Source organism: Chroicocephalus ridibundus, chromosome 11 (assembly GCF_963924245.1).
Source record: "Chroicocephalus ridibundus chromosome 11, bChrRid1.1, whole genome shotgun sequence".
NCBI classification, from domain to species: domain Eukaryota; kingdom Metazoa; phylum Chordata; class Aves; order Charadriiformes; family Laridae; genus Chroicocephalus; species Chroicocephalus ridibundus.
The window spans coordinates 14,972,855-15,079,554 of NC_086294.1; the positions used below are offsets into that span (position 1 = coordinate 14,972,855).

Sequence of the window (106,700 nt, forward strand, 5' to 3'; positions counted from 1 at the left end):
TCCTGCACCTGGGTCAGGGCAACCCCAAGCTCAAACCCAGGCTGGGCAGAGAATGGCTGGAGAGCAGCCCTGAGGAGAAGGACTTGGGGGTGTTGGAGGATGAGAAGCTCAACATGAGCCAGCAACATGCGCTGGCAGCCCAGAAACCCCCCGCAGCCTGGGCTGCATCCCCAGCAGCGTGGGCAGCAGGGCGAGGGGGGGATTCTGCCCCTCTGCTCCGCTCTGGGGAGACCCCCCTGCAGGGCTGCCTCCAGCTCTGGGGCACCAACAGCAGAAGGACACGGAGCTGTTGGAGCGGGGCCAGAGGAGGCCCCGGAGATGCTGGGAGGGCTGGAGCCCCTCTGCTGTGAGGACAGGCTGAGAGAGCTGGGGGGGTTCAGCCTGGAGAAGAGAAGGCTCTGGGGAGACCTTGGAGCCCCTTCCAGTCCCTCAAGGGGCTCCAGGAAAGCTGGGGAGGGACTCTGGATCAGGGAGGGGAGCCATAGGACAAGGGGGAATGGTTTTAACCTGAAAGAGGGGAGATTTAGATGAGATATGAGGAAGGAATTCTTTGCTGTGAGGGTGGTGAGCCCCTGGCCCAGGTTGCCCAGAGAAGCTGTAGCTGCCCCATCCCTGGAGGGGTTCAAGGCCAGGTTGGACGGGGCTTGGAGCAACCTGTTCTGGTGGGAGGTGTCCCTGCTCATGGCAGGAGGCTTGGACTAAGTGGCCTTTAAAGGTCCCTTCCAACCCAAACCATTCTATGATTCCTCCAAAATAAGTCACTTTTTGATCCTCTTCAGATTGGAATCCATCTGACCCTATTTTAACTCTCAACCACACCAGCAACTATTGCATTTCCATCTGTGGACAATCCTTCATCACAACTTTGGCTCTGAGTTCTCTTGTGTTTCCTTGAGGAGTTCCCAAACGGCGGATGGGGCGGGATAGGGAGGTGCAATGCTGCTAGCGTCACTCTGCTGGGGAGGATCTCCGGGAGGTGACGCTCTGGATCATGTCTGGGCTCATGTGGCCCAGCCGGTGCCTGCTGGGGTGGGAGCGGGTCTGTGTACTCCAGGCGTCTCCTCCTGACAGCTCTCTCCAAGGCAGCTGTACAGCCAGGAGCTTTGTGAAAGTCTCTGTGTACATACACCGATGTGCTGTGACGGCGTTATTGCCACTCAACAGATGGCTGGAGGTGGAGTGATGATGGTGAAGGTGAAGTGATGCAGCCTCAGGCGCTGGTACCCACCAACTCCTGATGCTATAAGTCAACCCTCAGATCTGCAGGAAGACTCTGCTGAGAAATACGGCCCCAAATAATGTGGCTGGTCTTTAGTTTGGACTTGGAGATGACACTCATGGATGGGGGGCATCTCCAGCAGCCCTTGATTCCCGGACTCCTCACCCGGCTCTCCCAGTGATGGTAACGCATTTGCATAAGAAGCAACTGGGTGAGTAATACCAGCCTCTGCAGACATCAAATGCAGCAAGTATTTTGCGGTAAACCTGTTGCTGCTCTGGGCAGGGAGGATGCACTTTACTCCGAAAGCGCGGGATGAAAGCCTTTGTGGCAAGGGCTGTGCTTTGAAAGCGACTGAGCCCAATCGTCTGCTCAAGCAACTGTTTTATTATCAGAATAACTGATCTCCCAAAGCACTTAACACCGCTGCCTGCACCAAACGGAGCCCGCGCGCGCTGCAGCCTCGCAGCCTTTTGCTAGTGCTGCCCAGTAGCTGAATCTCACTCCATCAATATATCGTGGTTAATTGCAATAAAATAGGGGATTTAAGGGATTCACCTGTTTAGGTTGCTTGTTCAAGTGGGCTCAGGGTGGTACACAGTGAAAATAACCACCATCAGATGCCTAGCCTGTATCTACATGACCCGAAATGGCTGTATTTGCCCAATTCCTAAGCTGCAGTGACACAGCCCCGTGGTTGTCATCGCAGAACCGAGTCTAAGAATAAACTAGATTTGCACCTTTGTAGATAAGATCATTACTTCAGAGCCAGGCGGCGGCTGTAGCTGATGGACGGGCTGCGATCCTGGGCGCTGGGTTATTCCTGACTTTGGCCTTGGCCACGTGTATCACTGCAGCAAAATTTGGTGTGCTCCTGCTTTCTTACCTGGAGATAAGGATACCGGTCCCCGGATTAAAAGTGTTATTAAGGAGCCACATTATGACTGCAGTTATTATTTTACAGGCTGAGCAGTGTGCAGGAGCTGGCGGTGCTGCTGCTGAGCTTCCTTGAGGAGTGTGTGCATTTGCAAAAGGGAGGAAGAAAACCGTACAGGAGGATTTTCTCATATATAAGCTGAGGAAACAGATAATCTCTGAAACAGCCAACAGTTTTTATTTACTGCGAAAATTTGAATCTTGCTCTCAATTTCCCATCAAGATAAAACGCAGGCATTTGGTTAAAATGGTAACTTAATGCTCCAGAGGTTTAATTACCACCACTTTATAATCAGAATCAACACGGAGTGCAGTCTCCAGCTCCCAACTTCAACAAGACATGCAGACCCCCACAGAGCAGTCAATAAAAGGCAGATACATCGCGTGCACTCAGATTTTTGTGGTCCTTCCCATAGCTGAACTTGCAAATCTGCTATTGCTGATAGTTTGCTTTCAAACCTCAGGTTCTTCCTTAGCTATTATCAAACTATTATCAAAGCTCCTTATTACTATAAGTTGCTCTGTGTATAATTTTTTTATAGGTGTGCATGGTACTGAATTAAGGGAGTTTACAGTGCCGGAAACTAAACTTCCAAATATTTTTATGTATCAACAGAAAGCACTGGTCTGAACTAGTCTCGATAGTGGTGATTATTGAAACTTTAAGGGCCTTGGTTGGAAAAAACGTCAAGGCGGCAGGTATGTTTTCTGGACTGTGGCTGATGTGATCTCTGGCATGAGCCTCCGCTCCGTAGGATGAATGATCGATGCTCCTCTGTTGCAGTTCCTGCTGCTTTTCTCTAAAGATTTCAGGACTTACAGATCAGGCGTAGGGCCAGCCTGGGTCTCACTTGGTACGGTTTTCCCTCTGCAAATTAAGATTTCTCTTCTCTGGTCTGTTCTTCCTGTGCGTTTTCTGAACGAGGTCGTCTGGCTGTGCCAGCTGTTGTCGATGCCTATGAAAATCACACATGCTCTATATTTTCACTCATTATTTTCCAAGTTGGTGTTTTAGTGAGCAAAACCTTTATCTGTATTACGGCCAGGGTCCTGCCTGACACTGAAGTAGCTATATCCAAGCAAATCTGGCCAGCACAGGTATTTCTAGCCATGGAATCTGCAATCCTCTGCCTTCTGCCGGGGGTCGAGCACCACGGGATGCTCCTGTGCTGTTTCTTTGCTACAGTTTCTGCTCTAAGTGAGGTTTAATTTTTTCTCACCATCGCCAGCCCCCTCTAAAAAGCAGCACGTTCTGTATCCTGCCCCGACTGACTCGTGGAAATAAGAGATACCCTATTAACAACCTTTGTGCAAACAAAGCCTTGGTCTGGTTAGTGCCAGCACTTTCCATCCAGCATGAGTATTTGTTTTTCCATGCTCTTAATCTTATAAATTGAATCGAGTCTGATAAAAGCGACTTCCTGAATATTGCATAACGGTTTGTGTCTGTCAGGATGGAAGACAAACAAACCTGACCTTGAACTCGGAAAGTCTCCTCCCAGCAGGTAGGAGCTTCCAAAAGCCTGTGCTGATCTGGGAAATGCCAGAGGGGGCTCCTGGTCTCCTCGCTGCCCTGGGACAGCAGCGAGCCTTCCCTGGCAGCTACCCTTTCCCCCCCTCAAAAAAAGCCCAAAAGCTTTGGATCCTCCTCTGGGGACTACAGAATCCTCAGAAAGAGCTGCAGCAGGAAGACAACAGCATGTTCTTGCTCCAAAAAGGAGGCAGAGGAGAAATCCTGTCCATATCTGGCATAGTTTAGCCTCCAGGGATTAATTAAAGGCTTTTTCAGTTTTTCTTTCAAACCTCACAACATTCGTCTCTGCCTCACTGAATAGGGAAAAGGGAGAGGCATTTTCTCTGGTCAATCACCAGCCTGTTTCAATTTTCAGTTTTACATTGCAGTAATATTTTTTTCCTAAGGGAATACCACAGGAAGGGCAAACTTTGGCTTCTCCCCGTTGGAGCATTACGTCATTAATAGAGCTGGAAATCTGAGTGGCGGGCGAAATGAATATTCCCTAAACTCAGCAATCCCCCCCCCCCACCTCTGCTTGGTGCTCCTGTCCCCTCTCCCCTCCCATGGCTAAGGCAGGTGAAGGTGTCGGCGGAGCCAGCGTGGGGTGGGGGACGGGGGGACCAGGAGCCTGTGCACGGTGATGCTGCCGGAGCAGGAGGGTGTTCTGCATTAGGTTGCCCTGAAAACTTGTGGCTGCCCCATCCCTGGAGGTGTTCAAGGCCAGGTTGGACGGGGCTTGGAGCAACCTGGTGTGGTGGGAGGTGTCCCAGCCCAAGGCAGGGGGTGGCACTGGATGGCCTTTAAGGTCCCTTCCAACCCAAACCATTCTAGGATCCCCTGCGCTGCTGGCAGCGCTGGGACTGGGGCCCTGGAGGCTAATGGAGCTCTGGGGCAGAAAAATCATTTCTTCTACAACTCAGGCTTGTGGTGATGGATGCAGTGGGGGGAAGGAGCCACCCAGCTCTCTGGGGGGGGGTCTCTGGCTGTGGTATGCGATGTTTTCCCCCACTGCCCTTTATGAGAGAAAACCCCTATGACACGTGGGAATTTTCACGTGGGTTTCCCAGTGACAGAAAAGCAGGTGACTTTGGAGACTCCGGTTTTTGGGGAGCATCCCAAAGAAGCACCACAGCTCCTGGCTGAGCCTGCCCCGAGTGCATGCGTGGTACCCTGTCCCTCGGGCTCCACAGACCCTCTGGCCGCAGCCCTTGTTTTCTGACCCCATTACCTATTCCAGTTTGGATTTCAGCTGCTCAGACTTGATTATTTTAAACCCCCCTCTATCTGATTATCAGCAGCCCAGCCAGGCCGCATCTGAAGCTTCCTGGGGGGACCCCCATCAGCATCGTAGAAGGATAATTCATCTCTTATTTAAGCTCTTGGAAGGGGCTGGTCTGGGGGGGGGGGGGTGTGTGGGTGTGTTACGGGGACAGTGGGAGTCTGGAGGAAGGTGTCCCCCTCTGCACCCCCTGGGCTGCAGCCTCATGAAATGGAGAGTCTTTTCCACCTTGCTGTGTGAACACCTTTGCTGCTTTGAATGTGCAGGGAGATGCAGGTGCCCCCTGCTCCCAGGAGGTATCAGTGACGGGTACCACGGCACACGCTAACCCGCGTTGGGGTGGGAGGATGCTCCTGGAAGCAGAGCAGCCCGGTGATGGCTGAGAGTGACACACCAGCGTGGCAGGGTGCAGCAGATCGGTACCAAAGCCCGGCAGCCCTCCGCAACCTTCCCAGAGCTGCCTTGCTCTTGCTTTTAGGTTTTTTCTATTGTTATCCTAAAGCTGTCCTCCTCCTCCTCCTCCCCCCAGCAGGATGAAGAAGCCTCCAGCTGGCCTAGGAGGCTTATCAGCTCTGTCTGGCTGGGTGTTAACAGTCTATTTGCATAAGTACCTGTCCCCTCATATGCCGTTTATTTTTCCTCCCGCAGCCAGGCTTGCTGCATGCAGCTCCCCGAGGTATGCCAGGGCAGATGCCACCACCCCCGGGCACCTCCAGCCAGGGCGCACACCCTCCCTGGCTCACCTGCTCCTTCTGCCCTGCAGAGGTTGGAAATTAAACGTGTAACTCGCTGGGTCCTGTTTTCTCCTGGCTGTCAAGATAAAATTAAACCGAACCCCCCCTCTTTTTCACACCTCGGCAGCTGTCCCTGGCTGGGGGACAGCAAGGACTACAGTCCCAGCTTGTGTGGCAGGGAAGGGTGATGCGTCTGGGTCGAGGATGGCTGCCTGATGGGTAACACGCTGCCTCCTCCCTGCTGTTGGCTGGGCATGAGTGGAGGTCCTTGAAGCTCTCTCTGAGCTCAGGTCTCAGCCCCAAAGGCGCAGGCAGCGTAGCCTGCCAGACCTGCTACAGCTCTGCTCCAAGGGCTGGTCGTGACCGTGGAGTCACCTCCTCAGGTAGGAGCGAAGCGGTCTTGTTTCTGCTCGTTAGCTCTGAAAGGTTTTTCCATCCATAATAAGAAAGTCATTAATGTTAAACTTCCGCTGCCAGGTACGATTGATTTGAAGATTATAACCACTATAAAGGGGGGGTACGCGTTGCACATACAGCGTGTCCAAGTCCTGGCATGCAGGAATTGTTGCTTCCGTGGCTGTCTGTCATCCATGGAGCTCACCAGAAAAGGGCTCAGATGGATGTGGGGCTGCTCAGTACTAGTTGAGAGTGGCCCATTTTCAAAGGGCAAAGGTAAATTCGAATAAATAGCTGGTACGTCCCCTGCCGAGGGGCTGTAATCCTGTCCTAGGAGATGATGGACTTAATGATTTAACAACTCTTCATGCTCTCGTTACTGTGATATTTTATGAATATGGTGCACAATCTCGAGGTCCTGCGTGCTTGCCGGAGGGCAATGCTCAGTGTGGGACCCGCTCTGCAAGGAGCTAGCAGTACTGAAGTATTTTCTTCTGAATGTGGCCCAGAAACTTGTCCTGCTGATGTGTTATTTCCCCTCCATGGCTGATGAGCCAGTGAATCAGCTGTCCAGCCAGCCAGCCACTTCTTGTATGTAAGACTTATTTGAGATTAGTAAAAGTTATTTGCGAACGCAGATTCAGTGGCTGCTCTCGGAGGCATTTGATGGTGACAAACCCACTCAGGCTTCCACAGTTAACCAGAAGTGTGTCTGATTTGTGACTAAAATTCAGATGCCCTCATTTTCCCACCCCGGCACTGATGGCTGCATGCCCATGGACTGCAGGGTGGCCATTCCGACTTTATAGACAAGATGAAATAAACGTTATGGCTGCAGCTTTCTTGAATTCACAGGCAGACTTTGCTCCTGACTATGCAGCTTAAAAATGATTTGAAAATTACAAATCCAATAAAATGTGGGTTATCTGCCTGTGTCAAACCCAGAATAACTGGAATTAAATTAGCAGGATTACTCCAGAGGTGTTTAGTGCTCCTCGTCTGCTCCTCCCGTGTCGCGAGGAGCATCGCACCTCCAGCGATGGTGCTTCAGCAGCAAGAGAGCGGTGGATCAGGTGGCAGGTCCTGGTCATATCGGAGCAGCATTTTCCAGCCTTGGCAATGCCAGCAAATTGACCAAAATGTGCAAAAAGCACATGGGATGGGTGCCACGACACCTACATGGCATGCAGCTTGCTCAGCAAGGAGACGAAAAGATTAGACTTCAAATTTCAGAGGAGCAGAAGCTGGAGATCCTGGATCCCAAATCTTATTTACCATCCCTTCCTCATAGCCCTTTGGACCTTATGCTAATAAATAGTGCTGCACATGCACAACTTGATCCAGACCCTGAAGAAATCGATAGGAACTGCCAGGTGCTCCACCCGCTGAAAATCAGATCATGCGTTTATGTGACTTACCGTGGCTTTCGGAGCCAGCTTTCAGGCACCCTTTGCAAGAGCTGGTATTTGAGCGTGTTGTATCGGCTCCTGGCTATAATCGGACCCGATGAATTACCTTGAAATAAATATTGTGTGAAGTATCTCAAGAAATCTTTCACTTTCCATCTTTATCTCTTTTCCTCAAATGCTTTAGCAGCTGATTTGTCCTTCTGGCTACTCTTAGGTCCTTCTGAACCGCCGTCGCCAGTCCCAGGTCCCACGTGCCTCCTTCTCTGCTGGCTGCGTCCAGGTGAAGTTTGCTGCTTGGGAATATCGCTCAGGCCACGGAGCGTGCGTGTCAGTCCCCCCTACGGTTAAAACCAACCCCGTAAGCAAGCCCTCATCACTTTATTTATGACCTTTGGATGAGATAATGGTTTTCCACTTTGAAAAGAAAGCTCTCTACTTCAACATTTATTTTCTATAAATGCCTTGGCATTTATATTGCAACAGGAGACTATTCAGTGACATTATCTGATAAATATCATGTTATACAGCTGCAATTTACAATGCATATATTTTTAACAGTGCTTCTAAGCTAAATTAAACGCTTCTAAACTATGGTACTTATGGAAAACAAATGTCTGTTCTAGCAATTTTGTTTTTCAGGGTACACCATTTTTTTTAAAACCAGATACCATCTTTATCCTGTCAGGCAGTAAATTATGCACTTGCACTTTCATAAACTCTCCCCTTGGGAACTTAGTCGATGAAATGGAAATGTCTTTTTCACACCCTTCAACTCCAGAGAAATACAGGGAAATAGCCAACTCGGTTATAAACTGAATGTCTAGGGGGAATCCGTATAAAGTGTGGATTAATGCAGTCTCGATGCATGTATTGTTTAGCATATGTACCGTTCACTCAAATGGCGCATTGAATTGTGACTCGGATCTTTACTGTCTTTTTTTTGTTGTTTTTAATTGGGAGAGTAAGTGCATGTTCTATGATGTGGTGGGATCCGCAGGTCAGAAGACTCTCACTGGCACCTGGCTGACAACGTCCTGCCACGGTGGGGCAGCTGCAGGAGGAGGAAAACTCTGTTGGCCTCCTCAGGGGCGTAAAACACAACTGCTTTTACACCGAGGTGGATCCTTCCCCAGGTTGCGGGGTGGGAATGGGCAGGACGAGGGTTTGCCGTGGCATGTCCTGCCGTTGGGCTAGTCCTTCATGAGGGAGAGAAGAGGTACTTGGGCAGTGGGACCAGATGATCCTTGCAGGTCCCTTCCAACTGAACTATTCTAAATCTTCTAAATCTACAAGAGGTACTTGGGCAGTGGGACCAGATGGTCCTTGCAGGTCCCTTCCAACTGAACTATTCTAAATGTACTTCTATTTTCTATCGCCCATCATTCAGACCTATGAGGTTTGCCCACAGCGGTGAAACGTCTTCACGCTGAAACTCCAAGCGGCCCAAGGAGCCGCATTATCCCATCACCGCTGGGTGAATGGGATTTTTGTTGGTATTTGTTGAAATACCAACAAAAAGGGAGCAAAGGAATGAAAGTGGGGCAGGGGAGTCTGCTGGGATGCTCAAGGATCAGTCCAAAGCAGGAGGAGCTTCAGCAGGTCATGTGCTGTAGGAGCTGATGTTGATGGTCCTTGTTTCCCCAAATCTACCCTCAAGGGCCCTTTGGAACCTCCAGTTCTTCCAGTCTGAGGACTGGATGGGAGGTGTGCTGGATTAGATGGGCTTTGTGATGGAAGCGAGCTTACAGAAAACAGAGAAACCAACAACAAAAAAAGGACTTTTGAAATTTGGCAGAAAAAAAATCAGTGCACAAAGCCCCCAAGAATGTGAGCGTTTTTTCACAAAACCACTTACGGATGCATTCCGTAAAGGTAATCCCTTCAGACAGAGAGACGCTGCCATTTCTTTGAAAAACATTAAAGCAGCTGTTGCTAGAACATGGAGAATTTTTGCGCTATCCATCAAGGGATGGACACTTGTAATGCTATGTCTACTTTTTCTGTTTGTTTGTTTACAGTTTATTTTGATACCAAATTTCTAGCTACTGAAGGTAATTGAGACTGCAAACAAAATCTCGCTATCCGCTGATCTGCCAAATCAAATTTTCTTCTCTTGTAAGTATAGTATTTTTCCTTAGCTTCAGAGAGGAAAGGAATTACGCGGAATGAATGAGAAAGAAAAGGGATTAGTTTATATAATGACCATAACAGCCATCTCTCCCTTGATCTTTCTGTAGTAGTTCATTCTCGAAGATGGGAACGATTATTATTGTAATTTAGAACAGAGCTTGTTCTTTTTCCTTCTACTGCAACTGCTTACTACTTTTCAAATTAACACATATTTTAATAAAAAGTAAATATCCTGATTATAGCTGGGATATTGGATGGCCCTACCGGGGATACGGATGCAGCAAGATTCTCATCATCTCTGAGTTCCCCTCCTGGAATGGCTGTGTACTGCTCTGGTCCTTGATATAAATTAAAGGTTATTTTGGTGACTTCTGGCTACTGGAGGCCTTAGAAGAGGGTATCTAAGGTGGTAAATTAGCAGTCGTGCATCTCCTGCATTGTTTTTGAGTTGCATGGTGCTTTCTGAGGATCTCCATGAGGTCTCTGTCATCAGAGCATCTCCCTGCCCTGTGGTGGTCCTCCAGCGCCCAGCTTTGGGCCAGGTGGGCATCACTGGAGGAACAGGCACGCTGCGGTCTGGGAGCGGAGCCTTCCTCCCAGTTTCTCACTAGCTAACATTACAAAATAGATTGTTTCTAAGGGTCTTCAAAGTGACATGGGATAGGAGAACAGGAAATAGCCTTAAGTTGCGCCAGGGGAGGTTTAGGATGGACATTAGGAAAGATTTCTTCACTAAAAGGGTTGTAAAACATTGGAACAGGCTGCCCAGGGCAGCGGTGGAATCGCCATCCCTGGAGGTATTTAAAGGACAGGTAAACGTGGTGCTGAGGGACATGGTTTGTTGGTGGTTTTGGCAGTGTTAGGTTGATGGTTGGACTCAATGATCTTAAAGGCCCCTTCCAACCCAGACAATTCTATGACATTGACTTCTTCTTGTATTTGGGGACCACTCGCACTCCCTTGGACATGTTCTGGCCATGTGTCTGGTGCAAACGTTCCTCAGCAATTGCATTTAATGCCAACACGGCCACTGGGTTTTCCTCTCCCATGAGATCTGTCTGCACGGAGATCTTCACTGGTCTCAAGTTGTGTTGAGAAGTTTTATTAAACCGAAGTGTTGGGAGATGGAACTATTTTGTGTGCTTGTTCTCCTGAAGTTGCTTTAACACTTTGGTAATCATAGCTCTAGGGTGAGCCAATTCACCCCTAAAACCAATGTATTCACCCATAAAATCAACCTGTTCACACCTAGGGGTGCCAGCACCGTGTTCCCCCAAAGCCCTGAGGCACAGGCAGTAGCAGCAGGAGTCCCCCAAGTGGTACTTTGGGGGACTCGTGGTCAATGATGGGGTTTAACTCTGCAGAAGCTCGTAAAGACTCTGTCCTTCACTTAAAGCCATCTATTAATTCTACCTACCTGCTCATCATCGAAAGGTTGCCCGTGTTTTTCTTGTAGGCATGCAAAAATAAGCACCGGTGAATGAAGATGAAAGGCAAACGTTGCTGGTTTCTTCCCTGGAGATTATATTTCTTACTTGTTGCATAACTGCTTATTTTAGCATCAATCAGCTGAGCCTTTGTTGTGTAGACAATTCCGTCCTTTTAGAGGATTTGTGCAGTATTATTTCTTCCAAAATGCTTCTTTTTTTTGTTTTTATTATTAGATTTATTTCTTCTCTTAGCAAATGCCAGCTGGCAACACCCTGTCACAGCTCTTCATAAATGTTACATAAATGTCATACTATGTAAACCGAGTACCGTATATATCATATACATGACCCTTCTCTAGATCCATCCATCAAGCCTTAGCTCTGTATATTTTATATGTGTGTGTTACATATATTTGTATGCAAGTTTTGTATAAGGGCGCATATATGGTAGCCAAAAATCTGTTAAGCGTGTGGTCGCTACTGCCCGGGAAAGCAGTCAAAATGCAGAAATGTCCGACTTCTTGTTGCCAGTGCAACTTTTGTGGAAGCAGACCAAGTTTTCAATTGCGTGATCGGATGGTATTTTTCTTCTGTGTCTCTAGTGCGTGAGATGGTCAGCGAGGGGCTCAGCAAGGCTGGCGTGTTCCTATTGTCCCGCACGCAATCCTCGGCCTTGGCTCAGCACATTATTCACGCGTCTGACCCCTTTCGGACCTCATAGCAGTAGAAAATGCGGCTCCATATATTCCCGTGCCCGGTTTTCAAAGCGGAACGAGGCGCTCCTCTTCTGGATAGCAAAAAAAAAAAATTAAAAAAATGCCTTGAGGTTGTGCTTAGGGATGCTGCAGACCTGATGTGCACCGAGGAACTGATGTGCGTACCTGGATTTGGACACGTTGTGACCTCCTTTAAGGTTATGGTCCAGAAATGCCGGAGAAATGGCCAGAAAGGCTGTAGTGCTGTACAGGACCAACATGGGGACGTTGGCAGGTTCCTCCGAAGACAGAATTATTAATTTCCTTGTGGCTTCTTCTACGGTACTTTCCACTACGCTGCATCAGTGCTTCAGCACCTTCATTAATCCTCCCCAAACACCCGTTATGAAGATGGGTCAGGGTGACACATGGATGGATTAAGGTCAGTTTTGACTAATTCCGGGTACTCCATCTGAGAAGCGTAATGCCTGCTTTTTCAGAGCATTTAACATGATGCAGCACTTCGTACATGCAAGCGCAGCACCCACGGCTTCCAGCTGTACGAAGATGGATGTCAGCAATTCGGGCTAAAGGTATCAAGATACACACACGCGCAGCGTGGGCAATTCGGCCGTCAGCACCCAAAAGTTTGGTTTAATGACTTTGTTAGCAATGGGAAGAAAGCCTGGGGTAAGAGCAAGGAGAGAATCCTCTTCTTTGGGAGAGTTTTATCCTCTGCCGCTGTCGGACTGTGCCTGCAGCCCTTGCATTGCTCCGTGGGCAGCTTTCAATTCTGCAGATCAGATGAGGACCTGGTCAAAATTTGTTTGTTTTCTGACTTACGGAGCAGGTCCGTGGCATGTAGGTGTCATATAGAAAACAGATTGTGGCAATGTAATGAAGAACTGCATTAAAACGTGCGTGAAGGAGAAAGTCTTCATAAATTGGTATGGAATGCCTCACTTCGGGCGTTTCTGATGCTCTGCCCAGGTAACGCAGTGATCTTCAAAACATGCCCTAGTGCAGCCTGACCACATGGATGGGGTGGGATCCATAGGGGAAGTCCTGGCAGCGAATGCCACTGGGTGCTGGAGCAATGGGGCAAGCACCCACCGAGGTACCCTGGGGCTGGCGGCGGCCGTGCTCATGCGTCCCACTGCTCACATACGACCAGGAAAGGCTTTTTTAACTGGGGGGTGAAGTTTCCCATTCTCTAGGGGTGCTGCTGGGCAGGCTTGGAGCAACTGGGGCAGCTGCTGCCCCAAGAGCAGCATCTTGAGGGATGTCAGCAGGCAGATTTGGGCAGGGTTTTGCTGTGTGTTGTGAGCTGCTCTTGCTCAAAGCCCAAAAACATGACTAATTTGGGTGGCTTTATCTAAAAGGCTGCCTCATGCCAAATTTCAGGACCCTATTTCCAGTTACAGTCCTCAAAAAAGTTACCAAGCCCAAGAATGACCACAGCAATGCTCCTCTCCTCCTCTGCTTTCATCCTTGGAGGAGCCTTTGGAGCATTTGGAAAACGTCCAAGGCAGAAAGTTGCAGCCTAATTCATTCAAGTTTGGCGAATTATAAGGAGCCAGAAGGGGGATGTACAGTGGGGAGCATCTGCCTTAGTTGTGGTGATTCCAGCTGCGGTCCCAATGGTGTTTAACGACCAGTCACTCAGTTTTAGAGCTGACCAGCTTAACGAATTTAAGGGAGGATGGCAGATTGTGATTGAAAGACCATCTTTAACCTGAATTTTAATTTTCTGCAGCGATGGTTTAAAACAGTGGAAGGCAACTTCTGCAATTTCTTTTACTGTAGGGCCTCTGAGAGTTTGGAAAGATGTGCAGCGGATAGACTGTTCATCCAAATATTATTATTTTAAGAAAGTGGGTTTGTTTTTTTTTTTATCTCCATAGCCGCTCTGTTGCTGGTTTTAACCCTGGGCCAACAGCTCGCTATAGGCAGCCCCGGGCCACAGGGACCCTACAGCTCCCATTGGGGGAGCGCCCGGCGGGGTCACCCCGGGGGGGGGCCGCCGCTCCGCGGGAACTCCAAATTCTGCCAAGTTTGGGTTGTTGGTTGTTTTTTTTTGGGGGGTGGGGGGCGGGGGGCGGACACACGACACCCCCCTTGTGTGTGGGGGGGGGTGTTTGCTGCTGCAGCCGCATCTGCTGGCGGCGGCCGCGTGTGCCGGCGGGGCCCGCGGAGCCTCCGCGCCAATTCCCACGCCGCCGGCCCGCCCCGCGGCCGCGGAAGTTCGCTACGCGGAGGGGGGTGTGTGTGTGTGTGTGTATGTGTGTGTGTGTGTATGGGGGGGGGGGGGACGGACACACACGACACGACTCCGCACCTCACCCCCCCCACCCGCCCCGCGATGGGCAAGAACCGTCTTTTTGACGCAGGAGAAATGGCAAATTTTAAGTACGTCATTAATATGGCGCCAAAAGGCTTTTTTTTTTTTTTAAGTATAAGCTTTTTTTTTTTTTTTTTTTTTTTTTTAAGGTTGCAGCAGCCTGTACGCCTGTGCGCAGCGCGGAGGGAAGGAAAGGGGGGGGGGGGAAGAGGAGGGAAAGAGTGTGTGTGGTGGTGGGGGGGGGTGTGCGTTGGGGAGGGGGTGGGGGGAGAAGGACCGGCGGGACGCCGGCGGGGCGAGCGGCCGGGGCGAGCGGCGCTGGGGCTCCGGGCAGCGCCATGGGGCCCCGGCGACCGGCGGGGGGGTGAGGAGCGGCGGCGGGATGGGAGCGGGGCCGGCGGCACCTGGCCCCGCCGCTGCGCCCGGGGAAGGGAGAAAGCGCCGGAGGGGGAAAAATTGAAGATATTTTTTGGGGGGGGGGGGTTGGTTTTTTTTTGGGAGGGGGGTGTGGGGGGGGGGTGGGGTGGGTGGGTTTTTTTGGGGGGGGGGGGGTGGGAAACGCCGCCACCATTATCCGTCCCCGCTCCGAAAGTCGGTTCCCCGCCTCCCTGCCGGAGCCGGGGCGGGCGGCGGGGCGAGGGGAGGCTGAGGAAGTGCGGGGTGGTGAAAAAGAAAGAGAAAACAGGCGGGCACAGGGCTCGCCCGGCCGCCGCCGAGCGGCCATCGCGGCTGGGAAGCGGGGCGGGCGGGGGGGGGGGGGAACGGAGACACACACACACACACACACACACACCCCGCATCCATGGAGTTACCGGGCGGGAGCTCCTAAGGAGGGCCCGGCAATGACACCGGATTGAGGGGGGCTCTCCCCGGCCCCGGGGAGGGGGGGGGGATTGCGGGAGCATCCCCCCGCCCTCCTCCCCGCCCGTCACCCCAGAGACAGCCTCAACTCTTGGAGGACACTCCGCTGGCAAAGGTAAAGGCTGGCGGGCGGGAATGGGCTTATTTCGGCAGCGGATGGTTATTTTGCAGCTCCCCCTGCTTTGCTTATATTTATTTAATTTTTTTTTTTTAATCTCCCCCCTCCGCCCCCCCCCCCCCCCCCCCCCCCCCGCCGGCAGCGAGGCGGGGGATGTGCAGCATTTCCAGGGGGTGGATTGCGCATGTTGGTCACTCTTGTTTTAAAGTCTCCGAGGGAGGCGAGCGGGGATGTAAACAAGAACTTTTAAAAGGGTTTGGCTCCGCACCTCCTTCCCCCCCCCCTCCTTTATTTTTAATTTTAAATTTTTTAAAAATATATAATTTTTTTTTTTTTTTTAATTTCCCAAATTAATGACTGCGGCAGTGCCCCGCGCCCTGCCCACCGCGGCTCCTCCTCGGGGGGCGATGTGTGTGCGGTTACCGAGGATGGGGGGGGGTGTGTGTGTGTGTGCGCAAAGGAGGGGGGGAGTGCGGAACGATTCCGCGGGCGCGGAGCCGGGATGGCGGTACCCGGGGGCGTGGTGGTTGCCGGTTCGGTTCCCGCTTGCCCCATCCCTGCTGGTCCCCGGGCTACCGGGCCCGGGCGATGCCGGGGGGAGGGGGGGGCGGCGGCCTCCCCCCCCACCCCGCATCGCCCGGGCCCAAAAACATTCCCCCCCCGCACCCACTCCTGCCCTTTTCCCACCTACAGCTGCGTTGGTTTTAGGATGCGGGGCTGGGAACCCCTTACCTGCCGCCCCCCACCCTCCCCCCCACCCCGTGCTTGCCCTCTCCGCTCCTGGGGATGGAGGAGGCAGCGAGCTGGAAGTTGGGAAGCGGTGCGAAGGCAGAAGGAAGGGGGGGGGATGCTGGATTGTCAAGCTGGGATGCAGTTAGAGGAGGGAAAAAAAAAAATATCTCTCTCTCTCCATACCTGTACATCCTGAGCGGTTTTTGAGTGGGAAGGATGGCGTTCAGAGGGAAAATTCCCAGCTCCTTCTGTCGGCACCCACAGTGAAAATTGTTGGCTTACAGGTTTCCTACCGCTGGGACATTTCTAAGAGGGGCTTTTGCTTGGGGAAAAAAAAATATTAAAAAAAAAATAATAATTCAGTGATCTCAGGCTTTCTCCCAGGGGTGAGGAGCCCGGCTCTTAGGAATGGTGTTTGACCTTTAAGCATTTATTGGCTACTGAGGTTAAAATAAGCTTGAGATAGACGTAAAAATAGCTTGCAGAAAGGTTAAATCAAAGGTTAAATTTGTTTTTCCTAGGAAAATTGAGGCTGATGTCCAGAAATGAAGGCTTGGAGCAAAGGGTGGGAGGGTACACGTGAGGTCTGTGGGCAGGGAGATGCAGTTCATTTAAAGTAGTGGTGGCTGCTGAGAGCGTTTGACACCAAGTTCTGAAAGTTGGTGGATGGGTGGTCCTCAAACCAAGGTATTTTAAATGAGGTCTGGTCTTTGCCTTTCTCTGGGTGTTTGGTACAAAGTTTGGAGCGCCCAGAGCTCCTGTCGATTTTCCTCTTGAGTTGGGGATGCTCAGGGACCTGCAGGATGGGGCAGCCGGCTGCGGGCGAGGAGCCTGTGTCCCTGTTGTCCCTGTGTCCCTGCCTGCTCCCTCCTGCCCAAAGGCTGGGGTGGCCCCGAGTGCCCGCAGTAACCTTTCTGGTTACCTGTGCTTTGTCTGGGCTTGCTGAATAAGGAAAAAAAAAAAAAAGGATAATTAGAGGGTAACAAGTCAGAAGAGGCAAGCAAAGTTATATATGTGAGTAGCAAAGAGAAAAAATCCCCTTGTAGATGTGGAAAAAGGCAAAGCACAGGAAGTAAACGAGGGCTTGTTTTGTTTTAAATTCAAATGAGATTAAATTTTGCCCCAGGGAGCCAAGACAGCGAGCGGAGTTGCTGTGGAAGAGAGGAGGAATGGCTCTGCCTTCACCTGGGCAGTTGGGTTGTTGCTGGAGAGGTGGGAGCTGACGGCAGCCCGTGGAGGAGGCGGAGGGACAGGCGAGCCCCGGCTGGCGGGGACAGGCTCCCGCTGCCCAGAGAATGGGGTTTTCCTGGGGACCAGGATTATGCCTTCCTGGATCTACACCTCGCAGGGTCACCAGGGAGGTTAAGGGAAGAGCAGGGCGGCTTCCCCTGGGATGTTAAGGGCTGTGCACCAGGATTTGCTGGCGGTCTGGTGGCACAGCCGATGCGCATCCTTCGGTCAAAAAGTTTGTTCTTCTCCTATTGTGAAATTGGGGCTGTGCCTGCGTCGGGGGATGCTGCCGCTCTCTAGGAGCCTCCTAGAGCAGCGCTTGGTTCCAAAATTGTCAATGAGAAAAGCCAACCCGACGAGGACAACCCTCCTACAGTGTAAAGGCTGGGACCTTCAAGCCCTCCACCCTCCTTGTTACACTTTCTAACAACCTGCTGGTAATTCCTAGACAGAGCGAAGAAATAGTTAAACGCAGAGGGGAAGGTTGGATGAGCTGCCCCTGGACTCCGCATCACCCACCCGGGCGATGGGACGGGATCCCTGGGAGCCATGGGGTCCCTGGGAGCCATGGGGTCGCTGGGAGCCATGGGATGGGGTCCCTGGGAGCGATGGGCTGGGGTCGCTGGGAGCGGGGGGTCCCTGGGAGCGGGGGTCCGGGCTGGCCGGAGCGGTGTGCGTGCCGCTGGGGGCACTATGTTCTGTTTGTGTTCCTATTTCTGCGCTGGAAGAACAAACAGGGAAGTGGTTTTCTGCAGTCTCATTGCAGCTCGCAAACAGAGCACATAATTCAGCCGGTGTTGCTCAACTGTCACCGCGTCAGAGGTGACGGCGCAGGGGGACCGAGCGCGCCGCATCCCTTACCGTGCGGATGAGCGCTGGGAAGAGGTGATGAGGAAAGACTTTTTTTTTTTTTTTTTCCTCTTTTTACTGCAACTTCTGCAGGTTTCTGTGCCTGTCCCCTGTGTGCGCAGGCATGTATGGGTTTAGTTTGCTTGCCGCAACCCAGAATGGTTCGTTCTTGCAGACGCGGTGCTGGGATGCCACCAGGAGCTCCGAATCCCACGTGGACTTGATGGAGCTGGGAAACGTCAGCGGATTCCCCAGCCAGCGCGGAAGGATGCTGGAGGGGTTCGCGGAGGGCGAGGAGTCGGGCAGAAGCAGTTGGTTGTTGGTGGAAAGGCTGGATGAGGCATTTCGGTTTAGCATCCAGGGAGGGGTCCCCAGGAGGGACAGGAGCTCAGGACCTGGGCACAGGCAGCTTTTTGGGTGCTGAAGGGTGCTGCTGCCTTCCCTTCGCCCAGGTTACGTGGGCTGGGCAAAATCGCATCTCCAAAAGCTCTTCTTCAGCCCTCCCCTGCTGCGAGGCAGGAGCAGGCAGCCTCAGGCCATCACCTCAATTTTACTGCCAATCCTGTGGCTAATTTGTCCAAGGCTCTAGTGATTTACATTTGTTTAGGCTGATGGAGGGCCATCATCTTCCTTGGTTTAGCATTTATCTGCCTTTCTCAGCTCGAACAAAGGCAGTGCTGAACATGTGGTAGTTTGCGAGCAATTCCGTTTTTTCGGGTTTCCAGGCATTAGCGCAGGGCTGCGCCTGTGGATTTGAGTTGCAGACACTTCAGGGGGATGTTCATTTGTTTATAAAAGAAACCCACATCTGTTTCTGTTTGAATTTTTTAAGCAAGCATACATAGAAACCTTTCTCTTGGTTGCTGGCTCCATAAAAGTTAGATTTTGGGCCAAGTTTGACCTAACGGTGACCTTTTTCAAAGTATTACAAATTTTTTTGGTATTTGTTTATGACTGTAATAATGATGCCATGCGTGGAATGGGTCAGTTAAAGGTGAAATTAGCCTCTAATGTAAACAAAGGATTAATTTTGGAGCGGAGACTCCGTATTTTGTGGAGACTTGGAATTGCTCAGTAGTACCGCAGCTGAATGGCTCCTGAGCGCTTGCTCTGTGGGAGGGATGTGGGTCCCCCTGCGCTGGGTGCCGGAGGGGTGTCAGGAGCCCATGGGTCTCCCAGCCACCATCAGACTTTATAACCCAGCTGGGGAAATGGCCCAATTACCCTTCTTCTACAGTAAATTCCTCCGTTAAATGCCGTGGTTTACTACTGTTTGGCTGCTCCAGAAGATGAGTCCCTCCGAAACCAGCATCTTCTTAGCACCGCCTGGACGTTAACCCTTTTATGAAAAGATCTGGTTGAAGTCTGTGGTTTTGGCCCCAAATTTTGCTCCCTTCAGCACCGTGTGGGCTGTTGTGTGCCGTCCCCTACCTGGGTGGTGGCTCTGTGCTCAGAGATATCCATACTTTGGTCAAGCAGGAATTTAATTCAGAGCAATTTAATGCCGTTTGGGTGAGAGGATGCTGTCTCGGAGCCTGCTGAACAGTGGCAAAATGCTTTACTGAAGGACTGTTTTACCTGCAATGTGAACCACTTCTGTGTGTGAATATAAGTCCGTACTCTTACATAGTGAGCGCGTATAGGTGCGTTGTGTGGGGAGGTGTAGGACAGGAGCAGGATGCAGGGACCGAGTTCCATTAAAGGGATGATCAGTGCATCTTCTCCATATGTATCCGAGCCAAAACCAGTCCCAGCATCCTGACATCTGTGCTCTGCATTAATGATATACATTTTCCCCTCTCTCAGAGGGAGGGGGATGTCAGCGACTGTCTTGCTTTAAAGGCAAAGATGGGAAACGCTGGAAATCCCACTGGGTACCAGTAGCATTCCTTTGCTTCAGCTCAGGTGTTTCTGTTCCCCGTTGGCTTTGGCTTATTTAATCGCTGTGACTAGAGACTCCGGAATCAATAAAAGCAAAGCTCCAGCTTTGTGCTCCAAAAGCCCCTTTGCCACTTCAAACCAGTAGGAACCAGTTCTAAATGTCCAGGTAGAATTTCCACTAAAAGTAAGTAAACTGCCGTTAGAGCTGCCTTCAGTCTCATTTTCCCCAAGCAAAATCTAATGGCTATCGGGAACAAGGCTGGTTTAATAACATCTGTTTCCCCTTGAACCACTGAGGGAAAGTATTGATATTGCCATATTCTCAAGGAACGTTTTATATCATGTTTTGAGAGGGCAGTGCCTTACCTGATACACTGATAGTTAAATGTTTACAATGCTTTTTAGTATTATCTCTTATAATGGTGGGATAAAACATAGCACGTATATTGTAAAATACAGGCATTGCAAGGGTTTTATGTGCTTCTGCGGAACTTTTCCTGTTGTTTGGGGGCAAATCGGCATGCTCGAGCCTGCTCTCCAGTCTGTGTGCTGCTAGTACCTGCTGCCACCCAACCACACAAATCCAGGGGTTTATTATCATTCCCGCTTATCATTTGCAGAAGCGTTAGTGTCTGTGCCACGTTAACACCTTCAGATTCTTACAAAATATCTCAGAAAGTACTAGGAAGATTTCCACGAGGTTAACGTTGTTTCTTGTGGGCCTGTTTTAGCTCACAGCCTGTCGGGTGGTTGTCCGCTCCATGGGTAGCGCTTTCCATCCAGAGCTCCCAAAGCCCTGTATTGGGGACCACTTTGATCACCCACCAGCCTAAACTGGGCTCTACAGATGTTAAAAAAAACTTTTTTCCTTTCCTTTTTTTTTCCTTTCCTTTTTTTTTCCCTTTCCTTTTTTTTCCCTTTCCTTTTTTTTCCCTTTCCTTTTTTTTCCCTTTCCTTTTTTTTCTTTCCTTTTTTTCCTTTCCTTTTTTTTCCTTTCCTTTTTTTTTCCTTTCCTTTTTTTCCTTTCCTTTTTTTCCTTTCCTTTTTTTTCCTTTCCTTTTTTTCCTTTCCTTTTTTCCCTTTCCTTTTTTTTCCTTTCCTTTTTTTTCTTTCCTTTTTTTCCTTTCCTTTTTTTCCTTTCCTTTTTTTCCTTTCCTTTTTTTCCTTTCCTTTTTTTCCCTTTCCTTTTTTTTCCTTTCCTTTTTTTTCCTTTCCTTTTTTTCCTTTCCTTTTTTTTTCTTTCCTTTTTTTCTTTCCTTTTTTTCTTTCCTTTTTTCTTTCCTTTTTTTCCTTTCCTTTTTTTCCTTTCCTTTTTTTCCTTTCCTTTTTTCCTTTCCTTTTTTCCTTTCCTTTTTTCCTTTCCTTTTTTTCCTTTCCTTTTTTTCCTTTCCTTTTTTCCTTTCCTTTTTTTTCCTTTCCTTTTTTTCCTTTCCTTTTTTTTCCTTTCCTTTTTTTTCCTTTCCTTTTTTTTCCTTTCCTTTTTTTCCTTTCCTTTTTTTCCTTTCCTTTTTTTTCCTTTCCTTTTTTTCCTTTCCTTTTTTTCCTTTCCTTTTTTTCCTTTCCTTTTTTCCTTTCCTTTTTTTCCTTTCCTTTTTTTCCTTTCCTTTTCCTCCTTTCCTTTTCCTCCTTTCCTTTTCCTCCTTTCCTTTTCCTCCTTTCCTTTTCCTCCTTTCCTTTTCCTCCTTTCCTTTTCCTCCTTTCCTTTTCCTCCTTTCCTTTTCCTCCTTTCCTTTCCTTTTTTCTTGCCTTTTTAAAGCATCTACTGTGACAGGTACTTGACTCTGAGCTCCCAAGTGCTCGGTTCCTGAGGGGCGAGTTCAGAAGAACCTGCTGATTTCAAGCCTTTCTGTGCCTTGTTCAAAGTCACAAAGGGAATCAGCAGCCGAGCTTGAAACAGGCTCTCCTGTCCTCCTAATCGCTGTGGTGGTACCTGCTGCCGTGGGTTTGGCTCCGAGAGGATGGAGAAGTCCGCGCAGCCGTGTGGAAGCCGCTTGCTCCCCCCTGGGATCTGTGGTGCCGGGGGAGCTGCGCGGCTGTGCCGGAGCAGGCAGAGCAGCTCGGGGTGATGGGAAGCACGCTGCAGGCTTGGCTAGCACGCTGGCTGTGTGACGGATACACCAGAACTCTTAAAAGAAGTAGATACCGCCTGAGTGGGAAGATGAGTCAGAGGGTAAAACCCTGGTCTCATCGTGTGCAGGGGTCCTCTTCGGTGCCGGGATGCTCGGACTTCCCCCTGCAGACATACCGAGAGGGCACATAGTTTCCATTCTTCTAGCTCTGCATTTCTCAGATTTGCAGCCCAGACGGGTTCTTGTCTTTTGTCCCATCCAACAGCCCCATGGTCCGTGGTGGGGCATCCTCTGATCCGTGGTGGGGCATCCTGCGGTGGGGATGCTCTCGCAGAGGGCGGGAGGGCCGTTTGGTTGTGAATCCTGCGTAGGCAAATTGCCATGCAAAGCTGAGCGATCAAAGCGTACTCGTTCCGCCTCCTGGGAGCGGGGAGAGCTGGTAGAGAAACACTGACACCCTCAAAACTTTACAAAAAGCCCTATGAGGGCTGTTCTCTTCCTTTTCTTTAAGCCCTTGGGTGGCTGTCTGTCGTGAGGGTAAGTACTGGCTGGTGCAGGGATAAGGCGATGCGCAGATACGCAGAGATAACAGCGATTTGGTGCTGAGAGGAGTTTCCTGGGCACTAAGTGTAATGTTCAATTTCTTTTGTTACAGATGGAAGAAAAACGACGCAAGTACTCGATCAGCAGTGATAACTCAGACACCACTGACAGTAAGACCTTTAATTCAAGGCTTTGAACGAGATAACTAAGCGATTCACCTCCAGCAGGGAAAACGCTTGAATAATTACTTTGCAAAGAGCGGAGGAAGCTGCATTTACTGGGAAGTCTCCGCGCAATGAATTGGGCGCCGGGCTGGGTTTGTCAGAAATGCAGCAACAAGCTGATATCAATTTAAACGCCCGGCTGTGGCGGCTCTTAACTGATGAGAGTCTCTCCCTCGTGTGAGGAGTCTGGGCCAGGGAGAGCCGCTGATTGCAAATCTGCTAACGAAGCAAACACCCTTTGTAGACGGGTTGTCGTTCCCTGTGAGCTGCAGCCCCAGACCAGTTCGCTCTTGACTGAGTCGTACTGGGGGAAAGGGAAGTTTTTCCTGGAGTCGGGGTAGAACCGGAGCCGCCTTGTTCCCTTCTCGCGAGCTGAAGAGTGATGTGGGAAAAGGGATGAGGCTCAAGCCAGCAAAGCCTGCAAGCCCACGCTTGCTTTTCAACATCTACCTCGCATCATCCTCATTCAGGGAAGCACAGAAGCATGTGCTCAACAATAAACATGTGCAAATGTGCTGAATTTTGGCTATAAATAGAGCGCTCTCCCACTTCTTCCAGGGTTTCACCCACTGCAGACATACCGCAGTGCCTCAGTGCTCGCTCCCCTCCAGGCACTAGTCTAATCCCTTGTCTGGGCTCCGAAGTTTCCTACGAATTTCAGTAATTTAGCTCTTGGTTCCTTACGGATGTCCCGGTAATTTCATCCAGGCCGTGCTGGGAATTTGCTCTCCACACTTTATGGGATCTGGCTGCTGGATATCTGAGAACGAAAGGGACTTTGTTAGAGACACTTAAAACTTCTGGGCTTTTTTTTTTTTTTCCTAACAGGATGATGGGGAGATTACAGGGGGTTATGGAAAGGCTGATCTTGCTGGGTTTGGCTGCCGTTCCCACAGCTTTAGCCAAAAAAATTGTCAGCGTGAGCGGGGTTTGCGCTGCTACTGCCGACGGGAACCTGCTGTTCGGCTGCCGGAGGGGACCCCCGTCCTGCCGGAGCCCCAGGGGGGGTCTGGGGGTCTGAGCCCAGCGTGCGGAAAGCCTTTCAAGCTCTGTCAACACCGCTGGCTTCTCGTAAATTAAAACATCTCTATCTCAGAAAGGGGTTTGTTTTGGAAGCCCATGCTCCAAACTTCCCATCTCCTAATCCCCAGATGCTCAAGGGTTTACGGAGCCCAGCCACGCTCGCCGGCTCCTCTGCCTTTTGGCGGGGGGAGTGGGGGGAAGGCATCTTTAACCACGGCATTAAACAAGGTGGCCTTATCTCTGTTGGGCTTGGATATTTATGCTGCAGGTGATATCTAAGCTGTTGACAAATGCTCTCCTGCAGGATAATTGTAAACAGAGCGATGACCTTCTTTTTGGTGCCTCCGCCGGGAAGGGGTGGTAGTGGCGCGTTATCTAAGTCTGCGGAGTTGTAGCGGCAGGTTGGAGGTGGAGAAGAGGGGACGAGGTGGAAATTAGTGACTCGATCTCGCGGTGCGAGCCGTGGAGCTGCTGCTGCGGTGATTGGAGCAAGGCGGCGAGGGAAGCGGGGTGTCCCGGCAGCTGCAGCACAGCGACTGCTGAGGGCTTTGTGTACTGGAATGATTAAAAAAAAAAAAAAAGGCATTTAATGACATCAAGCCCGACACCACAGTCAGAAAAACAGTTGTCCTTCAGGAACTGATGCCATCTAATCAAGTCTTCGTTTTATGAAATACAAGAAAGTGGTTTTATCAAGTAAACAGGGCGAGGTGAAGCAGTGCCCCTTCCCCTGCGAGCAAGAATTGGCATGTGAGGTTGGTTTGTCTGGGCTCCTGGGGCACTCGGCTGCCCAGGGACATTTCCCACTGCGCTGGGGACAGCCCTGGTCCCTCACGCCCGGCCCGGAGCCCTTCTGAGGTCCTGGCATGCACCGGTCTGTTGTGCTTGGCACGGGCTTATGTTGTTTTTTCCTATTCGGCCATCCAAGGATAAAATCAGTGTTAAATAGGCCTTTTGATAATTAATTTGTTGCACCCCCAGCAAAACATTTGCGTATAGTGGAACGTGAAGTGATCCTGCTGTACAGAAGACCCAACCATTATCATTATTATAAAAAGATTCTGGTAATTAATTATTATTACCAAATACATTCAGCTTTTATTTTCTTCTTCTTTTTTTTTTTTTTTTTTTTAAACTGGTGGTAGCAGTAGTGATAATAGCACCTATGGGTTGGAAATAAAGGTGACGAGCAATAACGATCCCAGCACATTTCAGGCTTGGACTGCCCTTGCCTTGTGGAGGTGGCAGCGGTGGTGATGGTAATGCTGCAGTCAGGACGATGAGAGTCCATTCATAACGCTCCCAGAGTAAAGTAATCCCAAATCCCAAAACAAATACTCTTTTACTACTGAAAACTATAAAGTGCTTTCGCTTGGTATGTCCTGTTGGGTGGTTCCCACTGGATGCTGAACCACACACAGGCATGGAAGTTATTCGTCCTGGCACGGGCAGATAAGTTTTGCCCAATTTGGTCAATATTTTTGACCATGGAGTCTGAGGCCCTCGAGCAATTCAGATGCTTGTCTTTAAGCATTCTTGTTAGAAAATTTTCAGTTGTATCTCCTTAATTCATGATTGCAATAAATTCCTGATTCCAGGAGTGCTAGCCCTGGGTCCTTCCCTCTCAGAAGCCGTTCTTACTCATGACTTTGGGTTTGCAACTCTGATGTCTGCATTTGACAACAGTTTTTTTAGATTTCGGAGGACTCTGTTTCATCATCCTTATCAGCAGGAAAGTGATCTTAATCTAGTTTGGTGAAGTACCCTGAGATGTGCGTAAAAGTAACGCCATCTCAAGGTATTGTCACCTCTTGGTGTTGACCCAAAGTGTTGGTTGAGGCTGTAGTAGCGGCAGTGGGGCTGGTGACAAAGGTGTTGACAAAACTTTGTCTCTTTGCTTGGTAATCTCTCTCTGTTGCCTCGTTGCAGGTCATACCACGTCCGCCTCCAGATGCTCCAAAATTCCAAATACCAAATCCACCTGGTCACGGCAGAAGGAGAAGAAGCCCTCTGAGGTACGTGAGCTTTTAGGCTTTTGCCAAAGGAAGAGTTTTCCTTTGGGGACATACTTGCCCAGATGTGGTGGCAATCAGCTTGCCCCCATTTGCCTGTGGGTGCCGGGATAGGGCATCCTCCAAGATGCCAGAGCCCACGTTGCAGAGCCACAGCTCCTGGGGTGCCAGCCTTGGCCTCCTGCTGAGCCCTGCTGGGAGGGAGCTGGTGGAGGTACCTGGTGGGGATGTCCTTGTGCCCATTCCATTGGGGTCCTTGTGCCCACTCCATCACTGTTGATGCAAAGGGGAAGAGGTTGTTTGGTGGGACTGGGAGGTCCTACAGTATTGAGATAGATAGCTACGTGCTGAGGTTCCTCAATTTGGGTGCCCACCCAGTTGCCCCTTGAGTAATGGCACTGATGCCAGGGGAGGGTGGCTCCGTGGCACGGAGGCTCCTCCTGGTGAACAAGTGGGAGGTGCAGAGAGCTGTGAAACGAGAGACAGCACAGCTGAGTTGGAGATTACGTTGTGTTGGTTTCCTCCTGTCATGGGGCTCAAGGGCATTAAGGCGAGGCCGTTGGTGTCCGACCCTGTTGAGGGTTTTCCCTCACTCATTGCTGGCGCGGGCAGCACTGCCCACCCGGGGGCAATGCCCGGCTGGTCCCTGCCCGCTCTGCGATGGGCCGGGGGCGGGAGGAGTGGCGTTTGCCCAGGACTGCGCTGGAAGGGACGATGCCGTGCCCTGTTTTCCCTTGTGTGCCTCGGATACATTTCCACTGGACGTGGAAACTATACGAGGCATGAGCTGCTGTTGTAGCAACTGCAGTGTTTAGCCGTGGTCATCTTCGTTTCAAGAGCAGCGTGAGCAAAGCCAGAGGGACGTTGTTCCCGCATTCCCTTTCCTCTGGACCAGGGTCCGGAGTCAAACAGAGCTAAGTTTAGAAGCAGGTGAAGCTGGCGTGGTTGATGCTCTCTCACAGGCTGTAAACTCCTTCCCGAGCCCTCACCTTTACGCTTCTGTGAGGCTGTGGCCTGGTAAGCACAAACCTCTCTAACATCCTCCCTTTGCATCAAGCTGAGAAGAGATTTTGAGGTTTTCCTGTGGTCACTGCTTGAATTACAGCTGCACTGGGTTCTTATGGCTGTGACAGATTTACAGTGCTACATCTACTGTGCTGGCAGTGGACAGAGGCTTACAGAGTCCGAGTTGCTTGTGCCTCGGGTAAAGAGAGGGGCTGAAAAGCTGTTTTTTACCAGCTGAGGTGATTGGAAACACTCCAGAGAGCAAAGAACCAGAGGTACAGATGTCACTGGCTGCTGACAAGGCTGTCGGGAAGTTGTGCGTTAGGGCTGGTAATGTCATTTTTTGGTTATAGCTTTCTCTCTCGGTATGGGTGAGGGGGTGTATTTTATGAGCTGAATCCCCCATTGAGAAAGTGAAGCATTTAGGGCATCTCCTCCTCCTGGGACACCATTCCCCCATCTCCGACGTACCTTCCCGTCCCTGTGCCCGATGTGTCTGCAAAGCCGTCAGACTGGCCATGTAGGAGCCTTCAGGAGTCCTGCGGAGATGCCTGGCGTCACACCTGGTTAGATGTGCCAGGATGTGACTCATGGGTCACGGGCGGTGCCCCATGTGCCACCCTGCTGCCACCCCGTAAGACCCCCCTCCAAAAGAGCCTGCGTCAGGAGATCTCTTTCTGCATCACTGGTACAGACACTCTCTTAACATAAATTAGCTTTATCAGCCAGCTAGGAGTTTACCTGGCTGCTAATGAAGTTTCTGGATATAAGTCCGATCCAAGACTCCAAGTGAAAATGCTTCTGCGCTTCATGTGAAGGACGTGCAGACCCAGATGCCAGTGTTGCTGCTCGACAACAGCTGGAGTGAAAGCTGGATCTTAGTCCGTGGCACCCGGGGAGACGTCAGATGTGGGACCGCGGAGGCCAGGCTTGTCCCTCTGCTTCATGCTCTGTTAGGCCCAGAGGATGGTTCTCAGGGAAATGTAGCTCTGGAACAAATAAAGTGGAGCAAAAGCTTAACAGTGCCCAGCTTAGCAACAGTTGGGACAGAAAGTGAACCCCGGTGGCATATCTGAACTGAAACTCCAGGGGAATTCGGGGAGGCTGTGTGTAATTACTCAAGCTGGAATTCAGCCAGGATGCTCAAGCTGACAAACTATCTTTTACAAAAGCCTGGTGGGAACTGGAGCAGATGGGACCGGTCCAGATCTCAGCTTTGCTCCCCTTGCCGTGCATCTCCCCTGCGGCTGCTGGCATCCGGGTCTGCTTGAATCCAGCTCCAGGTGAAACCCAGGGGTCAGGAGAGTGTGGATTGTCCCTGGGGTTGGACACAGGATTGTCCCGCACAGCAGGTCCGAGACCCGTAGCGGTGCACGGTGATGGTTTGGAGCTCGCTCTGGTGAGCACTGGTTTATGGATTTCTTCTACAACAGCATCTTGCATTCCTTTTCACGAGTGACCCAGCTTCTGTTTTTACTGCGAGCACCCGTGAACCCGTCTGGTCCATGCCCTGGATCCACTGCCCATCGTCTGTGAAATGCTGCAGGGCTTGGCATGTCCCGGAGGATTTCTTGCAGGAGCCTGGAAGATTTCAGGCATGGACTGGGATGGACATCGTGTTCTGCTGGAGCGAGTACTGAGAAGTGTAAAACATAAACCACACCACTGTCAAACCTATGTCACATGAAATACTGAAGTACTTTCCTCTTTGCAGTCCCTTTCCATCTCATTGAGGATGGAAGCCACGGGAGGATGACATGGAGAATGCGATGAATCCCATCCCTGGAGGGGTTCACGGCCAGGTTGGATGGGGCTTGGAGCAACCTGGTCTAGTGGGAGGTGTCCCTGCCCAGGGCAGGGGGTGGCACTGGATAGTCTTTAACGTCCCTTCCAACCTGAACCATTCTAGGATTCTGTGAATGTATTATCAGATGTTGAACTCCATAAATAGACACTTTGGGGCTGGGCAAGCCTTTTCAAACAGTAACGCAAACTCCAGGTTGACATGTGGCTCGTAGGTTTGTCGAGAGCTGAGCCTCCGTCGGTGTGGAGAGGGTCCGGGCAGGTCCCAAGGGGCGGCGATGCCGGAGGACAGGCCGGGGGGAGCGGGGGGTTTGCGTGGGGGGAACCGCCGCGCTCTGCGCTCTCCTGCCCCTCTCGGAGCCGTGTCCACGTTTCTGTGCGAGCTGCTGTCTGCATTCCCCCTGCCAACCCGAGCAGGGGATAAAAAAATCAAAAGCATTAGTGTTACGTACTTGTTAGCCGGGTCAGGGGGTGATGTTTATTATGAAAGACTCTGTGAGAAGGGATTAACCATACACATTAAAAACCACCCGATACAAGGCATCTGGAAAAACAAGCTTCTTAACATGGAAAAGTACTGAGCTGTTTGTAAACATCCGCGAAGGGGGCCATTGCCAGGGAGGGCGATTATATTTATCTGTGCCTGTCACGGGGCTCTGCCCGGGCTCTCTCCTGATGTGTCCCAGGCGCCAGGCCTCCCTCTCTGCTGCCTCCCTTGCCGAGGTGACAGTCGTCCCCCCCTGCCCCACGCCTGGGCAGCGGAGACCTCAGGGCAGAGCCCTGCTGCGATGCCGGCAGTGCCCCGGGCACAGGCATGGCTCTGCTGCCCTGCCTTTGCCCGCAGGCGGGGGACGGATGCGGGCAGCTGCCAGCAGCTTCTTGCATCTGCAGTGATAGCAGTCTACCGATCTGGTCATTTGAATTAATCTCATTAGAGCTCGTTTGCCTCTGAACCCGGCCTCAAACAGAGGGTGGTGGCTGGTACCCATCCCTGGGTGCTGCCGGCCAAGGAGATGCTGGTCATGGTCACAGCCCCGGGAGCTGGAGGGGAGGGGGATGCTCGCCTGGGTCCGCCCTGTTTTGGATGCTGAATGCGCAGCGGGGAAGGAGGATGTGCCCGAAGTGTGGATTTCTGCTTCTTTTAGTGGTGCGTTAGTGCAGTCCTGCCCCCGGCTATCGGGCGGCTGGGGCTGTGAGCGCCAGCCTCGCCGGTTAGACTGCAGTCATCAAGCCCTCTCTCCTGTTCCTGACAGGGAGCAGTTGCCAGTGTCTGAGGAGAGAATCTAAGAACAAGGCAAGTGTGTAATGATAGTCGCCGGTTCTATCTGCCAGCTCCCAGCCGTCAGCGGCCTGGGGACTCCCTTGGCTGCTCCCTCTGAGTCACTGCCTTCCCCGCTCCCTTAGTCATTAGCTCCCGAACTGCTTGGGATCCAAAGCGTTTCCCTGCCATGAGTTGCGCCGCTAGGATATATTGTGTGGGGGAGAAAAAAACCCATTTTTTTTGGTGCAAACTACCTGCCTGACAGCCCCAAACCCATCCCTTTCCTAAGCTGAAGAGCCCTGCGCGGTCTCGGCTCTCCTCGGAGGATGCTCCTCATCTCCCCATCCATCCCCATCGCCCTCCTCCTTCGGCCCGGACCCTCTGGGGACGAGGGGACCGCAGCTGCAGGCAGGGCTCAAGATGAAGGGGAAACCACAAATTTATACAATTTACATTATTTTCTGCTTGCCTTGTTTAGATATCACTTCCGTGCTTTGAAAGATGTCTTTTTATATCTCTCTACAAGGATTTAACCCTATTAACAGACATCCTCGTTGTTGCCCTTCTAAAAAGTAATTCTTCGCGCGTTAGATCATGAGTTTTTTTCCCTGCGATAGGTATATAAAGGCCCAGTGCAATGTGAATTTAGTCCCTGGGCTCTCCATGCTTGAAGAAGGGCTTTTATGAGTATGGCCAAGCAGGACTGGACACGCTTTTACTGGGCTGGATGAGGAGAAAAATCCATCTCTGTTGAAAGGTTTGACTGCAGTGGCTTTGTCACTTTTCCCAAGCCGGCGTGGGGAAAACGGATTAATACCATTGTCTTCTGAATGCTGCGAAGGGCCAGACAAAAATGCTTCTTGTTCCTATTTTAAATTCTGTTGTTCATTGAATCTTTAACATTCAGCATTTCGAGAGGAAGCAAGACTAGATGAAGAGATAGCAGGCTGGCTCCCAAATGAACATCAGAGTAAGTATTTTTTTTTCCCCCACAGGCAGATAATATCGCGGCTCACAAACACACACCAGGCATTGCCACGTTTCGGAGCCTCGCTACCGAATATCGCCGCTTCTCTCCTTATGGAAAAGGCTGGAAAAACGTGATCTATAACGGCAGGGAAATAGGGCTGGGGGGCAGGAGGGGCAGCCAAGGGCTGCACCTGCCGAGGTGCCGGCTCAAGCCGACGCGAAGACAGTTTGTACAACCAAAAACTATTCCCAGGGCTTCCATTGTTCCCGTTGTTTTCTCTTTCTCTAAAAATCCTTGTGACTCATGAGCTACAACAAACAATTTTATGCTTGAGAGAGCGAAGGGCTAATAGCACTGGCTGGAAACGAGCAGGGAGCCCGGCAAAGGAGGGAGCCGGAGACACCCCTGGTCCCGGTGTAGGTGGAGGAAGGGGGTTATGGCCGAGGGGGCGTATGCAGGACACGGCTGCCAGGACTGTAAAAAAAAAAAAAAAAAAAAAAAAGAGTGTTGAGCCAAAAACTAAAGAAAACCTTTTGTCTCGGTGTGAAAAAACACTGGAGACGTCCTCCCTGCCAGATCCCACGTGGCTGCGGTGGGTGCGAGGGCGTCGGGGGAGGATTGGAGATTTCATAGAATGGTAGAGCGGTTTGGGTTAGAAGGGACCTTAAAGATCATCTAGTTCTAACTCCCTGCCCTGGGCAGGGACACCGCCCGCTAAAAAGTTTTGCTGGGTTATAGGAGGGAGCAGATTCCCATGGGAGATTCTGGAGGCAGGCTGTGGCCAGGCCCTTCCCACCTCTCCCGCCTGCCCTCCCTGTGGAGAACGTTGCGCTTTCCCGCATGCACCTGATTTTGAACAATGGGCTTCATTTTTCTGACATTTCGTACCAGTGCTTTGCCGCGTGGAGTGCTTTGGGAAGATTTATTTTTGCTAAAACGTTGAAGATACAAACGGGGATTTGTGTGTATAGACAAAATCTGCATCCCATCCCAGTGCTGGGAGCAGGGATGGACCTTGTCCCTCTGCCCCAAGGTCTAAAAGCCCCAAGGTGAGCTGGATGCGGATGCAGTGGAAAATGGGTAAGACAATTCCTGCTGGCTCGGGAAGCCTCGTGTGCGGGGAGGGCTGGTTGCATTGGCTGAGCCTCCTGGTCCCTTCGGAGCTGGTTTTCACCCGGGCTGGTTTTTAGCCGGCACCTGAAGCCAGCAGCCCCAGCTGGGTACCTGTGTCGGGAGATGCTGGGGCTGTGCCACCTCACTGGGTACCACCATCCGCGCCGGCTCCTGCACGGCGCTCCCTGGACTGGCTGCAGTTTTAAAAGCTAATTAAACCCAGTGCTAGACGAGTTTTCTTTTCGTTTCGATTTAAAGCCCAAAACATATACAGCTTTTTGGCTCTCGACCAGGAGCTGGTTTCATATGAGCGGAAAGTCGTTACTGGGAGATCTAAATTCGATGTTTTTCAGGTCGGTATTTGGGGCTGAGGGGATAATTGGCAGGCTCAGACCTGCTGTGCGGGCACTGGAAGAGCTGAGTCCTTGACAGAGCCTGGAAAGTGGGAGCTGGATGGCAGTGAGATTGCCGGGCCACTTTATTAGAGGGGTTTGTAAGTGAGTCAAAGAACCTGGAAATGGATAGCGAGGATTGCACAGAAAGGCGGTGGAGAGGCTTGGAGAGGGGCTGATCAGCCACGGAGGGAGGAGGAGGAGGAAGAGGAATGCTGCTGCAAAGCGGGGCAGCCTGAGAGTCCTTTACTGAGACTTCCCGATCCATCACAGCGTGCCCATCGCAGCGAAGCACTGTGTGCCACGGCATCTTCTTCCATGGGGAGCCATTTCTATCCAATAAATTGATGCTGTTCCATGCAAGGGCTCCTGGAGGTGCCCAGCAGCTGTCTCGGGGTGTGTGGAAAGGCTGCATGGCAGCAGATCCCCCGTCCCCTGTGAGATGGAGTCCCCTGTGAGATGGAGCGGCTGGTGTAGGAGGTGTTTGCAGCTCATGGAGGAGCTGAATCCACCCCCTGCCTTGCCATGGTCCCTGCCATAACCCCAGGAGCATCCTTCCCATCCCGGGCTGGAGTAGTGGGGTGAAGCGTTAGGATGTGAAAATGTGAAGATATGTTCTATTTAATTAACTTGGAGGATTTTAAAATATGGTTTTAGAGAGGAAAAGCCCATACAGCTTTTGCTTCACAATTGCAATAACAAAAAATGTTGGTGTATCATTGGGGAATGTGACGGATTTGGTGTCCCAGTGACTTCTCATGTTCCTGGACCACTGAGACTGGCCGTTCTGGGGAGGCAGTCAGTCCAACACCACAAACCAGTGGGCTGAAAGGGTGGAGGCTGGTGATGCAGGCTTGTCCTGCCTGGGAGAAGTGAGTGCCAAGGGTAACTTAGAGGCTTGTAGACCTTGGAAACGGAGCAGGCCCACAGTGGCTGGATCTCCAGGACCAGGCTGTGGCTGGCAGTGGTGGTGCTGGGACAGGAGGGGTGAGCTTGAGTCTGAGACTGCCCAGTAGTTCTTTGGTCCAGGAAGGAAAAATTAGCTAGAAGCTGTTGTCTACCCAAAAAGATTTGAACGGGACTGCGTGTGCCGTCAGACAGTTTCTCCACACGGCTGGTGGGACACCTGGAGCAGCAGGACCTCCCTGCTGGTGGCCTGAGCTGCTGTGGGGAGGTTGGTGTCTTCCATGGGCTGCGCTGGTAGGGCCTGGTCCATGCTGTGAGGTTAGTGTGATCGCACGGGGAGTTAACCTGCCACTTCTTGTGCGAGCAACATGGATGTGAGCAGGGAGAGCCATCTGGGAAGCCAAGGTGGGAGACCGATGGGGTGCTTGGGGCATGGCAGTGGCCGAGGAGGTGGTGGAGCTGCTGCATTCATTGCTTGATGGTTTGCCTCTACTGTCTCATTGGGTGTTGTCGTGTCGAGGAATGATATTTTCAGGAGTATATTTATCAATTCTTACTCTTCATTCATCACCATAATATCCACAGACATCTGCATTTTGCATGCCATAATCCGTTGCTCTGTAGACAGCGTGGGAAGGTGGTGGTGGGTGCAGCAGGACCTGTGATGGGTGCAGGGATGGTCCTGCCACAGGTGCCTGGGTGATGGTGGGTGCAGCAGGACCTGTGGTGGATGCAGGGATGGTCCTGCCGTGGGTGCCTGGGGCTGACAATGGGGAATGAAAGGTGCAGCCACTGTCAGGAGCTGCCGGATTCGCCTCCCTGCTGCAGCTCCCATGGGAATGTTGGGCATCTCACTTCTTTTTGCCTTTTCCTCGCCGTGCCCTGCCGTGAAACACTCTTCTTTGCTCACTCGTGTGGCTGTGGGACCGGCAGGGATCGATTGGGAGGTTTTCTGTCTCTTGCCTGGGCTCTGAGGCTGCACGAGCATGCCGACCCCGACTCCTGGTCCCTCTCGCTTGGACAACAAAGGCCAAAAATATCTCGGGATATTGCAATTTCATGTTCTTTTTCCCCATCTTCAAAGCTGGCACTAAGCAAAGGGCGAGGCTGGCCCCTGGGCATCAGTGCGATGCGTCTCTGAGCATCGCTGAAACCTGCCTGAGGCTCCCGAGCATGCAGAGGTAATAAAGCGAACATCTCGGTTTGGCTTTCCCCGTCGCCGGTGGATCGATAGGCAATAAACTGGATCCCGGTGCCGGGCTGGAAGGGGAGGTCGGAGCCTGTCCAGGGCTGAGGGGGGAGCAGGGACCGGAGCAGCCTGGCCTTGGAGACAATTTGTCAGCTCCTGCGGCCGGGGAGAAACAGTAAACACTCCTATTGAGGGAAAATTGCTTGTTTTCTGGTACCCAACTTTCTCCTCGCCGCCAGGTCCTCAGTTCATCAGTGCCCAATTTATCCTTTATTTGGTTTTCATAAATAATTCAGAAGAGTTTGAGTAGAATAATTGAGTCTTTTCCCAACCCTAATCCCAGACAATTCAAAACAAAAAGACATTTAGATTACAATTTGAGCGTATTAGCTGTTGGGAGATTTCCAGACAACTGATCTGCTTTCCTTTACAATTTCTGTGCCGTTCTATCATTTCTAAAGTGTTCTGCTTTGATAGTTAATAATTTGAGCATTTCCAGTTCTTCATGAAAAGACAGAGGCATCGCTGTGATAAAGTGCGGGCGTGTGTGCTGCCTTTGGATGGGCGAGCTTATCTGTTTTCCAAGAAGGACTAAATAAATGAAGTAGTGAGATTGCAAATCCAGCCTGCGATGCGCCTTATCATCTTCAGGGAAATAGATACAATCGTGCTTATTTGGCTTAAAATTAAAACTAAGCTGCTATGCTGATGTGAGCTGAAAAGCCAGAAGGGATGAATTTGGGGAAGACTTAATGCAGGAAAACACGAGCCTGGGGTCCACACCATGCAGAGGGGAGAAATTATACCAAGGGCTGATCCCATTGCTGGGTTTTCCAACGCTGTGAGGTATGCGCGGCGGTTTGCCAGAGGGTTTTGCATCTGCTGACGATGTTGTGGAGCATCGGTGAGGCTGGTCTTGCTGGTCAGAGCAGCGGTGAGCGGCGTGGGATGCATGGCCAGCTGCCCGGGGGGTGCTGCTGGGACACCTGCACCGCTGAAGCCACAGCTCCAGCAAGCAGCCTGGTGCTGCCTTTGTGCAAGGAGATGCTGGGAGGGCTGGAGCCCCTCTGCTGTGAGGACAGGCTGAGAGAGCTGGGGGGGTTCAGCCTGGAGAAGAGAAGGCTCCGGGGAGACCTTGGAGCCCCTTCCAGTCCCTCAAGGGGCTCCAGGAAAGCTGGGGAGGGACTCTGGATCAGGGAGGGGAGCCATAGGATGAGGGGGAACGATTTTACACTGAAAGAGGGAGGTTTAGGCTAGAAATGAGGAAGAAACTCTTTGCTGTGAGGGTGGTGAGCCCCTGGCCCAGGTTGCCCAGAGAAGCTGTGGCTGCCCCATCCCTGGAGGGGTTCAAGGCCAAGTTGGACGGGGCTTGGAGCAACCTGGTGTGGTGGGAGGTGTCCCTGCCCAGGGCAGGGGGTGGCACTGGATGATCTTTAAGGTCCCTTCCAACCTAAATTATTCAATGATTCTAAAGTGGGATCTTTGTTTAGGGTAAGGCTCTGTAAAGGGTGCTGCTGCAGTGGGTGCTGGCACCCTGGGGTGGAGGCAGAGCGCTCAGGGCAGGTTAACAAACACAGCTGCCGAAACTAACACCGATTTCATGGCGTGTTTAGATTTGCATGCCATGAAACGGTGATGCCGTGCTCCTGATCACATGTCCAGCCACGGTGTTCAAGTTGGTGTCCTTTGGAGGCAACTTGAGTTGGTGGAGAGGGAGGTGGAGGGCACTTAGATTTCAGTGGTGTCCAGTTGGGGGAATTTTGAAACCCTGTTGGGTGCCCACCACCTTTGGAAACCATTTCTACCTGGCTTTGCCCACAAATCCACGGGATGAGTGTCTCCAAAACAGCGTTTTCTGTAACAATTTTGCAAATGGAGCCATGTGGAAGTGCTGTGACACTCCTGCCCCGGTGCTGGTGGCCAGAGCGGGGAGGTGGCACTGGCCCCGGATCCTGCCCTCGACCACGCGTGGTCCAGGAGCATCTCGTCCACCAAAGCAGAGCAGTCCAAGGCAGGGAGGCTGGCTCGGGATTATGTTGTCCTTGTTGCAGGTGGGCACCAAAACTGGGTAATGGAGATGCCATTTGCCCAAGTTACGACCGTGGCAATGCAGGGGTGTCAAGAACGGGATATATTCCTACACTGTATTTTAGAAATCAAGCTACAGCGAGGTTACTTTGCTTCTGCTGATATGCAGACACGTGGTATGGTAAGGACTATGACATCTTGTATGCCTTCTTGTGTTTGATTACCATTTATCTTAATTTTTTCTTTTTTTTTTTTTAATTTCTTGCCCTGGCAGCACAGTAAAAGTTTACTGCGACATCCATAACTGTGCATTTGTAGCACATGGAGACGTAAAGGAACCTGATCTTTCTCAAACTGAGCCTAATTCTGACTTTAATATGTAGGCTGTTAATTATGTTTATTGAAGGATGCGCTGAGACTGTGTCTGGCCGACTCAAATCAGGTTTATATAGAGGGAGTCAAAAATGTCTCCAAGCAGATGCGTCGGGAGGAAGGTACCAGTGCAATTCAGAGAGGTCCCAACATAGAAAAGGTTGTTTATGTATTGTATTTAACTCTAATTGGGTTAGCAGCTGAGACTCTGAGGATTAAACAAACTGACCTAAATACTGGTCTCAGTGGTCTTAGTTAATGTCTAGTTTCCTGCCTCTCAGCCCATTTGGTTTCCCAAATAACTCTCCAAAGTGCGTTATCTTTGTATCGAAAGTGCAAAACCATATTGTGTCATTTCTGGTGGTTCTGACAAAGCAGTACTCATTTGGAGAATAGACTCTGCCACCAGATGAAACGGCGTCTGAAGAGAACACCTGATCCATCCCGGCCCCGCAGAAGGCGACGCAGAAGTGGCAGGGATGGAGTGGATGGAGGGAGCCGGTGTCCGGGCATGATTGCTGGCACCGCTGGTTATTGTCGCAGCTAAAATAGCAGATGGTAGAGAGGAGAAATCATCCATTTTCATTTACAATTTATTTTTATGCTGCAAGAGGCAGGATTGCTCGAGTCATTGCTGTCAGGCAACCCTCTGGAAGGAAAACCTTATTTACTGTGAGGGATTTTTTTTTTTTTTTTTTGGAATGTGTTTCTTTCATCGTAGTATATTGGGGGAAGGCTCTGCAGGGCCAGAGCGAGCCCATTCACTGTCCGAGGGGCTGGGGGATTTTCACCGGAGAGGCGTCCGGTGTCAGTCTCACAGCGGGTCTGTTGGGTCAGGAAAAATCCCGTGTGTTTGGCTGTGGATGTGTAAGCAGGCACCGACATCAACATTTAGTCAGATATTTTCCGGCTCTAGCATAACCCAGCTTGGCTTTATTTTGCCTTGTGCTTCTTGGTGTGCAATTGCCGCTGGAGCAACCGAGCCCCGATGGGGGACCTTCAGCTTTTGGCTGGCCCCGCTCCGGGCAGTGGGGTGGCACGATGAAGGGGACACATGAAGGTGCTTGGGGTGATGAAGCGATGTGATGGTGGGGACGTGAAGGTGCTCTGAGCAATGAGGGATGTGGTGATGGGGATGTGAAGGTGCTCGGGGCGATGAGGTGACATGATGGGGACGTGAAGGTGCTTGGGGCGATGAGGTGGCTCTGTGTTCCCCAGAGCTTCATTCATGCCAAGAACATCATTTCACCCCAGTAAGGCTGAACGTGCAGAAGCCCAGTTGCCGTACATCCCTTGGCGCCAGGAGTAGGTACTTGTGTGGCTATGTAGAAAACATTGATCCCCTGAGAGAAACCAGCCTGTTGTTTCTTTAGCTTAATAGGAATTTTCGGTCCGTGCCTGGGCCGAGCTTGCAGCCTGCGGTTGGATTTCATGTCTGCCAGGGGTAGGGCAGCTCAGAGGGGTTGCAGCTGTGGGGACTTGGGCATTTGGTGCTGCTTGGCCAAGCAGGGGATTCCCTGCCCGTGCACCATGTTGTCCTGCCTGAACCTCACCCTGGAGGTGACAGAAAGTGACACCCTGAAGCCATACTGTTGGGGACGCAGACACCTGCTGCGCAGTCCCTTGGGGACTGACTCCCCACGGCACCTTCGCACCCAGCCTCTGCCAGACCCTGCATGTTGGATGGTTGTTTTTTTTTCTCCGATGCAGGTTTTCCGTACGGATCTGATAACGGCCATGAAGATCCCCGACTCGTTCCAGCTGAGCCCCGATGAGTACTACGTCCTGGCCGATCCCTGGAGGCAGGAGTGGGAGAAGGGCGTCCAGGTGCCGGCGAGTGCTGAGGCCATCCCCGAGCCCGTGGTCAGGTAAGCGAGTGGGGTCCCCTCTGTGGGTCACCTGTGCCTGGTCCCCTCCGTGGGGTCCCCTCTGCCTTGGTGGGGTGCACACCGTCTCGGAGAGCATGTAAAGGGGATGCACGGGGACCTCCTGCGGCGGGACAGTTGTGTTCTGAGAGTCCCTCTCGTGTGTTCCCGGCTTTTCTTGGGCAGCAGCGAGGAGCCGTGCCGGGCAGGCCAGCCCTGGGTGGGGGAATTTTGAAAAAGAGCTGATAAAATCAAAGGGGAGGATAAAAAAAATACCATCAGAAAACCACGTCAGCCTCTGCCTGGCTGGTTGATGCGTCTCCGTCTAGAAACACGTGGCTGTGCCGCTGGTATTTCACGGCAGGGGTGCAGGAGTTGGCCCTTAAATTAAAAATTTCCCTCTTCACCATGTAAACTGTTTGTGCGTATTGGGAACGTGATGGGCATGCGGAGATTCGGGGCTTGGGAAAAGGAGCCCAGCGAACAGACGAGCGTCTCCTGGACCTCATAGAGACGAAGTCTCTCGGCCTAGATCGGTGTCTCATCAGCTATTTTAAAATAGGGAACTGAGTTTTAAAATAGACACTTCAACAGCTGCTGGGGCAGAAAAGAAACGTGGGGGAGCTGCTCCTCCTTCGCTGGATTGTCCCGGCACGGTGGATGAAACCGGGGGTGGGGGGGGAAAGGCTGGCGCTGCTGGTGGGGGGAACTGGGCAGGTTGGGGAGAGACCCGAAACTTGCAGGGTCGGACCCCAAAACTTACAGGCGGCGGCGGGAGGCCGCGTTTTGCCGGGGGATTTGGGCAAGGAGCGGAGGCTCCTCTTGTCCCACAGCACGAGCAGCTGGTGCTGCAGCTGCCGGCCCCGCTTCTGAAGTAAACTTTTGTGTACGCTCCCCTTCCTCCCCCGGGGAAAACAGAGAAAGAAATGAAACTTTAATGAGTCTGAACACATCAAAAGGGAAGTTGTAAAGGGGGCTGTTGAGTTGATTTAATCCTTGGGAAAAAAAAAAAAAGAAGAAAACAAAACCAAAAAAAAAAAAAAAAAAGAAAGGGGAAAAAAAAAAAAGACCCCTGTGTGTGGAATATCTTTTTTTAGTTGTCTTTGATAGCTAACCACAGTCTGGACTCGCAAGCGCTCTGCTGCCCAGCTGAGGGCTTGCGCCGGTGCTATTTCCAGCCCAGAAGCGATAGCTCAGCGCTGGCTGGGCCGGCGGAGCCCGTGTAAAGACATAAAGTCAGACCAAAGAGTGGGCTGACGCGGGCGCTGCTTCCCGGTGTTCCGTCGGCTGGGGTTTTGCATCCCAGAGCTCTGAGCCGGGAGCTGCCAGGGCCCTGCCCCCCCTTTTCTCCAGGCCCTTGTTTTTGGCGGTCCTGGGGCAGCTCTGCTGGTGCTGCCTCTTCCCGCACAGGGATGCTCCTAAAGCAGAGCATCCCTCCCAGGTCCCCATCCCGCTCTGTCCCGCTCTGGCACCAGCCCTTTCCCAGTATCTTTCACATTTTTGGGGGCCGCTGTCGTGTCTCCTCTCGGTCCTCTCTCATCTAGACTAAGCAGATCCATTTATTTTAAGCTTGCATCAAAAGTTGTGTTTTCTGGAGTTGTGAACATTTTTGCCGCCGTCTTCCAGGCTTCCGCTGCATTCACCCGTGTCACCGTGGGGACGTGCCCGTGGGCTTCAGAGGGGACATCAAACACTCCACCACAGCCTGGTGCTGCCCACTCACCTTCAGCTTGGGTTTCACTCCAACCACCACATCCTCTCTGAAGAATTTCCTAATTCTTGGGGGTTCTTTTTTGCTCATTTGATTATTCTCAAGCTCAGCGCTGTGCCATAATCCTTGATGAATTGCCTCTTGCAATATTTCCAGCTCTTTCTTCAGTTCCTCAATGCCGTTTTGTTCCCGAGCCTTGCTCTCCAAAGAGTTTGTGGCTTCCCCTTCATCGGGGTTAAACTCGGCAGATTGAATGAGCCCCGTGTCCGCGTGAGGAAGCCTGGCTTCGCAGAGGTCTCGGCACGGCCCACGGACACCAGTGAGCATCTCCTGATAGGTAGCATTGAAGCCTTGCTCTAAGTCAAGATAGGTCCCATCTGGTCCTCTCCTCTCCACCCACCGCAGAGGTCCCAGCCCATGCTGGATGGTTCTTATCCTGTGTTATTTTCTGCTTGTGTTCACACAGGCTGCTTTTTTATGCGTTTCAGTGGTTTCCCATGAGTTCTCTTTTTAAAGGCAGATACTGTATGTCTTCTTCTGAAATCTGACCCGTACTCTGTGACCTCTCAAAGATACTCGTTAGTGGCTCCATCACTCTCACCTAATCCCAGGTGGATTTCTGCAGCCTGCCCGGGTTACCACATGCCCTGCTCATCCCAGGCTGCTCCTCCTGGGCTGGGATCGTGCTGCTCACCCACAGCCTTAGCTTCCTTGGAGGTCTGTCTGTCCACCCTGCATCACGTCTCATCTGCCCGAACCATCTCTCTTTGCTGGCAAGACAGCGAGCACGGCTTGAAGGGCTTTGTCCTCGGACTGAAGCCTGTTCAGGATATTTCGCCTTCGCTAGTGCGATGTGAGTGGAATGAAGAGCTCATTTTACAGCAGCGTTAATGGTTGCACCTGGTTTGTGGCCATGATGCGCGTCCCAGGGGGACAAGTGGTGACACTGCCAGATTTTTTTTAATCAGGACGGCATCTCTTGGCATGCACACCAGAAGGCACGACGGAGACGGGCGTGCTCCTCCCGAGCAGTTCTCCCTCCGATAGCATCCCTGCCCTCAATGTTTTCCCACTTGGGTCACTGATGTGAGTCAGGGATGGAGAGAGCAGCCAAGGACAGATGAAGACTGCCGTCCCTTTCGCATCTCCAGTGTCAGACAACTCCCTCTTGCAGCTTGCCCTCCTTTGGAGAAATGTCAAGTATTTTTTCACAAGAGATGACTATATTCCATCTGCCTAAAGAGAGCAGCCTTAAAAGGCCTTACAACTCCATTTACCTCCCTAGTTTAATGGCTTTAATTTGCCCCTGTCTCCATCCTGGGTACCTCGCTGGTCCCACCAGAGCTGCTGCTTTTGCTGCCGCCCTGCAGCTGCCGCGCCGTGGGCTCTGCACCCCTTTTCCCCTTTCTTCCCAAACTTTCCTTTTTCCCCTATTCAAACAAAAAAATTCAGCGGATCCAGCGGATCCTCCTTGTGGGGCAATCCAAATTCTTTTCTGTGCTGAAAAAAAAAATCCTAGCACTGATTTTTGTCCCTAGACTGGGAAATCTGGAGCCCAGCAGCTGCTGCTCTTCCTTGCTGTCGGGGTCGCATTTTGCTTTTCCCCCGTCTCGAAGGTGTGACAGAGCATCCTGCCCTGGGGTTTGCAGCAGCAGGGGATGGATGCCCATGGTAATCCAGTCCTGTTGTCACTCCTGACAGCCGTTTCCATGTGAAATTCCTAGAGGGAGGCAGGGAGAAGCCACTGGAGCGCCGGGAGCTGGAGAACAGGCAAGTGCTGCCGGCAAAATAATACTCAGCCCATCATCCCGTGACCCCTCCCAGGGTCCAGTTCCCGGGCTGAGCAAGCAGCAGCCAGCAGATTTTTGCCGCGGAGAGTGCGAGAGTCTCTTCCCTCTCCAGAGACGGATCTCGCCCTCCGAAAGGTGCCTTGTACGCAGCTGCCGCTGCTCTTCTCATCTCCCGCCTGGGCGCTTGGAAACCAGCTCTCCCTACCCTAGGTTTTGTGCCTCCAAAGCTGAAAATTAGAGATTTTTTTTTTTTTTTTTGGAAACATTTTATTTTTCTGGAGCTCTAAAATGTCAAAAGCTGGGGGTGAGGCAGAAGGAAAGAGCTGTGTTTTAAGGAATGCTTTCCCCAGAAAGCCGCCGTCTCGAAATGCCTCCGCTAAGAGCCACCTTAAAGCCGAGGGTCTTTTCTAGGTTAGCACAAATCGCAGTGTGGTTGGGAGGAAAGTGGTGGGGGATGAGGTGCAGCATCCCTTGGCTCGGTATCCCGGGAGGCGCGGATGCTGCCGATGGCCACCCGCACGCCCGGGTTATCAGGCAGTGCGGGAGATCAGCTGTTTGCTCTCCGCAGTCGTTTCTGGCTCCTCGCTGCTGAAAAGGGTTTTATTTTGAATGGTGACACGCCTGAGAATTGCCCAAAGCATGAAGAGCTCCAGTGCAGTGAGAAAAGCCACTTGTGGCAGGATGCAAGTGTGGGAATTTGGCATCTTCTGCCCACGTGTCTCCAGGTCACCCGCCCTGGGATGTGGGTGGTGGTGACACCGCATCCCAGGGGTGACAGTACGTCCTGCCCCTGCTAGAGCCCGTAGCCACTGGACCACCACTGGCTCTCCAGAACCAGAGACGAGCCTTACAGCCCCCCCGTGTGAGCTCCGCGGTTATTTTACAATTGGGTAAACTGAGGCACGGAGGTTTCCACCATGAGTCGGTGGTACAAGGTCCCAGTCTGGTGTGGGGGGCAGAGTTGGGTGCTGGATGCGATGCTGGACCGTCTCAGCACGGCTTGAGTTTAAGGATTATGCAAAATAAAGTAGCAGGAAGAGTTATTGCAACAGGAGCGTCAGGGCTGAGGGTACTGCTCCTCTGGGAAAGGGAAAGTGAAGCTTTAGATGAGCTTTGTCTTCACACCGTGATGCACCCAAGAGGAAGGTGGGCCCTGCTGGGTTGCCATGGGTGCTCGCGGGAGGCTGTGAAGCCCCTGTTGACGAGCGGGTGTGCAGGGACCTGACCCAGGCTCATCCCTACCCGCTGGTGGCAATGCCAGTGTCGAGCACGGCGGGCAGGTTGAGCTCGCTCGGCAGAGAGCATCACTCCGTAAACCAGTGGCAGCACCTACGTGGGATTTTATGCACCTGTACGGGCTTTAATTCCTCCTTTATTTCATGATTGAAGGTTTTTGGCATGCGGCTCCTTCCCCAGGCTGGCGGGGCTGCGGGCAGGATCTAGAGGTGGCTCTTGGATCTCGCATTAAGCCACATTAGTATGTGCTGTAGATTCTGTTTCCTGTGAATGTGCACGCCGCGGGAGGACGAGCAGGAAGGCTGCTCCTCGCTGGCAGCCTTCCCAGATATTCTTGGCGCTGCAGATCTATACTTGCATCGTCGGCTGTGGCCCTGTTTTAACAGAAAACAGAAAGTGCTGTGGCAACAGGAAGGCACAACCTCTGCGAGGACCGGCTCGGCCATGGCGGCGGCACGGGCGCAAAACGCCGTCTGCCACGTAAGCACGGTGTTGGTGTCCCCGTTCCTGTCCTCCTCCACCAGGTCCCCTCTGGTCCCTGTCCTCTTGACAGCCACACAGGCAGTAAAGCAGCTCCTTGCTGGGCATCCATGGAGGGGCTGGCTGTGCCCCGATGGCGGTGTGGAAGTGCCCGGCGTGGGTCGCCTTCCAGCGCTGTTGCTCTTTAGTGGACGCCAGTCCCATGAGGGGTTGCCCCAACATCTCCGGGAGGTGCAGTGGTTCTTTGAGAGGGTGCAGGGGCGTTCGTGTCGTGGTTTTGCATCATGGCGAAAGGGAGCAAGAGGAGGGATGCGGAGCGGGTCTGCTCACGGGGAGCGGTGTCGGGTATGAAGGTACTGGGGCAGGGACAAGAATTACTGGTGCACCAGTAATGGGTGTAGGATTAGGGCATGTCCCTGCCCTTCTTCGCTCTGCTCCCAGTGAGTGGACACCCATCAGCAGAGCTGGATGCCGCATCCACGACACCCAGCGCAGGGAGGGAGCAATGCCAGGGAAGGGAGAAAACAACGCTGGGAGCCATCTCTACAGCGTGCTGGTGCTGAGGAGCTGCGGCCAGCCTGGCCCGGCAGCGTGCGGGTATCCCAGGGGTGCCGGGACCTCACCTCTCCCCCTTCCCTGTGGGCAGCGGGAGCCCTGGGTGACGGCCAGGCTGCGTCCGTGCGGCTGCCGGCGCGGGGAGGGCTTCCCGAGGCCTCCTGGTTCTCAGCGTGTACTCTACGAACCAGCACACTTTGTTCTCCAGTGCTGAGATTGGACTTCCTTTCCTCGGTCGGCGACGCAGGCTGGCTGTTGACTCATCAGCAGCTTCCCTTGGGCTTTGCTGCAGAAGGGGCAGGCAGGATTCTGCAGCACTTTGTGTATCTTTTGGAGCAGAGCTTTTTTTTTTTTTTTTAACACGATCCTTTTTTTTTTCTGTCCTTTTCTTTTCCCCTTTTTCCCTTTTTTTCCCCCTTTTTTCCTTTTTTTTTCCTTTTCCTTTTTTCCCTTTTCTTTCCTTCTTTTTTTCCTTCTTTATTTCCTTTTTTTTTCTTTCTCCCCTCCAGCTCATCACGAAAACCCTGTGAGTTTGGGACTTGCAGATGGCACGCTGGCCATTTCACAAAGGGCTATTCCTTGGGTCGGTTACCCCCATTCTGTGGCTGCCTGTCCTTAAATATGCCTGGGTTCTGCTGTGCTGCGGAAATACATGTAGGCTTCCCTTTCAAGATCTGAGACTCTGCTCTGATCAAAAGAAATAAAAATCCCAGCCGCCCCAGGCCGAAATGTTTAGATGGCTGGGACACGGGAGCGCGGGGAGACGAGAGCTGGCTGCCTGCGCGCTCCCGGGGACCCCCAGGGTGACGCCTGGCCACGGCGAGGACGGGCTGGCCGGTGGCACCCATCAAGGGCAGCAAAAACACCCTGGCGATGGAAGATGAGTGAGTTCCCTCTGCAGCCCTGCCGCTGCGAAAAGGAGGTTTCCCAGTCGGATCTGCTCCAGCATCCCTTGTCCCTGCCAGCGGCGGGGGGGGGAAACGTTGTTTGCAGGGCGGTCTGTCCTACCAGCGTTTAAATACCTGATTGAGGGTGGGGTGAGTCCCGACAGCAGCGGGTCGGTGGTTCAGGGGGTCTGGGCTGCGCAGATGGTGGTATCGGCGCTGGAGAGGGTGGGTAGTTCGTGCCCCGTGCCTGGGAGTGCTTTGCAAAGGAATAAGCCTGATTTACTCTGTCCGTTACTTGCAGTCATTTCTGTTTTACAATCTGCTTGACAAGTTCTCGTGTGGGCTTTCAGCAGGTCCTCACCTTTATTAGTTTGCTACGGGAAACGTGTTAATCCAGCCTGTTCTTACCTAGTTCCCAGCCACTCGGACTTTTATTTTAAATGTTTGCTAATCCTCCCAGTGGATGCCTGTGGTTTATACTGGATCAGGCGCACAGAAGGTCAAGTGTATTTCAGCAGTAAATGTATAGAACGAGCAGGCTGGTTTCCCGCTGCTCCGTACCGAGGTTTACAGCTCCCGGGACGGACTCCGGTTTGGTACAGCCTGGGGAGCCCCCGCATCCCGCTCCATCACCTCCGCTCTCCATCCAGAACCGGGAATTTAGCGCAGGGCCGGGCAAACCCTAGCAGATGGGATTGCTGCTGCCTGCAACCGCAGCGGTAATTAAATCCCCTCTCAGTGATTTAGTGCACCTCGTGTCCCCATTGAACAATACAAGAAACTATTACTCTTAAGTGCTCTTCAGAGCGATGGGAGGAGCAGGACAGCCCGGCCGCCGGAATAGCTGCTCGGTTCTTGCCGCTGCGGATAATCCTGTTGAACTGCGGCGAAGGCTGCATTGCTGGAAAGCGAGTGGAGTCTGTAGAGGCTCTGTGTTCCTGGTGCGGTGGTGAGCTGGGTTTTTTCGGTGCATTTGGGGAAGATTTGGCAGCGTAGCTCTCTCGCAGCCCGCGGCCGGGCGCAGACGGATCCCTCCCGGCTCTGTGGGATGGGCCGTGTGCTGCTTCAACTGACTCAGCCTCAAAGCTGTTCCCATGCCTTTCAGGGTTCAGCGATAGTGCAGTGACTCAAAACCCATTAAAAAAAAAAAAAGAAGGCTGGATGCTGCCTTTCCAAATGCCTCAAAGCTTGGCTTTCCTTGGGTTGGTTTTGTGTAAGGAGACCCGTTGCGATGGCTGATCGCGGGAATAGCCATCTTTGTGCCCTGGTCTGTGTTTGGAGCTCTGGGATGCTCAGCTCGGCCAGCAGCGGGGTCGGGGGGATTTGGCCGGTTCCCGAGCTGCTGTGGCTCATCCTCACGGCCCCTGCTCAGACCACGGCAGGTGCCGTCGCTCGCAGCCTCTGCCTCTGCTCCCCGGTAGTAGGTGGATGCAAGTATGAGTGGAGCTGTTAGTGTTACTGAAATAATTGTGGAAACATTATCTGGCTGAGATAATTAATTCCAGATGCTTTAACGTTAGTAGCTTGGCTTAAGTTACATGGAGAAGCAACATTTTTCGTCTTTTTATATCCAGAAAACATACGCTCAAGTGTCCCTGGCTTCCTGAGTAGCAATTCTGAGATATGTATTGCTTAAATGGAAATGAACGGAACGGTGGCAGCCTTCTGTCTGGGTTTGGAGGAGGTTGGCACACAGCAGAGGTCCCTGAGGGGCCACCAGGTAGGTGAGTGGTGCTCTGGGAGAAGGAGGAGAGCAGCACCCATGGGTGCTGGAGCTGGTCCTGGCTCTGCCCTGCGTACCTGTGGGGAGAGATGCTGCCTGAGCATCCTCTGCAGCTGCCCCGGGGTCAGGGACCACCGTGTTTTGCTGGGTTTCGGAGGCAGAAGGGCAGCGCAGGTTGTGCCCCCTCCCTCTGCCTTCGGTGCCGCTGTTAAGGCTGAATGGCACAGAGAGAAACGGGGGAAAGGAAGACAGAGAAGTTCCTTGCACGGCATCAAAAATAATGTATTTTGCTGTCGGCCCAGACGCTGTGTTTGTCTAGTCAACCAGAAAAACATCTGCGTTTTGTTGTTCCAGCCAGCCCACCAGCAAACGGCTGCCCGGCCGTCGGTTTTCCTCTGCACAGAAGTTGCGCAGATGGACCCCGCTGGGAGACGGTGCCCGTCCTCTCCTCCACCGGCGCTTCCCAGCCCCGCACCTGGGCGCTTGTTTACCAGGTCCCTCCTCCGGTTTACAGCGAAATAATTTTCTGGACACTGAGTCGGAGTTGAGACTTAAATAATTAATTTGTGGAGCTTAAATCTCGGTGAGATTTAGGCTGGAATATAAACGTGAGAAAGACGGGGACGTCAGCGCTCCGGTCTTCGTCTAGTCTGCAGAGTATCAGGCTTTTTATATGGTGATAAACAGCTCAGAAACGAAATTGGAAAAGCTGTCTGGGTTTAACAAGATGGCTGTTTAGTGCCTCCTGTTCACTTGTTTTCCTCTTTTTATCACATCAAAGAAGAGTGAATCACTTTCTCCTTAGAGGATTACATTATTCCAGAGGCCTGGAAGGACCCACTCTGGTTACAGGCTGTTACTGGAGGAAATTTTAGATGGAGAGGGGGAAAATGGAGCTTTTTTTCTTATTGCACCTGTTATTTGCAATTTGGAGCTTCAGCTGCATTTCTGTAAAACTTCCAGAACCTGCCTGTATAAATCCAACCGCCAGCAGCAAGTGAGGGGTCCCCCGACCCCATCCTTGACATTTTGCACAGAAATAGGTTCTCAGAGGGGGATTTCCAAACCCAGACAGCAAGACCCTGGATGGTCCCGGGACCAGAAGGGGTTTCCCAGCTGAGATCTGGGCACGGTGTCAGTGTCGGTGTTGGCAGCCGCGGCCGGTGAGGCTGTGCCGGGGCTGTGCCCTGCAGACCGGCGGGATGCTAGTGGCTCTGCTCTCCAGATTGAAAAGCCGATAGTGATAATTTTCTAATATTCAGTGCTTGGGAAGTGCTGAGCATCTGGGGTTCAGCTGGAAAAACAACAGCTAAAGGGATGGTGGGTGTAGCTGAGCCGCGCTGCTCTGGGCTGGTCCCTGCCTGGCATGGGATGCCAGAGTCCCTGACGTATCCCAGGGTCCCTGATGCATCTCAGGGTCCCTGACGTATCCTGGAGTCCCTGATGCATCTTGGGGTCCCTGATGCATGCCGGCGTCCCTGACGTATCCCGAGGTCCCTGACACATCTCCTGCGCCGGAGGGATGGGGTGTGCAGCCTGGGATGGGGTGTGCAGCCTGCGCAGCCACCCAGGAGGGATGGGGTGTGCAGCCTGCGCAGCCACCCAGCATTACGTCACCCGGAGCCACACTCACTGGCTGCTGGTACCCGGAGGGCAGGACACTGCTGCAAGCAGCATTAACCCCTTCCTGAGCATCCCGAGTGCCACTTGGGTAGACAAAGGGACCTTCACGGGGCTGAGCATTGGCCACCGCTGTTTGGGCATTCGAGGGGGTGCTTTCTGGGGATGGATGCTGCTGTTACAGGAGCTTGGTGGATCCTCCTGGGGCCAAATCCAGCTGCTTTGTGCTCCCAAAACAGCAGCAAGAAGCCGAACGAGAGCTTCAGAGCTGAACCAAGTGTTTACCACCTGCGTAGGCTTTGGGGACAAGTGGTTTACGGAAGGTTTCGGTTATGCCAGGGGATAGCGCCAGCCCAGCCATCCATCACACCAGTTAGCAGCGGTGGTGGTGAACCCCGCGGTTACACCGGGCTGCTTGCTCGAGCACGGCTGTCCAAGGGAAGGGTTGATATTATGTTACCTCCATCAACTATTTTTGCTAGAAACGTGCTTGTTACAGCCCCTGACATGAGGATAGTCTACAAATGGCACAAAACAGGGTGGCAGACCAGGCCACCGGCCCGGACAGCCCCTGCAGGTTCCCCCTCCCGGACCCAGCTCTGATCCTTGGGCTGAGCCCTGCGCCCGCAGCCACGCTGTTACGGACATAGGAATTCTTGTGGATTTGCAAAGGCTGTTGCCAGATCTCGAGGGGTTTTGGCTCCAACAGCCAATAAGGAAATACTGCAAATTCTTACTTTTCTGCACGAAGTGGTCCCAGCAGTGCCAGCTGAAAAACAGGCCTTTAATTCCGTTGAGGTTCTTGTTTGTTTTCGAGTAAAAGGATTTGGTGCCAGGGGCCTGCCCAGACACACGGTGTCACTGCTCTCCTCCCCGGGACCTCCAGCCCTTTCTGTGCTCCATCACGCAGGAGGACGCCGTGATGCTGGGTACCAATGGTCGGTCCCTCCCGCGGCGTCCCGGCTCTCTGGTTTTGGGTCTCCTGCCAGTGGCTTGTGCCAGGGGTGACAGCAGGGTGCCCACAGGGCTGTGAGCCCTTGAGCTGGGAACCGGGACGTCCCCGATGTCACCTGGAGCATCTTCAGTCCAGGAGGGGAGTGGTCAAACACACAGGCACCCGTTAGCACCAAGACCTGCATCCTAAAGAGGCTTTTAGGCTTGTCCAGCCAGCTTACGTGCTGGTCTAAACATCAGGCCAGTTAATTTAAAACCTAACCCATTTAAGATCTTCTTGGTGTTCCCTTTCTTCTTTGAAGCCAGCTTTGGGAGTATAGTTTTTGGCTCATGGGTTTACAGATAATCTAGAAGCCATAGAAGTGGAATGAGTAGGCATAACACGGTCAGTAAATCTCGGCCTGGGTACGCTGACGGTCACAAAATCTTATTTGTGGGTTGCAGCTCATGACCGTGACCATCCGCCACCGTCTGCAACCCCCTCCTTCGCCTTGATGCCACGAGGCTCTTTTTCTAACCTCTTATATTCCTCTCCGCTATTGAGAAGCAATAGCGCCTATAAAATCTATTAGCTTAAGTTCATAAGAAGATTGGGCATCTGGTCCGAATGGCTTGCTAGATACTATTTTAATAAACAGAAAATGAAAATCATCCCTTTAAATTGCCTTTTTAAAGTCGTCGTGTGCCACAGGAGAATTCCCCTGCGAGCGGAGCTGGCGGTAAGAACAGTATCAGCATCCGTGGAGGGTTGCTGGCAGAGTTATCTTTCCACTGACTTTCCTAAGCTGATTTATTTATGGACACTGGACAAGGCTAATTTAGACTAGAACGTAGGTAAAGAAAAGACGACTGACTGAAGCCTTCCTTGTAATAAAATTAAGTATTTTCAGAAGAGAAACACTGTGCGGGATTAATTATTTCTATCTAGTATGTGGAAAGGGAGCATATAGAAAAAAACCGCCTTTTCCCTTCAGCCAAGTGAAGCGTTCAGTTTACAGAGATGAGATTAACCATGGGAATTTGCTGAGTATATTTTATTGCCGCATAATCTTCTCCAGGGATAGATGTGATCCTCAAGAGTGTTGGGGTCCACTTACTCTTTTTCCTCAAGTGCCCTTGAGACCCACTTCCAGACTAATGGCCTCAGGTTTGTTGTGCTTTTCAGCCTGATCCCCGTTTTCAGCCCTTCTCTTAAATAAGCCCTTGATTGATACAGGTTTGGGTTTTTTTTCTTCTAAATGCTGTGTCTCTGGCTGGCTGGATAAAGTAAAGGAGTAAATGCTCCTCCAGAGTAATCGAGCTCCTGCAAATGGTTCGGCACTCGGCGGAGGCTTTGCCATGGTGGTGCTGGGACAGCCGCGGCATCTGGGTGGTGGAGCATCCCCAGCAAACACCAGTACCAGCAGCTGCGATGGGAACGCCTGTGGTCCCAGCGTGGGAGCCCTGTTTGAAAAATGAATCATCTCGGCAGTGAGAGCGTGCATTGCCCAGGTCCCGGGTCGTTGGAGTGGGGGAAGCTGCTTTGCCGGAGTGCTCTGGCTATAAGGAGGGCAACCAAACTCTCTCTGGATCAGCGAGAAGTGACTTATCTCATGGCTGTGAGTCTGCTGCGTTTGGGTGCTCCGTGACGGTGCTGAGATGCAGGTAAAGCCCGTGTGGCACCGTGGAGCTGGGCAGCTGCATCCCTTCCCAGCACAGCATCCTCCGCCGCAGGGGCTGGGGGGACGGGCAGGGCTTTGGGGGTCACGCTGGCAGGGTGGTGGGGATGGTGTTGAAGAGCTCTCGCAGGGCGGAGGGCCAGGCAAACAGCTCCCTGAGCTGCTTGGTGGCACCCCAAGAAGCTGTTGCCCAAGACCACAGTTTTTTCCCCAAGAACAGCATGGTTTGGGGAGCGTGATGCTTGCTGTGCTCTTCAGCAGCACAGCGTTTCTTTTTTACTTTTGGTAAAAGCAGGTTTTTTACCGGAGTAAAACTTCAGGGTCCGGCGAAGAGGTTTCTGCTTGATTATTTTTTAAGGTGTTCTTGAGATGAAGAATCCTTGTGTAGGGTAATGCTTCCCTGTAATGCACCGACGTTGTACTAATGAACTTTCAGGCCGTGCCGTTTGCTTCTGTAATTCTTTCATTTCCCGCTTTGGCATTACTTACCCTCTGCCACCTGCCCATTCTGGTGCATTTGAGACATTCCCTGTTGGAATATGAGCCACCCCAGCCTCGCGACCATTTCCGTCCCCAGACGAGGGTCACGTGCGGTGCTTCCCCTTCTCTCGACACCCCCTGCACATCACAGAGCCGCAGAAGCTTGGGATCTTGCCTCATCCATGTGCTTCATAGCACGCTGCTTGCTACCCAAGACTCTTTTGCTCTAGTTTAGGTTGAGAGATGTGGTTTGGGGCTTTTTGGAGCGTATTCTTGCCTTTCACGCAGACCCAGTCCGGGTGGATTGGTTGGACATGCCCTGGAACGATCCCTGGCTGCAGGCATGCTCGTGTGTCACCGTCACCATTTACTTGGAACATGCCAGGGCTGGTACAGCCTGGGGCTGAACAAGTCTTGCCTTTTTGAACAAAGGCTAGGGATGAATGACTAAAGCATCAAAACTCTGGGGGAAGGGGGAAAAACCCTCGGAAGATGCATGAAATTCCTCCTGTGCTGTGGAGATGTGCTCGTGCAGGAGGTGGCCCTGATGGAGACAGCAGGTCAGCGCAGACCAGCTGGACCATGAGCTCTCGGCCTCACAAACACGCCGGCAGTGAATTTCTGCTTTTTAAAAAGGAGAAAAATTTCTAAACAAGCCAACAGAAGCCCTTCAATACGGATAAAGCAGAACGTGAAAGCTGGTAATTGAGGTAATTAAGAGTTTGACTCTTGCTTTCTCTCCGAGAAAAGAAAAATCAATGGAGCGCCTGGGCGGCCGCCTCCATGCCTGTCGCAGGAGGGGGCGCGGGCGCTCTCAGAGCCGAGGCAGATGCCAGGGCACAGCACGGCGGCACTGGTGGCTCTCACCAAGGGTGAGGAATGGGTATTTTTACCAATATTTAGAAAAACATCTCCTCGAGCACGTACCTGTGTATTGCCAGAGTCCTCCAGGCACCTAACGCCCGCCACTGCCCCGGTGACGGCCGTGGACATCCCTCATCTCCTGCGTCCCACACCACGGGCAGTGCCTTGCCATCCTGAAGCAGGTAAGAAGTTCCTGCCTCTTCCCCACCGCGCCTGAGCCTGGAATAGGAGAGGAAACTTAGAAAGCAAGATGAGAAGTAAGAAGGAAGGGTTGGTTCCTATGGGATCGCTGATGCCTGAACTCGGGACGGGAAGAATTATTAGCGCATCATGCAAAATTCACCACAAAAATTGAATCGGTGGCCCACGTGCAGACATCCTCATCGCCCAGCCTCGTTTTTTTGTTTTTTTTCTTTTTCCACTGAGGAGCTGTTGGGAAACATGGCTGTTTCCGAAGGGATTGAGCCCCGTTCCTGCAGGAAAGCGAAGCCCTGATGTCGTCCCTGCGGCCCCAGCCCTCGGAGCCTGGCGGGACGTGGGCAGGAGATGCTGGCGAGGGCGGCCTCGGTGCTTTCTTCCCTTTTTCTGCACTGCAGTGTGCCTGAGCAGCACAAAGCTTACAGCATTCCGGGCCCCAATTTTGTTGATGTTACAGTACCTGAGGAGCGGTGCACAGCATGGGCTGTTTTCTGTATTGCTGTAAATCAGGGCCTGGGTTTTTCCAAAGGATTGCTCTCTTGTATTCAATTGTACGATCTCTTCCTTCCACCGTTTCTTCTAGCCCAAGGCAACTGTCTCTGCAGTCCTTGATCTTCATATCTGAACACCGAGAAGCTCTTTGCAGTTGTGTTAGCATGTGTCAGGGAGGTGTGAGTCGCTTTTTAGCAACATGATTTTCCCCACTGAAGCAAATCCAGGAACCGATGGGAGGCTGTGCACCTCTGGGCATCGCGTCCCGCGTGGGCTTCCCAGAAGCTTTGGGGTGTCCTGTGCGAGCGCCCGGCATCCGGCAGCCTCCTGGCACCCCTCGGGGCAGGAGGGACACTCACAGGAGCAGGATGGTTTGCTGGATCATTTGCGAGCCATAAAGACCTCACGTTTGACCAAGTGCTGTGGACGAGTCAGGGGTTTGACCTGGACCAGGCTTCCTGCAGGTCTTTTTAAGGTTATACAAGCTGCTCGCTCTAAAAAAAATAGTTTTGCAGTTATTTCATAGGATCATAGAATGGTTTGGGTTGGAAGGGGCCTTAAAGCCCATCCAGTGCCACCCCCTGCCCTGGGCTGGGACATCTCCCACTAGACCACGTTGCTCCAAGCCCCGTCCAGCCTGGTCTTTCTGAGGTGCCATCAGGCAGGAGGTATTGGCACCGCTCGAGTCGCAGCTCAGAGCCTCCCGACAGGGCAGAGTGTCCCTTGAGAGGTACAGACCTGGCTCGGGAGCCCCGTCTCCCACCGGTGCAAACCAGCTGTTGCTACGCTAAACTCATAACATTCATGTGAGTAGCAAATTGGTGTAAGAGGAGCCAGATCCAAACCTGTGGTTTCTGCTTTCCGATTAGGTGCCCTCTGTCAGGTTTCGGCCTCGCTGAGCCTGGCCATTGCTGGGGCCATGTAAGCTTTCGAGGGCAGTGAAGGTTTTGATGGGACTGTGGGACACGGCATCCCCCCAGTGTGGGCATCCCCTGGGGAGGCTGCATCTGATGCGCTTTCCTCCCCCGTGGCTGCATCACCCTCAGAGCTTTCATGCCAAGGGGCTGGGTGGGCTGCAGACCATTTGGGATGTCTTTCTTTTTTCACCTCTTCCCTTGGTTACAGACAACAGGTTTTGGGGTTAGAAGTTCTCCTCCAGGTGCCTTCTTTGTGCAGTTTCTGACCTCCTCCGTTTACTGGTGTTTGAAATGGCGAGAATACGGCATGAATGTGTCCCAGAAACCCTGAGTCCCAGTTAACTCCGGGGGATGCCAGCCCATGGTGGGCACAGGGTCCTGCCCACAAAGAGGAAACTCCGAAAGTAAAGTTTAACAGTTCTCTTAAGAAGATACTTTCATATTCATGCTTATTCCTTGCAGACTAACAATAATTAGTAACAGAAGCAAACATCGGTGAGACAGGAGCCCTGCAGGCAGCATGGAGCTGCGGTAGCCGAGTGCTGCAGCATTTGATCAGCCCTCCCCGAAACGCGTGTTTCCAGGCGGGGGGAGGCACCTGCCGTCGCCACCTTGGCACGTTTCAAACCTTTTAACTGAGCGCCAGCGAGCATGTGGAGCTCCCAGTTAGATCTTTGTATCTTAATTAACCTGGTTGTCACCATCAGTGATGTGGTGAGAAGCGGAGAGTCGCTCCCTAAATTCCCGTTCCCGTGAAAACTCCGTTTTAATGGTGCAGCGTTAGGAAAAGCTGAACGTGGAGCTTTCGTGCCGGCGCTGCTGTCACCCTCCGTGTTCCCGGGATGCTCCCTGTGGTCTCTGCATCACTGGGTCTGGGAGTTTAAACACGAATCCAGGTTTTGGGGAGTTTGGTAGCGTTTGTCAGGCAGCTGCGTGAGCGGGGAGAGTCGCTTGCCTCCCATCTCTGAGCATCAGGTTCATCAAAAGTCCTTTCCCAGGAGATCCCTGGGCTGAGAAGGCAGAGCTGGCAGACACGCATCGGGGCTGACTTGCCCGGGCACCGGGAGCGCGGTGGCTGGGCTCTCCCAGGCGGCATCGCATGTTCCGCATTACAAATAACCCAGCGAGATTTCTCCAGTCAGCATCCTTATCAGACTGAGTGCGTTTCAGTAGCTGTCAATACAGTAAATGACCTGTTCGGGCCGCCCCTTTGATATGTACACAGAGCATTAATCTTTCCACTTTTCTGCCAGGCTAAAAATAGCGGCTGCTTTCTCCCGAGCATCCCCGGCTGGCCCGGCGTCGGGCTGTCACCTGCTGCAGCCGGCTGTGGGGCGAGCAGCTTGTGTAACTCGGCTTAACAAAGGCTTACGGCGCCGTCCCCTGCCTGCTCAAGCGGCTCTTTCCAACGGGAACATTCATCCCAGTTGGAGGAGGTGGTTTTTTTCTCGACAGCTCTGAGCTTTCTCCTGTAAGACCACTGTGCCCAGCCTGCTGCTGAGCCACCGAGGGACCCGGGCTCATGGGAATCATAGAATCCTAGAATGGTTTGGGTTGGAAGGGACCCTAAAGATCACCCAGTGCCACCCCCTGCCCTGGGCAGGGACACCTCCCACCAGAACAGGTTGCTCCAAGCCCCGTCCAACCTGGCCTTGAACCCCTCCAGGGATGGGGCAGCCACAGCTTCTCTGGGCAACCTGGGCCAGGGGCTCACCACCCTCACAGCAAAGAGTTTCTTCCTGAGATCTCATCGAAATCTCCCCTCTTCCAGTGTAAAACCATTCCCCCTCGTCCCGTGGCTCCCCTCCCTAATCCAGAGTCCCTCCCCATCTCTCCTGTAGACCTCCAGGGAAGGAGATGTTCGGTCCTTCTTGGACCAACGCACGTTGCACCAGTGACTCCTGGGTATTTTAGAGGGTTGAGAGCTCCTTAGATGAGAGTCCTGAAGCCTGATTGGAGCAGGCCTAGTTTCAGAGTTATTACCACTGTCTGCATTAAATACAGACGTTACTGAATCCCCAGGCCCTGGTCTAGATTACAGTGAGCTCATTTTAAAATCTGGGGACAGAGAGCTGTCTTTTCCTGCAGTTATTTTCAGATCCTGAACTGAAATTTGGAAATGTCCTCAGAGCATTGGGGCACATCTTTATTTTCAGTTTACTGCTGGGGAAAGTGAGGCAAAAGAGGGGAAAAAACCCCTTTCTTGATGTTTCCCTCTCTGAGCAGTCAAATTATTGCTTCTCCCACTGATGGCTCTGGAAGTGCCTCCAATGGTCGTGATGGCAGAGGACAGCAGTTAAACTATGTTTCTGGGTCCGGAGAAACTTCAGGTTTGTTGTCCTGCCCTGGGACAGATTTCCTTCCCGGCCTTGGGCAGGGCAGGTAGGGTCCCATTCCCGAGGGCAGCTGTGCATTAATTTCTTCCAGTACCTTGGAGCGTCTGGTACCACGGTTTGGCTGGTTACATGATGGACACGATGGCTTTGCCCCAGACCCGTCAGAGAGCGCTCGATGCTCTGACATTGACTCACATCTCGGCACAGAAGGCAGATAAAGGTCTCGCAGGGGCTTCCCAGCTGGTGCTGGTGCAAGAGGAGGGCTGGATCCTCAGGCCTTGCACGGCGGAGAAGCTGCTTGGACGGGGATAACGGGTTGCTGTTTGCTTGTTTGTTGCTTTGCAGCGTCTTTCTGTGTTGACACTTGTGCCGGGAGGTGGTATTTGGGGGAGGAAACGTGAGCTGTGCAAATACCGCAGCGAGCTCCAGCTCCCGACTTCGCGGAGCTCTGTCAGCCGGCACCGCGGGCTGCTTTTCATTTCCAGCTCGTCCCCTGCTTGCATGTCGTTAGGCGCGACACTGTTGACGTGTGCATGGCGAGTGTCATGCATGTTGCTGCAGAGTTGCCAAGAAAAGGCAGAAAGAGCTGACAGCCAGCGCCTGTTCGCTTTCTGTGCGGGGAGTTTGCAGCAGATGAGCCGGCTCCTCTCCCCGTTCCACTGGTTGCGATTAGAGAGGGCTCAGAGCGAATCTCGCAGACCACCGTGGGGTGTTCTCCATTGCTGAGCCTGCTGAAGTGGTGTCCGGCACGCTGGAGGTGTCCCATGGTGGTGGGCAGCCTGCCTGCAACGTGGGGCTCGGCTGGAGGGGGTTTTAAATCAGGGGTCGCTTTGCCTGCAAAGGGTGCTCCGGGGAGCGGGTACCTGCACAGGGTGGCTTGGGCACCTCATCCCAGGAGCCCAGGACCAGGGTCTGGTCTCTGTTGTGCCCCGGGAAATTAGCAGTGATGGCTTGTGAGGAGTTAATGGCTGGAGGAGTCACTGTTGCTATCAGTATTTGGACCGTTGTATCCATTGGACCTCATTTTTCTCATGTGAAGAGTTAATTTCCGTAGATGAATGGGAAAACTATTGCTGTAGGTAAAGGAGAGTTGCTGTGCTGGGACCGGCTGTCAGTATGAGCCCATCGGTCAGCTTTGGTGCGGCGGGGCTGGAAGCGGAGAGCCCGGCCGGGACTGCGGGCATCGTCAGGGAGAGGGCAGCAAGAAAAGCTGGGTGACTTCTGGTGGCCAACCTGTAACTCATTTTTCCTGCAGTCAGGTCCCAGGCCAGGCGAGAGGGGAAGCACTGGCAGAGCTGGGGCTTCCTCCAGCCCTCGGAGGCCTCTGGAGAGACTGGACGGACGCCTCTGCTCCCGCTGGGCACTCGGGGCAGGGCACAGCAGGGAGAAGGCGTTTGGCTGCCGCTGGCTGAGCTCATGTTTCCCACTGTAACTAGGACAGAGCACTGCGCTTAAATTTATCTGCTGGGCAAAGAGTGTCCTATTCACAGGGCACAGAGCACGTGGCGGTGCCAAGGCCAGTGCCTGGGTGCCACCGTCCTGCCCGCAGCGGGGAAGGAGCTGGGTCAGCAGTGTGGCTGAGACAACCGTGGTGAGCAGAAGCCCTTGCCGTAGTCGCGTCTCCGTGTTTATCCCATGGCTTGGGGACATCCTGCCTTTCGGGGTGTGTGGGATGCCCTTTCCCGGCCACAGAGCAGGGATGGGTTGGTGTCACGGTCCCCCCTCGCTGGCAGGACCACTGGCTCCGGGCAGGAGCATCACTATTCATACCAGCCCTGATCCTGTGCTTGCGTGTTCTTTCCACATCAGTTTTCCTGGTTTCACAGGACAGGTTATTTCTCCCAAATGGGCTATTTCTGCCCTGACTGGCTATTCCTGCATGACCCCCCGATGGGGAAAAACAACCTTCTAACGTCAAGGGGAGCAACGTGAGGTTGATGCCGGCAGCTGTAGCCGTAGGTTGAGTTATTTGACTCGGGAATCTAAACACATAGGAGGCTGCTGCCACCAGGCTGGTGGTAATGCAAGGCGGGGAGGAAGAAAGGAGCCACGCAAAGTGGAAAAATGGCTTAGTTCCTCATGGCGTGAGGGGGAATTACAGAGCTGTTGAAGAGCAGGCGTGTTCCTGCGGAGAGCCTGGCGGCTGCTCTGCAGCGTGGAGCCCTGCAGGGCACGGGGCTGGTTCGTACCGAAAAGCATCGGTGGGGGTTTTAGGAAGAATAAGATGCGGTGGTGAAGCCTGCGTGCAGCACTCGCTGGTACCAGTTCTATTTCTGAAGGGTTTGGTGTCATGCTGCCAATCCGCAGGGAAGAACACACCGAGGCAGATGGAGACACAGGCCAAAAACCAAACTCCTGATTCCCGGACCGCTCCTGATCGCAGCGTGAGGTTGGTGGCCATGGCCGGTCCAGTGGTAGCTGGAGCCGCACCATGGCGGGATGCGGGCTGGCCCTTGGCAATGGGTGCGATGCCAGAGCCATGCCGCCGTGCTGCCGCTTTTCTGTGGAACACTGGGAAAAGCACGAACTCTGGGTTTGAGGTCCCGGGAGGGGGAGTTGGCAGCTCAGCATTTTCTAAAAATCAGCTCGTTTTGATGCATCCCAACTCAAACTGTCATATAAGGTGCACGGACCAGCAGTCTCTGGGAAAGTGCTTGTGTCCAAGTTGTGGTCCCCAGAGCATCTGAGGCACAGGAGACGTCATTGAGCGCACAAAACCCCTTTGATTTTGCTGGGCTTGCTTTCCTTCTTCAAGTCAGGTTTGTAGATGGCTTGGTTGCACCCTCCTTGGCAAGAAAGGGGACATTTTTGCAAGTCGTAGCTCTTTCTCAGCCTCTCCTTCTTTTCTTCCAGGATCATACCCCAACTGGAGAACTCGCCGTCCCAGGTTTCACCGAGTAGCCTGCCTGGCTCCGAGATTTCGGAAGCTACAAGGACTTACTTGCAAGGAGTGAGCCGCTATGACCTGGATGAGCTCGATGCTTGCTGGTTGGAACTCGTTAATATGGAGCTCAAGGAGATGGGTGAGTATTGCTGTTGGTTTTCTCCTTGCCTGGGCATCCCAGAGTTGGGCAATCAAGTCTTTTTAAGTAATCGTATGGAACACAAGGCCTCGAAGAAGAAAATTTTTCTTCAGGCTCTCCAAAAGAGGTGATGCGAATTGCTGCAGCGCAGGCTCTTGAGTGCATTTCAGTGCCTCTCACTTCACGTAGGGGTTTTGGCACGTGGTGCAAGAACGGGGCAAACCAGATGATGGCGGGAACAGTGCTGCGTGCTCTGGGGAGCAGGGCTCTGGTTGGCAAAAGAACCGATAGATCCAGATCGCTCAGGACTGTGCTCTGGTTGTATGACCATCGTCACCTCCCGTACTCATCCCTGCGGCATCCGAACTGCAGGAGGAGGTGTGGGTCAGGATGGGTGTGCTGACCCCGACTCCTCCTCCTTTGACTGGCCATGTCTGAAAGCTTTTCTCCAACATTTCTCCATCCGTAGCCAACTGGGCAGATGGAGTCAGAGGAAAGAAAATTTCCTAGTCAAAATGTGCTGTTCTCAGAAGTGCTGGTCCTGGGTTGTCTCTCCTTTCCCAGCTGTCTCTAAATACCACAGCACGATGTTGCCCACATCACTGCTGTTATATCACTGCACATTCTTAAAATCCATTAGTGCATTTCGGTTGAGTGCAAGTACCTGGACTTGGAATTTGACCGCTGGCACTGGTGTTTAGCATGGTCTGCTGGGCAGATTTGTTGGCACAGACCCGTGGGTGTGTAGTCCTGCCCTACTACAGGGGGATTTTCCAGTCCTTGTTAGATAAGGGTTGCTGTGGTGCGGCTGCTGCTGCGCAGGTAAGAATAACAACACGATAAACCATTCACCTTGCGAGGTCAGTGAAAGCTGAAGCGTGCCTACAGGAAGCATTACTCCCCATGGCAAAGGTCTTTCAAGGGTGAGACAAAGCATGTGAGCAAGTGCTTGAGCAGACGGGATCGTGCGCTGCTGGACAGGAAGGTCATGCTGAGTCTCACAGCCTGCTGGCGAAGCCCTGCGGCGAGACGCAGTAAGGTTGCAGTAAGATTTGGTTCTGTAGGCTTGTGTGGAGCATGAACGGGCTCAGAACTTGTCCACCACGTTGCCTGATCGTGGTTGCAGAAGATATCCATTCTTGGTTGCAGAACACATCCGTTCTTCAGCTGGACTAATGATTTACAAGCAAATTTTGTTAACCATCATCTCCGGGACCTTGAGAAAGTTGTAGAGACTGTTTTTAGAATTTGGCCAATTATCTGTTACACGTGTCTTGTATATTGGCTTTCCCATAATCTTGGTGTTATGGAGCCCGTAGTATCGCTAGCAAATCACAGTCAGTTTTGCCCTCATTAACTGGTTCTGTATCAGCAGCTCTGTCATTAGCACAGCCAGGTTTTGAGACACTGTCAGCTACAGCTAAGTCCTTGGGCAGAGCAGAGGGTGCTCCTGGGCAAAGCCAAGTGGCTTGGTCCCACTTGGGTGCCTTGCAGAGGACCTGCACTTCCTAATGCTACACAGCTGCCATTCTGCATCGAGAAACCAGCTTGTACCACCCTGGACGTCCTTCTGACTCCACTGTGCTTTCACCCTGTCTCCTGCGGCATTTCCCTCGCCGTCTCCACAGCTGGGTGGCCATCAGAGGTGTCTCTGGGCTCCGGAGAAGGCTTGTCTGTATTTCCACTTTCCTGTAGTACGTATTTCCTCAGTCTCTAGAAAGGCAGCGGGCAGAGATTTGGCTTCTCCAGCTCAGTTGGGTTAAATTTGGCTCACTTTATTGTTTCGTCAGAGTATTAGGTTACAAATGCAATGTCCTAAATGGCTTTCAGATGTGGAGCTCCCACGCTGATGGATAACTGGAAGGGGTGAGATGAGACGGGTGCCGTCAGGGCGCGGGTTTGGGAGGGGAGGTTGAGCATCGTCGCAGCCGTGTGCCCCTGGTAGCCGCGCTCCTCGCGGGCGCGTTGGCTGGGCTGGCATTGCGGCATCCCGGTGTCGGGACACAGGCGGTGCTTCGCCGCTGACGCTCTGTGCGATTTTGAGCAAGCTGCATTTTCCTTCCTCCAGCTCCTTGTCATGTAGCAGCTTTTCAAAGGATGGCCCTTAGGAGGTGTTTGCACAGCGCCGGGCTGGATGGGACCACGGTCTCTGACGAAGCCCCTGAGCCTTCCTGCAATAACCAGCTATCGATGGTAATAACGAACCCAGGGGATTTCAGCAGAGCGCCTCACTGCCCATCAGCTGATTCTCCAGCCCATTTCTGTTGCTGAAAAAGCGCTGTACTTACTGGCTGAGCCTTAAATATGCTGGGGAGAGAGGAGCTTTGAAAACCGGCGTTTGGCGTGTGAAATCCGCTGCGGATATGGCTTCAGCCCGAAGGATTCTGGTATCTCGCCCCATCCCCCAGCCCTCCCGACTTCTCTAGCAGAGCGAGGGCTAGTGCGTTTTTTCCAGTGACTTGAAAGGGAAAGCATGTGGCATTGATTAATAACCCATCCCCGGCGCCGCGGGGAGCCGGGGCTCTGGCAGGTAGGGAGCGGGACGGGTGATGGTGCTCTGGGGCCATGGTCGCATCACCCCATGATGGCCATCGTGGGGCTGGACCACGGAGGATGCAGGGCTGGACCACGGATGCTGCAGGGCTGGACCACGGATGCTGCGGGGCTGGACCACGGATTCTGCAGGGCATCAGGGCTGCGTGGGCAGCCAGCTTCTTTGGGAATGCGTTTTCCTGCCTGTGGAAGTGATGGGGTTTGGGTGCACATAGACAAAAGCTGTTACTATCACCGCTCACCTCCTGGGCTATGCCGGAGCGGAGGCTCGGCTCCCTCTGCTTCCCGGGTGGGAGAAGCCATGCAGCGGGGGTGGGAGTTGGGTGCCCTTCAGCACCCAACGCAGAAGATTGCCGCCTGCCCAGGTCGCTCTGAAGGCAGTCCATAAATAGCGCTTTCTCCCGGAAGCCCTCGACATTAATGACATACTGAGATTTCCAGACCAGCTCCGCTAATCTCTGAGATCGTTAACATGACTTAACTGGAGAATTGCAGCCTCTCCTCCTATTCAGAGAAGTCGGGAGTTATCTCCCAGCGTCAAGAGATATGCAGAAGTTTAAATTCCTCCTGGGTGTTTAGCTGAGCTGTTGCCACTGGGCAGTCCAGGGGCACAATGTGTCATTGCCAAAATATTTAACGACAAAGAAGGAGCCTGATCTCTGAGTGGCTCCGGAGGAGCGGCGGGGAGGAGAGCTGGAAAACACCTATGAGATCATCCATCTCGCTTTGCCGTTAGCGCGGTGCTGATCCACGTAGCGCATAGCACATGCCTTTTCCAGTCCTTTTTAGGTCACCCCAAGGGATGGAATTTTATCACCGAGATCAGATAAACCTCCAGATAGCTCCAGCTCTCTGCACTCTGCTGGCTCCTCTCCCAATTAGGTGGAATTGCTCCGAAAAGCAAAAGTTTTACACATAAAAGAGCTTTAAATAGTTTTAAACCCCCCAGTAAGATGCCTCAGTAGCTGTTACTGTACTTGGTAGAAAGGAACTTCTGTGCGCTAGAGATGAAATCAATATTTAAGCATGCCTAAATGTTTTATTTGTTGCTGCTGCAATATGAGATAGTAAAAAAAAAGTGGGTCTGAAGGAGTCTGAATGAAACCCTGAACCAGATTTATGCGGACGCCACTCCAGGCAGCACAGGCCTTTCCTTTTAGAGGAGAGTCTTCGTTTTAATATTAACATTTTATGCTGCATTTTGTGATCTCCACTAAATCCAGAGCTATTGTAAGAGCGGGGCTAGAGAGACTTCAAAGACCCGGGCTGAAAGATGCCTTTGCGGTGATCGGCACTTCATAAACACACGGAAAATCCACAAGAAATTGCTAAAAAACATTGCCGGAATCAATTTTGCTGAAGGCAGAGTCGAAGTTTCTAAGTATTCCCTTGACTTAATCCATATGGTGTATGCTGCTCACATATGCCCACCACAACTTCTATCTTGGGAGCTGGAGGTGTTCCTGGTATTTTATGGCAGGAACATGCAAAGGTCACATGTATTGCTTTTGAAGCTGCGGGGGTAATTCATCACCGCGTGCCTGAGATACGGCTGTGCGCTAATGAGCCGATGCCTCCCTCGGCGGAGGGGAGGTTGGTCAAGTAGACGTGGAATCAGCCGAGGTCGGTGGAGTAACCCTCAGGGAAGATGCGCTCAACGGAGCAGGGGCTGCCCTGAAGTGTGTACGCCTCAGGGAGCAGCTGCTTGCCACCCAGCAGTGCCAGGAGCCCTTGCCCGAGGCTACCAGCACCCCACTGCCTCCTTTGGGGATTTGGGGAACCCCTTTCTTCCCCCAGGGCAACACGTTGGCACTCATCGGGCAGAGCCAGTCCCCACGCAACTCCCACCCACCCACGGGTGCCTATCACCATGGCCAGGCTCCATCCGCTGCACAGAGCCACTCCCAATATCTGCCATTTGAAGCTTTTCCGTTATTTTAATGGCTTTGGGCACAATTCCCCACCGTGCTGTGATGGCAGAGGCCACCCCATTCCCCGGACCGCTGCCCCCCAATGCGGGTGATCCTGGGGGTGCCGTCCCCCCCACAGGGATGCTCCCCAGCCCCGGGATGTGCAGAGGTCTGTCCTTCTTGTACTGGGATCCATTCCCTTCAACCACCAGCCCGGCTTCCCCCCTTCAAGTGTCTTCCCCCCAGCTCACAGCCATAAGGGGCCGCTCGGGCGATGCAGCCCCATCATCGCTTGAGAGAACTTAGTCCATTAATAATTCAAGGTTTGTTTGTTTGGATTTTTTCTTGTTTGGTTTGGTTTGGTTTGGTTTTGTTTTGAAGAAATCCTGCCAGTTTGGAGCTGTTTTCTAACATGTCTGTGCTGCAGCCCACAACAAACAGCCGCGCGGAGCTTGAAATCATCGTTCTCCGCCGAGATCGTAAACTCGTCGCACAAGGCATCGTTTCGGTGGCGGCAGGGCAGTCGGGCACCCGGGTAGATGAACCAGCAAATACTCCACGACTTGGTGGGATATTACAGGCAAGAGATGTGTTTAATTGAGGTGCCGACGTGCAGCGTAGAAGTACCCTGGGAACAGATTTAGGGCTGGAAGCTGTTCTCAACGACAGCGACGTTGATCTGGATGAACGCCGTGGGTACCGACGGGAGGAGAAGCTGCCCAGAGGCAGGTGCCATGCTCGCTGCCGAGCTGTTGCTCCTAATGTAGGTGTCAATACCCCGATTTAATAAGCTGAGCGTATTTAACTCCTTATATAAACAGATATTGCAGGGAGGATGTGTTAATGCGTGGATTAGCAGGGTTGGAAATCAGCGGGAGAAGCTTTAGACGTTTTGCCTCCACGTTTTTCAGCACGATCAGGTTTTATGTCAAAGTCGTTGTTTTGCTATTTCCATAAATTCCTCGCGGTGATTGCGGTAGTTTCCAGCAATATTGGGAGTTTTGCTGCTGGATGGAGTGAGGAGGCTTTCATCAGAAGTGCTCCGGGACAGCTCTGTCAGTGCCGAGCCGCGCTGGAGAGAGACGGCAGCTTATAAAGTGGCTTCTAAACCATTTTGTCATCATCTTAAATTTGAGCAATAATTGATGTCGGTGGGTGGCAGAAGGGGTGATAATTGGTTCCTGTAAATCTTTTTAAGTGCATTAAGCAGGCTGTGTTCGTAACAAAATATCCAGAAGTTTCACTGCGGATGCTCAGCTCGCGTGTCGCTGTTTGTTTTCTTGGTCACGCTTTACGTTCAGGGCGTCTTTATAAATACCGTTGATAAAAGATGATGGTACGATTGTACGTCTCCCAGGCAGCGCGTGCCTGCAGGTGATGGGGTGGAGGTGGCTGGGGGAGCCCCAGGTGGTCTGGGCTGGTGGCCGGGTGGTTGTCCATCATCCCCTGACCTTTGCCAAGGGGGTTTGGGACAGGACTCAGGATGCCCAGGGGAGCACCCGGCCCGGGACAGGGGTGGCTGGTGTCCCCATGGGTGTCTTGAGTGTGTGGGTGCTCAGCTCCCGGCTTTACGCAGAGGCAAATTGTGCTTCTCCCAAAGTGTCCTGCACGGCGGTGCCTAAACTCACTTTTAGCATCTCGCTGGTGCTTTTTATCTTCGCCTGCTTTTATTCTCCCAGGCTCTGAGGCAGGAAGGATCCTTAGCACAGCTTTGTTGAGGCAGGAGCCGAAGCAGGTGGGTTTGGAGCGACTGGCCCAGGGCGAGCTGGAGGGACGGGGAGCTGGAAGGAGGTCCCAGGAGCCCGTGGTCCCTGTGCCGTGTGTGGACAGCCCTGTCCCATCAGGGAGCTGGTGTCCTATCACTCTCAGTTTTTCAAAGACACTAAGAGACAAGCCTACATCATCTCACTTTCCTTTTTTTTTTTATAAGAAAAACAGTAATTTTGCTTGTTTATATATATTTTTACTGAAAAATAGACTCCGAGATTTGTAGCTTGTGAATCAGCTAATGGCCCAGCCTGCAGTTCCTGATGGCTGTTTGTTCGTGAGCTGGTTTATCTCCAGGTATCCTCCGCAGGGTAAAAGGATTTATTGTTTCAGTAAATTGATTTTAGTGGAGCGCAGTTTAGTCAGAAATTGGTCTCCGTTTTGTGAAAGGTGCCTCTCCACCTCTTTTTTTTCTCCCCGCGCAGCGAGTCGGCTCACACCACGGCAAGGAATAGCTGAGAATTCATTTAGCAGAAGAATATTGCTCCTTCATGCCACATAAATTACGATATTACAGAAACAATTATAACGGAGAGCGGCATTGTGCAAAGGAATGTGCCTGGTGGTTTTCCCAGACCCAGTGCTGTGGCTTCCGAGGCAGCCCAGCTGCTTTGGGTTAAAATATTTAAATCCTGTGTTTCAGCCGTGGTATGGGTAGTTGCTCCAAAGTTTGGGGGAGCTGAGGTGCGTGGGGTTGTGGCAGGCACCTCGGGAGCGCCCCCAGGGGTAACAGGGATGTGGGGTGGCTGTGGAGCTGCGGGGATCATGGCAGACCCTGACGGCAGAGGTACAGGGAAGAGTTTTCTGCTGGGAGCAAAGTTCAAAAGAAAGGCCGGGTTCCTACACGTTCTCCCTTCCTGAATCAGATCTGGAGACCTCCTGTAGCGCGTCATCGTCTGGCACCTCTTCTCCTCCTCCATTTCCAAAGCAGAGTGCCCCTTCTCCTCCAGGGGATGCTTCCTTTGGCTGGTTACCTGCTGCCCACCAGCACCCTGCTCTGGGATGGGAGAGGATAGTACTTCTCCAGCTGGGATGGGGTGGGAGGCAGTGCTCCATGGGGTTTGAGTTGCACGTTATGGGAATGATTATAGCAGGAGCCCCTTTTTGCTAGCCAGGATAGGAGCAAGGGGAGTTCACTGCAGTGTGAAACCCTATAACCTGGCCCAAAGGGACCAGGGCTGGAGATTGTAATGGATATACCTTTAAATTATTGTAACCCATGAGTTGGGTTGCGTGTTAAAGGAATTACTGTAGCAGGAACCAATGGAGGACAAACCTTACAAGAAGCAGCGCAAATGCAGCAGTGACCTGACCTGAGCTGGGGTTGGTGCCCAGTAACTCCACACAACGCACCACCTCTCCTGTCCCGAGCGACCACCATAACAGATGGAGCCCAAAGTCATGGACTAAATTAACTCAGTGGACGTTTGTGGACATTTACGACCACTTTACAGACATTCCACAGGGGTGGTCCATAGCCTAAGGGAATGAGACCTGTGTATTATATCAAAGGATGGGAAGGGGGGGGGGGGGGTTAATGGATAGTGTGGGACCTAAGCATGGTGGAAGTGGTATGGTTACGGGGTGGAGAATTGTCACGGTTTCAGCTGGGATAGAGTTGACTTTCTTGCTAGCAGCTGGTGTGGGGCTGTGTTTTGGATTTGGGATGAGAATGGCGTTGATGGCACACTGATGGTTTTGGTTGTTGCTGAGCAGTCAAGGCCTTTTCTGCTCCTCACACCACCCCACCAGCGAGCAGGCTGGGGGGCACACAAGAAGTTGGGAGGTGACACAGTGGCGACAGCTGACCCCAACTGACCAAGGGGATGGATAGAGTCTACAGTCCCAGTGATGGTCTCAAGTGTGAATTACTCACTGGGTGTCACTGGATTTCTTCATTGTAGCCAAGATCAGTATCTGGGCCTTTGCTCTTCGTTCCCTGGGGACAATAATGGTGTCACTTGTGCATGTACACCAGGAGTGTTTTGGTGGCATATTTTTGGTTTTGCTATTGAGCTGGCCATGATCAATACAGATAGCTTTTTCGCAGCCAAAAAGATGGCAATTTTATGAATGGAGTTTAATAGCACAAACTTTCTATGATGCAGAAGGAGATAAATGGAGCACAAACGGAAAAAGCACTTCACCCCCAGGCCCCATTGTTTAGCGTTTCATAAGCGATTAATCGCTTCATCCCCATCAAGTGCAATTGTCAATTCAATAAGCTCCGAGGTATTCTGAATGGCGCTTGGCAAACAAATTCCTAATGTAATTACATCTAAATGGAGTGTGAGAGCGCGCGTGTGTGTGTGTGCGCGGGAGGGAGGGAGAGATCTATATTTTTCGATGTAGCGGTGTAACAAGCACGTGGCACGTAGGATGATAAGGAAACCCCATGAAAGGGCTGCTCTTGCTCCGGCGTGAGAATTTGGGGATCGGAGGGGACTTTCTCCCCGGGGTTCAGCTGGTGATGTCGGGGCATCGCTGCAGGTGGGAAGTGCAGGAGGTGGGATGGGAGCCGGTTCTTTCCACTCAAGGTGAAAGGGGAACGGTGGCGATGCCAGCGCGATCCCGACACTGCGGGCAGGTCAGGGTCATGATTCCTGTGGAAACCTCCCTCCCTTTCCTTCCTGGTGCTGCCTGCAGCTGCCGGCTCTGCCTGCACGCTCCCCTCCGCATGGGGCGGCTCTAGAAAGTGCGTGGGAAAAGCACTGGGAACACTTAAATGATCATTTTCATAAAATCATAGAATCCTAGAATGGATTGGGTTGGAAGGGACCTTAAAGGCCATCCAGTGCCACCCCCTGCCCTGGGCAGGGACACCTCCCACCAGAACAGGTTGCTCCAAGCCCCGTCCAACCTGGCCTTGAACCCCTCCAGGGATGGGGCAGCCACAGCTTCTCTGGGCAACCTGGGCCAGGGGCTCACCACCCTCACAGCAGAGAATTTCTTCCTGAGATCTCATCGAAATCTCCCCTCTTTCAGTTTAAAACCGTTCCCCCTCGTCCCATGGCTCCCCTCCCTGATCCAGAGTCCCTCCCCAGCTTTCCTGAAGCCCCTTGAGGGACTGGAAGGGGCTCCAAGGTCTCCCTGGAGCCTTCTCTTCTTCAGGCTGAACCCCCCCAGCTCTCTCAGCCTGTCCTCACAGCAGAGGGGCTCCAGCCCTCCCAGCATCTCCGTGGCTTCTTGGCTTTTGCTTTCCAGAAGAGTAGAGAGAGCAGAGCCTGAAAGTGTTGGGAGACAGGGAGTAACTCCAGGCTGACACTCGGGTGCCCAGGATCACGGTCACGGATGCAGACTTGAAACACTGACCAAGAGCAGAATATTCTTGTGGGCTTGTTTGATGCTCGCATGAAGTCATGGCTTGCGGCTCTCCGTGGAGCAAGCGCAACTTGGGTGGTGTGTTTGTAAAGGGACACCATTAAGGCAAAAATATGGCTCTGACTTTGCCTGTAACCCATTCCCTGCCATGTTGCATCCGACCGGCACGATGCCAAGAGCAAGCCGTGGGCTCCGTCCCGGCTCCGGGGCTCGCTGTGCCAGCGTGGGATGCTTCACATCGCTCAGCCCCGGGCAGCCTGTGCCAGCCTGGGGCTCTGCAGGGATCCTGCGCCCGTTGCTGGGGCTGCTCCACGATAAAAACAGGTATTGTCAGGTTCCTCGGCATGTTGCGGCACAGCAGCCCGAGCGCTTGAAAGGGCTGCGATAGGGAACAGTGTTGTCTGTCTTAGATGGTATCTCAGACTCGACACAGACATGTAAAATGCCAGGCTGGATGTTTGCAGAGACTTGTCAAGCCAAGGGAAACCATGCCAATGCGAAACATCGGGGAAGAGCTTAAAAAGGCAGACAATGGTATGTTTGCTTGCCGAGCTCGCCTACGGGTTGCTTTCCCCCTTGACAGAGTTTTTCAGCCGGTCCGTGGCGGTCAGGGGGAAGGTGCAGCCTCTGCTGCCATCATCCAGCTGTAGGGGCTGGGAATGCTGCCCGGGACCCCCATGTCCCGTCCCTCCCCAGTTCCGGGGGCCTGGGACAGGGATGTCACACTGTGGCTTGAGAGATGCCCAGGGTGGCAAATTTAGCACTGAATATTTGAAGAATAACTGCTTCGTATTAGTACTTCTTCAAGCCTTTTTTTCCCCTTCTCTGCTCATAAATGAGATATTTTTTTTCTCTCGTTGCCTTGCAACAAGGAAGGTGGACAGCAGCACGGGGCAGGCTCCTCTGCTCTCTGGTGCTTTCAGGAGCATCCTGGCCATCATCACGGATAATACACACAAGTGAAATGCAAAGGTTAAGTGTTTCATATTGCGTCCTGCTGGTATCTCCGTCCCCATCTCTGTGCCTTCCCCAGTGATGAAATAGAGCCCATGGGGAGACGGGGTGCGGTGGGGGCTTAACGCTGCCTCTCACCCCTCACGGACAGCTTCAGTCCGGCTGCTGACAGATCGTTTTCCTTCTTTTTTTCCTTACCTGGGGTGACCTCACGTTGCGTTTGTGACACCGGGATCTTCGTGTGTGGTTAAGAGGCAGCTTTGGCGGCAGCATCCCCCTTGTTGCGGTAGCTGAGTATCCCGCTGCTGGGGGTTGCTGCTCTGAAAAAGCCTTTTTCTGGTTATTGGACTCATATTCCTGGTTGTCAATCTGGAGAAACCTCTGTTAAATCACGTCTGCCACTTCTTTCCACTAAAGATCCTGGTACGGGAGGGAATAAAGCACGACACAGCAGTGTCTGACCTTCTGATTCCACTAAACCCAACCGGGGGAAAAAAAAAAAACTTTATTTGTCCTCAGTTTCAGCATTTGGCTTCACTTTTACAGTTCCGTTTAATTGCCTTTAAAAGGGTCAATTTTCAGTCTTAACAATTAAAGCATTGACTTTGTGTTGCCAAAGCTTGTCTGAGCCCTCGCTGCAGAAAGCGTCTTTGCAAAACTTGTCTCCTTGAACATTTAAACTGTCAGACCTAATTATCCGCATTGCTTCAGCTGAATGGGTTGCTTTCCTCTCAGCCAGCAGCAATATTTTGTTACTGTCTATGAAACATAAACTGCATCCCGAGTTGGAAGCAGCCGTTTTCTCAATCGCCGCTCGTACCGTCACCGTCGATTTGCCTCTCGAGTTGCCATGTAAAATGCTCAGCCCTTTGCAAAACTTTGCCTGAAGGTGGATGGGCTCCCACGCCAGAGCCTCATCAGTGTCATCTTCTGCCTTGCAGAAAAGCCCGAGCTGGATGAGATCACCCTGGAGCGAGTGCTGGAGGAGCTGGAGACCATGTGCTACGAGAACATGAACATCGCCATCGAAACGGAGGAGGGCTTGGGCATCGAGTACGATGAGGACGTGGTGTGCGATGTCTGCCGCTCGCCGGAGGGGGAGGACGGCAACGAGATGGTCTTCTGTGACAAGTGCAACGTCTGCGTGCACCAGGTGAGCCCTGGGGGAGAGCGGCAGGTTTGGGCTGGCTGCGTGTCACGCTGCGGTACCCTCCTCTGGGTTCCTTCCATCCCCACCGCCCCCATCCCCTGAGCTGCTGTAGACCCCCGGTAAGCTTTCCTGGTGGATTCCCAGCGCATCTCCAGCGGAGCGAGGATAGCAAATGGGGTCTTGGATAGCTGGAGACAGCAAAGTTCCTTTTCTTACTTTCTTAGCCCCAGCCCTTCATCAGTGCCCACAGAAATACACAGCCAGAGGTTGAAAACTGCTTCCCGTGAGCTTGCTTTGCCCCCTCCTCCTTATTCTCTGGTCTTGCTGATATTTTATTTTATGCCTCCTCTTCCATTAATGTGCATATTCTTCTTTCTTTACCCCATTTTTCTTTATTAAACTGCAACCATGGGACCTTTAGCACCCAGGGGTGACCAGCTGGTGTGTGGCGCTGGCTGATGGGCTGGGAGGGACGCGGGTCTGTGGCCCTGCACTTGCCGGAGGGGTGGGCAAGGACCTCCAGTGTCCTCCACAGCCTTATACTGGAGGCAGCAGGACCTTCCAGCTCCACTGGCCCTGCCTCACATCGCAGGGTGTCTGTCCCAGCTTCCCTGCTGTACGCCTGTAGGATTTCATTTTATTTTACTGCCTGGAGGAAAATAATTTATTTTTAGAAGTGAATGCAAATGCTTCAAGCCCTTGCTGGGGGGTGGGGGGTGCCTGTGGGCTCCTGCGCTTGGGAAAACCTTGACAAGGAGAAGGCAGGGGTGTGAGGGTCTCCCCAGGTCCCGTGGGGATCCGGAGAGTTTTGCTCATCGTGTTTCGAGGGGAAGCGCCGTGTGGTGCTGGGACGGTGGCAGCGGCTCCTGGGCTTCACCCCCTGTGTGAAGAGTTTGGGTTTTTGTTTGGTGGTTTTTGTTTTTTTTTTTCCTCCGAAGAGAGCCATTTGCTCATCTTTTGGGCAGCTTTTCCATCAGCGCTTCCTGGAGGTGGGAGAGCATTGGCGATATCTATAGTTGCGGGAGGTGGGTGTTTTGAATGGTTTCCATCAGTGAATCAGATTCAGGGTTGGGGTTGGGGTTTTTTTCGCGTGTGCTGGGTTTTGTTTGTTGTTTTTTTTTCCCAACAAGCCCAAGTGGTGCTGTCAGGCCGTGAGCTGACACGTGCCGGTGGGCAGGGGCTCGGGGGGAGGCAGGCAGCGTTGGGGGCTGCTGTGGGGACGTACGGACCCCGTCCATGGACCATGGCGTCCCATGGGCTCCGCTTTCAGCAGCGTCCCCGGTGCTGGCAGCAGAGCGGTGCTGCAGAAGGGTATGTGGCAGGCTGGATTTCAAGGCTTTTGAAAGAAAAAGCAGATTTTTCCGTTGTTCTCAGGGGGCAGAGTCCAGCCCTAAGCCCAATGCCAGCCCGTAAGCTGCCTGTGATTTAATCTCTGCCCTGATTTACACCCTAAGCCACAAAGTCTAGAGCCACAGCACAGGGTGTTACGTGGCATCATGTTTCTTATCTACCCTGCCCCATGCCTTTACCAGCCCCACATCCGAAACTTGTTGGGGATGATGCTTTCCTGCGGGCATCTGGGTGCCGATGCCACGGACTTCGTGTGGAAAGGAGCTGGGGTGCCGCGGGACACGGCCGGAGCGATGCCTCATCCTCCTGCATCCCAGGGTTGTGCTGAGACACATGTTGGTGGCTGATGGTGCTGGAAGGGTTCATTGTAATCATCTCTTCTGCGTAACACCAAGCTATGAGGCTTGCTATTAATTAATTCCGATGAAGCGTAGCTTTTGGAAAACACATGCAATCTTCGTTTTAAAATTTTCAGCGAGGAGGAATCTTCTTGTGGTATTAACGTTGCACTTCTCTTTAGCACGGGGATGATCCGTCTCCAGCTTCCAGCCACTGCCCCGTGGTCCTGTCATTACCGCATCCCTGGCGTGGGGACACGGCCGAGCCCTCCCACTGTTCCATGGACCACACCAGGCTTTTCTGTGGCTCAGCATCCTCCCCGCATTTTTTTTGGCAGCCCCTTCTCGGTGATGTTGCACCCGTGACAGGCGCAGCGATAAAAATAGCTGCTCTGCTCCTACTCAGCATTGCTTTGGCTCCGTGTTCCTGGAGCACCTTCTGGCTGGTGCTGGACTGGGAAAGCGTGTGTAGCTGATAACCCCCCTCGTTTCCAGAGCTGCCCCTTGTCTGGGACAGAAGCCCTATAGTATTTGCTCCTCGGAGCAGAATTGCACCTTCAGCTGCTCTAAAACCTCTAGGAATAAATAACTCGGAGCCAAGACTCTGCTAGAGATGCACACCTGGTCATAATTCCTGTTCTCCCCTGGATTTTGAGATCAGTCTGCCAGTGTATTCTCCTGGTAGTACGTACCAGGCTGGTTTTTGTCTGGTACTAAATCAGATGTTTTATAAAACTCTGTTACAGAAATGATTTATCTGTCAGATTTGGAGGCGCGTGAAACACACAGTTAAGCCTCTCTGAACCGTGTAGACTCGCAGCAATGATATTACCTCCCTTAGTTCCTTATTATCCCAATAATCTGTTCATGAAGTGCCTTTTTCCCCTTGGAAATCACTATCGGAGTCAATTTGTGCTTTGGGGCAACCTAAAGCCGTGTTATCGAGTCTGTTCTTGGCCAGGAAAGACTGAGGAAATGCTTTTCCCACGCTGGCGCATCTCCTCCTGCCCCCTCTGCCCCATCCCCACCTGCAGCACTGTCACTCGCCGTGATGGTGACCTGCAGCAGCAGGGTGAAAAGCTCCACTTTTTGGGGGGTAAACTTCAAAAAGTGGAGTTAACAAATGCCTGGGCTCACTTTACAGCCCTGGGGGTCCTTATCAGCACTGCCCGCCCGCCTTCTGGAGGGACGTCGGAGCAGCCAGATCTAGAATTAATTACATCGCCTCGCTTAAAATAGTGACACAGCCTCGCGTCAGTGCCCAAGGCGGTTGTCTGCCACTCTCTGAAAAGCCTTTAAGTGTGAGTTATCGGGACCTGACGATTAAAAACTGTCTAGTTTTAGTAGGAGCTGTTTAATACAGTCATAAGTTACAGCCAAAGTGGAAAGTATTTTATCATCATCATTATGTGATACGGCTTCTCATTTGGCTCTTCCCCAAGTACAGAAGAGAAATATTTATGAAACACTTTGGCTTCTCTGCATCCTGTGCAGTCGCAGCAGGTTGGGGAGCTCCGTGGGTGACCCGAGTCCTTTATTTCTCACTCACTTGGCTCTAGACTTGTCCTTAGGATCACAGAATCATAGGGATCATAGAATCATAGTTTGGGTTGGAAGGGACCTTTAAAGGACATCTAGTCCAACCTCCCTGCAATGACCAGGGACATCTTCAACTCGATCGGGTTGCTAAAAGCCCCATCCAACCTGACCTTGAATGTTTCCAGGGCTGGGGCGTGTGCGACCTCTCTGGGCAACCGGGGCCGGGGGCTCACCACCCTCACAGCAAACAATTTCTTCCCAATATCCAATCTAAATCTCCCTCTTTCAGTGTAAAACCGTTCCCCCTCATCCCATGGCTCCCCTCCCTGCTCCAGAGTCCCTCTCCAGCTTTCCTGGAGCCCCTTGAGGGACTGGAAGGGGCTCCAAGGTCTCCCCGGAGCCTTCTCTTCTCCAGGCTGAACCCCCCCAGCTCTCTCAGCCTGTCCTCACAGCAGAGGGGCTCCAGCCCTCCCAGCATCTCCGGGGCCTCCTCTGGCCCCGCTCCAACAGCTCCGTGTCCTTCTGCTGTTGGTGCCCCAGAGCTGGAGGCAGCACTGCAGGGGGGTCTCCCCAGAGCAGAGCAGAGGGGCAGAATCCCCCCCTCGCCCTGCTGCCCACTCTGCTGGGGATGCAGCCCAGGCTGTGGGGGGTTTCTGAGCTGCCAGCGCATGTTGCCGGCTTGTGTTGAGCTTCTCATCCTCCAACACCCCCAAGTCCTTTTCTTCAGGGCTGCTCTCCATCCCTTCATCCCCAGCCTGGATTGTTACTGGGGTTGCCCCAGCTCACGTGCAGGACGCTGCACTTGGCCACGTTGAACTTCATGAAGTTCACGTGGGCCCACTTCTCCAGCCTGTCCAGGTCCCTCTGGATGGCATCCCATCCCTCAGGTGTGTCAGACACACCACACAGCCTGGTGTCGTCCACAAACTTGCTGAGGGTGCAGTCAATCCCATTGTATGTCACTGATGAAGATACTGAACAGTAATGGTCCCAGTATGGACCCCTGAGGAACAGCACTTGTCACCAGTCTCCATCTGGACATTGAGCTGCTGACCACTTCCCTCTGGATGTGACAATCCAACCAATTCCTCATCCACCAAGCAGTCCACCCATCAAAGTCCTTCCTCCTTTAGATTTATTGTCCTTTAGACTTACTGTCCTTTATGGTTCCTCCCTTCTCATTTATATTCATGACTGTTGGTTTCCCTTTTTTACCTTTCGGTAGTTATTTTCGCTTCCCCTTTAGGCTGCGTTGGGTGTGTAACCAGTGTGGCCATCTTTCTCAATTGTGGGGTTGTGGCTTTTCAGCCCTCAGCTACCTCAGAGGTTTTCTCCCCACGGCATCTCTTATTTCTCCGAGCTGTCATGGCTCTGGTAGCTGTTGAGGAACGGGCAGGAGATGAGTGGGCAGATGCCTACACCGCAGAGCTGCTGGTGGTGGGGGCTCTGATGGAGCAGCCTGGTTGCCCCCGCTGCCCAACCTGGAGCCAGGCGGGTGCTTGGCATGATACTCAGCACATTTGTAGACTTAGCCTTTAATTAAAAGCCAGGACATACTGACGTATGAGTATCCATGTGAAAATAGTGATGGTAGGAAGGAAGGAAGAACTTAACCTCGCTGTCTGTGATTGTGGAGCTGCTTTACATCTGTTTATTATCAGGATGCCCAGATGTGGTGGCCATAAGCCAACAGTAGTGTAAAAGGTGTGAGCGAAGGAGGAGGCCCTGGGGGATGCTCTGGGACTAACCCTCCTCCCTGGTCTCTGTGCAGGCGTGCTACGGCATCCTGAAGGTCCCCATTGGGAGCTGGCTGTGCCGGACCTGCGCCCTCGGGGTCCAGCCCAAGTGTCTACTGTGCCCGAAGAGAGGGGGAGCGCTGAAGCCCACCCGGAGCGGGACGAAATGGGTCCACGTTAGCTGTGCCTTATGGATACCTGAAGTAAGATGTTTTCCAACCTCCTCTTGACAGTGCGGGTGGGCACGGGCCTGGTTTCAAGTCTCAAGTTTGAACATCTTGTTCATTAATGGTCTAAATGGCAAGTCCAGTTTGCCTCGTCAAGCCGTGCCGAAGTCAGAGCTGCGATGCCGGTTGGTCATCGGGCTGTGTATTTAATTAGCAGCCAAGGGGCACCCTGTTAAGGGAGGACAAAGAGGTGGGGTGCAAAGGCACAGAGGTGGGGGGCATTCCCAGGACCTGCCTGGCCAGGGTAAAGCTTATTTCACGTGCCCATCTGAGATACACAGCAATGTCCAAATGAAGAATTAGTTCAGAGAAAACACATGATTTTTTTCCTTCCGTTTCATCCAGATCTGTTTCCAGGTTTGGGGGTTTGGTTGTTTTTTCTCCATATTACGAGCGACCCTGAAAAACAACAAATAAATCCATCGCTCATTCAGACTGCCACAGACATCCCCCTGTAGGAGATTTGGGATGGTAACTGGTATTTACAGCTTGTCTTCTGTTTCGTGACCAGGTTAGCATTGGATGTCCTGAAAAAATGGAACCCATTACGAAGATCTCACATATCCCAGCAAGCAGATGGGCTTTGTCCTGCAGCCTTTGCAAGGAGTGCACTGGGACATGTATTCAGGTACGTGATGCGGTCCCAGAGAAACTCAGAGCCCCGGGGTTATGTCTATAATAGCCATTGGAGATTCTCAAGATGTTGGTGGACACGATCCAGCCAAGGCTTATTCCTGCTCTCAGTAAACATAACGACAGGGAGCACGAGAGCCCGTGAGACATCATCAGGTGTTGCTTGCAATCATTTAATGTATTGAGTGCTAGGAATCTAGATGAACTTTCTTTGCATAACGCAGTGATGTTGCTGTAGTGACACTAATTACCGGGACTGCAAATGACCTTGGTTTGAAATCAGGAGGCTCCAGCAGAAGGGCTTGGCATAGGAGCCAGGAAGGTGAGATCCTCATGAGATACGTAGCCCAAGTACGTCCCAAACCAGTGGGGGTTGGCTGGGAAGCCGTTCAGTTGGGGGAATATCGGGAAACCCCGGGATTAAGTGGTCCTCACTAGCCTGCTGGCTTGGAAAATAGAGTATTTACCGCGTATTGCATTCCCACATTTTCTCCACACCTAAGCAGACTGCTGCAGCCATCTGCCTGCCTGCTCTCCCCGCAGCAGCAGCGTGCTGACGAGGGGATGAGACGTTCTCATTTCAGACCAAAAGCAGGACGCTCTGGGCTTTCCTATTCCAAAAGCGGGACAGAGTTCCCTGGGCCGTGGTGTCTTTTCCCAGAGAGCAAAGAGCAGAAGCTCCCATCCGAAGCACAGCGTGCTCAGCGTGAGAGCAGCTGGGGAGCTTTGCTGCTCGTCTGCATCCGATGATTCCCCCTGATTCCCACTGCTCTGCCAGTGTGATGTCCCTGGGGACAGGCTGGGGGATCTGCTGCTCCACAGTGCCGGTGCCTCTTGCTTTCGTTGGCACACCAGGCATCGGAGCAGCCTCGGCACGCAGGGGGGGTTGGAATAGCCATTAAGCTTTGAAAAACTGGGAGAAAGTTTTGGGTGTGTATCAATCCTGACTGATCAGCTCCTGTACAGCGATGGGAGCTGCACCTCGGAGGTCGGCGTAGGCAGCAGAGACTGCTGGGGACCAGAAATAGCTGGCTGGTTGCAGAAGGGAGATAGGAATAGGAGGTCTGCAGGTTCTGCTGCGTTTGTGCAACTGCCTTGGGTTTAATGCTTTAAAAGGGAGCTATTTAAAAGCAATCCCCTTAGCTTGAAATGAAATCTCACAATACTTCTTTAAATCTCTAGCGTTGACTCACTTCTTTTTTGATGGCTCTGGGTGGATCTGCTTATTCACCCTGCCAGATGGAGATACTGTGTCATAACGGCAACCGCTTTCAAAGAACGGAAGGGCAGGGAAGGAGGCAAACAGGCTTGGCAGCATCAAAAAGAATTCAGCTTCTCACAGGCTTCATCCTCTTAGCGCCGGCATGGCACGGGAGCTGTGAGATCCCTGGGACTGGATGGATTTGCATTAAAGGTCACCTGAGATGGAACAGGAGTTTTATTGTCTCCTGTGCCGGCAGCTCACGGTTTATAAGTCTCCACAAGATTGTCACCAGAGCGTTTGCCGAGGCCACCCTAAGCACGCTCAGGATGGTTTGGCTTCAAGGAAAAGGGGGAGAAGGGGAAAAAAAAGCAGGCAGTGCCTTGTTTTAAGGATTTATGGGGTAAATCAGCGAGTTCACCCATAGATAAACAAACACGCTCGGTACTCATCAGCGGTACAGAGCTCTGTTTTGAAAGCTTATGTTTATGGAGCATATTTTTGATTACTGCCTGTTTATACAGGTGTAATCTAACTACTTTTGTCAGCGTTTCGGGTTTGTGACCCAGCTCTGAAAGGAGGAGGTTGTTTTCTGTTAAAGCGCTGAGCTTTTCTCCTTGGCAGGGGGAATCGGGTGCTCCAGGCGGGGCAGGCCTGGGGAAGGAGGGATATTGCTTCCAGGAGGGTTTTTTTCCAAGAGACTGGTTCGAACTAGGCTTTGCCGAAATGGGAGGTGAATTCTGGAAGGCAAGTTGGAGGAGCAGAGGACCGTTATCCCAGAGGGATGCGGGGATGCTCGGAAGCAGCACCGCCGCTTAAGAAAACACCCACCTCGACCGCATTTGCAGAGACCAGGGTGAGGTGATTTTGCATAAGAACCTTTCCACATCGGAGTATTTTTCCCCGTCCAAATTTGACCCTCAAAAGGGAAAAAACCCCAGGGAAGCCTGAGGAAGGGCTCCCCACTGCTCTCCATGCCTCTGCCCTTGCTTTTCCAGTACAGAGCTGTGAACCCAGCGTAAGTCGGCGTGGCCGTAGTTGAGCTGGAGCTCCCGGAGGCTGGGCAGGGATGCAGCCCTGGAGGCAGCTTTCCCCGGCTCCCCTTAAGGGGAAATCATGACTTCATGGCGGTTCTTGTGGTCAGACATCAGGGGATGCCAAAGAGAGCTCAGCATCCAGCAGGAATTTCTCGTTTGCATTGCTGAGATGGAAAAGAGAGTGCCAGGAGCCGGGCTCCGGCATCGCCCGAGTCCTGGCCACAGTTGCTTGGGACCCGGCTCCCTCCTCCCCAACTCCCTCCTCGCTTGTCAGAGCAACTGGAGGAGTTCACCAAGGCCTTTCAACGCAGCGCTAAATGCCAGCTCTCTGTTAGCTGCTGGCAGGCTTCTCCAAAGGGCATGATCTTCTGCTGTCATCATCTCCCAGCTTTCTTTTTGTTGTTGTTTTTTGGAGACAAAGCCCTGGGAAGTTGTCCTCCACCACTCACTCGTTCATTATCCCTCCTCTGCCCTCTGCTGCCAGCTCCCCTTGGGCTGCTCGTGCCACCGGTCCCCATCCACTGGGATAACTGGTGTGGTGGTTCCCGGACCTGTCATCCGATTGTGCCTGGAGCCCTGAAAACTTACAGCTTGACATGGGGGGAAGAGCAGCGTGCGTGCACCGCGCAGCGCCCCCACCGTCCTCAGCCCCGCGTCCTCCAAGGGTGCCTGCGATGCTGAAATCGCCTATTTCGGCTGAGAAGCGTTACCAGGATCCAGACCATCTGCGGTCACTAGAAAACACGTGGTGGTTTTTGTGAGGGCGCAGAAGTGTTGTGGCTGATGGCTTGGCCGGAGTTCAGCACCGGTAATTAATTTTTCCTTCCTGAGTTCCCCTCGCAGTTCTGTTGGAGGAGCCGCTTCCTTCCCCTCCGGCCCCAAACGGCAGCGGAGCAGCTCTGTAAAGCTGGTAAACTCCTTGGCAAATAAATTCATCCCTTTACTTCTTCCCAATAAGAGTGGTTTGAGGACTAATTAACAGCCCACGTTAATCTCTGATGCGGTTTGCACCCTCTCTCTCGAAATTCTGTTTGGGGATGGATTTGCCTGGATAAGCAAAGTATGCTGAAATCCTTGAATGAAAGGTGCTGTCAGATAACGAAGCACGGTCGATAATGAAGCAGACTCGGGGACCACACCAGTCTTTTGAGCCTGGTTTATTCTGCGTGGCAGATCCCTCCCTCCCTCCCAGAACAGCTTCGTTCCAGCGCCGTTCTGGGGTGGATCAATATGTTTTTATTGTCAGTTTATGCAAGGTCCTTGGGTAACTGCGGCCAACCAGGTACCTTTCTTCATTGCCCTGTCAGCTGAGCTGCCTAATTATTTTCTGTTCGCATTTTGGGCACGGTTTCTGACAAGTACCGCTTGCCATCTGTCGGAGGAGAGATCCAGGATGGGTGTCATTCCATTTGCTTTATTCCTAAAGTGGAGCAATGGTCGTTCCTGTTGGCGGGACGTTGTCCTGGCAGAAGCCACAGCCGTTTTGCTGATGCCGTTATTAGCACTGGTGACAGAAACAGGAGGAAGGGGACATCGCTGCGTGGCTTTCCTTAGCTCGCATAGTTCATCGATGGCGATGAGTCCTCCGTGTCCGCTTTCTCTGCCATAGATCTTTGTGTCCGTAACAGTGCAAAAGGATGCTGTAGGTTGAAACACCCCAAGCTGTTACAACAGAACAGCCAGGATGGAGCACATCAGGAGTACATCGAGAGTATATCAGGAGTACATCAAGAGTATATCAGGAGTACATCAGGAGCTCCATAGCTCCGTACAGTGCCATTACCATCTTGGCCACCAAAGAAAAAAGCTCAATCACAGACACCTCCAGCTGGCAAAGGCCTCCAGCCTGGAAGCTCGTCCCACCTCCTTGCATTAATGCTTGCCCCATGGCTGCGGGAGCGAGCGCCTGCGCTGTAAAAGCCAGTGCCTGGTGATACTGCAAGTCAGGCTGGGCTCCCTCCGTCCCTCCTTCTTTACGAGAAATAAATACTTGAGAACGGACCCGGTGTTTGTGCCACGTGGGTGGCTGGGACAGGCCTTGTCCCCTGGGATGGCCATGGCAGGAACCCGCTGCCCACCCCGGATTTTGCACGCTAGCAGCTATTTTCACGAGCGATTTCAGGCTGGCATTAGGACACATTTAAAGAGGGTAAGTGGGGGGGTAGGAATTAATAATCTTCTTGCGTTTGGTGCCTGCAGGAGTTAGTGCCCAGCATGGCTGGCCGGAGCCGTGGCAGGGGCTGCATCCAGCTCTTCCCGCTGGTTTCAGAGGCTTTGGAGCAGGGCCTGGAGAGCCCTGGAAGTAGAGGACTTGGACACTGCTTGCCTATGCTTTTCTTGGCCCTGGCAAGAAAGCAAGTCTCTCGCTTTCATAAGCAGCAGCGGGTTCATAAACAAAGTCAAGGGAAAATAGCTAAAAGCAGCAATGTCAAAAGTTCACACGCTGGGTGACTGAGCAAGAATTCAGGGCTGAGGGGACGAAGATAAAAAGCCATAAAACTTCTGTTCCTCAACTACTACCAGAATATTTTTATATTTTTTTCTCTTTTTGAGAATTAAAGTGCAGCAAAGCCCCAGTAAAACTCTGCAGCATCCCAAATACTTTGTCATCAACATCCAGGAAATTTCCCGTGCCTCTGCCTGGTCCTTCAGGCCACGACTGCATCTTCATCCCCTACAAGAACAAGTCTTCTATAAGTGCTGAAATACGGTGCCTACAGTAATAGGCCACTTAAAGTGTCTCATTATTGCAGTTTAACTGGTCATTAGCAGCTGGAATAGACTGATTTCTTATGGGTTATGGTTGAAATAATTACCTGGCACTCTGAGCCATTAAAAACCAGTTAATGAGTAGAGGGGGAGAAGGTACTGTCGTGGACACGGGCACAGCACTGGCTGGTGGGGGGTGGTGCTCTGTAGGAAACCAGGCTGAGATTTGTTGCCTGTGGGATCCAAAGTCGTTTAAGCATGAGATGAGGGAAATCGTTAAAAAATTAATCTGATACAAATCTGACAACAGTCTGGCCACTGTACTAGTTCTAAAAAGTCCGTTTTGTGAAGTTTTCCTCTGTATATGTTGAGTTGCCTTTTTTTTTTTTTCTTATTTTTTAATGGAGCTATTAGAGGCCGTATGATTTCCAGAGGAGAAAGGCATCGTGCTCCAGGAGCGTTGGCTGCTTCTGAGATACCACGTTCACTCATAAACCTTGACGTGTTCTGTATGCTTTCACTAAAAATGGCAGATTAGCTTTAGATGCAGTAACAGAGTGGAGGAGTTTAAGGGTGAAATACAGGTGAAAACTTCTCCATCAGGAGAAATCCATTGCCAGTCTTTGAGCATCCCATCGGCCCGTGCTGGTGTCTATGGCTGTTGACATGTCTTTTTGGAAGAACCACTGAAAGCTCCTGTTGATGGTAGGTGAAAGATGAGCAGGGCCTGTCACAGAGGAGGGTTAAAGCAGGTAAGATGGGAAGGTGCTCGCTGATATTTGGTCAACCTTGGGTTTCTTCTGCTTGGGTTTATGGTGTCTGGCTCATGGCTGTGTAAGACTTGGGCAATACAGGTGTTCCTCCATAAGGAGTGCCTGTAGTTCAGCATCCATCTCTTCGTGGTAGGTGTTGTCTCTCAGATGGGTGTCACAGCTTTTGTAGTAAGCCTTGTGGTCCAGTTGCTAAGCAGCTCCCCCACCGATGATGCTTTGGCCTGGCCGTTAAGCCCTGTCCTTCTACCCGCAGTGCTCCATGCCCGCCTGCGTCACCGCGTTCCACGTCACCTGCGCCTTCGACCACAACCTCGACATGCGGACTATTCTAGCAGACAACGATGAAGTGAAGTTCAAGTCCTTCTGCCTTGAGCACAGCACCGGTGCCACCAAGCTGCCCGAGGAGGCACGGACAGAGCCCGACCAAGCCCAGCTGGACTTGGAGAAGGTCACACTGCGGAAGCAGAAGCTCCAGCAGCTGGAGGAGGACTTCTATGAACTTGTGAAGCCTTCGGAGGTGGCGGAGAACCTTGACTTAAGCGAATCGCTGGTGGATTTTGTCTACCAGTACTGGAAGCTGAAGAGGAAAGCAAATTCCAACAAACCGCTGCTGACACCAAAAACAGATGAGGTGGACAACTTGGCCCAGCAAGAACAGGATGTTCTCTACCGACGCTTAAAGCTCTTCATGCACCTCAGGCAAGACCTGGAGAGGGTGAGTACAGCTTTTCCTTCAATGGTGTACCCAGATGCTCCATCAGGGCTGCTTTAATGTGTGCTGGCGCCTGCAGACAGAACGAGCCCTGTTCCCTCTTGACTCAGTTCAACTCCCCTAACAGTTGCATCCCTTCAGCTAGAGCGTTATTCAGGAGATGAGGAGCACATACTCATCTCCCCACTTCCCCTTATCCCCAGGCGAGCCTTTTGAAATGTGGTGGATCACATGGACCATCCACTCGGCTCCGGTGCTCAGCATGTGCGTGTCATCGCTGCCAAAATGCTGACACTGATGAAATAAGTTAGTGGTGGTCTCAGCCGGGGGTTCAAAAGAGCAAATGTCTGCGGGGAGAGGTGCATCGGCGGGACCGGGTGGCTGGGAGGCAGATGATGCTGCAGCTTCTATCCACTATATCTTAATAGTCTCAAACCACAAAATTATCCTGTGCTGCCCCTCAGATGCTTTCCAGCAGCAAAGCACAGGAACACTTAATTTATTTACTTACTTTAAACATCAAAGACAAGGGAATGGCAGGAGTGAGCTGCAGGGCCAGCGGGACTGGGCATTCCCTGCCCTGCCGCAGCCGAAAGTGGGTCGGCTCCTCAGGGAGCTGCCAGCGGAGGCAGAGCCGTGCCGGAGGATGGAGCTGGGGGAGGTAGGCAGGGGATGGAGCCGGAGGATGCAGGCATCCGCAGCTCCCCGCGGCACAGGGCATCCTTGCGCAGGGGAGGGACCAGCCGCCACCACAGCAGCTTTCTGGGGGAGCAGCGGTGCCAAAGCGATGCCGGAGCCCCCCCGGGCTGCACTCGCTGCAGCACCACACTGCCTGCCCGCGGATTTGGCTGCCATGGCTGCAGGAAGGGAAGGAGCAGGGACGGGGCAGAGGCAGGCTGGAGTGGAGGAGGAGGAGGGGCGGCGAAGGCGAGAGGCAGCGAGGGGAGGAAGCCCAGGGGAAGAAGCACAGCGCCCAGCGTGAGACTGCAGGGAGGGGATGGGCACCGTTGCTGTGGGGGGACACGGGCACAGCACGGAGACAGGCAGGGCAGGGCTGCGGAGCCTGGCATGCAGGGGCCGAGCTCCCAATCCTCCCCTGCTTAAAACCCGAGCCCTGTCTGGTTCCCCCTCTCCTGCTCCTGCCAGAGGGGTGAATCCATGGCTCCTCCTTGGGTCCCTTCTTGACAGCACACCCGGGGTGCAAAAACCATGGGAGGGCTCAGGATGTCGCTGGGGGCAGGCAAGGAAACAGGAAAGCAGGAAAATAACATTGCTTTGACACAGTGGAGGTGGTGCTGTGGTGCCCTGAGCCGGGGGCTGAGGGTGCTGCAGGGGATGTGCTGCTCCCTGGGAGGCGAAGGTGGCGGTGATGCTGCCCCTGCCTGCCCCTGCCTGCCCTTGCCTGCCCCTGAACCCTCTCTCCAAAAGCTGCTGTGGGTCTGCGGCGTAATTTAACCCATGGGGAGGAAGGCAGCGCGGGTGAGCACTGTGTTCGTGCCCAGCTGGGGTTTCAGCTCTGGACCAGCCCCCCCATGCCCCTTGCTGCACCCACCTCCCCGCCTGGGTCTTGGAGCCTAAGAGCCTTCTCCTGTGTGAAGGCAATTGGATTTCAAGTTACTGGTCTCTTTTCTGTGGCCCTGTCAGCCTTCATCCCTGTGGGCATCATTGCCATCGCTCTGCCAGCCTGTCCCTCCTTTGCTCCTGCCTTTGCTGCATCGTTCCCGTCGCTGTGTTGGGCTGGGCTGGTGCCACCCTTAAGGGGTCTCCAGCACCAAGTGGGCAACAGGCTGCCGTTGCCGGATCCGGGAAGTTCAGCTCACTTTTTTCCCCTCGTCTGCTTCTCTATATTGTAAATCTAAACCAGGCTGCTCTTCCTCCCTCTGCTTCCACGTGCTCCCGGCCTGACTTCCCTGGCTGCAGGGAGCCACTGCACATCGCTGGGCACAGCGCTTTGCGCCGGGAGCTGCCTCATTCAAAGTCAACGGCACGGCAGCTTCTCTTTGATTTCTTTGTGTCAAAACTACGGGTTTTACCAGATTTCTCATTTTCCGGAGTTGCCTCCAGGCTTCGTGGGGTCATTCCCCCATTCAGCCTTTGCTTGGCAGCTCCCTGCCAGGTTTCCTGGCCTGGCCCTGGAAAAGCTGTTTGTTTGCTCTTCTTCCAAGAAGGGGAACAATAAACACTGGCCGGATCAAAGTCCAGTGCTCAGATGGGTGATAGGGTTTTAAATCCCACAGCTGCCAGTGCATCCCAGATCCCGTCTGCCGGCGCTGTTCACAGCCGCCCCGTTTCCCTTGAAAATAGTGAGGCATCACATCAAATAGGGGTGGGAGAAGAGCAGCCTGGAGGATTGGCCTTCAAAGGGTGTCCATGAGGCATCGTGTTGCTATTTTAGTGTTTCCAGCAATTAATCTGGCAGGGATGGTTGTGATTTCAGGGGCCGATAATGGTATCTGCATCCGGGAGCTGGGGAGGCAGGAGTGGCAGGGCAGATGAAGCGGGGGGAGCCGGGATGATGGCGTTTCCCTCTGCCAGCTCTGAACCGCTGTCATTTCTGCACTTCAGAGCATCAGCAAATTAAAGCTATTGCCTGGGAATCCTAATACAGTCCCCCCCATTTTCTTTTTGACCTTTTTTAACCTTCTCCCCTCCCCTCTCCTCTCCTCTCCTCTCCTCTCCTCTCCTCTCCTCTCCTCTCCTCTCCTCTCCTCTCCTCTCCTCTCCTCTCCTCTCCTCTCCTCTCCTCTCCTCTCCTCTCCTCTCCTCTCCTCTCCTCTCCTCTCCTCTCCTCTCCTCTCCTCTCCTCTCCTCTCCTTTCTCCTTTCTCCTTTCTCCTTTCTCCTTTCTCCTTTCTCCTTTCTCCTTTCTCCTTTCTCCTTTCTCCTTTCTCCTTTCTCCTTTCTCCTTTCTCCTTTCTCCTTTCTCCTTTCTCCTTTCTCCTTCCCTTTTCCCTTTCCCTTTCTTTTTTTTTCCCAAAAGAGCTTTTTCCAAGGGCTGGTTGTTTGAATTAGCTTTAACAAAAAAACAATTAGTTCCCAGTCTTTCATACCAGCGTCTAAGCTTGGCTTGGGGAAGCGGCGCTGGGTGGTGTTTAGCTGTGTAAGCATGTGTAAATACCAGCAGTCTCCAAGCAGAGCACAAGGAATGTTTTCTTCCAGGAATATCAAATCATAGAGAAGAGATACCGCCCAGACACTTGGAGATGCAGGTTGCCAGAGGCAGTTGTTTTCCTCATAAAGAAATTTTAGTTTGATGTTTTCTCCCATCCAGAACCAAAAGAAAAAAAAGAGAATGTAGTGAAATATACAGCATAGAGCTCGCTGCTTTGTATTTGCAGCCAGGGGATTCAACAACAAAAAAAAAAAAGAAAAAGAGCAGCTTTTTCTCGTATATACCTAAGTGTTTCTGAATTGTCCTTAGGTAAGATCGATGCCATTAGGGGATGCCACAGTCGTCCTGCTGCCGTCACAGCCTTTGGTGGCAGACACTGGGTGGGCGTGGGACGAGGTCCTGGCTTGCTCCATCACTGTGAGGGGCACAAAGGCTCCCGACCCTGGAAGGACAGTCCCCCAAGCCTGGAAATACCCCAGCCTTCCTCTGTACAGAGGCGTTGGAGGATGAGGAGGGGGAGGAAGCGGAGACATCAGGGTCACACCTGAGCGTGGACATGCCCACGCACATCACTGCCCGTGCCTCCACTCAGGCCACCTCCTCCGTCCCTTATTGCAGGCAGTTTTGCTCTTTCATGGCATCAGGAAGCGGAGTAAACGCTGTCAAATCCTGTTAGCAGCCATTAGCGTTTTCTGTTTCGTAGCCGAAACCCTCCGTTTCCTCCAAAAGCCTCGATGCCCGCCGCAGCCATGGCGACAGAGCCCGGCTCTCCGGCCACCCTTACGCGGGGCTGGCAAAAAATGTGACACTGAAATTCGTCACCAGGCGGATGCCAGCGGGTATCACACACGTGTCGGGGCTGCTGGGGGCGGGGGGGTATCAGCAGTGTGATGAGCAGGGTTTAACCGCTGCTGCTGTAGCATTTGTGCCTTGTGCTTTGCCGTTTGCACTTAGGGCTTCCCTCTTGGTTAATAAAATTTCCTGCGCCGGGAGCAAATGCACCAGCGGTTTGCAGGGAGAGGCGGAGCAAGCAGGAGAAGCGCGGAGGGGAGGATGCTGGCCAGATCCGAGGCAGGGGAGCCACACCGGTACGTGGCTACTGGGCCAGCATCACCTGGGTATTTTGCTGTATTTTCTATCCTACGTGCTGGCATTTGCTTTAGGGCAACAGGTAGTTTTGTGAGGCTCTGACGTCCAGCACATCGGTAGCCTCATACCTGCAGCTCCGTCCCGGCTGTGCCCCTTCCCTGCCCTGGCTGTGGGAAGAGTGTTGCGTGAAAGGGGCAAAGCGGTTTTGGCAGAAAATAAACCCCCTTGCGTTCTAACACTCCTCACCGAGGCGGGAGGCCAGGTTCGGCTAGATTTAAATTCTGAGCGATGTCCAATTCAGGGCTATCAGTCCAATCGCGTTTAATATGTATTAAACTATTAGGATTTGGATACACTAATAGTGGACTGCACCTTCGGCCTAGTCGTGCTCCTAAACTAGCACGGCCACTCTCCAGTCTTTGGTCGCGTTCAGTGAGAAACCGAAACGACTAGCTACTTTAAAAGTGCAGTTTATTTAAACAACGGGTATATAGGTTCTTAGGATTGCCGGTGATAAATACACTGTCTGCAAAGCACGTGCAAATGAAAGTATACAAAACGCGTGACAAAGTTATAAATACAGCCTGGCTATACATGTAGGAAAGAGATTCTCTAGAGAAATTTCTAAGTTTCCCGAGAAAGCACTTGGTATAATCGGAGTCTTACCCAAAGGCGTCCCTGTGGGGGGGGAGAGAGGCTCAGCCCGTCGGCTGATCCCGGAAATCAGTGATGTAATTCTTTGCAATGGTGTTTTCCCTGGGCATCCCCCCTCTCTCGGGCTATTTTTATACTATTTTTTATCTTCAAGGTGGAGTTTGAGTGACTTTAGTCATACATACTTTTATTATGATTGGTGTAAAATTCTCTCGCTTCACAATTAAAGGTACAGTTTACGAGAAGCTCAGGGCGCAGGCTCAAGAAGGAGCGGTCGCACCTTGGAGGCGGGTAGCCTTCGGGATGGAGGTGTGTTTTGGTATTATAATGACATTATAATGAGCAAAGTTCACGCAGAGGACAGCATTTCATCAAAATTTGACAAAATGTTGCCTCCGAGTATGGAGCGGGCAGCTAATCGGCAGCTTATCTGTTTCATGGTATCATCCCATTCCCGTATCTGCTATATATCATAAGGTAAAGCCGCGGAATAATTGCATCCCGTCCCGTACCTCGTGTAGCTTGACAAGCATCCTTATCAGGGAACCACAGGGGTTGTGTTCTTTGTGCCAGCTGCGGCTGTTTTCTACCTCAGAAGCCTCTTGATTTTATACTTTTCCTTAATGTGTGAACAATGCTGTACTTTTGTATTTTTAGCCAACTTAGTAATTATTCCACAAAGAGCATCTTTCCCTCCCTGGAAAAGGAGCAGTTTGTGGGTAAGAGCTGGTGTATTGACCCGGGACACCGAGGTACCTCTTAGCATTTGGCATTTTTTTGCGCAGGTTTCTGTCTCTGGTGCGAACAGGGCACGTGTGTGGTGCCGCTGCTGGGCTGCGTGAGGCTGGGATGCTCGGGGCTCTGTGTGTCTGCTGGGCCTCTCCGTAACTATATTATAACGCCGCTTCTACAGCATCTTCCCTTCCGAGGCTTTCCAAACCCTTTAGAGACATTAACTTCTTCATATAGGTCTGTGAGAATTAACAGGAGGTTCAGACAGCGTTCTGTGTCCGCACCATTGCCGTGCCTGGGTACGATCACAAAATAATTTTCCTGTTTCTCCTGGCTCTGTTCCCCTTTTGTGCATCTTGGTCACTTTGTGTTTATTAACAGCAGAGTTAAAGGATGTGCTGCAACGAGTACTGAAGGTTAGCCCTGACGGTTCGGAGCAGCCGAGCAGCGCGCTCGGCCCCGTTTGACACCCCACTGTGGTATTCGGGCTGAATTTGTGGCCTCAAAAGCACCGACGGCAAAGTGCAAACCCTGCCTGTGAATCCAGGCCAGCGATGGGAGAAGTTAAAGATCAACTTGCTTATCGTTTGTGTTCACAACAAGACAGGAGAGAGGGGGAGAGAGACCTGTCCCCCTGCCTGGGGAGGGTTTTGGACCCAGGGCTGCCCCAGCCCCCCCGGGCAGGACGGTCCCAGTTCGCTGCTGCCCCAAGCTCTGGGAGCGGTGGTGGCCGAGCTGTGCCCCGTGCCGGGACAGAAGCTGCAGGAGCCGCGGTTGGGGTTTCCAAGGTGGCTGCTGTGGTTCGGGGTGTGAGGGTTCGGTGTGGCCGGCGTCTGCAGGGCTTTGCAGGGAGACCTGGTGCCACAGAGGGTGGCGTAAGCCAAGGCATGTCTCTGGAGATACCATGCTCCTTATGGCTTTAATACGCTCAGTGAGTGTGCTGGAGAAGCCGACCAGCCCTCCTCATATCCCCTCCATGGGGTCCTGGCTGTCGGAGCCAGAACATTTAGGCTTTGAATCATTCACTGCATGGTTTCGTCCCATATATACTACTCAGTTTCGATCAGGAGCCCTCAACCCTAGTCCTGGCGCGTCCGAAGAGCCCTGGTGGGAGTTTTGGTGTGGCGCGGATGATGGTGAGATGAAGAGAACCGAGACCCAGGGAGCAGGGATGTCCCCGGGCAGCAGAAGCAGCCACGCAGCTTGAGGGGACCCGCTTCGAGCCCTGCCTAATCCAGACGCTGTTTCTTTTGTTTCTGTAGGTTAGAAATCTCTGTTACATGGTGACGAGACGGGAGAAAATGAAACACACCATTTGTAAACTCCAGGAGCAGATCTTCCATCTCCAGATGAAGCTTATTGAGAAAGAACTTTACCCAGGTCAGTACCGCTTACCAGAGCTTCTCCTCCCAAACGCTCTCCCTGCCGTCCTCTGAAGCCATGTCCAAGGGAACCAGAGCTGCCCCCTCCCCTGCCGTCTTACTTAAGCACGGTCCGTGTGTTGACTCTTTGCCCATCTCCAGTTTTCTTCAGAAATGCACAGTAAAGCCATACCCTGGGTGACCGGAGTGTTGAAGCGCCTTGTTTACACAGATCCCTCTCCATCCTCCTCTCCCCAGGAATCGGTCAGAAAGACCGAGGTTTGGTTAGGTGGTGATGCTAAGGCAGCGTTTTGGTGACTTTTGTGGAGCAGGAGCCGTCTGGGAGGAGATGGCAGATCCTGGGCACGGGGCTGCAGACGCCGGGGCTGGTCCGGGGCAGCTGGCTCCCTGGCACGGGCCAGCAGCCCTCATGCTGGACTCGTTGCAGATGCCTTTGGCTTCGTCAAGAATGAGAGGTTAAGCTGCTGGTGGGGTGTCTGTTGCTCCTAGAGACCAGCTGCTTTAGCTCTGGTCGGCTGCGGTTCCTCTGCCCCCCATCCCTATTAGTGAGGAACGTCATGCCACTGCATGCAAAGCCTCTGGCCCTTTTTTTAAGGGGCTGAAATAAAGTTGATTCCCTCCTGTCCTTTTTTTTTTTTTTTTTCCCTTTTGCACAAGCGGTGCTGGAGCCCACAGCTCCTGCTCCCTCCTCCTTTCCCATCGGTGGCAGCTCAGACCAAAGCCTGTGGCTGCAGAACAGTTTTTCCAGCAGCAGCATCTGGCGCTTTGGCAGGCTCTTCCGACGGTTGTTGTGTTTGTGGCTTTGGAGTTGCGTTTGAAGCCATCACATGGTTGGGGTTTCTTCAGGAACCGTCTGGGCTGAGCTTTCTTTGACAAAAGTTTCCTTTGACTGAAGTTTTGGAGGCTGGGAAATGCGTACGTTGGGATGTTTGTGACTCCGAGCCTCTGCAAATTCCTCTCAATGGCTGGAGCCGGGCGGCAGTGTGGGGCAGGAGTGGCCGGGACCCCAGGGATTGCTCCGGGGAGATGTGGGTCCTGTAAGTCTCAGTCCCCGTGACACAGATCAGTGACACTGCGTTGCTCCATATGTCCTGGCTGAACCAGATATACGAGATACATGAGCTATATGAGGCTCAGATATATGAGGCTCTGAGCAACCTGATCTAGTTGAAGATGTCCCTGCTCACTGCAGGGGGGTTGGACTAGATGGCCTTTAGAGGTCCCTTCCAACCCAACACATTCTATGGGTCACCAGCCTGGGCACACACCAAGTGGTGTTCCTGGCTGTTCCCGCCCCATGGTGGTGCTCCCGGCAGTGATGCTGCTGGAGGGAGCTCCAGCTTGGGAACACCGGCTGGATAAAAGACAAGAGCAACAAACTCAGCTCCTGACGGCAGATGCCATGCGCTGTTGCCACCGAGCTGTGAGGGTTTTGGGGGGATCACAGGGACCTCGTGATGCCCTTCAGTGCAGCTGGGAGAACCTGGTTTAGCATTTGCAGCTCTCAGAAGGAGACGGGCGCGGGGTAGTTTGCCAGGAAAGCTTTTTGAGCTCACCTCCCTCACAAAGGGGGTGTTGGATGGTTGAAAATGCCCCTGGGGACCTGCGTTCCCCAAAATGTCCTGGGGAGTCTGACCGCCGGTGCTTGCCTGACCCTGGCTGTATTGCAACGACGGGGTGGGAGTCGGCAGCTCCTGCCGGGACCCTCCCCAGTGGGGAGGGATGGCAGCTGCTGGCAGGAGGGAGATGTGCTGGTGCTGTGCCATTGCCCTTCTGGAAAATGTTACGCATGTACTCGGGGGAAAGCACGACTGCCATTACCATCATGTTTGCTCTGCCTAAAGGTGAGTGATAGAGACAAACCCGCGGTGAGAGGGTGACTGGGGCGGCGATGGGTGTGCAGGCGGGGGGGTTGCTTCGTACGTTTTGATGCACACGTTCTTCTGTCCTGCCCCAAGTGGTTGGCGTTTGCCAGTTCATCTTCTGCTCTGACCTGACCGAGCTGAGCTGCTCGTCTCTCCCAGGGTGGGCTTTTTGGTTGAGCTGCTGCCAGGGAAGGGGCCCGGCTGTGGGAATTTGGTCCCGGGATCTCCAGGTGGTTTGGGCATCTGGGTCCTTCCCATGCCGGGAGGACATGAGGGATCCAAGTGCTTTTTGGCATCGATGCGTAGGGTCTCCCAAGCTCGGGAGGAATTCCCTTGCCAGGATATAGCATCAGGCCATAAATTGCGATCCCAAAGGTGGGAAGAGGGGCTGGCCCGGTTAGCTGTGACAGCCATAGTGCTGGCCAGACTACCACACAGCATCGGTAGGTGCCTCCTCCCAGTGCAGCTCATGGTCCTCCCGCTGCCCTCCAGGTCCTGCCCGATGGCAGGAGCGAGTGCTGGGGCTGGCGGCAGCACGGCACGGAGGGGCGGCTGGTGGAAGGAGCTCAGAGAAGGGCTCAGCCTCCGTCTGCCCTTCCCGCGGCAGCTGCACGGCCGTGCCCATGCCATTCCCGCGTGGCAGCGCGCAGCAGAGCCACGGAAAGCAGCGCTGTCTCTATTTTCTCCCTCAGCCCCTAGCTGTTGCATCCTGGTCCCGTTCCAAACACGCACCATCGTAGACCCTGATGCTGCCAAGTGCTCCCAACGCCCCACGCGTTTGCTAAGCCGTGCCGTGCCAGTTGATGGCACTTAGAGATAAAGATACTTGGGACCAAAGCTATGGATAACTCATTACTGCGTTTTCCATCATTACGAAGCGCTGACTGGTTTGAAAGCGGGGGGACGGTTCCTGGAGCATCCCCTCGGCACACCTCCCGACCGGGCTGCTCTGGGGTTTCTTGGAGAAAGGAAGAAGTCTCTGTTATTTTGCCTGGATGAGGCCAGTTTTTAATTGCTGTGACGGTAGTCATCGACCGAAATCTGTTGGGGTTATTCCAAAGATGGGTTTGGCACAAAGTTTTTTTTGGAATGGCTCCCGCACAAAACTCAGAAGTGGAAGGGTTTATTTTTCTCGCTGACAAATGATCATTTAAGCAGGAGATTTTAAATAAAATTAGTGAGAACTGCCTGTGTAAAATGAACCCACCTCTCTCCCCTGTATTTTTCTTGCATGGAGTGGAAAGTAAACACTGTCTGGCTTTGAAATACGGCTACTATTTTGACAGGTTCCTCTTCAAAAAGTCCTGCTCGGGTTTCTCTTTAGCCACATTGCACTGTCTAAACGAAGTCAGATTCTTATTTTGTAAGCGAAGTGAAAAATGCGTCTGCCTGCCTCCAGTTCTTTGGCAGGAACGTAGCAAATACCAGTTTGCCTTTGGCTTTTCTTTCGTCCAGCGGGTCGTTTGGTCAGGAGGGATTCCTGGGGCTGTAAATCCTCTGTTCATCCCGACTCGGGCAGGTGCGATGCGAATTCCCTCCCCTTCTCGCCCGGTACATTTCCACTGCCGCGGCAAGGGGGGAGCGGAGGTTATTCCCTGGCACCCGTTCTGTCCACGGCCTCTCTGCCGAGGCTGTTTGCAGGTCGCTGCTGGACGACACAATAAACCAATTCCTCTCTTAAAATCACTGCTCCGAGAGCTGCACAGCTTGCGCAGGTTCAATGTGCCAGACTCGGAAAAACCGCGTGTCTCGCCTCCACTTCGTCAGCTACCCACATTTTGGTGTAAGGGCAGTATCTTTCCCCCTCTGAAAATTAATAGAAGTTTTAGCGTGGAGTTCTGCGGGAGAGTGACCTAACGGAGTAAGTAAAAACTGTTGGAAGTATTTTGCTTGGCAATACAAGTCGTACTTTTATAGGGTATTTGTCCTGTTTACCGAAGAGGGATAAACCCAGTAGAAGTTCAAAGCCGTTTAGGAAATATTGATTTTTAGCTGAACGTCTGCATAGCTAAGAGTTATATCCCTGGCTTTCCATAGGCAGTGCTGGTCATCTTTCCTACTCCATTTACGTATGCTCAATACACTGCTTAAATTTTATAGCTTTGGGGGTTTTTTCATCCCCGCATAGTATGAGTATGAGCAGTTACTATCGCCGAAAGGTCAAATCAAATCAAAGCTTGCTTTAAAACACTGCTGGTAGCATTGCTGTCAAACATGCTTTGTGGCTGAATTCCTCCAGGAGATGCTCTTGGCGGTGATGCGTGACACACCGCCGGGTTTGGAGGTCCCCATGTCTCCTGCAAGGTGTCAGAGCAGGCTTCGGGGTTATTCCCTTCTGCTGCTGCCACGGGTCCTCACCCCAAAGCCCAGCTCCAGGAGGACACGTCGGTGGCTGTAGGGTCTCCAACGAGTCCCCTGCCTTCAGTGGGACTGCTCCTGCGCTCACGCTAAGCTCATGCCCAAGGCCCAAACCTCTTTTTTATATTACCTACGGGATTCAGATTTTCTTAATATATAGAGACCTTAGCCTACAGTTGGCCAAAAGGTGGCCGCTGCTCTCCCTTTGGCTTGGAATTGTTCGGAGCTCTGGGCCAGGTCTCCACCACAGGGGTGTGCCCCAGGGGAACTTGCTCACCGCAGCATCCCTGATGCCTCGTCTCACATGGAGTTTTCCTTTTTTTCTAAAAAATGCCAGAACAAACGGGGAAGAAGACAAAGGGTAAGAAAAGTGACCTGAGAAGGAAAGGAAGAGATGGTAGAAAAAATAGTCCTGAGAAGAAAGAGAAAAGGAAATCAGTCAACGAAACTGTGTTGGGACAACTGGGTAAGTCTGATTTTATGGGCGCAGAGTTGACCCGTGCCGCTGGAGGCTCCCTGCTTTGGGGAGCGGGGTTAAGAGTCCCAGCCCCAGATCCCTCCTGCATGTAGACTGTGGAGTTACACCCGAGGCCGTGGGAGCCTCTTCCATCTCTCCCCTGTGGGCATCAGCCTGAATTACCAAGGTCCTGCAGGAGAGACCATGTCGTAGACGTGGTCCCTGGTGGGGCAGGGGGTGTAAAATGCTCCCCTGCAGCCCCAGGGGATTGGGACGCTGTCTTACAAACCCTGTGATGTGCTGCTGAAGCCTGATTTCGCTTTGCGGTGATAAAATCAGACTTACCCGCCCCGCAGTAGGGCTGATCCCCCGCGACTTCTGCGCTGTGCACCGATGGTGAATGCAGCGCGTGGGCCGTGCGCTTCCATGGCGTATGTTATCCAGGACCATACAGTCGCGCTGGTTGTGCCAGTGTCCGGGAGCATCCAGGAGGCAGGCACAAAGCGTGGCCGGGCTCTTGAATTTGCTTGGGGGGCGAGGAGATGCAGGCTGGCTCTGCGGATGCTTCACGCACCTCCGGCTCTTCCCCATCAGCTGCTCAGCAGCAGACGGGGCTGGGGTGGGAAGTAAAAAAAAAAACAAAACCCATAACAAAACGGTCTTGTTTGACATGATCCTTGACAATTGTATCTGGTTTTTACACGGAATTGGGTTTTTGTTCGACTTCCTCCAGCGCTGTCACCTCCCCCAGCATGCGGGGCTGGAGGTGATGAGTTTGCACGTGCTCAGCTGCCCCACGGGTGCACCGGTCCCGTGGGGCTCTCGGACAGTCTGCGGGTGCTATAAAACCCTCTTGGGGGTACAGAGAGTTCCTGTGGGAGGTCTGGGGGTCTGGGCCACCCTGCCTTGCTCTGCTTTGCCCATTGCTCGCCCCAACTCTGCTGTTTTCCGTTCATCTCCAAGCTGTTGGGTTTTAGGCAGGAGCCCCTTTGGAAACGGGTTGTTTGCACTCATCCTGTGTTCTCAGCTAAAGACACTTTGGATTTTCTGGGCAAATTCCGTCAAATGATGGAGGGCTGGGGTGTCTCCAAGAAAAGCTGCACTGCTGCGAGCCTGGGAAACCTAGCAGATGGCCCAAAGTTTCTTGTGGGTCAAAGATGACCCACAAAGATGACCAGCATTTTGTGACCTCCTGGGTTTTTTAAAGGCTTGGAGCATCGCTTGGGGCCGCAGTCACTGGGGTCGGGCTGGGGGAAGGTGACCTTGGCAGTGCCCTTGCCAGCAAGACCGTGGGCTGTTCAGTGCCTGGGTACCACGCGATGCCCTAAGTTCATCCCTGCTGCCGCGTCCCCTCCCCTGCACTGGGCTGCTGCCAGGGTGGGGGGTGTCTTCTCCAAAAGGACCATGGTGACCTGCCAGGAGGTGCAGGACGGCCACTTTGACAGTGTCACCTCCGAGGGGGGATCCGACCTCCTCGGAACAGACTTCCCCAGTGCCACCCTTGAGCAGCCCTGGCATTGCGCAGGGTGTTTTGTTCGCCCCCCCTGCGGTGGTCGCTCATGGCGCAGTGTGGAGGTGCGGGGTCACATCCCGTATCGCTGCCGACGGGAGGGTGATGCAAAGCTGTTACCCGAGACCAGCAAACACTGCGGCCGTGTCACCCTGCCCGCGCCACTGCTCTTTCCCCCTTCTGTTGCTGGGCTGAGGGCTTTAAAAGGAAAGTTCTTACCTGAAATCAAAAATCGAACCTCATTTTTCCTCCATCCATAAAACCAGCTCTGATGTTGAACCTGTGGGTTTCTGTTACGGGGATTAAAATCCCGTGTGCTTGTGCAGGTATGCGCCTTTCCAGTTGCCAATTAGACCCATCCCAGCCCACAATGCTTGCTTTTGCTCTCAGAGATAATTATTAGGAAGTTTTCCAGCTTTTTCCATTCCAGCCTGTCATATCTGCCTCCTCTTCTTCAGTCTTCACACCTCTCGAGTATTTGGAGATGTTCTCAGACCTGCCTCCCGCCCCCCCCACCTTTGGATGCAGATTTAGCACCAGTCCCATCACCCCACTGGTGGCTCGGGTGGTGCTGGGGTTTTGGCAGCGCGTGGTGGCCCGGTGGCAGCTGCTCCCTGGGGAACCTGTCACCCCTCGCCGGGGCACAAGTCCCGCTCTGGTAGCAGTCACTGAATTTTGAGGCTGACACCTGGATTGTCTGTCCTGCCGCCTTTGCACGGGAATGTGTTTTCCACCCGTGCTGGGTTGGGGTTGGCATCTTTGCTGCAGAAGGATGCTCCGTTTAGATCAGGGAGGTTCGCAGAGTGTTGGATGTGGGGCATCACTCGGGTTGTTGTGCTGTGACCTCAGTGGACCCCAAATTCAGCATTAGTGCTGGAGTCAGCTCTCTTCATTGCCCTGATGTGGTGCGTTATGGTTGATCTTTTGAGTGTTTCTCCGGTTCTGGGGAGTTTTGGTGAAGTTGGTGGCGGTGTCAAAGGGCAGCGTGGCAGTTCCTGACTTCTAAGGCAATCTCCCCCTTTTGTTTTTTCCAGGCTTGTCAACCTCCTTCCCCATCGACGGGACCTTCTTCAACAGCTGGTTGGCGCAGTCGGTCCAGATCACCGCCGAGAACATGGCGATGAGCGAGTGGTCCCTCAACAACGCCCACCACGAGGACAGCACCCCCGGCCTCTCAGAGGAGCTCCTCCAGGATGAGGAGACCTTGCTGAGCTTCATGATGGACCATTCCCTCCGGTCCCCGTTCAAGCAGAGCGAGGCCACAAAGAAAGTGAAAAGCAAAACGAGAACGAACACTAAGAAAAAGCTGCCCAGGAGCAGCCCCCCGGCTGTGGTTGGGAGCCACCCAGAGAGCTCGGAGCCCTGGACTAACAACGCCAGCGACTTGTCGGATGATGCCACCAAGCCCTTCGCTCCCGATTCCAGACCGAGCAAGTCGGAGAAAGGGGCGGCAAAGCCTCCCACCGACCGCAAAGGGACGGGCGAGGCCAAAAAGGCGGCCAAAAAGGGCTCTCTGCCGAAAGCTGGCGAGTCTCACCCCCAGGCTGGGGCGAGGGGTTGCCTCAGCAAGGAGGAGGAAGAGGAGGAGGAGGAGGAAGAGGAAGAGGAGGAGACGCCGCACTGCGCTCAGCCGGAGCCCAGCCCTGCGGCCAAAGTGCCTGACTCCGTAGGTAGCCCCAAAACCATCGTGCGGTTCAAATTACCAAAGGAGAGCCGGGGGACTCGGCGGTCACAGCCCCCCAAGCCCGAGGGCGCCAGCGGAGCTCCCTTGCGTCGTTTCGACGCCGAGACGGACGGCTACTTCTCCGACGCAGAGATGAGCGACTCGGACGGGGAGTCCCGCGGCGGCAGGGCGCAGCGGGGCCAGCTGGAGGCGGCCGGCGAGGACATCGTCAGGATGAGCATCCTGGCATCCTAACTCCTCCCGAGTGCCCCGGCGCCACGAGGCCTCAACCCAGTTACAACTGCCATGTCCAATTCCTGCCTGGTGTCACAGCAAGGGGGATTTTTAATATGTGTATATAGTTGGAAATTCGGCACTGTTGTCTTTCTCTTCTCTATACGCCTGAGATCCAGCTTCAGCTTCACCGACATCGATGACCGTGACAGCAGTGGTCCCTCCCCGGCTCCCTGACGTCCCCTGCTTCCCGGGAACGCAAACCGGCGCCCGGCGGGACCCATGCCGGGGGTGCCGAGAGGGCGGAGGGTGCCGGTACCTGTGCTTTCTGCAGGGATGACAGTTTAATTAATGGGCATTACTTAACGAGGGGCAGATTTCTGCCCGAGATGGTTGCCCCCGGAGCAGGGAGCGAGCGGAGGGTACGGTAGCGGCCAGCTGCGGGAGGGGAAATCAATACCCGCCTGCGTGCGCGTATACGAGGAAGCGGAATAAGCGATACTAAAATAAATAATGACTAAAGCACAAAAAGCTTGTTGGAGGAAAGCGCTTGGGGTGGAAGAGAGCAACGTTACGTTTCTATTATTAGAAAAACGAAACAAAACAAAACAAAACACCCTCGGTCATTATTTTTCCCCTCACCGTTCCATCTGGTTGGGATCCATCCAGGGGCCAGGTTGCAGAATTTCTCCCCCTCCTTGTCCTGTGGGATGCGGGCGGTGTCGGACCCCGCTGCGGTCGTTAGAAAAACTGAAGTGATTTACTCAGGTGCATTGGTCAGCTGTTAGCAGGCTGGGGAGTGGAGATGCGGGGCGGGATGGAGGAGAAAAGCATCCTTTAAAATCAGGGTGAGGAGTCGGGGTTGGTGTAACCCGGGAGGCGGAGCGAGGCCGTTCTGCCCGTGCTTCCCTCCCATGGTCCCACCGTGACACCCCCTTTGCACAACGAAACGCTTGGCCCCGGGGGCAAACGTCCCATCACCGAGGGGAAATGGAAACACTTGCCTTCACCATTTTGTTTTCCTACTAAACGCTACAATGGAAACGGTGAATTTATTCCTCCCCATTCTTATTTTTTTTTAATTATTGTTATTATTATTCTTCAATCCTGGTTACAAGCTGTTGACTTGTTGTGGGAGGGTGATTCACAGAAGCTGACATTATGAATATTACAATAATTTAATGCATAAAATGTCCCAAATAAGCCTTAAATGTTGTTTAAAAGCCCATGTTACCTACAAGTCAGGCGAATTTCCATGTTTGCACTTAATTGCACCATTACTTCGGTTTTGGCTTCAAAGGTCACAGTTAAGTCGTGCTACGTGTTTTATTGGAGTGACCCCAGTGTGAGCTCAGGGAACAAAAAAAAAAAAAAAAAGGAATTCACTGAAACTTTTGTTGTTGTTGTTTTTTAAAAATAAAAAATGTTTAAAAAAAAAAACTAAAAAAAAAAAAAAAACAGACACCAAACCTGGGACACTTCTGCAACCGGTTAAACCCATCACTAAACAAAAAAAAAACCTTGCAATTGTCAAACCAATCAGTCAAATAATTTTGTGGATGCCAAAGAATATTTTGACAGTCAAGCAGCACAGCCAGAAACCGGAAACTTGTCATTACGGAAAAAAAAAAATAAAAAAAATTGGAAGTTATTTAGCAACAAAAGGACTAAAGACACACTCATAACACACTGCTGCGGCGTTAGGTTCCAAGCTTGCTCCGAGGGATGCTGCTGCTCCGAGACCGCATCCTGCCGTTTTGATTTCCGATGCTTTTTGCTCATTTCACTGTGAGCTTTCTTTTGAAACTCTGGAGACTCCTTCGATTGACGTTTTTTTAGAGTAGATCGTCTTTATCAGCCTTCCAAAAGTCCTGATTAGCGATGAAATTGCAGCAGAGATGAGCGATGGCAGCCTCGCTCACCCCCAGCACGGCGAGCGCCCGCTGCCGGCCCCGGCTGAGCCCGACAAAAACCCGGCTGAGACCCACCGTGTCTGGCGGGGGCGGGGGGGGGGGGGCGGAAAAAATCTTCCTCAGATGGGAGAAATGTTACACGAGTTATTAGCAGGAGGAAAAAAAAACAAAAAAAAAAACCAAAAAAAAAACAACCAACCAACAGAAAAATCAACAAAACGGGAACCACCTTTGTTATAAATTTGCATAATCCATTGAGGTTGGAAATGAAAAATCTGCTCATTAATTAAGGCTCAGTATGTTCAGATAATGTTAAATACAGTAAATAGGACTTAGTTTATCTTATCAGGCTTGCTAGCTTTAGCTACAGTATCCTAGTATAAGAGTCATAACAATAATCAATATGCTGCCTTTTAATGAATCTTGCTTCCGTGTGCTTCACTCAATTATGGTTAAAAAAAAAAAGCAATCCACAAATTTCACTGTACACAGCTCCATTCATCAGCTTCTGCACTACTTGTCTTCTCAGTACAGGAAAGCAAAAAGCCGGGGGGGGAGAGACTTTAAAGAACAACCAACACCGGCGCTGCCAGCACCAGGCAATAAAAGTTAGAAACGCTCCCAAAATGTCGGTATTTTACCATCGGGAGATGGCGTTGAGGTGGGAAAAGCTAAAGGGGGCTGGCGGGGCATGTCAGAGCCGGGGAGAAGAATGGGGGTGGGGGAATAAGAGGGGAGAAAAGGGGACCCGCGGAGAAAAGGGGCTGCCCGGGACGAGGGCTGGACCATCCCGGCGCATCCTCGCCATCGCCCGGCCTTGGAGCAGGGGAGCCGGGTGTTCAGGAGAGGAAAATAATGCACAAGGCAAATATTTTTGATGTTACTGTAAATGTATTTTGAAACGAATAGAAAGAGAAAAATAAATAAATAAATAAAAGGGTTTATTTTAGTAGAGAAATGTTGTCTTTTAAGATGTATAAACTGCAGGAATCGACGTTTGCACTGTAAGAGCAGCCGTTTCCCCGGAGAAGCCGTTGGTAGTTGAGATGAGGATGCAAAGCGCATCCCGCCCTGATCATGGACCACAGCCCCGACATCGCCCCCGGCCCCCGATGGCTGCAGGCTTTCCCGAGGACGGCTCCGATTCCACACACCCCTCTTCCCCACACCCATTTTTTTTTTTTTTAATTATTATTTCCGTTTTGCTTGCACCTATTTTACGGGGTTTGGATGCCTGCTGTCCCATGGAGCTTGCCCCAAGGTGTGGGGGGCTGGAGCGGAGCCGGGATGCGGGATGCGGGAGAGGGATGCTGCTGCTGCAGGGCAGGGCGTGAGGTTTGGTTGTTCTTTAAGGAAATCTCCCCCCGCGGTTTTGCGCCATGCCACATACAAAACAGACCCACTTCACATCAGTTACAGGAAACGATATGAATGTCGCAGGAGGAGAAACCCTTCTGTTTTCTTTGTTTCAAAGAACGTGATGTGCCATTTGTTAATATAAAAGAGAAATATTGAAAATATATTGAAAAGAGCAATTTTAAATTATTTTTGGCTTATGTTGCAATATTTATTTTCTTGTATTAGAAATTCCTTTGTAGAGAAAAAATGTATTTTTCATTAATGCAAAAACCTATTTCTCCTTTTTGTACATTTTCCATGTTAGTTAATCCTTAAAGCAATATAATGTTATCAAACTCGTTCTGTGTGAGACTGTATTATGCATGCTATTTGTGTTGCCTTGGAATAGCTCTGTCTGCCATTATTTTCATCCTGTTTAGATACAGTGTATGCTTTAATACACATTGGGACCATGGCCCATTGCTTATGAAAAAAAACCCAACCCTTTGCATTCCTCAATGTGTTGGCAAATGCAGTCAATAAAGCAGTGTTTTCTGTGTACCTCTGTGTCGGTGTAGTGAGCAAGGTCCCGGGGACCGGAGGGAGCATCCCAAGGGATGCAGCTCAGTGCGTGGGGATGCGGAGCTGGTCCAGCCCTGCCGATGCAGCCACCGTCTGCAAATTTCTGAATTTCCATTGCTTTTCCATTTACGTTTCCATTGCCAGACATCAGCGAGCCCGTGGGGAGTGTGGCTAGGGACATTTGTCACTGCCGGAGGGGAGAGCCCAAGCAAGAGGCTGCTCACAAAGTCCCCCGTGCCTGAAACTTTCTGTAATTCAAGGTGACCACCTTTCTCCTGGAGATGTAGATCTTGTTTTGCAGACTCGGAGCAGAACACACAGGGGAAGCCCCGCTGCGAGACGGGAGGTTTGGAGGAGCTGCCTTACTTCATTTCAGCAAATACACAAGCTGGGGGCTGGGAACCCCCCCGCGAGGTGTGGGACCCATCAGCGTCTGGTCACTTCATCCGGGCGGGCAGTTAGTCATCAAGGAATCGTTGGCCATCAGCTTTTTTTCTTACCCCTTTGGCATTTCCTAGCAGTTTTTTTTTCTTTTTTTTTTTTCTTTCAGTAAAAACGGTCAAGTGCCCAAGCTGCTGAAGGGAAATGAGATATTTAATGGACATACTTTGTTCAATTTATTACCAAAGCAATTAATCAGGGAAATCACGGTGCAGAGTGAAGACGGCGCTAAAACCATCAATCCGAGGTGGGTCTTCTGGGGGGGTGGGGGAAGGTGAGAAGGAAATCCGCCGTTAAACTACCATAGCCTTATGTTTCGCTCTTAAATGAAAAGGCAAAGGATCAGTTTATTGCAAACGAAGGGTTTTATTATTGGGCTGTGTTATTGCTCACAGTGCCCGAGGCACCCCAGTGATGAACTCGAACTCCTGGCTGGTCCATGGAGCCCCACGGCGCAGGCGCGATGCCCACAGCCATCCTGCATGAAGCTGTCTGTCCAGAGCCAAGAGTCGTCTTCTGTAATAAGTTTTTCACCTGTTCTAGGCAGGGAGATATTAAACAGTTTGATTTCATAAAGCAGAGAGCGAGGCCAGCCCTCGTTCTCCTGGTTCTTCTCAAAGCGTGCTCCTGGTTTGAGAAAAAAACCCTTTGGTTTGACTCCCCTGATGGTGCTCCTGGCCCTGCGATACTCCCAAAAAGTCTGAGGGACGATGCCACACAGCATGGCCAGGCCTGGGATGTCCGATGCTGGGGAACAAGGGACCACCTCCTCAAACCAGCAAGGATTTTGTCTCCAAAATAGCTGAGCCTCATGGAAGAGAGAGCTAGCCAAATTCCTGGGAAGATGCGTCCCTGCCTCTGGCACCTATACTAGACCAGAAATGGCTGGGATAGTCCGGCTGGTTGTATCGTGGGAATGGGTGCGGGAAATAGAACCCAAATGCCTGCAAGTAAAGGAAGAGAGAAAATAATTCGGGTAACTAAAAGGACTACGTTGCCTCCCTTTGTCCCCTTCTTTCCCAGAAAGCCCATTTAAAGGAGAGCCAATAACCACGTTGACAACAAAACTAATCCACCAACAATAGCTCAGCTCCATTTCCCTGGCATCCTTCTTCTTAGGGAAGCACCTTCTAACCCAACCGGTTGGCTCTTGCAGGAGCGAGATGCCGTGAGGAGCTCCTCAAGGACAGGACCCAAACCCAGGTACCCAAACGCGGGCAGTGCCCCACTGCCCATCACCATCTCCGGGCGAGGTCCCCGAGCCACCGGGTCACTGCTGTTTTTCCCGGCCACCAGCAGAGCAGACATTGGGGCTCCTCCAGCAGCACCACATCATCCTTCTGCTGCAGCCCAGCCTGAGAAATACTCCCCCAATAAAGTTACAAAAAGCCATTCTTATTAAAAAATATCTATCTTTAGAGGCATTTACAGCACATAGGGTTTCCCCGTGTTGCTTGCTGGGGGTTTGCCTACAGTGCCCTCCTCACAGATGGTGCCGAATGCCTCGATCGGGAGCAAGCAGGCGAAGAATCATTCCAGTTTAATTGCAAAATAAATGTTAGGCTATCTCCTATATGTTTTGCATAAGGATCGCCAGTGCCACCATAAATACTAATGGGGTAAATATGCCTCGGTGTCAGTGAATCATCTTCAACGGATGTGAAAATGAATTAACTTCCCTTCAACTTATCCTGAAAGAATTGCAGTAAGATCTTGTTTTATTGTGTTTGATTAAGTGCTACTGGCATAACATAATTTCCCCAACCATTAAAAATGCCGGTGCTGTTCTTCTGCATAAACGCCTCTAATGTGACGAGAGTGTATTTAATATTTACCCTTCCAAAGTTAATACATTTAGGGGAGACATTTTGTGTGCTAAAAATAGTTCCTTGGTCTTGGATTTCCATGTAGGGCTGTGAAAAGATGTGTCTGCCGTGATTGCAACAGATGAATAAGAAAAAAAGAAACCTCTAAAAAAATAAACAAACCTATGACTAACCCACAAAACAAGGGAAAAAGCCCGCTCCAGCCAACGCCGGCCCCGGCTGAACCAGCTGAGTTTCACAAGCGCTGCCTCTGCCTTGACGTCTCGCCCATCCCAAACTTGACAAACTCATTCCCCGTTCATCTCATGCGCAGGTTAAAAATAGACTCGTGCTGTGACGTGCAGGGTTTAACCAGGCACCTTTTTTTTTTTTTTCTTCCTGGAGGATTAGCGTGGGGAGGTTGGAGTGATGAGATGGGGCTGGTTTTGCTTGTGGGCACTTCCTTCTGCTCCTTTGGTGGCCCCAGACACCAGGATCACCCATGGAGTCATGGTGGGGAGGTGTTCGGCCCGCAGACAAGCGGTTTTGGGGGCACAGGGTGAGCCCATGGCTTCACCTGATTCCATCCCTCACCTGCAAGAGGGTGCTGCAGGCGCTGATCCTGGACCTTGGCGGCACAGGGGTATAAATCATGCAAATGGCAATCAATTGATAGGGAATTAGAAGGAGGTAGGAGGAACCCAGGCCCCTTCCAAAGTCAGGAGTCGGATGCTGGGGGTGTTGTTCTTGCTGTGGCTGCCCTCAGAGATGAGCCCTGGGGGCGTCCATGAGCTGCAGCGGTGGGATGGAGTTTCCCAAAAGCAGTTGGGATGGAGTTTCCTCAAAAGCGGTGGGTTGGAGTTTTCCCAAAAGCGGTGGGTTGGAGTTCCCCCAAAAGCGGTGGGATGGCATTTCCCAGGCAAACCCGCTCTGCTGAGGATCAGACACACTGGTTTTGCTCGGGAGTAGCTGCTGTGCATTCAGACGTAATAAAGATTAAAATAATTGACTGCCTGCGCTTGTATTGTAAGTGGTACTTTATAATGCTGACACTGAACACTAGGAGCAAACGCAGAGGTTAAAATATTGCTGTTACGGCTTGGTCGTTAGCAGCCCTGCAATGAGCTTGAAATGGTCTAATCAATGAAACGGAGTTTTTCATGGGAGGCAGGCAGGTCAAAAAGTGAAATAACACATCTGCAGCCATAACTCCTGGGAAACCGATTCTCAGGAGGGAGATGCTGTGTTTGTTTAGGACGCTGCTGCCACCAGGGAGGGACATCGGCCGTCCCATGTTGATCTGCCACCGTCCGAGCATCCCCCCCGTGCAGGCTGGAGCCCGACGAGCAGCTCCAGGCACCCTGCGAGTGAGAGAATTCCCTGCGGAAAACAAGGTACCAAAACCCCTTCCAAGAACACTCTGCTAAAAATAGGTGTTTGTTGTACGGGCTACCACAAATAACAGGCAGGCTGCGCCGAGGGACCGGCAGGCGGGGGATAAATTCTTGCCCTTAATAAGCAAGCAGGATCAATAAAGCATTTCTAAAAGAGGGGAATCGGCAATTTTCGCAGTTCCAGCTTTACAATGACTAAGTTCGGGGGATGAAGCATAGCAGCAAGGATGCCAGTCCTTGTGCCATGCGGTCCCGAAGTCAGCTTGCGCCAGGTGCCATCCTGAGGGACGCGGGAGTCCTCGACACCTGGAGAGACCAGCACACCGCCCTGGGGTGGGCCAGGCCCCCGAAGGGTTGTTTCGGGCTGCCAGAATGAGCTGGTTCCAATCAGCTTTTTCAATCTGCTGTACAGAGAGCACCCTCCGGAGCAGCCCCAAGCCAAGCAACACCGCTGCATGGCCAGAGGCAGGACGGGGACACCCATCCCCTGTGCCCCGAGCATCACCTCCTCGGCGCCAGCGCTTCTCTAGCAGCAAAAGGCACCCATGGCTGATTTTTCAGGCTTTCTGAGGCGCAGGGACGCCGAGGCACACAGTCGGGCACAGGACAGCAGCGCCGCCGTCTATCAGCACGGCCAGAGCCACATGCATGCCGAGACACGAGGACTTTGGTCACTCCTCTGATCTGAAGCCTGGAAGCGTCTCCCCAGTCCTCTGCCTGTGCTGGACACCAGCTATAAAACTGGCTTGGATAAATACACCAGGAGGAAGAAGCACTATAAATAGCTGAGCTCTGGAAGCGTGGGCT

General features: G+C 52.5%; 1 protein-coding gene and 1 long non-coding RNA gene across 3 annotated transcripts; one reads left to right on the forward strand and one right to left on the reverse strand.

Moving 5' to 3' along the window:
* Window positions 1-2,366: 2,366 nt before the first annotated feature.
* On the reverse strand, window positions 2,367-16,303 carry LOC134521832 (uncharacterized). The gene is made up of 4 exons (XR_010072881.1): window positions 15,980-16,303; window positions 11,037-12,537; window positions 7,499-7,827; window positions 2,367-3,111 (listed from the first exon to the last, which is right to left on the reverse strand). It is a non-coding gene; the product is annotated as an uncharacterized LOC134521832 (long non-coding RNA).
* JADE2 (jade family PHD finger 2) lies at window positions 14,642-102,232 on the forward strand. 2 transcript variants are annotated; one of them, XM_063348833.1, is made up of 12 exons: window positions 14,642-15,061; window positions 22,481-22,538; window positions 25,545-25,630; window positions 38,377-38,534; window positions 59,286-59,455; window positions 70,902-71,113; window positions 76,109-76,276; window positions 76,812-76,928; window positions 82,907-83,368; window positions 90,214-90,331; window positions 94,894-95,022; window positions 97,558-102,232. In XM_063348833.1, exons 2-12 carry the CDS (start codon window positions 22,481-22,483, stop codon window positions 98,439-98,441), a joined length of 2,562 nt encoding a protein of 853 aa, XP_063204903.1. In that variant the 5' UTR covers window positions 14,642-15,061; the 3' UTR covers window positions 98,442-102,232. The 2 variants fall into 2 exon arrangements, with proteins under 2 accessions (XP_063204903.1, XP_063204904.1); XM_063348834.1 differs by lacking the exon at window positions 94,894-95,022.
* The last annotated feature ends 4,468 nt before the right edge of the window (window positions 102,233-106,700 follow it).

Excerpts from the sequence above, each read along its gene's own strand:
- JADE2 (XM_063348833.1), top strand. The coding sequence starts at position 22,481 with ATGGAAGAAAAACGACGCAAGTACTCGATCAGCAGTGATAACTCAGAC. Across the intron at positions 76,277-76,811 it reads GTGCCTTATGGATACCTGAA|GTTAGCATTGGATGTCCTGA; the intron begins GTAAGATGTTTT and ends TTTCGTGACCAG. Across the intron at positions 95,023-97,557 it reads AACTGTGTTGGGACAACTGG|GCTTGTCAACCTCCTTCCCC; the intron begins GTAAGTCTGATT and ends TGTTTTTTCCAG.